The 144,179-nt window shown below is 44.6% G+C and overlaps 1 protein-coding gene across 2 annotated transcripts; it reads left to right on the top strand.

The window, feature by feature from the left end:
* The first annotated feature begins 55,556 nt into the window (after window positions 1–55,556).
* Window positions 55,557–136,294, top strand: ST8SIA5 (ST8 alpha-N-acetyl-neuraminide alpha-2,8-sialyltransferase 5). Of its 2 annotated transcripts, XM_044292630.1 has the most exons (8): window positions 55,557–56,241; window positions 77,997–78,104; window positions 96,314–96,406; window positions 111,545–111,631; window positions 115,513–115,657; window positions 120,606–120,718; window positions 132,937–133,029; window positions 134,471–136,294. In XM_044292630.1, exons 1-8 carry the CDS (start codon window positions 56,111–56,113, stop codon window positions 134,931–134,933), a joined length of 1,233 nt encoding a protein of 410 aa, XP_044148565.1. In that variant the 5' UTR covers window positions 55,557–56,110; the 3' UTR covers window positions 134,934–136,294. The 2 variants fall into 2 exon arrangements, with proteins under 2 accessions (XP_044148565.1, XP_044148566.1); XM_044292631.1 differs by lacking the exon at window positions 77,997–78,104.
* The last annotated feature ends 7,885 nt before the right edge of the window (window positions 136,295–144,179 follow it).

Here is a 144,179-nt window from a genome sequence, read left to right as displayed (position 1 = left end):
ATCATCGCTAGGTCCGGCCGAGATCCCGCACCCGCGCACTGCTTCGCCGGACCGGGGCATGCACACTGCAACTCTATTTTGGGTACAGCATCAATTCAACTAGTGCGCATGCGCCAGCCGGCGAAGCAGTGCGCAGGCGCGGGATCTCGGCAGGACCTAGGGATTATACAAGGGAATAGGCAGGCGGGCAAAGGAAGAGGCTGGGGGAGGAGTAACGGTTAAAAAGGCAGAGCAGCCTGGGCACCTACACACTGAACGCCGCCCCTGGGCACTTGCGAGTGCTCATTTGCATATGAAATAAATGTCGTTTTTCCTGCCTCTGGATGTCTAAAGAAAATAACAAAGGGACCATTAGAATCATGTATAGGTGTGCTACAGCGCCATGTAAGCTCTCACCATTGCGCCTGTGCGATCCAATAGCTCCTGAGGGCAACAGCGATAAGAAGACGTCACTGGGCTCGGCGAATGCCCAGTGACACTTTTGAGGCTGTTGCCCTCAGGAGCAGTTGGATCGCACAGGCCCAGGCAGTAGGCGGTACTGCACCTGCGCGAGATTTCAGACGGACGAATTGAAGATTCCAGGTGCGTGGCTTGAATGAATTAGCTGACGTAGAGGAGGGGGCGCCGCCGTTAAACTAGACTGTGGGGCGATACTGCATAACGAGGAGGCGTGCTTAGGCTCTAAACTAAGGCGGGCTGGGCACTACAGGGGGGCGTTACTGGGCTCAGAGGGTGATGAATAACGCCCCTCTGGGCACCTTCAGGGTTCATTTGCATAATACAAAAATCACTTTTTTAGCAAAATGAAACCATGAAGAGAAGAAAGAAAACCACTGCAGGAGAGAAGGGAGTTTATTAAACATGGCAATGGTGACAGCTTAATATGGTCAAACCAGGTGACAGATTCCCTTTAATTTAGGAATGTCCCTCTCACTGCCACTAGATGGCAGCACATGCCTAGAGTTCAACTTTTTTCATGCGAAACAAGTCGCTATTGTCTTTTTCATGCTCATTCCGGCCGTTGCTGGACCTGCTGCTTCCTCTCGTCACCACTTTGTGTTTTGTAGCTGGAGCTTGGTAGATCTGATGCAGTACAATGTACTAGTAATCAAATATAACCCTGATTTTGTAGGGGTTAATAGAGGCACAATAATTATCCCCAATACTAATTCAAATAGCAGTGCCGACTGAGCGCTCACATGTCACATCAATGGAGCGAGTGTATGAACGTGCAGTCTGTGATGGAAGTCAAGCATGTGTGAGAACAGTTTCAGCAAGAGAACCGAAACGTCGCTGTAGGGGTGAATAACGGACATCATATTTTTCCACTATTTGGATGTGCTGTAGATTTTTTCCGATATATATATATATACAGTATATTGTACTGTCTAAGATCTACCGAGCATGAAAAAGACAATAGCGACTTGTTTCACATGAAAAACGTTGAACTCTAGGCATGTGCTGCCATCTAGTGGCAGTGAGAGGGACATTCCTAAATTAAAAGAACCCAGTTAACCCACAAATTTAAACACTTAACCCATAACGCTGTACATTTACAGCGTTATGCGTCTGCGGGCGTTTTGAGGGGGCCCACTCCATACACGGCGGGTGCCAGCATCAAGCGGCAATTTGCGCCACCCCTGTCATTTAACTCCTCAGATGCCGCGATCAACACTGTTCGAGGCACCTGCGAGTGAAGGCAGAGAGATGCGACTCCCTCTGCTTTCCGATCAGAGCCCCAGCAGTGAAATCGCAGTGTTTCAATCGGTTGCCATGTCAACCTGGGCGCTGCTGAAGCGCTGCAGGCCTGCCATGGCTTTCTCCATACTGAGCTATGCACGTGGCACAGCTCAGAATGGAGAGTGTGAAAATCCTATTCACCCTAATAGAGACCTATTAGGGTGAATAGGAGAAGGGATCAAAAGATCCTCTGCACTAGGCCCCTAAGGGGTCTAATAGTTATTAAAAAAAAGTAACAAAAAAAAGACACTAATATATTAAAAGTATAAATCACCCCCCTTTCCCAATTTTACATCTAAAAAATATATAAACAATAAAAAAATAAAAATAAACATATTGGGTATCGCCACGTCCAAAAATGTCTGATCTATTAAAATATATAAAAAATACCTGTGCGGTGTTTGCTGTAATGGAAATTTTTTTAAAAACACGCGATTTGCCATGTTTTTTGTCATCTTGTCCCTCCAATTTTTTTTATAATGGTGATGATCAAAAATGGTACAAATGAAAACTTCAGTTTGTTACGCAAAAAACAAGCCCTCATACAGCTCTGTAGACTGAAATATAAAAAAGTTATGACTGTCGGAATATAGCGATGCAAAGAAAATTTAGATTTTTCTAAAGGTTTCTTTTTTTTTAAGTAGTAAAACAGAAAAAACTATTCACGTTTGGTATCGCTGCATACAAGCAACAGATAAGGACGTCAGGTCATTTTTGGTGCATAGAGAACGTTGTAATGTCAAAACCCCAAAAACCTTGGCCGAATTCCGATTTTTTTCCCCTCCCCCACGACAGCACCACGAGAGAGAAGATCCGCCCCCAAAGACAGGAAAGCTGAAGTACAAAAAGGCGGCGACTCCCCTCCACTTCAGTATGGTTTCCTGTCTTTGGAGGGGAAGCCTGTGGTACACTCTTCTCTCCCTGCGGTTGCCCTTACTTACCTGCGGTCCCCAATATTGATGCGCGGCACAGCGGTGCGCGGTGGGTCCTGCAGCGGCGCCATGGCTGGGGGCTCCAGAGTGCTGACGGGCATGATGCTTTCGTGCTATTAAAAGCACTAGTAAGCATCGCGGGCGCGTCCAGAAGAAGTTATAAGCATTTAGGAAGATCGTTTGGTCCGGGGGAAGGAGCGCCTGCTCCGCTGTATAGTAAGGGAAGCCAGGCCCAGAAAGAGGCATGGGGCACACGTATGCGATGCGACGCATAACGTGGCGTAGGTGGAAGTGCGGATAAGAGCACAGGACCCGGAAGTGAGCTGCCGGTGGGTGATTATGCAGTGTCCCAGGGGGTCAGTAGTGTATGCTGGGCTTTGTAGTGCAGATTGACCACTAACCTGGGATCCACTGTCGTCTTCAATTGGGGCAAATACTGGAACAGGCAGGTAGTTAACAGTTCGTGACGCCAGTGTCAATTAAACGGTGACACGCCGTGTATGGTATTGTAGAAGAATGAAGCAAGCACAGGATAGCCAACAAAAACTGGAACTTTTACTGAATATCAGTCAGGATAATACACGGACACTGGTAGTGCACAGTTCCATAAAAGACGGTTGGTTTCAGACGAATACAGATGGTTCTTGACATTACAGAAAGGCCGGTCTTAGCGATGAATTATACAGAGTGTTAATTACAGGAGATGCAGTACAGGCGGCTTGCACACTATTCCTGACTGGTCCCGCTATATGTGAATTTTCTCCAAGGTCTAATGCCCTTTATCTGGCGTACCCTTGAAGCTGTCCTTATCTAGTACCTCCTCTGTTATCTTGAGTACCTCTCGCTTTATCTGATCGGCCTCTGTGGTAATCTGTGTCTTGGCTTGTGGCTCGCTTATGCTGCTTCAGCTGAACGGATGGTGACTCAGGAGGGGAACCTTTTCCTTGGATCCGGAACCCGGTTACAGGGCCTTTACTACCCTCTCCTAGCCGGCAGGCTTCAGGCCTGCTATGCTCTCACAGGCCCATAGCCTTGCTTTCTCTCAGACACAGGATCATTTCTGACCTCTGCTCCCACAGTCTGTCTCCTCTCTATTACTTCCTGACTGGGCCTTATATAACCTAGGGTTCCCTAGCTCCCTCTAGTGACTCAGAGCTGGAACTACACCCTAGCCGGCCTGCAAAATGCACGTTTCACAGTAACAGGAAAATACATAGCATGACATTATAAGATATTCTATACCAACCTCCCCAAAAATACAGGGGGAACGACAGTACCCAAGTGACCCTTCAGTAGTGACGGGGTATTACTCTCCCGTACACTACATACCCCGCTGCTTTAAGCTGAGTACGACCTCGTACTCCATCAGGGCCCGCCCAACTGGAATCATGACCTGAAATAGAGGAAGACACATGCATGCATACAGATATGTCATTTACACTCTTATCAGACCCAATTGGAAATGGCGAAGTGCGGTGACAAGGGGCGTCGTTCTCTTTTTCACAGGATAGTGAGTGGAACGGGGGCGCTGACCTGGCACAGCGGATGTTGAAAGAACCAGGATAGTCCATGACAATAAATAAGTCCATAATAAATTAACCTCTCAGAGGCTTGCACATAGGAAGTCCATCTCTGGGCACATATACTTGAATAGAAAAACCGGTTATTAAATACTGTCAGCAGCACATATATAAAATGACAATACAGGACTCTGACAATACCAGGGCCTTGTTATCCTGGCAAGTCCTGCTTACCCTTTAAAATATTGCTGACATAAAAATGTCTTTTCAACCTGAAATGGGGGTGAAAAGGGATAAAATTCGTGCAAAAACTTCAAGGCACAACCGGGAATTCAGCAGCAAACCGGATGTCCCAAACAAAACAAAGGCAGCTGGAAGCATTGACTCACAGTGGCACATCATTCAACTAGGAGGCCACCGGCCGTGGGTAACTGGCAGCGAGCTTCACCAGCTCTGCCAACTGGAGGGACAAACGGCCATTAAGGAAAGGAACAAGAGGGCAAAAGTACTCACAGCCGGGTATCATGTTCTTCTTCCGACGACGAGTCGACATATGGCACCTGCAGCAGTTGTTCCGGCAAGGACGGCCACATTTGAAACCCGTCTCCCCTGACAATTTTTAGAAGGGGAGGTTTATCTTTCACGACCTCCATCTCGGCCTCCGTCCTCGGGAATGGAAACCACCGCTCGCCTCCTGCGCAGCCAAGGTCCGCCACCCAGTACACCCGCTTGCGCAGGGCCTCTAGTTCCGCTTTAGTGCAGGTGGTCGGATCCACCGGAGGTCCAGGGGGTCCGGCCGCTGGGGGAACAATGGCAGCGGCTGCTTGGCGCCGGGCCTCAGCACTTTCCTCGGCTCTCCGATAGCTGTCCTGCCGCTCCTGCTCTTCCTCTCGTTTCACTGCAGCCGGAGGGGGGTACCGCTCCTCCAGGCCCTGCAGCACGATCGGCTCCCAGAAGACATCTGGACTGAGGTAGACCTGGTTTTGAAGATGGGTGGTCCGGCCCTTGTCCACACGCGCGCTAGCTATCTCAGCCGGTTCGGCCCTGTCTTTTTCAGAGTCCCAGTTTTCAGCCGGCACCTTCGGGCGAGTCACTGCGGTGGCGTAGGGACCCCTTAAGCTTTCGGCGGGAGTGTATTCCACGATTTCCCCTATGGTTAGATTGTGGAGATGTTCTGGGAGGTAGTGCCGCTTTACCGACCGCCGATTGACATAGAAGTCCCGGCCAGTCCCCAGCTCCTGGATAAATCCATAGCCTTTGTCTTTGTCGAAGGACACCACTATCCCTCGGCGCCTTTCGAGCTGGGGCTTACCCGGGAAGGAGTCTCCCTGTATCGACTTAGCCATCTCCTCAAAGCGCTTCTTCCGGCTAGTATTCTTTTCTGCCACCGCGGCTCTCAGCTCCTCCATGATAGCCGGCCATTCTGCATGCCGGCGGCGGATTGGTGGGGACTCGGGTCGGGTGATGCTCAGATCCATGGCCTGGGCTCCGGGATTGACCGTCCAGGCTAGAGGATCCCACGGCCCCAACTCCGGAAAGTCCGGTGGAGTGGCGCCCCACTCGCACGTGGTCTCAGTCTCTCTCTCTGCAGCGCACGCCATCTCTTCTCTTCCTGGTTGCTGCATCGACTCTCACTCCTCCCACGCACTGGGCCAGTCTATCTCCATCGGAGCCCCGCCTCCCAGGCGTAACTCTTCAAAGTAGTTAGCCGCTTCGCCACTCCTCAAGGTGGGCGGCGCTCCAGGGCAGTCGTCTCCTCCTTCCTCTTGGAAGGTTTCGGCGCCAAATTTTCGCGCCTCTGCACATCCTGATGGCGCAGTAAAAAGCCTCATGGCGCCGGCGGCCATTTTAGGTTTCCTGATGCTGCAATTCACTGACAGCAAGCAGGATGATGAAAAGTCCAGTAAAACACAGTCCACAAATGCGATTTTCTCTCTGGGGGCAGCGCAACACAGCACAGCGTCTCTGATTCCTCCCAGGCGCAATTGTAATCCACAGATTTCAGAAATAAGGGTTTACAGTCTTTGTAATACGGTGCTGGAATGGTTAAAGCACACAGTTCACACTTCTCTGCACTGTAGAAGCATGCGTATCCTGTTCGTGACGCCAAAAAGAGCGATGCAGTGTCCCAGGGGGTCAGTAGTGTATGCTGGGCTTTGTAGTGCAGATTGACCACTAACCTGGGATCCACTGTCGTCTTCAATTGGGGCAAATACTGGAACAGGCAGGTAGTTAACAGTTCGTGACGCCAGTGTCAATTAAACGGTGACACGCCGTGTATGGTATTGTAGAAGAATGAAGCAAGCACAGGATAGCCAACAAAAACTGGAACTTTTACTGAATATCAGTCAGGATAATACACGGACACTGGTAGTGCACAGTTCCATAAAAGACGGTTGGTTTCAGACGAATACAGATGGTTCTTGACATTACAGAAAGGCCGGTCTTAGCGATGAATTATACAGAGTGTTAATTACAGGAGATGCAGTACAGGCGGCTTGCACACTATTCCTGACTGGTCCCGCTATATGTGAATTTTCTCCAAGGTCTAATGCCCTTTATCTGGCGTACCCTTGAAGCTGTCCTTATCTAGTACCTCCTCTGTTATCTTGAGTACCTCTCGCTTTATCTGATCGGCCTCTGTGGTAATCTGTGTCTTGGCTTGTGGCTCGCTTATGCTGCTTCAGCTGAACGGATGGTGACTCAGGAGGGGAACCTTTTCCTTGGATCCGGAACCCGGTTACAGGGCCTTTACTACCCTCTCCTAGCCGGCAGGCTTCAGGCCTGCTGTGCTCTCACAGGCCCATAGCCTGGCCTTTTCTCAGACACAGGATCATTTCTGACCTCTGCTCCCACAGTCTGTCTCCTCTCTATTACTTCCTGACTGGGCCTTATATAACCTAGGGTTCCCTAGCTCCCTCTAGTGACTCAGAGCTGGAACTACACCCTAGCCGGCCTGCAAAATGCACGTTTCACAGTAACAGGAAAATACATAGCATGACATTATAAGATATTCTATACCAACCTCCCCAAAAATACAGGGGGAACGACAGTACCCAAGTGACCCTTCAGTAGTGACGGGGTATTACTCTCCCGTACACTACAATTACACTGAATTTAGTGTCTGCTGCAGCATTCCCGAAGAGCGGGACCGTTTGAATTAAGAGCGTGGCAGCCACTATGGAGGAGGAAAGGAAGGACACAGCTGAAGTTCCAGTTTCCACTCCGGCCTTGGTACCTATTGGAGGGGTGAGAGGCCTTTGGCCATGTATATTTATAATTTTTTTTTATTGCATTATATATATATGTGTTTTCCAGGGAAAGCCTAAAAAAGCTTTGGCTAAAAGGCGAAATAAGGAATGTGGTATATGTAGATGTTCCCTGGCTTCTGATTATGAAAAAAAGGCTATGCCAGACCTGCTTTGATAAAACGGTGGCAGAGGAGTCACCATCATTTTATAAATGTCTTCAGTCGCTGGTCAGATCTGAAATTGACTCGTCCCTGGCTTCAAGAAAAATCAGTGGATCTAAGGAGCAGAGGCCTAAAAGAAACACAGGCTTTCAGTAATGTGGTTTCCTCAGATTCAGAAGAGGGGGAAGTTTTCCAATCGTTGGAGAATCCTTTTTCGGACGACTCCTCTTACTCTTCTGAAGGTGAAGGGAAGGAGATAGGAAAGCCCTTTTTTCCAATTGAGGATGTAGATCGTTTGTTAAATGCAGTTAAATCGACTATGGGAATAGAAGATTCTAAGGAACCAAAATCAGTGCAGGATATAATGTTCGGCGGCCTTGAAACAAAACATCTAAGATCTTTCCCGGTTCATAAAAATGTGTCGGCATTGATTAAAGGGGAATGGAAAAGGCCTAACAAGAGGGTTTATAGTTCTTTTTCGGAAGAGGTATCAGCAACCTGGAATAAAGCTCCTAAAATAGATGTAGCTATTTCCAAAGTAGCAAAAAAGACATCCCTACCTTTTGAAGACTTGGGATCATTAAAAGATCCCTCAGATAGGGTTTTTTAAAGGGGGCCTGGGAAGCGTCTACTTCTTCCTTCAGACTTTCTATTGCCTCAACCTGTACTGCTCATTCCTTAATAATCTGGTTGTCGGAGCTAGAAGATCAATAAAAAAATAAATGTCCTAGAGAGGAAATTTTTGCAGGACTTAAAAAAGCTGTAGATTTTTTGGCGGATGCCTCTGCAGATGCAATTAAGTTAACGGCTCATCACTCTGCTTTGACCAATTCTGCACGCAGAGCCCTTATGGCAGAAAAACTGGAGTGGAGATCTACAATAAAAAAGAGGCTTTGTGCATTGCCCTGTGAAGGAGAATTTTTGTTTGGTTCATCTTTGGATGAGTTGTTAGAAAAAGCAGCGGACAAAAAGAAGAAATTTACTGCACAGAACTTCTTTTCTTCCAGAGGAAGATTTAGCCGGTCCTTTTGTTCCTTTCATACCCATAGAGAAGGAGAGAAAAGAGATAAAGACTTTAAACTTAGATCTCAGAGAAGGGGGGGGGGGGGGGGAGATTTAACAAATCCTTTAGAGACGAGAAGAAATCAAGTCAACAGTGATGGCAGGTTCCATGTGGGAGGAAGACAAAAAAATATTTTTCCTGCATGGAAACTAATTTCCAGGAGTCCCTGGATTTTAGACATTTTGAGTCAAGGACTAAAACTGGAATTCCGCTCTCTCTCCCTCCGTCGAAATTCGTTATAACAAAATCCACTTGGATAGAAGAAAAAGCTATAGTGTCAGAAGTTCTATCCCTAAATGAGAAAAATGTACAGTCGTAGCCAAACGTTTTAAGAATGACACAAATATTAGTTTTCACAAAGTTTGCTGCTAAACTGCTTTTAGATCTTTGTTTCAGTTGTTTCTGTGATGTAGTGAAATATAATTACACGCACTTCATACGTTTCAAAGGCTTTTATTGACAATTACATGACATTTATGCAAAGAGTCAGTATTTGCAGTGTTGGCCCTTCTTTTTCAGGACCTCTGCAATTCGACTGCGCATGCTCTCAATCAACTTCTGGGCCAATTCCTGACTGATAGCAACCCATTCTTTCATAATCACTTCTTGGAGTTTGTCAGAATTAGTGGGTTTTTGTTTGTCCACCTGCCTGGATTGACCACAAGTTCTCAATGGGATTAAGATCTGGGGAGTTTCCAGGCCATGGACCCAAAATGTCAACGTTTTGGTCCCCGAGCCACTTAGTTATCACTTTTGCCTTATGGCATGGTGCTCCATCGTGCTGGAAAATGCATTGTTCTTCACCAAACTGTTGTTGGATTGTTGAAGGAAGTTGCTGTTGGAGGGTGTTTTGGTACCATTCTTTATTCATGGCTGTGTTTTTGGGCAAAATTGTGAGTGAGCCCACTCCCTTGGATGAGAAGCAACCCCACACATGAATGGTCTCAGGATGCTTTACTGTTGGCATGACACAGGACTGATGGTAGTGCTCACCTTTTCTTCTCCGGACAAGCCTTTTTCCTGATGCCCCAAACAATTGGAAAGAGGCTTCATCGGAGAATATGACTTTGCCCCAGTCCTCAGCAGTCCATTCACCATATTTTCTGCAGAAGATCAATCTGTCCCTGATGTTTTTTTTGGAGAGAAGTGGCTTCTTTGCTGCCCTTCTTGACACCAGGCCAACTTCCAAAAGTCTTTGCCTCACTGTGCGTGCAGATGCGCTCACACCTGCCTGCTGCCATTCCTGAGCAAGCTCTGCACTGGTGGCACTCCGATCCCGCAGCTGAATCCTCTTTAGGAGACGATCCTAGCACTTGCTGGACTTTCTTGGACACCCTGAAGCCTTCTTAACAAGAATTGAACCTCTTTCCTTGAAGTTCTTGATGATCCTATAAATTGTTGATTGAGGTACAATCTTAGTAGCCACAATATCCTTGCCTGTGAAGCCATTTTTATGCAACGCAATGATGGCTTCACGCGTTTCTTTGCAGGTCACCATGGTTAACAATGGAAGAACAATGATTTCAAGCATCACCCTCCTTTTAACAGGTCAAGTCTGCCATTTTAACCCAATCAGCCTGACATAATGATCTCCAGCCTTGTGCTCGTCAACATTCTAACCTGAGTTAACAAGACGATTACTGAAATGATCTCAGCAGGTCCTTTAATGACAGCAATGAAATGCAGTGGAAAGGTTTTTTGGGGATTAAGTTAATTTTCATGGCAAAGAAGGACTATGCAATTCATCTGATCACTCTTCATAACATTCTGGAGTATATGCAAATTGCTATTATAAAAACTTAAGCAGCAACTTTTCCAATTTCCAATATTTATGTAATTCTCAAAACTTTTGGCCACGACTGTACTGGTGCCAGTACTAAAGTGTCAGGAAGGAGAAGGTTTTTATTCTCCTCTTTTTCTAGTCAAAAAACCGGATGGGTCTTTCAGAACTATTATAAATTTAAAAAAGCTAAATCTGTTCTTGCTGGTAAAAAAAAATCAAGATGGAAACTATAAAATCAGTGATAAATCTGTTTCCAGAGTGCTTCATGGCAGTGTTAGACTTAAAAGATGCTTATTTTCATGTCCCTATACATCAGGAGCATCAAAAGTATTTACAGGTAGCAGTAGAGATAGAAGGAGTTATCAACCACAGGTAATTCCAGGCCCTTCCCTTCAGGTTATCAATGGCTCCCAGGATTTTGACCAAAGTGGTGGCAGAAATGTCGGCTTACATTAGAGAAAAAGACATAGGGCCAGATTTATCATTACTCTGACAGCTCACTCCACTTTCACATATGGCTAAAGTCAGTTTTAGCCAAGTCAGATTTATGATCGGCCCTTTAAGACTGTAATAAATGTGGTTTGACGGTAGCAGTTTATCCGTCAGTAAGCAGCTTTACAAAAGTCGCACATCTTTATGAAAAAGTCGCACGTGTTTATGAAAAAGTCGCATGTTCTATTAAAAAGTCTCATAAGATAAGCATGGTCCTCACTGGAGTGAAATTGACTTTTTAAATAGTCCCAATAGTAAATCTGTCTAGAGATTCATTTACATAAGAAATCACGCCCACTTTCAGAAAACTGGAGAGCATAGTGCAGAGCAGAAAAAAGTCGCAAATTTGCGCGCAGTTTTAGCGTTTGGGACTTTTTGGGGGACTTTTTCACTCCATTATTCTGACCTGAGCTAATGATAAATCTGGCCCATACTCTTTATCCCATATCTAGATGACTTTTTAATTGTAGCAGAATCCAAGGAGGCCTGCAGCAGAGCAGTGCAAGAGGTGATCTGGATCCTGGAGAAATTGGGTTTGATCCTGAACAAAGAAAAATCAAAACCGAATCCTCTTCAGCTTCAACAATTCCTGGGTCTGATTCTGGATTCCAAAAGGCAGATGTGTTTTTTACCAGAAGAAAAAATCTTGAACATAAGAACAAAGATACAGACCTTGATCAAACGTCCAAAAATGTCATTAAGGAAAGGTATGTCGATTCTGGGAAGCCTAACTTCATGTATTCCTGTGGTCATGTGGGCCCAATTTCATTCAAGGGAACTTCAATGGGAGATATTGACAGCCTGGCAAAGGGGAAAATAGAGATCTCAGCTCAGACGTTACACAACCTGGGATGGTGGTTGAATGTAAACAAATTGAGTCAGGGAACACCATGGATAATGAACAATTTACTATGCTTGACGACCGATGCAAGCCTTTGGGGCTGGGACACCCATATTCAAAATCTAACCTTTTTAGGAAACATGGAAGGGGATTCTGAAATCCGCCTCCTCAAACATGAAGGAATTGATGGCAGTGAAATTTGCAATTCTAGAGGTCCTTCCGTTAATTTCAGGCAGGAACTTGAGAATAATGTTAGACAACAGAACAGTAGTATCTTATATAAACAAACAGGGAGGTACCAGATGTTGAAGTCTGATGTCAATGCTCAGCAACATTCTTCAGATAGCAGAACAAAACTGCAAGTCTATCTCGGCAGTCCACATAAAAGGGACGGAGAACGTACAGGCAGATATTTTGAGCCGTCATTTAATTTCCCAGGGAGAATGGAGCTTAAATCCGAAAATTTTTCAGAAAGATAGCAGACAGTTGGGGTCTTCCGTGTGTAGACCTTTTTGCTACGATTCAGAACAGAAAGGTGAAAAAAAATTCTCCCTGTCCCCGGAAGGATTCCCCTGTGGTCTAGATGCTTTTCTCCACAGGTGGAATTTTCCACTAGCTTATGCCTTCCCTCCCTTCCCCTTGATTCCCAGGGTTTAAAAAAAAGAAGGGAGGATCGAGTGAGGGTCATTCTAATAGCTCCTTTCTGGCCCAAGAGACCATAGTTCACTTGGTTAAGGAAGCTGTCAGTGATGGATCCATGGGTTCTCCGAGCAACCCACAACCTTCTTACTCAGGGGCCGGTATTTCACTCTCAGGTAGACAGTCTTCACCTGACGGCCTGGGAATTGAAAGGCAGCTTTTAGCTAGGAGAGGTTTTTCTGATTAATTAATAAATACTCTCTTGAAAAGTGGGAAAAAAGTCACAATTTCCATCTATGCTAAAGTCTTGATTTTTTTTTTTTCATTTGCAGGGTTACAATTTACGGTCCTCCCATGTCCGGTGCCAGTTACTAAGATCTTGGATTTTCTTCAAAAGGGGTTGCAGTTAGGGTTGTCCCCCAACACCTTAAAGGTTCAGGCTTCAGCATTTTCGGCTCTTTTTAATGAACAGATTTCAGCAAATACATGGGTCATAAGATTCTTTAAATCAGTCACTAAAACAGCTTTGAACTTGTCCCCAAGAGTAGCTCCGTGGGATTTGAATCTTGTTCTGAGTGCCCTTACTAAACCTCCTTTTGAACCCATTGAGCAGATTCCGATTAAGAAGCTATCTCTTAAAGGGGTTATCCCATCATAATGATCACTGTTAAATCTGTTAATGATTTGACAGTGATCATTTTTGTAAATATACTTTATTAACAAATCCCCACCGTTTAGGATAAAATTCATACCCACTTACCTGATTGTTGTGACTCGGTCTCCCCTGGTTACGACCATTGTTCTTCTCCAAAGCCGGAAGGTCGCGCTTGCCCAGAAGACGACTCCTTTTCTCCCGGCCGGTCCGCTCGCTGTTCTGAACGCGCACGCTGCCGCGCATGCGCGACAGTGACTTCTTCCCAACCAGAATAGTACAGAGCTGCGAACGTGCACGCCGGCTCTGTAGGAATAAGTCACCATTGCGCATGCGCGGCGGCGTGCGCATTCAGTCCAGCGCGCGGCACGGCCGGGAGAAGACTTCAATCAAGATGAAGCCCGCCCCCAGCCAGAATCCAGGAAGTGAACGCGCGGTGGCAGCAGGTAAGTATGAAAACGCTTAGTGGGATAACCCCTTTAATTATGTCTCTTAGTGGCTCTTACTTCAGCCCATAGAATTAGTGAGCTTCAGGCGATCGCTATTAATGCACCTTACACTACCATTTTAGATGATAGGGTTGTTATCAGACCTGACCCAGCATTTATTCTAAAAGTGGCCACTAGGTTTCATAGGTCTCAGGAGATTATCCTTCCATGTTTCTTTGAAAATCCAACCTCAGAGGAGGAAAAGGCTTTTCTCTCGTGGTGCTGTCGTGGGTGAGGGGAAAAATGGGGGGATTACTCTTACTGGTAATTGGATTTTCCTAAACCCACGACAGCACGCATTTTTTCCCTCCCTTTTTTTCTTTGTGATGGGGTGATTATTCATAGGTGTTGTTGTAAAAAAAAAAAATCTATAAATAAATACATGATACTAACCTTAAAGGGATTCTGTCATGAGATTTTAGCCCTATAAGCTAAACATATGCCCATGTCTGTACTAATAACATGAATCCTAAACTGCCCTTATTAAACCTGCTTGTGGCTCTATTAGCCCCAAAAACAGGTTTTTATAACCTGTCAATCACCTCCCTAAGGTGCCCAAGGGGACGTCCGTTAATACAGGGTGCCCGGCCGTCTGGTGACCAGTGCCTCCTTCCCAGTCTTAATCGCCGCCCTCCCTGTCTACAGTGCCGCCTTCCTCACCTCAGCGCCGCCTCCGCAATCCTCCCATCCCTTTGCCAGATCCGGCGCCTGCGCACTAGGCTCAGCCTGATGCGCCGCAGACTCCTGGCAGAGGCTTCGTTGAGCGAAGTGTGCATCAGGCCGGGCGCGTCAAGTCGAACTCCGATGAACTGCCTGTATTATAAAACACTATTAGACACTCAGTCTGGGTCAGAGGAGTTGTAGTCAGCCCGGGAGATGCGGCTGACACACAGATCATGTTTCCCGGACTGATCATGGTGGTGTGAATCAGTCCTTACCTGGAAAACTTGCTTTGCTTTCTGTGGGTGGGAAGAAGCTCACACGTGACAGTCAAGCACATAGGATCAGAATTATACAAGTTATATTCTTGTACATAAGAGACAGTATTATAGTAGTTATATTCTTGTACATAGGGGGCAGTATTATAGTAGTTATAGTCTTGTATATAGTAGCAGTATTATAGTAGTTATATTCTTCTACATAGGGGCAGTATTATAGTAGTTATATTTTTGAACATAGGAGGCAGTATTATAGTAGTTATATTCTTGTACATAGGAGGCAGTATTATAGTAGTTATATTCTTGTACATAGGAGGCAGTATTATAGTGGTTATATTATTGTATAGAAGGCAGTATTATAGTGGTTATATTCTTGTACATAGGAGGCAGTATTATAGTAGTTATATTCTTGTACATAGGGAGCAGTATTATAGTAGTTATATTCTTGTACAAAGGAGGCAGTATTATAGTAGCTATATTCTTGTACATAGGAGGTAGTATTATAGTAGTTATATTCTTGTACATAGGAGGCAGTATTATAGTAGTTATATTCTTGTACATAGGAGGCATTATTATGCCTCATTCACATGTCGGTGTTCGGTCACTGATTTTGAGCCCAAACCAGGTTTGGTTCTAAACACAGAACAGGAGCAGATCTTTCCCTTATATCTTATGTCTGTGGAGGCTCCAATCCTGGTTTTGGCTCTCAATCACTGACCAAAACACTGATGTGTGAATGAGGCTTTATAGTGATTATATTCATGGCTGCCCAGTACATTACTCAGAGTCCCAGGGTAAGGCCTCCTGCACACGAACGTGTGCGCCCCGTGGCCGTGCTGTGGCCCTCAAATTACGGGCCGCAATGCACGAACACCGACCGTGGGGCAGCCGATCACTTTAATGGGTCCGCAAATCGCCCGTTCCTCAAAAAGATAGGACGTGTTTTATCTTTTTGCGGAACGGAAGTATGGGACACTCTGTAGTACTTCCGTAGGGTTCTGTTCTGTGCTTCCGTTCCGCACCATTCTGCATCTCCGTATTTGCGGACCCATTCAAGTCAATGGGTCCACATTCGTGATGTGGAATGCACATGGAACGGTGCCCGTGTATTGCGGATCTGCATATATGGTCCGCAATACGGTAACCGGACACCTACGGTCTTGTGCAATAGGCCTAAAGCTAATATGAAGAGGGGAGTGGTGAATGTATCAAAACTGGCTTAGTTGCCCATAGCAATCAGATCCCACTTTTCATTTTTCAGGGCTCCTTTGGAAAATGAAAAGATCTATCTGATTGGTTGCTATGGGCAACTAAGCCAGTTTTGCTTTACACAAGTTTTGATAAATCTCCTCTTAAATATTTACTATATATAGTAGTGTGAAAAATCTTAATAAAAAAAACTATGTATAAGATATAATTTTTCGATTTGAATCACTAGCATAATACTGTATAGAAAAGTCTCCTGTGGGCAGAGCAGTAAGTAATCTACTTCTACATCGTTTTCTCAAGCCCCTTCAAATCTCATTAGGTTATAGTTATAGAGCGTGCGGTTGAGGCATGGTTGGCAGGAACAAGGTTAACCACTCTGTTCCTCCCCTCTGCCAGGAAGGAGTTTGAGTCCAGACAACAAGGAGGTAGGAAGCACATGCTGGAGCTCCTACTCGAAGGGATCATATCCAGTTTACTTATGAGACTATTGCTCCAGGGAAGTTGCCAGAATCAAGAACACTATTTCCAAAAAAAAAAATCAGCAAAATCACAGCTTTACGGATCCTGCTGCAGGTGAAGGACTATGGCTGAGCCTCAGACATCCATGACCTAGACCTCTTCTAGGTTAGTCAAATACCAAGCCTGTATTACAATTTGAACACCTATGTCCACAAGTGCCTGCTACTGCCATTTAGTTGCCACCTAACCAGCCACCAAACCTCATAATCTGGTGACCGAAACCTCACTTTGTACCTACTACTGCCGGATGTGCCACGTTATATTTTGCACAAAGTAAAGACAGATTTTTATACTTCTGGCCTGATTCTTCAACCTGCCTTTTCCACCGATCCCCAGGGAGCAACAGCCTGAGGGAGTACACTGTGACACATCATATCATCAGGGCCACTACCAGCCCCATCCTCTGCACCGGCTCCTCAGGGGCTCGATGCAGAGGTAGCAGCTGCACCCAGGCCCAAAGGTCTCTCTGATGCATAAGACACCAGCATTACAAATGCCACATGGTAGCATGGGCGCCTGTTATAGATTTTTTACATTGGGGCCTAGGAACCTCTGGCTCTCATAGACTCCTGTGAAATTTACCCACATGTGTTATTATTTTCACTTCTTACATAGACGATTTCTTAATGTTTCGCTTATTTCATGTGAAAGACATTATTCATATTACATGAAGACTTTACAAGATTTTCCTTGTGGCCCTTACAGGCTTCTCTCAAGATGTCCGTCCTGGCTGAGCCCTCTTCTTGGCCATTGTTTGATAATGATGCATTTTGTAGAAGGCTGGAGGAGCAGATGTTGTTTGCAGTGACACACTGCGATTCTTCTTGCCTCTACCACACGGTCCCCGGGTATAATTGTCCTTTCTCTACTCTTCCTTGCCAGACAGACAATCTTCCTGTAGGCTAATTCCTGTTCCAGCTGAACAGAATATCATTTTGATGGAAATCTAGTACAAAAGATAACAATGATAATTCACCATCTATCCTCACAATGCAGCCCTGATTGCGGCCATTATTTTGCATGGTGAAAAGCCAGAACATGTGCAACGACCCCTACAAGAAATAAGACTTTGACTTCTTTTTATTAATAAATATAATATAGTAGGTTAAATATAGGTAGCAGTTATATCCTTGTACATAGGGGGCAGTATTATAGTAGTTATATTCTTGTACATAGGGGCAGTATTATAGTAGTTATATTCTTGTACATAGGAGGCAGTATTATAGTAGTTATATTCTTGTACATAGGGGCAGTATTATTGTAGTTATATTCTTGTACATAGAAGGCAGTATTATAGTAGTTATATTCTTGTACATAAGAAGCAGTATTATAGTAGTTATTTTCTTGTACATAGGATCAGTATTATAGAAGTTATATTCTTGTATATAGGAGGCAGTATTATAGTAGTTATTTTCTTGTACATAGGAGGCAGTATTATAGTAGTTATATCCTTGTACATAGGAGGCAGTATTATAGCAGTTATATTCTTGTACATAGGAGGCAGTATTATAGCAGTTATATTCTTGTACATAGGAGGCAGTATTATAGTAGTTATATTCTTGTACATAGGAGGCAGTATTATAGTAGTTATATTCTTGTACATAAAAAGCAGTATTATAGTAGTTATATTCTTGTATATAGGAGGCAGTATTATAGCAGTTATATCCTTGTACATAGGAGCAGTATTATAGTAGTTATATTCTTGTACATAAGAGGCATAATTATAGTAGTTATATTCTTGTACATAGGAGGCAGTATTATAGTAGTTATAGTCTTGTACATAGGAGGCAGTATTATAGTAGTTATATCCTTGTACATAGGAGCAGTATTATAGTAGTTATATTCTTAACCAAATCTCTTTTTATTGAGAAAGCAAATAGATATAAAGTGCCACAATACAGCAAACGCCATACGCAGATGGCATCAGAATAGTGCAATCAAATATAACAAAAGTCAAACAAATGAAGGGGGGGGGGAACACAAATAGACAAACAGGACAACGGACAGGGATAAAGAAATACCAAACAAGAAGAAGGGAGGGAGGGAGAGGGAGGGAGGGGGGGGTGATGGGTTCAATAATGGCGGTGTCAGTCAGATCATGACAGGGTCTTTCAAGACGCCGGGTGGCGATAGGCTTTCCAGGGACTCCATATGTCCAGAAAACGAGGGCGAGTGTGAGATTCCCAGTGAGCCAGTTCTTCAAAACGACATATCTGATCCACTTTCTCTTGCCACATCAGCAGCGTAGGTGCAGAGTCGTTCTTCCACAGCAGAGGGACTAGCAGGCGGGCAGCAGTTAGAAGTAACGTTGGTAGGTTGTTTTTAGAAGGGGCGAGGGTTATATTGGGGCACCAAAGCAGGACTAATTGCGCATCTAGCCTTATAGGGGAGCCGCAAATGCGCCCGATTAGGCTCTCAATCTGTGTCCAGAAGGGACGGATTAGACTGCAGGACCACCATATGTGAGATAGGGACCCCTTCTCTGTTCCACACCTCCAGCACTGATCGGGTATTTCGTGATTAAGATTATGGAGGAATTCAGGCGTTTTGTACCAACGCGTAAGAAGCTTAAAGGAATTTTCCTGTATTTTGATACAACGACTGAATCCGTGAGAGTTGGAGAGGATAAATGCTTTTTCGGGTTCTGAGAGGGGGTACGAGAGCTCCTTCTCCCAGGCCACTAAAAAGGATAGTACTGGGGGTGTGGAAGAGAGTAACTCCTTGTAGAGAGTTGACAGGGGCTTCTTCGGGGGGATCGGCATATCTAGTTTCTTTTCCAGCCAGGTGGATTCTTCCGTGCAGAAGGGAGGGAGTTTCAAAATCGCAATATCCTTGCGAAAGGCAGCGAGAGCCAAGAAGGATTGCTTTCGAACCTCAGGCAAGGCCCGAATCGTGTCCCATGCCAAGTCCCCACTCGCAGATACAACCTCCTGTAGTGTGTGGTTAGACAACTGATACCAAACACCCGAAGGGGCAGTGGTCTCGGGATGAACTAAGTTTTGCAATAAGTGCAGAGGGAGGCGAGGATTCGGGAATCTCAGATCTTTAGATCTATAGAGTTTAGCCCATTCAACGAGCATGCCCTTCCAAATGGGGGAGGCAAAGGAATGTGAGGGCGTACAGCTACGGACCCCCCACAGGACGAGATAATCTTTGTATGTAACGAGGCCTCGCTCTAGAGCTGTGCATAGATTTGGGGGGCTTCGGGAAAGAAGAGAGAAGCACCTATTTAGGTGCGTGGCAGTGTAATACAGGTGGACATCGGGAAGGCCGAAGCCACCAAACCTCTTTTCCCTCGTCAATGTGGAGTAAGCTATCCTAGATGGTTTGTTCGACCAGAGGAAAAGGGAGAATCTCCTACGCAACTCTGTAAAGTACGAGCGCGGGAGCCATATGGGCAACGTCTGCAGCAGGTATAGGAGTTTGGGGACAATGAAGGTCTTGAGATAATTCTTCCTGCCTATCCAGGAGATGAAGGGAAGTTTTACCGACTGTAGATGGGATTTAATTGAGTTGAGCATAGGGGTGTAATTAAGGCTGTAAAGGTCATTCAGATTCGCAGAGATGTGAATCCCCAAAAATGTGATGTCCCGAGCGGCCCAAGTGAAGGGGGTGGAGCGTTTAAGCGACGCAACAAGAGCGGGTTTACATGTAACATTCAGGGCAAGGGATTTGCTATAGTTGATCTTGAAATTGGAGACCCAACCGAATTCTTCAAATATAGAGTGTAGCCGGGGGAAGGATGTCTCAGGGTTCGTGGTCATAATAAGGAGGTCGTCTGCAAAAGCCGCCGTGAGGTGAGTGTGGGAGGCTCTCTGGAGACCTTCAATATCGGGATCTTGCCTGATTTTGCACAGGAGAGTTTCCATGACTATCACAAAAAGCGAGGGGGAGAGAGGGCAACCCTGCCTAGTGCCATTAGTAATGGCAAAGGCGGGTGAAAGAGTGCCGTTGACTTTGACCCTGGCAGAGGGGGCAGAGTACAGAGAGAGGATAGCGGAAATGAGTTGGTCAGGAAAGCCAAATTTCGACAGAGCCAGTGACATATACTGCCAGCTCACTCTGTCAAAAGCTTTCTCTGCATCAGTGCTCAGCAGAGCTAGCGGGGTAGAGGTAGACCGTGCCCAGTTCATGAGATGAAGGAGGCGAACAGTATTCTCATTACCCTGTCTGCCAGAGACAAAGCCAACTTGTTCTTTGTGAATAACATCCGGGAGAACTTTTTGAATCCGTTGAGCCAGGATCTTAGCCCACCATTTAATGTCCGTGTTTAGTAGGGAGATAGGGCGGTAACTGCCACATTGCAACGGGTCTTTATTCTCCTTATGGATAATGGTGATGTGGGCTGTGAGTGACTGGGCAGGGAGGTGGCCACCACCCAGGAGATAATTACATAGGGAGCTAAATTGAGGGGCTAGGACAGATTTAAAAGTTTTATAATAAGAGATGGTGAAACCGTCAGGGCCGGGACTGCGACCGGAGGGGATAGTGGCTAGGACTTTCAGGACTTCCGGGCCAGAGATGGGAGCTAATAGTTGGGAGGACTGATCCGGGGATATAGAGGGAAGCTGAAGGGAGGAGAGGAATTTATTCGAGGCCTCCGCGACGGAGCAGGGAGATGACCCAGGAGGGGGCGGGAGGTTGTAAAGGTCTTCGTAGAAGGCACAAAATGCTTTGGCTATATCAGGGGTAGACTTAAGGTGATTGCCCGCCGCATCTTTGATCGCCGGAATGAAGGAGTCAGAAAATTGTTGTTTAGTTAGCGCCGCCATAAGTCTGTTCCCTCTGTCGCCATGTGCGTAGGATTTGAAGCGCGCACGAAGGAGTAATTTAGCTGAAGTAACGTTCAACATATCTTTTAATTGAGATCGCGCGACAGAAAGCTCCTCCGCAAGGCTTAACGCTTGGGATTGCTTATGGCTGAGCTCGAGGGTGGCGATACGGGATAGGAGGGTGGACATGGCCTGGGCCCTTTGTTTTTTAAGATGGGAGCCGAGAGCGATGAGCTCTCCACGGATCACGGCCTTGTGGGTTTCCCAGATTACAGCGGGGGAGGGAGGGGAGGGACCTGCGGTGTTAGTACTGAAGAACTCCTGGAGGGAGGTGGCTATTTTCCCCGATGACACCTGGTCCTGGATGATGGTCTCATTGAGACGCCAGTTCCATTCCCGTGTAGGGAGAGTGGACAGCGAAACTGTCAGAAAGACAGGGGCGTGGTCCGACAACGTGATGTTGCCTATTCGGGTGTTTACAATTTGTTTGACATGCTCAGAGGAGAGAAAGACATAGTCTAATCTGTGGTGTGAGGACTTGGCATGGGAGTAGAACGAGTAGTCACGACCCGTGGGGTTCAGGGTACGCCAGGTATCAATAACACCTAGTTTACGCAGAGCCACCTTCAGGCGTCTAAGACGTACGTGAGTGATAGCCGATTTCCCCGAGGAGGAATCCAGAAGTGGGTCTAGGGTCACATTAAAATCTCCCCCCAGAATTACCATACCCTGTTTGAATGCAGCCAGCGCAGCGAGGGTCTGAACCAGCCATGCAACCTGTCCCCTATTCGGCGCGTAAATATTGGCCAGTGTAACCGGTGTGCCAGCTATAGAGCCCTTCACAAATAAGTACCGGCCATCAGGATCCGAGGAGGAGGCTGTAACCGCAAAGGGTACCTGCTTGTGAATGGCAATACTGACACCCCGGCTAGCGGAGGCCTGTGCGCTGTGGAACCACTGAGTGAACTTTTTGGAAGGAAGATTGGGAATCTTACCTGCCCGGAAATGTGTTTCTTGAAAAAAGGCTATTGAGACTTTGTCTTTTAGTAGTAAGGAAATCACCTGGGATCTTTTGCACGGCTCGTTCAGGCCCCGGACATTAAGGGAAGAAACTATAAGAGAAGCCATGTTAAGTCAGCAGGAAAGCACAAAGCAATCATAATCTGAGCGAACCCAGAAAGAACATTAGGATGGGACAAGAGGACACAGAAGGGGAAACACATGAGGGCAAAAGAAGGTAGACAATAAGGCAAACAGTAAATCATAATCACATAATGCAGAACTAAGAGCTCCACGGAGCGCCTGGGAATCAGAGGATCCTTTCTCATCACGGACTGGTGCCGGGATCCATCAGGCGGGGGGTCTCGTAGAGCTGGGAGAGGCCATGAAAAGGCCATCAGGTAACAAGGAAGTCAATGAGGGAAACAACGGCAAACAAATCCCCTGTGCAGAGGGGGTGGGAGGGAAGAGGTAGATAACATTCAGGAGGGTGAAGTCCTCAGGGAGGTGAACAAAGGCCTGGAAACACCTAGAAAGGCCATGTCAAAAGGCTAGACGGCTCCTATGCATGTCCTGAACAATATAACAGGAGAAAACCGTAACTTCCGGAGGTCCACTTCAGGAGAACACCTGAACTGCGAACGGCGAAAATGGTGGCCAACGTAGCAGAGAAGAATCAGCGATGAGGAGAGCGACCCGCAGCAGCGGAGGCCTGGGAACTCTGACTGGGTCGGGATTTCTTCCCGGCAGGCACAAGGGACCAGGTGTCTGCAGTCGGAGGCGAGGGTATAGGATCTCCCTGGTCTGCCGGCATCCAGGACGGAATTTCAATTGGAGCAATACCCAGTGGGACCCAGGCCCCGGATAGGTCCTGAGGCGTGCGTATGGTGATCTGCCGTCCGTTTTTGACGACGGCCAAGCCAAAGGGGTACAGCCAGCGGAACTGGGTCCCGGAAGATTTAAGAACTTCAAGAAGCGGACGCAAAATACGTCTCTTTGCCAACGTGGAAGGTGCCAAGTCCTGAAAGAACTGCAGCTGCGAGCCTTCATATTCCAGGCGGTCCGCCTCTCTACTGGCTTTCAGCAGAGCCGCAGTGTCCACAAAACTGAGGATACCGCAGACAACATCTCTCGGAGGGTCTGAAGCCTTTGGCTTGGGGCGAAGAGCGCGATGTATGCGTTCAATGACAATATTTGCTGCTCTTTCTGGAGTTAAAAGATTCGCGAATATTTCTTTCGCGATTTTTTCAAGAACTTCCGATGCGAATATTTCAGGGAGGCCGCGGATGCGAATATTACGTCTACGGCTGCGATTTTCCTGATCCTCAATTCGCAGGAGGGCATCGTTAAGAAGATCTTTATGCGATCCGAGGGTGGAGCATGTTTCCTCACCGAAGCGAATAATCGCGTCTTGCGAGTTTTCCAGTGCAGCGACTCTCTGGCCGATGGATCGGAGATCGGTCTTTATTTCAGTCAAGTCCTGCTTCAGGGGAGCTAGCGCAGAGTCCAAAATTTCGCGAAGGATCGCTTTTGAAAGATTCGCTCCCCGCTTGCGATTTTTATATTCGGAAGCATCCGAAATACTTCCCGCTTCCGAAAATTCATCCGGATCGGAATGAATAGAAGGAGCCGGCGCCATCTTAGGTGTCCCAGCAGCGGTGCCCTTGGCAGCTTTCCTCAGGAATTTCTCCATGTCAGGCTGTTTGGAGCGGCTCACAGGTGGGTCAGCAGGTTCCCTAGGGCGATCTCTCTCCACTTTGCCCATTTCAAGCTTCTAAAAGGTGCTATAAAAGGGGGTTTGTGCCGGCTAGGATGAGGAGCTCAGTCACCGGCAGCCATGCAGCTCAGCGGCCATAGTAGTTATATTCTTGTACATAGGAGCAGTATTATAGTAGTTATATTCTTGTACATAGGAGCAGTATTATAGTAGTTATATTCTTGTACATAGGAGGCAGTATTATAGTAGTTATATTCATGTACATAGGAGCAGTATTATAGTAGTTATATTCTTCTACATAGAAGCAGTATTATAGTAGTTATATTCTTGTACATAGGAGCAGTATTATAGTAGTTATATTCTTGTACATAGGAGGCAGTATTATAGTAGTTATATTCTTGTACATAGGAGCAGTATTATAGTAGTTATATTCTTGTACATAGGAGCAGTATTATAGTAGTTATACTCTTGCATACAGGGGGCAGTATTATAGTAGTTATATTCTTGTACATAGGAGGCAGTATTATAGTTACAAACTTGAAAAGAAAGTTCATTCCAGCCTCCGGATAAAACAATGGAATCCTTTATTGAGAAATAGTCCTAAAATCCAGGTATGCCAAACACGTGCACAGAAAAACGCACCTCATTTGAGGCGTTTCTGATGTATATAACACTCTAAAGGTCCTTTCAAACGTCCGTATGAATGGGTCCGGATCCGTTCCGCAATTTTCAATGGGGCCACGGAATGGAACTGCAGATGCGGACAGCACACACTGTGCTGTCTGCATCCTCACTTCCGTTCCGCAGCCCCGCAAAAAAAATAGAGGAAGTCCATTTCTCGCCCGCAGACACGAACAAGAAAAGGCATTTCTATTTGGGTGCCGGCCATGTGCGGTCCAGTGTTTCGCGGATACGCAATTTGCGGACCGCAAAACACTTGCGGACGTCTGAATGGACCCGTCGTAGCAAGGTGGTGTGAATACTGGTGCTGCTTATATCAGAGGTTGGGGCGGAGCTGAATTAAATTAATAATAAAATGTAATACATGTGTGACAACAGCTCACAACACAATGAATGACCCCCACTAACCTCAGATACAGCATAGAAACATAGAATGTGTCGGCAGATAAGAACCATTTGGCCCATCTAGTCTGCCCAATATATCTGAATCCTATGAATAGTCCCTGGCCCTATCTTATATGAAGGATAGCCTTATGCCTATCCCATACATGCTTAAACTCCTTCACTGTATTTGCAGCTACCACTTCTGCAGGAAGGCTATTCCATACATCCACTACTCTCTCAGTAAAGTAATACTTCCTGATATTACTTTTAAACCTTTGCCCCTCTAATTTAAAACTATGTCCTCTTGTGGTAGTTTTTCTTCTTTTAAATATGCTCTCCTCCTTTACCGAGTTGATTCCCTTTATGTATTTAGCAGTTTCTATCATATCCCCTCTGTCTCGTCTTTCTTCCAAGCTATACATATTAAGGTCTTTTAACCTTTCCTGGTAAGTTTTATCCTGCAATCCATGTACCAGTTTAGTAGCTCTTCTCTGAACTCTCTCTAGAGTATCTATATCCTTCTGGAGATATGGCCTCCAGTACTGCGCACAATACTCCAAGTGAGGTCTCACCAGTGTTCTGTACAGCGGCATAAGCACTTCACTCTTTCTACTGCTTATACCTCTCCCTATACATCCAAGCATTCTGCTGGCATTTCGTGCTGCTCTATTACATTGTCTTCCCACCTTTAAGTCTTCTGAAATAATTACTCCTAAATCCCTTTCCTCAGATACTGAGGTCAGGACTGTGTCAAATATTCTATATTCTGCCCTTGGGTTTTTACGCCCCAGGTGCATTATCTTGCACTTATCCACATTAAATTTCAGTTGCCAGAGTTCTGACCATTCTTCTAGTTTTCCTAAATCCTTTTCCATTTGGCGTTTCCCTCCAGGAACATCAACCCTGTTACATATCTTTGTGTCATCAGCAAAAAGACAAACCTTACCATCGAGGCCTTTTGCAATATCACTTATGAAGATATTAAACAAAATTGGTCCCAGTACAGATCCCTGTGGAACCCCACTGGTAACATGACCTTGTTTTGAATGTTCTCCATTGACTACAACCCTCTGTTGTCTGTCACTCAGCCACTGCCTAATCCACTCAACAATATGGGAGTCCATGCTCAATGACTGCAGTTTATTGATAAGTCTTCTGTGTGGGACAGTGTCAAAAGCCTTACTAAAATCTAGACATGCGATGTCTACTGCACCTCCACCGTCTATTATTTTAGTCACCCAGTCAAAAAAATCTATAAGATTTGTTTGACATGATCTCCCTGAAGTAAACCCATGTTGTTTTTCATCTTGCAATCCATGGGATTTTAGATGTTCCAAAATCCTATCCTTTAATAGGGTTTCCATTAATTTGCCTACTATTGATGTCAGACTCACTGGTCTATAGTTGCTCGATTCCTCCCTACTACCTTTCTTGTGAATGGGCACGACATTTGCCAATTTCCAATCTTCCGGGACGACTCCTGTTACTAATGATTGGTTAAATAAATCTGTTAACGGTTTTGCCAGCTCACCACTAAGCTCTTTTAATAATTTTGGGTGTATCTCATCAGGCCCCTGTGACTTATTTGTCTTCACTTTAGACAGCAAACTTAGAACATCTTCCTCTGTAAAGACACATGCATCAAACGATTTATTAGTCATCCTTTCTAGTGGAGGTCCTTCTCCTTTTTCTTTTGTAAAAACTGAACAGAAGTATTCATTAAGGCAGTCGGCTAGCCCTTTATTCTCTTCTACATACCTCCCTTCCTTTGTTTTTAATTTAGTTATTCCTTGTTTTAATTTCCTTTTTTCATTTATATATCTGAAGAATGTCTTATCCCCTTTTTTCATAGACTGAGCTAGTTTTTCTTCTGCCTGCGCTTTAGAAGTTCTTATAACTTGCTTGGCCTCTTTCTGCCTAATCTTGTAGATTTCCTTATCTTCATTGCTCTGGTTTTTTTTATAATTACAAAATGCGAGCATTTTATTTTTAATGATTTGGGCCACTTCTGCTGAGTACCACAGTGGTCTCTTCCTTTTTTTTTGCTTTTATTGACAAGTCTAATGCAATTTTCTGTTGCCTTCAATAATGCACCTTTTAAGTAGTCCCATTTCTCCTGGACTCCATGTAATCCGTTCCAGTGTGATAAGGACTCATTTATGACTAATTTCATTTTTGAAAAGTCTGTTTTTCTAAAATCTAAAACTTTTGTTTTTGTGTGGTGGGACTCTTTCACAGTTCTTATATTAAACCACACTGACTGGTGATCACTAGATCCCAAGGTTTCGCCTACAATGACATCATATACCGAATCCCCGTTTGTGAATACCAAATCCAAAATGGCCTCCCTCCGGGTTGGCTCCTCAACCATTTGTTGTAGGGATAACCCCAGTAGGGAATTTAGAATATCTGTACTCCTGGTAGAACTTGCTATTTTGGTTTTCCAGTTTATATCTGGAAGATTGAAATCTCCCATAATGATAACTTCTCCTTTCATTGTCATTTTAGCTATTTCTTCAACTAGTAGATCATCTAGTTATTTAACTTGACCAGGTGGTCTATATATCACACCTATACGAGTTACTGCATGATTAGCAAACTGCAACGTAACCCAAACTGACTCTATGTTGGCCTCACCAACTTGTATTAGGTTAGATTTAATGCTATCTTTCACATACAGGGCCACTCCTCCTCCTTTCTTGCCTTCTCTGTCTCTTCTGTATAAAGAGTACCCTGGTATGGTTATGTCCCAGTCATTTCTTTCATTAAACCATGTCTCCGTAACAGCCACTAAATCTACATTCTCAGATGCCATTATTGACCCAAGTTCATAGATTTTTTTTACCTAAACTGCGAGCATTTGTAGACAGGACTCTGAGCTTATCATTTCTTAACCTCTGTGCTTCTGACCTGTTCTGGCATTGTTTCGGGGGGCAGCAGACACAACCGGCAGTATACATAGGAAAACAAAAACCACACACGTGAACCAAAACAGGTCAAAATCAATAGTGTAATATAAAATCTTGTTTACGATTTAGTCCATTCGGTACACAAGTATCCAATTTGAATATCCATCTAGCTTGGGCATTTAATAGCCTACGGTATGTATCTCCACCTCTGACTGGCAGAGTCACCTTTTCAATACCTTGCACCTCCAAGTGTGAACTGTTCCCTTCATGCACATGGAGAATATGATAGGAAAAAGCAGATATGTGGTTTTTTTTGTTCTTATTTTCCAAATTGGTACCATCCGATAAGTGTCTGCGGATTCAGATTTTCAGTGGTCCCGATGTGCAGTTAATATAATGTTTGATTTTATGCTTGGTACAAATGGCTGAAGAAACTAAATATTTGGATATTTTAATCACAGCACGTGCATCGGGTGTGTCCTCACCTGAAGGAGCCCCTATACTCTAACCAGGTGGGCTGAGGAGAGCCACCAGCCCTGTCTAGAATCAGATGGGGCGGGTGCACTGTAACACTAGGGTGAGCCGAGCCCTGGTCTCCTTCCTGCAGAGCAGTGCCCACTTCCAGCCTGAGCCCAGCTGCCCAGAGCACTGATCCTGAGCCGCTGGAGTCTTCAGAACTGGAAGTATTTACAGTCATTCACTGGACTCTACCAGGGGTGTGGATTTTTTGTGTGTGTGTTGTGGTGGAGGGCGCGATTGCCTGCTAAGGTGTGGGAAGGCGGGATCCAGGGGGCCCAAGTAAATTTTTGCCCAGTGTCCAATCAATATTAAAGACGGCCCTGGCTCCGTGTCCATGCTGCAGACTGCATACGGCGGTTCCGCAATACACGGGGCACCGGCCGTGTGCATTCCGCCTCACGTATGCGGACCCATTCACTTGAATGGGTCCGCAAATCCGGAGATGCGGTGCGGACTGTAAGCATGGAACGAAACCGCACGGAATTACTACAGTGTGCTTCTGTGGTGTCCCGTTGCGTAAAAAAATAGAACTTGTTCTATCTTTTTGCGGAATGGATGGATCGCAGACCCCATTCAAGTCATGGGTCCACGATCTGCATGCAGCTGCCCCACGGTCAGTGCCCGGGCATTGCCGACCGCAGCACGGGTACCGAGCCCTTACGTTCGTGGGCAAGAGGCCTTATAATGCTGAAGGTCCCTCAGGAATTTACTTTGTTTTGTGCTTGTAATTTAATTTTCTAATTTGGTTAAAGTTGCTTGAATCTTTGACTAGGATTCCTCATATATTGCACGCAGATTCCTGTCACTCATTCGAGTCCGTTCCAATTGGTGAATTCACTCGTGCCAAAAGGAACTGCTCTACTGATGATGGGTTCAAACAGGAGTCTGTTCACATTAGGAGCAGACTGTCACCACCAGATCTTTGAGAAGTTCTGATAGACGTTCTTCAGTACCTCCTGCATGATCTTCTTTTGTTTGCTTTCGTTTTGACATCTCTCCTCCCTCTCCCAGCTGTCATCTATTAGCAGTGATTGCCTCCCTATATATCCCCTCCCCATACTGCCTCACCTTGCGGTTTATATTACATCCTGGATTGTGTTCTCTGCTGGAAGTTGCTACAGCTGGGTTTTCAGATAAGTCTATTTTTGTATTTGTTGTTTTCCTGTTGGCTTGGTTCTAGGTGACCCTGACTCCCTCCGTATTAAGTGCAGGGAGCTGGTGGTCGTGTCCCCTCACTATTATAGGGTTTGCAGGTGTCATTCAGTCTAGGTACGTGGACATGCAACCTTCTATCACTGAGATCTTTGCATGGGCTGAGAAGACAGGGAGAGCTTCAGGGCTTTAATAGGGGTCACCCTTTTGTTCCTTAGTTTTGGATCAAGCCAGTCGGATCCTTATTTGTAACTCCTTGTTTTCTGTTACACCATCCGTGACATTATAAACCGCCAAAACCGTCTTAAGCATGAATCCGGTTTCAACCTTGATTGACCGCATGCAGGGTCTTTCACTGGAGGTAGCAGATCTCCAGAAAACTGTCTCTCAGTTTGAGATGAAGGTTTCTGCTTGCGTTCATGGAATTTGTTCTGAGCCTAAAATCTCGCTTCCGGATACGTTCTCTGGGGGTAGTGAGAATTTTGTTCGGTTTAGAGAGGCTTGCAAACTCCATTTTCGCCTACTTCCCCATTCCTCTGGTGATGAGGAGCGGAGGGTGGGGATCATCATCTCGCTACTCAGGGATAACGCTCAGTCCTGGGTGTTTTCGCTGCCGGTGGGGGCACAGCCCCTCCATTCAGTGGATGAATTTTTTTTAGCCCTGGGTCAGATATATGATAATCCGGATCGTATTTCTCTGGCGGAATGTAAACTGCTTCTTTTATGCCAGGGTAAACAGTCCGCAGAGATATACTGTTCAGAATTTCGGAGATGGGCAGCTGATACTGGTTGGAATGATGCTGCCCTCCGAAGTCAATTTTGCCATGGTCTTTCAGAGGGATTGAAAGATGCATTTGCCTTTCATGAGAGACCTACCTCCTTGGACTCTGCCATGTCTCGGGCTGTTCGTATTGACAGGCATCTTAGAGAGAGAGGAGAGATCACTCCTTCCTGTCATACTCAGTCCAAGGACAGTGGGGTGGTCTCATTCAGTGCGCAGGAGCCTCAGTCTCTCTCAATCCTCTCTGAGCAGGAGCCCATGCAGCTGGACAGAGGATTCAGCTCTCAGAGGAGGGTTTGTTTTTGTTGTGGAGGTATAAATCATTTGGCAAATGTTTGTCCCTCTAGGTGATTCAGGCAGTTTTTGAGAGTAATAAAGAAACAAAAAGAAAAAAGTCCTCTAAAAAATGGTTTTCCGTTTGCTTGTAGGTTCCGTTTTGTCCTACCTGCCAGGGTGGCGCTAGAGAGCAAGAACATTCTTTGTGAGATTTTTGTAGATAGTGGAGCAGCTGTCAATCTCATTGATAATCAATTTGCTATAACACATGGTTTCCAGGTATGCACTTTGGGAAAGGACATACCTGTTTTTGCTATTGATTCCACTCCACTTTCTCAAAAATCGTTAAAAGGCATAGTTCACAATATCTGTTTGATTGTGAGTGATGCTCATGTTGAGGATGTGTCGTGTTTCGTCCTAAGCGGGTTACCTACTCCTCTAGTATTGGGGCTACCCTGGCTCACTAAACATAACCCCACCATTGATTGGCAAGCGAGGCAAATAAATGGTTGGAGTGACTTTTTCAGAGAGAATTGCCTCACGACATCTGTTTCAGAGGTTTCTACTAAGACTGTACCATCTTTTCTCTCTGAATTTTCGGATGTGTTTTCTGAGAGTGGTGTTCAGGAGCTGCCCCCTCACAGGGAGTATGATTGCCCTATTAATCTCATCCCAGGCGCCAAGCTGCCTAAATCTCGTTTATAAAATCTCTCCCAACCTGAAAGGGTCGCTATGCGTGCTTATATCTCTGAGAGCCTGAGAAAGGGACACATACGACCCTCGAAGTCACCTGTGGCCGCTGGTTTTTTTCTTTGTTAAGAAAAAAGATGGTTCTTTAAGACAATGTCTGGATTTCAGGGAGCTGAACAGTATCACAATTCGTGACCCTTATCCGCTTCCTCTAATTCCGGACCTGTTTAACCAGATTGTTGGGGCTAAAGTTTTTTCCAAGTTGGATTTAAGAGGGGCATACAACCTGGTCAGGGTCAGAGAAGGGGGACGAATGGAAGACGGCCTTCAATACCCCTGAGGGCCATTTTGAGAATTTGGTTATGCCTTTTGGTTTGATGAATGCTCCAGCCGTCTTTCAGCATTTTGTGAACAGCATTTTTTATCATTTAATGGGGAAATTTGTACTGGTGTATCTAGATGACATTTAGATTTTTTCTCCTGATTTCAAAACTCATAAGGACCACCTACGTCAGGTCTTGCTCATTCTGCAGGAGAATAAATTGTACGCTAAATTGGAAAAATGTGTGTTTGCGGTTCCAGAAATTCAATTTCTGGGGTTTCTTCTCTCCGCTTCTGGTTTTCGCATGGACCCCGAGAAGGTCCGCGCTGTGCTTGAGTGGGAGCTTCCTGAGAATCAGAAGGCGCTGATGCGTTTTTTGGGTTTTGCCAATTATTACAGGAAGTTTATTTTGAATTATTCCTTTGTTGTTAAACCACTCACTGATATGATTAGAAAGGGGGTAGATTTTTCCTCCTGGTCGGTAGAGGCGCGTAAGGCCTTTTCTAGTATCAAGGAGAGTTTTGTTTCCGCTCCCATCTTGGTACAACCTGATATCTCTCTGCCCTTCATAGTTGAGGTGGACGCTTCTGAGGTGGGTGTGGGTGCGGTCTTGTCTCAGGGTCCCTCTCCTGCTAAATGGCGACCGTGTGCCTTTTTCTTGAAGAAACTCTCCTCCGCAGGGAGAAATTACGATGTGGGAGATAGGAAGTTGTTGGCAATCAAGTTAGCTTTTGAGGAATAGCGCCATTGGCTAGGGGGAGCCAGACACCCTATTACCGTGTTTACCGACCATAAGAATCTGGCCTACTTGGAGTCAGCCAAGCGTCTGAACCTGAGACAGGCCAGATGGTCTTTGTTCTTTTCAAGGTTTAATTTTGTTGTCACGTTCCGCCCTGGGGTTAAGAATGTGAAGGCGGATGCCCTGTCACGTTGTTTTCCGGAAGGGGGGAACTTTGAAGACCCGGGTCCCATTTTGGCTGAAGGGGTGGTTGTGTCTGCTCTTTATCCTGAATTGGAGGCAGAGGTTCAGGCAGCACAGGCAGAGGCTCCTGATCTTTGTCCTCCTGGGAGGTTGTTTGTGCCTCTCGCTTTACGACACAAGGTTTTTAAGGAGCACCACGATACTGTCCTTGCTGGGCACCCGGGGGGTAGAGCTACAGTGGATCACATTGCTCGGAGATTCTGGTGGCCGGCTCTTCGTAAGTCGGTTGAGGGTTTTGTGGCAGCCTGCGAGACCTGCGCTCGTGCCAAAGTTTTTCATTCACGGCCATCGGGTCCTCTCCTTCCGTTACCCATTCCTTCCCATCCTTGGACACATCTGTCCATGGATTTCATTACAGACCTGCCTCGTTCCTCGGGGAAGACTGTAATTCTGGTGGTGGTGGACCGTTTTAGCAAAATGCTGCATTTTGTTCCTTTTCCTGGCTTGCCCAATGCTAAAACGCTGGCGCAGGCATTTATTGATCACATTGTCAAACTGCATGGTATCCCTTCAGTCATAATCTCTGATAGGGGCACGCAATTTGTTTCCAGATTCTGGAAGGCCTTCTGTTCTCGCTTGGGGGTTCGGTTGTCATTCTCTTCTGCGTTCCACCCACAGTCAAATGGCCAGACAGAGCGCGTCAATCAGAATATGGAGACATATCTGTGTTGTTTTGTGGCGGAGAATCAGGAGGATTGGTGTTCTTTTCTCTCCCTTGCTGAGTTTGCTTTAAATAACCGTCATCAGGAGTCCTCTGATAAGTCACCATTTTTTGGTGCATATGGGTTTCATCTGCAGTTTGGGACATTCTCTGGAAAGGGGGCTTCTGGTTTACCTGATGAGGAGAGATTCTCCTCGTCTTTGTCATCTATTTGGCAAAAGATTCAGGATAATCTAAAGAGCATGAGTGAGAGATATAAGCGTGTGGCGGATAAGAGACTGGTGCCTGGTCCGGACCTGAATGTTGGTGATCTGGTATGGTTGTCCTACTAAGAATATCAAATTGAAGGTTCCCTCCTGGAAGTTGGGTCCTAAGTTTATTGGGCCTTACAAAATCTTATCCGTCATCAATCCCGTTGCCTACCGTCTTGATCTTCCTCAGACTTGGAAGATCCATAATGTTTTTCACAAGTCCCTATTAAAACCTTATGTCCAACCCACTGTACTCTCCTCTTTGCCTCCTCCTCCGATTGTGGTTGATGGAAATCTTGAATTTCAGGTCTCTTGGATTGTGGACTCTCGTATTGTCCGCGGTTCTCTTCAGTACCTCGTTCATTGGGAGGGTTATGGTCCTGAGGAGAGGATGTGGGTTCCAGTGGCGGACATTAAGGCCACTCAGTCTTCTCAGGGCATTCCATAGGTCCCATCCTGAGAAGGTGGGCTCTGAGTGTCCGGAGTCCACTCGTAGAGGGAGGGGTACTGTCACCACCAGATCTTTGAGAAGTTCTGATAGACGTTCTTCAGTACCTCCTGCATGATCTTCTTTTGTTTTGCTTTCGTTTTGACATCTCTCCTCCCTCTCCCAGCTGTCATCTATTAGCAGTGATTGCCTCCCTATATATCTCCTCCCCATACTGCCTCACCTTGCGGTTTATATTACATCCTGGATTGTGTTCTCTGCAAGTTGCTACAGCTGGGTTTTCAGATAAGTCTATTTCTGTATTTGTTGTTTTCCTGTTGGCTTGGTTCTAGGTGACCCTGACTCCCTCCGTATTAAGTGCAGGGAGCTGGTGGTCGTGTCCCCTCACTATTATAGGGTTTGCAGGTGTCATTCAGTCTAGGTACGTGGACATGCAACCTTCTATCACTGAGATCTTTGCATGGGCTGAGAAGACAGGGAGAGCTTCAGGGTTTTAATAGGGGTCACCCTTTTGTTCCTTAGTTTTGGATCAAGCCAGTCGGATCCTTATTTGTAACTTCTTGTTTTCTGTTACACCATCCGTGACACAGACTGAGCAATCGTGGTTATCCCTTATGGAGGCTAAATAGAGCAGAGAACATAGTAAAGTAAAAAAAATAGAAGGGATTTGTTATATTCCAATAGACCAGTCGCTGTACAGGATGGTAAAACTGCTAAACTGGTGTATTACTCAACCCCATACAGCTGTGTATTTAAAGCAATCAGTGGTATTGTGAAGAAATATTTACCGGTGCTAAGTATTGATCCTGGCTTCTCCTAAGTCATCAAAGGTGGCGTTCAATGTATTCCAAAAAAAGCTAAATCTCTATCACAGATACTGTCCCCCATCTGATTATAGACAGGGCTGGTGGCTCTCCTCAGCCCACCTGGTTAGAGTATAGGGGCTTCTTCAGGTGAGGACACACCCGATGCACGTGCTGTGATTAAATATCCAAAGATTTTGTTTCTTCAGCCATTTGTACCAAGCATAAAATCAAACATTATATTAACTGTAATACCAATAATGTAATATACCTTATGACATGCAAAACCTGTGGGCTTGGAAAATAAGAACAAAAAAAAAATACATATCTGCTTTTTCCTATCATATTCTCCATGTGCATGAAGGGAACAGTTCACACTTGAAGGTGCAAGGTATTGAAAAAGTGACTCTGCCAGTCAGAGGTGGAGATACATACCGTAGGCTATTAAATGCCCAAGCTAGATGGATATTCAAATTGGATACTTGTGTACCGAATGGACTAAATCGTAAACAAGATTTTGACTTTCTCCATAAAGGATTCCATTGTTTTATCCGGAGGCTGGAATGAACTTTCTTTTCAAATTTGCATTTGTTGGAGTGCCACGCTTTTCCGTGCCCTCTGCATTGGAGCTGGCCGTGATTATCTTCTGCATTATTATAGTAGTTATATTCTTGTACATAGGAACAGTATTATAGTAGTTATATTCTTGTACATAGGAGGCAGTATTATAGTAGTTATATTCTTGTACATAGGAGGCAGTATTATAGTAGTTATATTCTTGTACATAGCAGGCAGTATTATAGTAGTTATATTATTGTACATAGGAGCAGTATTATAGTAGTTATATTCTTGTACATAGGAGGCAGTATTATAGTAGTTATATTCTTGTACATAGGAGGCAGTATTATAGTAGTTATATTCTTGTACATAGGAGGAAGTATTATAATAGTTATATTCCTGTACATAGGAGCAGTATTATAGTAGTTATATTCTTGTACATAGGAGCAGTATTATAGTAGTTATATTCTTGTACATAGGAGGCAGTATTATAGTAGTTATATTCTTGTACATAGGGGGCAGTATTATAGTTTTTATATTCTTGTACATAGGAGCAGTATTATAGTAGTTATAGTCTCGTACATAGGAGCAGTATTATAGTAGTTATATTCTTGTACATAGGAGCAGTATTATAGTAGTTATAGTCTTGTACATAGGAGCAGTATTATAGTAGTTATAGTCTTGTACATAGGAGACAGTATTATAGTAGTTATAGTCTTGTACATAGGAGGCAGTATTATAGTAGTTATATTCTTGTACATAGGAGACAGTATAATAGTAGTTATATTCTTGTACATAGGAGTCAGTATTATAGTAGTTATATTCTTGTACATAGGAGCAGTATTATAATAGTTATATTCTTGTACATAGGAGGTAGCATTATAGTAGTTATATTCTTGTACATAGGGGGCAGAATTATAGTAGTTATATTCTTGTACATAGGAGGAAGTATTATAGTAGTTATATTCTTGTACATAGGAGGCAGTATTATAGTAGTTATATTCTTGTACATAGGAGGCAGTATTATAGTAGTTATATTCTTGTACATATGATCCAAGACTGATTTACTGTTGAGCTCCAGTGGTTTGTTCTGGAAGTATGATGAAGTCTTGACCTCCAGGGGTGAAACTTTAAAGCCCCTTGCAGACGAGCGTGTCCGAATTATGGCTGGATGCGGTGCGGATGCATTCAGTTTTGTTTGTGATCGCGTTCAGTTGTTCAGTTTTTATTACGTGGGTGCAATTCGATTTACTGCGTTTTTAACGCACGTGATAAAAAAATGGAATGTTTGCAAACAACATCTCTTAGCAACTATCCGTGAAAATCGCATCGCATCCGCATTCACTTCCATAGGGCCAGTGTTGCGTGAAAATCGCAGAATATAGAACATGCTGCGATTTTCACGCAACGCAAAAGTGATGCGTGAAAAACAACGCTCATGTACACAGACTTATTTAAATGAATGGGTCCAGATTCCGTGCGGATTCGCATTGCACCCACGCGGAATTCTCTCTCGTGTGAAAGGGGCCTAAGAGGTTCAACCAAGCCCTCGTACCTAATATGGTCACTCCATTATATTTGAAAAAAGTAGTATATAAATGGCATGTTAAAAGATCCAGAAGCCTCCAGCTATACCATAGCATTTTAGAAAAAGACACTGGTAGGTGCCAAGACTTCTTCTCCATTTGCCAAGAGGTTACAGGAGGAATTTTATCCTAACCACACCAGTTTAGAAAGGATAAAATTCCTGTAAGGGATCTGCAAGGAGATTCCAAAATACGATCCCAATGTAGATCCGTTCACTTCATGCGATATCTTCGAGGGTTATTGTAACAAATATTCCGTGGCCCCAGAATATCTTATGGAGTTATTCAAATGATGGTTACCTACACACCTGAACCAAAGGTATTAGGTAACTGGGAGGACACAACCCAAAAATGGACAGTTTCATGATAAGGAGGAACGTCTCTCCATACTCATGAGACTGGCAACAGGCCATTGGGATGTTGCTCCAGATATCCTTACTAAATTCAAACCCACTATACATGATGAGCCTTTGTCTCTGTGTAGTCGATTTGAAGCTATGTACAGAAAGGTTACGAAGGATCAAGGTATCGGAATTCCACAGGGTATGATCCATATGTTTGTGGAGAAATTCCCATACCTTGATACTGCAATCCGGCTGAGCGCAGCTAGGGAGCCAACTCTCACGGATTTGGCCATGATTATTGAGCAGTATAGACAAGATATACTGCACAATAAAAAATCCGTCAAAGTGAGGGAGAGTGTACAGCACACTAAATCAAATTCAACTGTTCAGGGATCCCTAAAGATCTGGTGCCAGTATGTCCCATCATACTGGATTCTTCAGGGAGACCCCACATTAAAGATAAAGATACTAAAATCATGCTTGACACTGGTGCGGAAATTTCCATTATCAACGTCAAACATGATTTACTCCCCAACAGCCCTCAGTGTGTGGTGATCGGATTTGATCACCAACAAAGGGGAGGGGGGGGGGGGGGGTGAAGGCCCACAGAATTGAAGAAGTAATTGTCCAGATTGCTAGATACATGACCCTCAGGATCCCATTGTGGTATTTCCCCGGTTCTGACAACATCATCAGAATTGACGTAATGACCCAAAATGGGTGGATCATAGATCTGGCAAACTGCATTGTATGGAAGGGCCCAAGACAATCCAAGGTGTTTGTCATTCAATGCCAGTGTCTGGGACCACCTTTGCCAACAATAGAAAATTCGACTGACATGGTCGAGCACAAATGGCTGGAGGTCTCACACAATCCAGACCTCGAGCCCATTGTGTACGAGCATCCCGAGCCCAGAGCAAAAATAACTGTGGCAGACTGATTGGCGTTCAGGTGTACATACAAGGACCCGGCCCTCCACCTCAACACCAATACCACTTTCCGCCAGAAGCCACCCAGTCAATTATGGATACAGTCCAGGAATTGAGGACGAGGGATTTGGTAATAGAGGGAAATAAAAAATGCAACAATGCCCTCTGGCCAGTAAAGAATTCATTAAGGCTCACCATAGACCTCCGGTCCTTAACCACTTCAACCCCCCTAGCTGAAACACCCTTAATGACCAGGCCACTTTTTACACTTCTGCACTACACTACTTTCACCGTTTATTGCTCGGTCATGCAACTTACCACCCAAATAAATTTTACCTCCTTTTCTTCTCACTAATAGAGCTTTCATTTGGTGGTATTTTATTGCTGCTGACATTTTTACTTTTTTTGTTATTAATCGAAATTTTACGATTTTTTTGCAAAAAAATTACATTTTTCACTTTCAGTTTTAAAATTTTGCAAAAAAAACGACATCCGTATATACATTTTTCGCTAAAATTATTGTTCTACATGTCTTTGATAAAAAAAAAATGTTTGGGTAAAAAAAAATGGTTTGGGTAAAAGTTATAGCGTTTACAAACTATGGTACAAAAATGTGAATTTCCGCTTTTTGAAGCAGCTCTGACTTTCTGAGCACCTGTCATGTTTCCTGAGGTTCTACAATGCCCAGACAGTAGAAAAACCCCACAAATGACCCCATTTCGGAAAGTAGACACCCTAAGGTATTCACTGATGGGCATAGTGAGTTCATAGAACTTTTTATTTTTTGTCACAAGTTAGCGGAAAATGATGATTTATTTTTTTCTTTTTTTTCTTCTTACAAAGTCTCATATTCCACTAACTTGTGACAAAAAATAAAAACTTCCATGAACTCACTATGGCCATCACGAAATACCTTGGGGTGTCTTCTTTCCAAAATGGGGTCACTTGTGGGGTAGTTATACTGCCGTGGAATTTTAGGGGCCCAAATGCGTGCAAAGTAGTTTGAAATCAAAATCTGTAAAAAATGACCTGTGAAATCCGAAAGGTGCTCTTTGGAATGTGTGCCCCTTTGCCCACCTAGGCTGCAAAAACGTGTCACACATGTGGTATCGCCGTACTCAGGAGAAGTTGGGGAATGTGTTTTGGGGTGTCATTTTACATATACCCATGCTGGGTGAGAGAAATATCTTGGCAAAAGACAACTTTTCCCATTTTTTTATACAAAGTTGGCATTTGACCAAGATATTTATCTCACCCAGCATGGGTATATGTAAAATGACACGCCAAAACACATTCCCCAACTTCTCCTGAGTACGGCGATACCAGATGTGTGACACTTTTTTGCAGCCTAGATGCGCAAAGCGGCCCAAATTCCTTTTAGGAGGGCATTTTTAGACATTTGGATCCCAGACTTCTTCTCACACTTTCGGGCCCCTAAAATGCCAGGGCAGTATAAATACCCCACATGTGACCCCATTTTTGAAAGAAGACACCCCAAGGTATTCAATGAGGGGCATGGCGAGTTCATAGAATTTTTTTTTTTGGCACAAGTTAGCGGAAATTGTTTTTTTTTTGTATTTTCTCACAAAGTCTCCCTTTCTGCTAACTTGGGATAAAACTTTCAATCTTTCATGGACTCAATATGCCCCTCACGGAATACCTTGGGGTGTCTTCTTTCCGAAATGGGGTCACATGTGGGGTATTTATACTGCCCTGGCATTTTAGGGGCCCTAAAGCGTGAGAAGAAGTCTGGAATATAAATGTCTAAAAAAATTTACACATTTGGATTCCGTGAGGGGTATGGTGAGTTCATGTGAGATTTTATTTTTGGACACAAGTTAGTGGAATATGAGACTTTGTAAGAAAAAAATAAAATAAAAAAATTTCCGCTAACTTGGGCCAAAAAAATGTCTGAATGGAGCCTTACACCTCATATACACTCCCTGATCACCCCCTGTCATTGATCACCCCCCTTTAAGGCTCCATTCAGACGTCCGTATGATTTTTACGGATCCACGGATACATGGATCGGATCCGCAAAACACATACGGACCTCTGAATGGAGCCTTACAGGGGGGTGATCAATGACAAGGGGGTGATCACCCCATATAGACTCCCTGATCACCCCTCTGTAAGGCTCCATTCAGACGTCCGTATGTATCCGATCCATGTATCCGTGGATCCTTAAAAATCATCCGGACGTCTGAATGGAGCCTTACAGGGGGTGATCAATGACAGGGGGTGATCAGGGAGTCTATATGGGTGATCACCCCCATGTAAGGCTCCATTCAGACGTCCGTATGTGTTTTGCGGATCCGATCCATGTATCCGTGGATCCGTAAAAATCATACGGACGTCTGAATGGAGCCTTACAGGGGGGTGATCAATGACAGGGGGGTGATCAGGGAGTCTATATGGGTGATCACCCCCCTGTCATTGATCACCCCCCTGTAAGGCTCCATTCAGACGTCCGTATGTGTTTTGCGGATTCGATCCATGTATCCGTGGATCCGTAAAAATCATACGGACGCCTGAATGGAGCCTTACAGGGGGGTGATCAATGACAGGGGGGTGATCAATGACAGGGGGGTGATCAGGGAGTCTATATAGGGTGATCAGGGGTTCATAAGGGGTTAATAAGTGACGGGGGGGTGTAGTGTAGTGTAGTGGTGGTTGGTGCTACTTTACAGATCTGCCTGTGTCCTCTGGTGGTCGATCCAAACAAAAGGGACCACCAGAGGACCAGGTAGCAGGTATATTAGACGCTGTTATCAAAACAGCGTCTAATATACCTGTTAAGGGTTAAAAAAATCGCATCTCCAGCCTGCCAGTGAACGATCGCCGCTGGCAGGCTGGAGATCTACTCGCTTACCTTCCGATCCTGTGAACGCGCGCGCCTGTGAACGCTTTCCTTATATTCCATTAATCCCTGCAATACCCGGTCCCTGCATTTACCCCTGCAGTGCCCTTACATTTAACCCCTACATTGTCTCCATAGCCCTATACCCCTGTATCCCACAGCTACCCCTGTATTGCCCTGTCAACCCCTGTATATTGTAATTAACCTCTTTTATCCCGTAGGGACAGTGTATAGCCAGGTGGGTGGGTGCTGCTGTTATGTGTGTATGTTTAAGCTAGATTTTGGGGTGGTATTATAGTGGGGATTGTATAGTGTTAGTGTAGTTAGGTTTATTATAGTGCTGTTAGTGTATTACCTTGTGCGTCTATTTATATAACCATTAATATAAATATATATAGATATAGCAGAAATAATTGACTGTAGACGTGTTACTGGTTTATTAAATACTTTATTATTATTCAAATACAGCTGATAGTCTTTTGTAGTCGCCGTAATACAGCGCACGCAGTTCAGGAAAGAGTTAGAGCAACACGGAGAATAAGGAAATAGGTGGAGTCAGCAATTGCTGGTTACGTCTATTTATTAATATTATTTATTAATATTAATCTAAAATATGAATAATAACCCCTTTTACAGTCACTGCTCGTTATTATTTTTCAGTCATTTCTGAATGGTGAGAATTAGAAAGAGGAGAATGGTAGCGACATGGCGCGGCAGGGTCCACATAAAGTGTAATCACTTTAAATAGATACCAGAAGAGCAGCAGAGATGGTTGGACCAGTGGTCATCCCTTATATACAGCCTATATACATAGAAGGTATAGGGAAGGTAACTGTTTCGGTCTTTGGCCAGAGCAGCAGGGGTCACATACCCTATAAAAGCAAAGCTAGAGCAGTAGACCTCTGTCCCTATTCAAACCTGCACCTTTCGGGGTTCTAGTCTTTCTACTTCTTGAGCGCCACACACAAGCCCATGACTTTAGACAATTACAAAGCATGACAGATGCGATGAAGGACTGGCTAATTCACTGATTGTGAATGGAGGGCACTCTGCATTATAGTATTGCTAGGATGCTATGGACACTGTTGTAGCATCTCTGGCATTTTGTATGGACGGCGCATTATACATTTAAGAGGCTTGTGATTATGGCGTCTCTGACAGTTTACTGAGATGCTGCATCGCTCACTAACAGAGCCTGCAGCCATATAAATATGTCACTTAATCCATTCAACTCTTGAGACGATAACTACAGGGCATTCGGTAAGTCTTCAGACCTTTTTCATTTTCCCCACATTTTATTATGTTGTAGCCTTGTGCTAAAATAAAAAAAAGTTTACAATTTTCTCTCCATCGTCCTGCACTCAGTTTTCCCATAATGAGAAATTGAAAGAATCGAATGTTAGAAATCTTTGCTAATTTATTGAAAAGGAAAAAAATAAAATCTTCTATTGACATAAGTATTCAGAACCTTTACTCAGGACTTAGGCCTCATGCACACGACCGTTGTGTGCATCCGTGGCCGTTGTGCCGTTTTCCGTTTTTTTTCACGGACCCATTGACTTTCAATGGGTCCGTGGAAAAATCGGAAAATGCACCGTTTGGCAGCCGCATCCGTGAGCCGTGTTTCCTGGCCGTGAAAAAAATATGACCTGTCCTATTTTTTTCACGGCCAACGGTTCACGGGCCCATTCAAGTCAATGGGTCCGTGAAAGAACACGGATGCACACAAGATTGGCATCCGTGTCCGTGATCCGTGGCCGTAGGTTGCTTTCATACAGACGGATCTGAAGATCCGTCTGCATAAAAGCTTTTTCTGATCTAAGTTTTCACTTCGTGAAAACTCATTTCCGACAGTATATTCTAACACAGAAGCGTTCCCATGGTGATGGGGACGCTTCTAGTTAGAATACACTGCAAACTTTGTACAAGACTGCCCCCTGCTGCCTGGCAGCACCCGATCTCTTACAGGGGGATATGATAGCACAATTAACCCCATCATATCCCCCTGTAAGAGATCAGGGCTGCCAGGCAGCAGGGGGCAGACCCCCCCCCCCCCTCCCCAGTTTGAATATCATTGTGCGGCCCCCCCCCCCCCCCTGTTGTTAACTCGTTGGTGGCCAGTGTGCGCACCCCCCTCCCTCCCTCCCTCTATTGTTTTAATACATTGGGGCCAGTGTGCGCGCCCCCCCCCAACCCCCCCTCCCTCCCTCTATTGTTTTAATACATTGGGGCCAGTGTGCGCGCGCCCCCCCAACCCCCCCTCCCTCCCTCTATTGTTTTAATACATTGGGGCCAGTGTGCGCGGGCCCCCCCAACCCCCCCTCCCTCCCTCTATTGTTTTAATACATTGGGGCCAGTGTGCGCACCCCCCCAACCCCCCCCCCCCTCCCTCCCTCTATTGTAATCATCATCGGTGGCAGCGGAGTAGAAGATTTTCATACTTACCTGGCTGCTGGCTGCTGCGATGTCTGCGTCCGGCCGGGAGCTCCTCCTACTGGTAAGTGACAGCAATGCGCCGCACAGACCTGTCACTTACCAGTAGGAGGAGCTCCCGGCCGGACACAGAGATCGCAGCAGCCAGCAGCCAGGTAAGTATGAAAATCTTCTACTCCGCTGCCACCGATGATGATTACAATAGAGGGAGGGAGGGGGGGGGGGGTTGGGGGGGTGCGCACACTGGCCCCAATGTATTAAAACAATAGAGGGAGGGAGGGGGGGTTGGGGGGGCGCGCGCACACTGGCCCCAATGTATTAAAACAATAGAGGGAGGGAGGGAGGGAGGGGGGTGCGCACACTGGCCACCAACGAGTTAACAACAGGGGAGGGGGGGCCCACTGGCCACCAATGAGTTAAAAACAGGGGGGGGGGGGGTCTGCCCCCTGCTGCCTGGCAGCACCTGCCAGGCAGCAGGGGACAGTCATGTACACAGTTTTTTTGTATATTCTAACCTGAAGCGTCTCCATCACCATGGGAACGCCTCTGTGTTAGAATATACTGTCGGAAATGAGTTTCACGATGTAGCTCATATCCGACAGTATATTCTAACATAGAGGCGTTCCCATGGTGATGGGGACGCTACAAGTTAAAATATACCATCGGATTGGAGAAAACTCCAATCCGATGGTATAACAGAACTCCAGACTTTACATTGAAAGTCAATGGGGACGGATCCGTTTGAAATGGCACCATATTGTGTCAACGTCAAACGGATCCGTCCCCATTGACTTGCATTGTAATTCAGGACGGATCCGTTTGGCTCCGCACGGCCAGGCGGACACCAAAATGACTTTTTTTTCATGTCCGTGGATCCTCCAAAAATCAAGGAAGACCCACGGACGGAAAAACGGTCACGGATCACGGACCAACGGAACCCCGTTTTGCGGACCGTGAAAAAAAACGTCCGTGTGCATGAGGCCTTAGTTGAAGCTCCTTTGGCAGTGATTTCAGCCTCCAGTCTTCTTGGAGATGATGCCACAAGGTTTGCACACCTGGATATGGGGATTTTCTGTCATTCTTCTCTGCAGATCCTCTCAAGCTCGGTCAGGTTGGATGGGGACCGTTGGTGGACAGACATTTTCAGGTGTCTCCAGAGATGTTCTATTGGATTCAGGGCTCTGGCTGGGCCACTCAAGATTATTCTCAGAGTTGTCCCTAGGCCATTTTTGTGTTATCTGGGCTGTGTGCTCAGGGTCATTGTCTTGTTGGAAGGTGAACCTTCAGCCCTGTCTGAGGTCCAGAGCACTCTGGTTCAGGTTTTCATTAAGAATATCTCTGTACTCAGCTTTCCCTCCACCCTCACCAGTCTATCTGTCTCAGCCACTGAAGAACTCCCCCACAGTATGATGCTGCCCCCACCATGCTTCACTCTAGGACTGTCGGCAATTACCGGGGAAGGGAAGGGGTAAGCCCCCTTTACACTACCGGCCCCTTCAATACTAACCTAATAATAACGACACTGACACCAATACTCTCCTTATGTGCTTTATTGTTAATGTTGGATGGTAGTCGGCCACAGCTATTTCTTAACGGCATAACCATAAACCAAACCGTGCGATCTGCCAGCCGCTGGCCTCCGAGTGGGCAGTTACGCCAATTTGCCTCCAACACCTTTATATTTTATTTACCTGCCGCCAGCTGTGACTTTACAAATTATTCAACCAGGGTCAATACCCTACTCACATAAAAGCTTAATAACATTTCAAATTATGAGACGGATATTTAAAAAACTGATATTTAGAAGGTTTCCTCTGCAAGTTAAAAAACCATTTACAAAGTTTCAATTAAAGAAGTACAAATAAGAAATGTGATGATTAAATCCTGATGGTTTTAAAGTGCCTCAGCTATACTGTATTTCCAGTCTCCACCTCTTTTCGTTGAAGGAACTCTATGTTTCTGGTTTCCCCTGTGTTTCATCCACCAAAGTATCTAGCTTATTTTATATATCACTGACATGTTCACAGATCCTCCATCAAAAAGCTTTCCTCACATAATAGGCTCGACAAGAACACGTCAGTAGATACACAATACACGTGGTGGAACAGTTGATGAAGTCCCTGATTTTACAATGTATTTGTTTGATACTACTCACCAAGCTACCCCCTTGTAATGTGTAGTCGCAGGCCTTGTAGTTATCACATCTGAAAGTACCTTTTTGGTTTATGTCCAAGCCAGGTATTTTTTCCGTGGACCACTCAAAGGTGGCGTTTTTTTTCCTCTTTTGTAAGTAATTGGTCTTCTCGTAGGAATTCCGCAATGTCCTTATCCTTCTTCAGTATACCCCAGTAGGTGCTTAAGATTTCCCTAACCTCCTTATGTCTCACATCAATTGTTCCCATAAAACAAGTTAGTTCGGTACTGTGGGAGGGCGCTCTTTCTGGACTATAAAATTATGTCTATCCAAAATATATGTGTCCCTCAGTAAATGGTGAGGAAAACTTGAGTCCTGAATTCACTCACTTTATGCTTTAAATCAGTCATGGTATTATAGTTCCTTCCTACATGGATATACTGCCTTCTGGTTTTACCTCTTTTAAGTGGCAATGGTTGACAACTGCCCCATTGAAGTAAATTATCTGTGGCAGTATCTTTCTGGTGGTACTGCTATTTGGTTCCAATTTGATCACGAGGTTGAAAAATGTAATGGTGGTATCGTAGATATCACTAGCGAATGGGGCCTCAACATATTTGGATTAAGAACACTCAGAAATTCACAAACAGACAACATCCACAAGATTAAATAATCATCTATATATTGAAGCCACGGGTATATGTGGGCTGTCCAAGGGGCCACTCTCTTAGAGAACCCTTGTCATGGTCTCTCCCGTGACAGGGGTCAGAAGATCTAAGAGACTGGCTGCACGTGATGTGATCTGACAGCCTCTTTGGTTTCACTTGTTTCTGTGTTGTTGCTGGTTATGACCACACTTCTTGTCTCATGTGTAGCTTAAGTGGTCATTCCAACTCCTCTATTTAGTCTGGTCTCACCCATCATGCTATGCGGTTAATAACTCCTTTATGGATGTGCTCATGTTTGGTCCTCCACTGAAGTCCTGATCGTCCGCGTACTTCGGAGTTAAGTGTCTTTTTCCTATTTCTAGTTTGTTGTATTCCCCTATCTTTTGGTATTAGGCCTGAAGGAGTCTCCTGTTCCTACCGCTGGGAAGGAACAGGTCATATTTTGTCCTGACACTATTTCCAGGGCCTTTTAGGGTCAGATAGGGCTCTAGGTTCCTGCATATGAACATTCCTACCATCGAGGTCTGTTCATACTGATAGTAGTCAGGGCTCGGTTTAGGGATTCTCTAGGTGGTGACCTTTCCCTTTCCCTAGTTTCCAGGCCTAGTACCTTTTCCCTTCCCTCCTGTGTTCGGTGTGGAGTTTACCACCCACACAAGTACAGGTACAGGTTAGCGTATGAAGGAGGACAGTCGCTCCCTATCACAGTAACTTTGCTTTAGTGGAAGAATTTGTCCTCAAAGAGGAAGAAGTTATGGGTAAGTACAAAGTTTTTGGAGATCAAGGACAAATTAATTGTGCATCCAATACTGTTGTCCTCTAGTTCCTAGCCATACATTCCTTATCATGGGGAATGGAAGAATATGGATACTCAACATCCAGACTTGCTAGAAATGTACCTGAGTCTAGTGTAACATCCTCAAGTTTAATGAGAACATTTATGGTGTCCCTGACTTATCATGGCAAGGACACCACAAATGGCCTCAGAATCTGGTCCAAATAAAAGTATGTCAATGATCACACACCGATGAGGCACCCCCCTTATTTTGGGGTCTGCAGCAGGCTATATGTTGAGGAAGGGACTCATTAATACTGGGTGGCATCTCCCCTCACTGTGATACAGGCTGCCACTGTTGCATGGTAACGGTCATACAGATGCTGGATGTCCTTCTGTGGTCATTCCAAGCTCTTTGAACTATTACCCATAGTTCATCCAGTCCCATACATTCTCGATGGGGGAGAGATATGGTGATGAAGCCGACCAAGAGAGCTGCCCTGAAGAGCAGGTTGTATAGAGCAGTCAAAATCTAGATAGACATTATCTTGTTAGAACGCCACATCTCCTAAATGAGTCAAAAAGACAGTAGGTTTGGTTCCATGATGTCCTGGACATAGTAAAGACTGGACAGTGTTCCCTCCACTAATACCTGATGTGAATAGCAATAGCTGCATTTTTTATAGGCACTTTGATCCATGATTATAATGTCGTCCTCCTTGTCGGATGGTTTAATGACTACAGAGGGGTCATTGCCTAATGAACAGTGTTATTATCTATTCACTTTTTGGTGACCATTCCTACAAACCGGACAATGTCAGAAAAATCTTCCATAAGTGTTTTGTTTTTTTTTACTATTAACTTTCGTATCTGATGTAGATGTGTTTATCAGACGTTAGGCAAATAGTAGCAGGCATCGGTATCTTCGGTACACTTTGCCAAGTGATGAATTGATTAAGTAACATATTTCATTTATATGACTGCAGGCTCTGCTAATGCATGATACCATGTCTGTCACGGCTGAGGATGGGGGAAACCCTCAGCCGTGTGATGCCAGATGATGTAGTGACTACTCGGCCATGAGAACAGGATAGGGAGCAGGTCACCTCCTCACGCATCCCTAACCTGACCCTAACTCCTAACCTGCATGGGCCGACCTTGATGGTAGGAGGACCCATGCGCAGGAACCTCGGAGCCCTGACTTACCCTCCGCAGGTCCCTGAGCTAGGAGCTGGGTAAGACTATCTACTCCTCTTAGGCACGGAGGAGCAGGAGTCTCAATGGCCAAGCTGTTGGGAAAAGGGGGACATAAACAGCCTTACGGGAATGGCAGGCGAACACCAAGTTCCACCAACCTGCCACAGCCTTGCTGACTGGATCCCTGAGCAGACAGGAATCCAGAACCGTAAGCTGCACCAAAACATAGGAAGGTCCCAACAGAACAACATACAACATCACACACATAAAGACATCAACAAAACGACAATTCTTTTATGACCACAGCGGTGGCTCTCACTGGCAGGTAATATGGAGGTCACAGGAGGCTTCTCCAGCAAGCATGGCTGAAGCAACCCACTGAGCCATGCTAAACACTCAGGCTATAAAGGCCAAGAAGCCACACCCCACAGTCGGACACACCCAGTGACATCACACACACACTGGGAAGGGAGTTAACCCTTCCAGCACCACAGGAAAGGGAAACACACCTTAAAGGGAAAGTGTCCAAACTAATCACACTGTGGCTGTTACCGCAGGCAACGACATGGGTGGCAGCCGCCCTTGGAGACAGCCCGAAGGCCGGGACACTGCCACCACATGTACAACATACCAAACGTTGCCACGGGCAGCCACAGTGAAAGGAAGATGTCCGTGCGCACCAAACAACACCAAGTGCACACCAGACATACAAACACAGTGCAACCACACACGCACACAACTCCAAGGGAACCGCACACATAGCTGTTGTCCGCGGCAACCGCACTTGAGGCAAACAACATCATGCCTCAAGCTGCGGTTGAAACAACTACCCAAACCGCGGGCAATTGTATGCGGCTCCCAAGGAGTCACGACCATAACCGTGGCCGTGACAGTGTCTCAGTTTACTGACGTTATAGCCTTAAGTCTCTTTACTTTATAAGTACCGTCTCGAAAAACCGCCAGAGACGCTACAGTGGCGTCTATAGTTTCCTAGAGATAATATAATGTGGAGTGCCCTCCACCCACATTCTGTGAATTAGCCAGTCTTCTATCACATCGTGGTGGCACTATTTTAGTAAGTCATTTTCTTGAGTAGTCAGCAGATTAGTCAATAGTAGTCAGTATATCTGTAAAGAATAAATGAAGGCAACTGGACGTACTGTAGATTTCTTGAAAACGTTTCACTCGTTCTTCCAACGAGCTTTCTCAATTCTGAGTGACTGTACAAAAATTCTGGGAATAAATATGTCACTGAATCCACATCTGGTAATTATACCCAGCATTGGGTCAAAGGTGTTGATTCCATTATCCTAATTGGAGTCAGTAGGTGATAAAGACTTCCCAGAAAAAGGTTTCAAGACAGCATTGTATGTGGCAGACAATAGATGTCTAACCCCCCCACCTCTATTCAAGCTTGCCTTCTCGATTTTTATGTAGATGGCCTCTTTCACGCCTCGTTTTTACCAATCGGCCTCCTTATCCAACACACGTACTTGACTGTCTTCAAAGGTGTGACCTGTTCCTTTTAGATGTAAGTACATGGCTGAATCTTGACCAGAGGTTATGGCTCTTCTATGCTGAGCCATACGTTGATGTAGTTGTTGTTTTGTTTCGCCGATATACAGTTCTGAACATTCTTCATTGCACTGGACTGCGTACACAATGTTGTCCATCTTGTTTAGGCGTTGGGTCTTTAGGGTGAACCAGTTGTTGCCTCAGTGTGTTGCTGGGCTTAAAGCAAACAGGAATGTGATGTTTATTAAAAATCCTTTTGAGTTTCTCAGACACCCCAGCTACATATGGGATAACCATATTCTTGCGTCTGTCATGCTTCTCGCTCTCACTGGTAGTCTTGGTGCTCTTTCTTCTCCTTCCTTCTGTTTTGAGAAAGGCCCAAACTGGATACCCACAAGTTTTAAGTGCCCCTCTGAGGTGTTTGAGTTCCTTCGCCTTGGGCTCTGTGCTGGTGGGGATTTTCTCTGCCCGGTGGTGTAGAGTCTGGATGACTCCCAGTTTGTGGTCTAGAGGATGGTGGTAATCAAATAGCAGGTACTGGTCTGTGTGTGTTGGTTTTCGATAGACCTTTGTACAGTCACTCAGAATTGAGAAAGCTCGTTGGAAGAACGAGTGAAAAGTTTTCAAGAAATCTACAGTACGTCCAGTTGCCTTGATTTATTCTTTACAGATATATACCATGACCTGGATAAATGAGAACCTTCACAGACAATAGTAGTCAGTAGTCAATATAATCTCCTCACTATGGTACACTAGGGCTGGCGTGAGGGCTGCCTGTCACGTTCGGGTGTGGGGAAACACCACACCAAACATAGGAGGGAAAGGGGTGAGGGAATAAGGCCTGGAAACTACGGGAAGTGGGGCTAGTCCGGAAACAGTGTAATCCACCAATTAGGCGACTGGCGCTAATTGGCAGCGCTTTAAATACAGCTGCAGCATGAGTAATAGATCGCCTACCAGGGGGAACGGTGACTGAGGGGAGGCCTTCGTCATGTAAGTTTAATGTATCTTGGATAGTGTAATCATAGTTTCTTGATTTACTGGTGTGTTTCTGGTGTAAGCACCCACGGTAATTGTATCCTTTGATTTCAGTGTGGGTCTTATCAAGACTCTCTCATAGTGAGACAACAGGGACGATACCCTGCTGGGGTGTATCATACCTTCTAAACTGTGAGTTTGCACTAAACAATAATGGATCTTGCTTATATTAGCGGTGGATAATGTACTGATTTGGGTGTATGATTATTTCTTGCCCAACACGATGCGGAACACATCTCTTGGTGTCAAGGAACTCTGACCCAGGCACCATAACCACATATGATAATGTTTGTCCGTGACTGGCCTGGAATGGTGCTATAATGCATGTATATTGGCCTGAATACAGCCCCCTGTATTAATTATATGTAGAGCGACCATCTAATTGTGTCTATGTGACCTGGCTATATGCCAGTACTTATCCTGTTGCACTAACATTGTATAGACTAACAGTGTTTTACTGAACCTCCTGATGATCCCATAGCATTGTTTAGGGCGAAACGCGTCAAGGTAACCCAGGCATATGACTATAAGGTCAACCCTGACTATCTATATGTTTTGTATATGTCTGTACTTTTTGTTTTTGTTTTTCTTCCATCCAGCTAATTGATGTACTAACGGTACTTCATTATCCTCACCTCACACCTGGGGCACTGTAAAACAATCCCTGCAGTACCCCTCTAGGGACTTTGGAGGGATAGTAGTCTAGGTACGCGGACAGGGGGCCTCTACCATCAGGAGCCTTCCCTGGGCTGAGGTTGTAGGATAGGGGTAGGTATAGGGACAATTATTCCCGTACCCCAGGTTACTATCTAGTGCTGGATGTAATTATCGGTCACATATCCTGTATGTATTTTTTTTTTTTTCGTGTTTTGTATAGTAGATCCAACTGGGATCTTTTTAAGGTATATCATTAAATAAGTGATTTATTTTATTTTTTTTCTATGCTGGAACCTGGAAACTAGGGAAAGGAGATGGACACCTCCTAAAAAAAAACTAGTCAAAGTCCTGACTAACTACCAGTATGAACAGACCCCAGAGGTAGGTGAGTTGATACACCGGAATCTAGTGTCCTAACAGACCCTATAGGAACCTGGACTAATGTCAGGACTGAGACAACCTGTTCCTACAAGAGGAAGGACGAACAGGAGTCTCCCTCAGGCCTTAATACAAAAGAGAGGGAAATACAACACACAGAACTCAAACAAAATACAAAAAGGGAAATGAAAGACTTAACTTCAAAGGAGCAAAGAAAGCACCAGGAACTCCGCCGAGATCCACACACCAGCAATCCACAACTCAAAGCAAAAGCTATAAACCGCACAGCATAGTGGGAAAAGCAACTATAAATAAGGAAGGTTAAATGACCACATTAGCAACACCTGAGGCAAGGTGTGTGGCCATTACCAGAAACAACACAGGCACCTATTGATCCATGAGGAAACCTGTCAGATCAAACCACGTGTTGCCAGTCTCACCGATCTCCTGCCACCTGTCACTGGAACGTCCGTGACACTGCCTCAGTGTATGCTACACTTATCCCAAATATCAGAGCATTATGAGCCAAGACGGCGCCTATGATAACCTGATATCATTCTGCAGGTAAGTGCTAAATAGGAATTACTCCCATAGAGCTATTTGGTTCTTAGTCAAAATAAACTGACTTTGACTAGATTGCAGAGATGCTGCTCATTCTTGGTCTCTGGATCCACATATGGTACAGGGCTGGTTCTAGGTGTGCTAGAAAGAGATTGTCATGTACTATATGAATTTTACATTAATCATGGGATAACCCCTTGAAACTTAATTTTTTTTAGTATTGATGTTTTTTTTATATTTTTTGTGTCCTTATATCATACCTCACAACCATCCCGGATCCGGCGGGACAGTCCTATATTTCGTAGGCTTTTCTGAATTCACAGGATGGCTGAGGTATGTACCACTTTCAACTGTGTCTGCGTCCTTAGGACACAATGACCGTTGAATGCAATGATGACGCAATGGTGATGCAGGATGGCCTGTGCGCTCTTGTTGTCTGACGCCTGCTGCTGGGGGGAGTATGACGTGCTCCATTCACTGGGAGAATGGGGCTAGGTGGGTGTTATTTTTTATTTTATCAATAATACAGGCTTTAGTTAGGGGGCATGCTGCTGTGTATGAGGAACTAAGGGGGCATATCTACTGTATGGGGGAACTAAGGGAGCATTCTACTTTGTGGAGGTACTGAGGGGGCATAACTACTGTGTGGGGGCACCACGAGAGCATTCTACTGTGTGGGGGAACTAAAAGGGCATTCTACTGTGTGGGGCAATCGGGAGGCATATCTACTGTGTAGGGGAACTAAGGGGGCATTCTACTGTGTGCGGGAACTAAAGGGGCATTTTACTGTGTGGGGGCAATCAGGGGGTATATCTACTGTGTGTGGGCACTAATGGGGAATAACTAGTTTGAAGAGGGCACTAAGGTGGCATAATTCCTCTATGGGGGTCACAAAGGGGATTGTACGGGAATGGGTGTATATAGAGAGACATTGGGTGGAGTCGGAGGCGTGCCTTAATGTAAAAATAAATTGCTGATAATGTCCCTCCTTGGCCTGTTGGGAGATATGCAATTTAGATTTGAAAAAACTCTAAGATCCTGCAGTTTTCACTCTGGCCACTAGGCCTAAACTATGTCAAGACTTCCTGTTCTTTGAGAGCAGCCACCATGGGCCGACTGAATGATCTGAAGGGGACTTCCTTGACTTCTATGGGAGAGTTTTGTAGGCATGCTCTGTGACCTGTGCAGAGGTCAGGAACGAGTAGATAAGCTGTGATATCACCTATTGTGAATGTAGGTTCCTGTGTTATCTATACAGAGGTGATATCTGTCATTGTAATTCTGTTATGATAATGAGATGACTACTGTAAAGCTATTTGAACAGAACAGGAACTCTCAATGTATTATTAGTCCTACCATCCAGTGTGAAAACGGCATGATTTTAGTTTAAAAAAAAATATATATTGATAGTGATATAGAAAATTTTAAAAAAATCACTAAAAATTCTAAAAAAATATGTGTTTAACATAAAAATGTGATCATTTTCTGGTAACACATAATGTATTGCATTTTCCTGCAGCCACCACTAGGGGGAGCTCATTAGAGTTAATGGTAACTGTATAAATTCTTATGCACTGAGCTCCCCCTAGTGGTGGCTGCAGGCAGCCAGTTTTTTAATATACTTGTTGAGGAAAGCAGATTTATCTCTGTATTTATGCAAGCTGTCTGGCACAATACAATAAGAAATATGGTGTTCAGAATGAGCGCCGTATTTATGAAGCACTTCTTAGGCTACTTTCACACTCGCGTTTTGGCTTTCCGTTTCTGAGATCCGTCATAGGCTCTCACAAGCGGATCCGCTCAGAATGCATCAGTTTGCCTCCGTTCAGTCACCTTTCCTCTCTGGAGGCGGACACCAAAACGCTGCCTGCAGCGTTTTACTGTCCGCGATGTGGTGCAGAGCAAAACGGATCCGTCTTGGCACACATTGTAAGTCAATTAGGACAGATCCATTGAGGGTAGCAGCAGGATGGTAAGGATCATGCACGCGGCTGCGGATCTGCAAAACACGGATTTCAGCTGTGAGCATGCCGCCTTTTATGTGTATTTGGGGAAATAAAGGGATAGTGATCTTACATCTTTTGTTAAAGGAGGTTGTTCCACAAATATTATTTTACAGTTTTCAAACCAGTCTCTGGATCTGAATACGTTTGTAAGTGCATGTCGTTAAAAAATTATTATAGCCACTGAGTTAGGGCTAATGGACACAGCTGTATCCGTTTTGCGGTACGCAAAACACAGATCCTGTCCGTGTGCATGCTGCCATTTTGTTTTTCACTTCAATAGAAAAGTCCTATTCTTGTCCTCAAAACAGACATGGTCTATCTTTTTTGCAGGGGCGCGGAATGGACGTACTTTTGTGGCTCCATCGAAATGAATGGGTCTGCATCCGATCTGCAAAAAATCGGATGCGGACCAAACATATGGTTCTGTACAGGATGGGGAACAGGTGTGGAGGAGGATGCAGGAAAAGCTCCTTGGTTATTAAGGCTACATGTACAAGGACCGTGCCGTGTTTTTCGGTCCACAAATTGCGGATCTGCAAAACACGTATGCCGGCTGTGTGGGTTCCGCAATTTGCGGAATGGAACGGGGGTAGCCCATTATAGAAACGGACAAGAATAGGGCATGTTCAATTGTTTTGCTGGGCCACGGAAGGGAGCAAGAGATGCGGACAGAACACGAAGGCCCCGTTGAAGTGCGGATGAGGCCTAAGACACCAGAAGATAATGAACAATATTTGGGTGGGGGAGGGGCCCTCTGCAAGGTGCAGGACATAGTGACTGCCAGAAACTTTTGTAAAATGGCCATGCAATTTTGCGTAAACCTGGAATCCATTTCCAAACCGCTGACGTGCATGTCGGCGCGTTTTTCTGCGTTTATGCATGACCGCACTTCTCAGTGTTTATTATTATTACCATCAATATTATGGTTAATAAAAAAAATAATAATAATAGCAATAATAATAATAAAAAAATTATAATAATAAAATAATATTAGCAATAATAATAATAAAATAATAGCAACAATAATAATAATAAAATAATAATAAAATAATAATAGCAATAATAATAATAATAAAAAAATAAATAAAAATAATAATAATTCTGCATCATGATACGTCTCGCTGTCTGTCAATTCCACAATGTCATATACTCGACATCTAACACAATCACAAAGAAAATAAAAAAAATCAACAAAATCCTCCCCAATAAGATAGCAGGATGTATTATTTCCGCTGGCAGCTTGCAGGAGACAGCGCCCTCCACTGCTGTAAGCCTGGAGCTGTTCCTTGGGCAGATGCACTGTATGACCTTGGCTATGTGCAGACACAAGACCCTCCGCAATCAGGGAGAGGGAAGGCGGCTGCAGCTCCGCTCTGTGCACTGATTGTCAGCAGAGTGTGCAGCTCCTTCCAGCTCATCACTGCAGAGGCTGGCACATTTCATGCTGCTGCTGCCAGGGCACAGACATGAGGGAGATCTGATGCTGCTGCTGCCAGGGTCCAGGCATGAGGGGGATCTGCCGGGTGAGCCTCTCACAGTCACTGGGAACATCAGCCTCATCATGGAGAACATAATTACCAGCAGAGGCTTCTGAGAGGGGAGGAGAACCAGACACAGAGAAGAGACCTGCCACTTCTGCACCCTCCAGAGCGCAGATCAAGCGGGGAACACCATGCCTCTACCCCCGTCCTGGGCTTTTGTAAACTTTACCCTGGAAGCTGCACAATGGGGTACCTTGTCCTCTGGATGGTAGAGCTGCGGGGGGCTGGGCAAGGGGCTTGTCATGCTTTCACTGTGAATAACAAGGACATCTTCTTCCCCGCAGTCCTGCAATAAATAAGCAGCTTCAGAGACATCACGGTCCCTGGGGCGGTGGTTTTTGGGGTGGCCCTGGTCATGGGGTATGCAGACCCCTCATCCAGCAGGGACCTGCTGGGGAACAGAACTTTATTTTTTATATTCATCTGCGCCTTTGCCCTGGTGACCTTGCTGCAAGAGATCCTGTACGGCGGGAACTACATCAAGAGGTAAGTGGCCCATCGAGGGGCGTTAACCCTTTCCTACACAGCCCGCGGCGTGACTTTGGGCAAGGTGATCCGTTTAACCTTTTCACCGACTCTTAGCTCTGCTCCGTTCGCAGTGCGGTGCGTTGGCGACTATCTCTGCACCGTTCTGCTGCTTCAGCCCTGGCACAGGAGGGGTTAACTGGAAAGGACCCGTGTTGCCGGCGTCTGTCGCATGTGTAAGTGTATCCGTGTGTGTGTGTCCTGTTATGGTAACACGCTGGGGACAATGTATCCGGCGTGGGGGGAGCGTGACATAAGTGTGAAGAGCTCATAGAATGGAAATGAAGTTTTTAGACTGATGGCACCAAGTTGTGCTGGATGCGGCGAGGGGATGGGGTTCATCCAGATTGATTCCCCCCCCCCCCCCCCGACGGTGTAAGATCACCTTGTAGCGGTTCACTGCCTTCTCTTTACGTGGTCTGAAAAGCTTGCAATCGCATAGGGCTTCCTCCACGCTTTAATTATAGTGCAAACTGTGTGTTCTGTACCCAGGGCTCCTAATGGGTCAGCGCTGTGAGAGTGGGTGGCACTGCCACTTTGTACAGAACAGCGGCGTGCAGGTCGTGTGTGGATCTTTAGGCTTCATTCACACATCATTTGTTTTATTTTTTATTTTTTTTGCTTGCAAAAACCTACAAGTGCTTATTTTTGGGTGGTGTTTTTGTTCTTTGTGTGGTCACACATTTCTGACGTGCATTTTTCTGGCAGTTTTTTTCCTTATAGAGAAATCTGTGGGAAATAAAAAAAAATGTCATGGAGAAAAAACAAACAAAATGCAAGTGAAAGTAAAAAGCCATAAAAACACGTCATAATTTATAACATCTGGCTGTAGAATTTCTTCTTGCAAAAAAAAAAAGCTTACCAAAAAAATGCGCAATTTTTGCCATAAAAAAGGGGATGTTTATCAAGCCGGGTACGCTGCTTTCTGCCTTAGGCTACATCACAAAAAACGTCTGTTAAAGCTCATTCACACAAATGTATGGTCGCCGTGAATCCCGTACTGCAGTGTGGACCTATTGACTTGAATGGGTCTGCGATCCGCAAAATATGGCAAAAGATAGGACGTCTTATCTTTTACGGTGTGTAAGCCCACGGAAGCGCTTCAGGGTCTTTCCACGGGCTTCCTTCCGATCCACAAAAGATAAGACACATCCTACGGTATTTTTCGCTGTATCTTGCAGATCGCGAATGGGTCTGCACCGCAATATGTGGGCCAGTGCCCGTGCATTTGCGGTCTGTAGTACAAGCATGGCATCCATACGGTCGCGTGAATGAGCTTTAACAGACGTTTTTTCACTGTTTGCGGTTCGTATGTTTGTGTGAATGAGCCCTTAAAAACGCAAACTGTCAATTTTTATTCGAATTTTTTTTCACTGATGCCTTTGTGAGAAAGGACGTAAAAAACGGTCCCATTCAAGTGTATGGGGGCTGTCGGTCGGTGAAAACGGACAGGCTAGAACATGTTCTATTTTTTGACATCTTTCAAAAGACTCCCGTGTGAATAACCCCATAGACTACCATTGCTCTTACAACGGAAGTCCATCACACGTCCGTTTTTCACTGTCACTGTTTGATTGTAGCCTTAATAAGAAAAATATTTTTTTTGGGCACAGACAATTCTTGCGCGCTCTCGCCACATTTGAAAAGTCGGTGGGAAAGTGGATGAGGTTAGCTAGGCGAGTAAGTATACACCAGTACACCTACTCAGTCTCAGGAGGGTGGTGAGAAAACTTAAGTAACATCTCTGGGGGGGAAGCATCATTTTTTTAAATGCGCCAAATTTATCTAACAACATACCCTGTTTTGCACAAATTAGCGCAATGCAGGCTCAGAACAGACACGGATGTAATTGATTCCTCCCATGATAAATCTCCCTCTATGTGCGAAATCCCCCTTAGGGCTCATGCACACACAATTGTATTTTCTTGCCAGGTCCATTCCGTTTTTTGTTTTTTTTGCGGAACCATTCACTTCAGTGAAATGACTCGGTGTGTATTCCGTTTCCGTATATCCGCATGGCCAGTCCGCAAAAAAGATAAAACATGTCCTATTGTTTGGGCAGATTTCTGTGCATTTCCGCAGCAAAAACTGCATGTGTTGTGGCTTTCGGTGCAGATTTGATGCAGTTATTCCATAGAGCTCATCCTTGCATTAAAAAGGGTGAAATCCGCACAAAAGAACCGCACAAAGAATTGACGTGCTGTGGATTTCTGCACGGAATTAAAAAAGCAAAGTGTACATGAGATGTCTAATCTCTTACACTTTGCTGGTACTGTATTACCGTCCAGCTCTTCCGTACGAGAATCCACGCAGAAATTTTTTGCGAAATCCGCAACTTGTGCATACATTGCAGATTGTGTGTGCAGTGCTTGCACAAGGATTTTAGTGCAGAAAACCGCAAAAGTGAATGAGATTTGCCAAATGTCATGTACAAATTGCGTATTTGTGTGCATTTTAAAATCCGTAACATGTCAATTGTGCAATTCCGCATCTTAGGCCGTTGCCCGGCCATGGCCGTATTGCGGCCCGCAAGCAGCGGGTGCCGGCCGTGTTCTCCCCGCATCATGGATGCGGACTTATTCACTTGAATGGGTCTGCAATCCAGAGCTGGTGTGCGGAACGGAGGCATGGAACCCCACGGAAGCACTATGGAGTGCTTCCGTGGTGTTTCTGTACGTGCCTCCGCACCTCAAAACAATAGAACATGTTCAAATTTTTTGCAGTGCGGACGGATCACGGACCCATTCAAAGTGAATGGGTCTCGATCCGTCCCGGCCGCCACAAAGATGTTGCAGATTGCAACGCAAATTGCGGTCCCCAATGCACGGAACGGCCACACAAAGGCTGTGTGCATGAGGTTTTTTTTCCCATTGATTTCAATAGTACAGATTTTGGGCTCGTTCACACGAACGTTTTTTGCGTTCGTATATGAAACCATTCATTTCAATGGTTCCTCAAAAAAAACTGAATGTATTCCGTATGCATTCCGTTTCCGTATTTCCATTGTTCCGTTCAAAGATAGAACATGTCCTATTATTGCCCGCAAATCATGTTCCGTGGCTCCATTTAAGTCAATGGGTCCGCAAAAAAAAACGGAACACATACGGAATGTACTCCGTATGTCTTCCGTATCCCTTCCGTTTTTGAGGAACCGTCTATTGAAAATGTTATGCCCAGCCCAATTTTTTCTATGTAATTACTGTATATGCCATACAGAAAAACGGAATGGAAAACGGAACAGAACCGGAAACGCCACTGAAAAAGAAAAAGGAGAAACGGATCTGGGAAAAATGGCCCACAAAACACTGAAAAAGACATACGGTTGTGTGAACGAGCCCTTATGTGCATTTTTCACGTGTTTTTCATGTGGATTTTCAGCCAGGATCCGCGGTTTGTGGACCGCAAAACACTTAGGCCCCTTTCACACGGGGGCGAGTATTCCGCGCGGATGCGATGCGTGAGTTGAACACATTGCACCCGCACTGAATACCGACCCATTAATTTCTATGGGGCTGTTCACATGAACGGTGATTTTCACGCATCACTTGTGCGTTGCGTGAAAATCGCAGCATGCTCTATATTCTGCATTTTTCACGTAACGCAGGCCCCATAGAAGTGAATAGGGTTGCGTGAAAATCGCAAGCATCTGCAAGCAAGTGCGGATGCGGTGCGATTTTTACGCACGGTTGATAGGAGACGATCGGGATGGAGACCCGATCATTATTGATTTCCCTTATAACATGGTATTCTGAATACAGAATGCATAGTAAAATAGCGCTGGAAGGGTTAAAAGATAATCAATAATAATTTAACTCACCTTAGTCCACTTGATCGCGCAGTCGGCATCTCCTTCTGTCTTGATCTTAGCTCTGTGCAGCAACAGGACCTGTGGTGACGTCACTCTGGTCATCACATGATCCATCACCATGGTAAAAGATCATGTGATGGATCATGTGATGACCGGAGTGACGTCACCACAGGTCCTGCTGCTGCACACAGCTAAGATCAAGACAGAAGGAGATGCCGACTGCGCGATCAAGTGGACTAAGGTGAGTTAAATTATTATTATTATTTTTAACCCTTCCAGCGCTATTTTACTATGCATTCTGTATTCAGAATGCTATTATTTTCCCTTATAACCATGTTATAAGGGAAAATAATACAATCTACAGAACACCGATCCCAAGCCCGAACTTCTGTGAAGAAGTTCGGGCTTGGGTACCAAACATGCGCGATTTTTCTCACGCGAGTGCAAAACGCATTACAATGTTTTACACTCGCGCGGAAAAATCGTGCGTGTTCCCGCAACGCACCCACACATTTTCCCGCAACGCCCGTCTGAAAGAGGCCTTAGGCCCCTTTCACACGAGCAAGTTTTCCGCGCGGGTGCAATGCGTGACGTGAATGCATAGCACCCGCACTGAATCCTGACCCATTCATTTCAATGGGTCTGTGTACATGAGCGGTGATTTTGACGCATCAATTCTGCGTTGCGTGAAAATCGCAGCATGTTCTATATTCTGCGTTTTTCACGCAGCCCTGGCTCCATAGAAATGAATGGGGCTGCGTGAAAATCGCATTGCATCCGCAAGCAAGTGCGGATGCAATGCGTTTTTCACTGATGGTTGCCAAGAGATGTTGTTTGTAAACCTTTGTTTTTTTATCACGCGCGTTAAAAACGCATCAGAACGCATTGCACCCGCGCGGAAAAAACTGAATGCAATTGCAGACAAAACTGACTTAACTTGCTTGCAAAATGGTGCGAGTTTCCCTGAACGCATCCTGAACGCATCCGGAGCCAATCCGTCACGCTTGTGTGAAAGAGGCCCTGCTGTCATGTGAATGTAGCGTATGATGAGCTTTCCAGCAGTTAGACAAAGAGTAACAGGACAAGAGCAGTGAGCTCTGAGGAGCAGGTGCAGTGGATGGGAGTGGTAGTGGCCCTGATGAGGTGTGTACTCCCTCAGGCCATTGCTCCCTGGGAACGGTGCAGTAGAAAGGTAGTTTGAAGAATCAGGCCTGAAGTAATAGTACAACAGTCTCTCTTTACTTGGTGTAAAATATAACTTGTTGCACACCCAGTAGTATTAATTACAAAGTGCAGATTATGTCCCCAGATAAGGAGGTACGGCGGTTGGTTAAGTGGCAATTAAGTGGCACTTGCAGTCACTTTTGGATATAGGTGCCCACTGTGTGGTACAGGCCTGGAGTTAGACTGGCCTGGAAGTGGTCTAGGTGATGGGTGTCTGAGCTGAAGTCCCTCACCTGCAGCAGGGTCAGTAAAGCTTTGGTTTTGCTGATCATTCTGCTAACTAACAATACTGACTTTTTTTTCAGAAAACAATGTTCTTGATTTTGGCAATCTCCCTGGAGTAGAAGTCTCACAGGAGAACTAGTTATGGTTTCTTGGGGAAGGAGCTCTGCAAATGATTCCTTCGTCCTCTCAGTCTGGGCTCAAACTCCCGCTCCTGGCAGGAAGCAGGACCAGCCCACTGCTACCAAGAGGGGAGGAACAGTGTGGTTAACCCTGCCCCTGCCTACCATACCTCCTCTGCTGGAGTACACAGCAGAACATAACATGGCATATGCATATAACATGATACATAATATAGCAATTGCCAATCCCCCCCCCCCCCCCCCCCAAGTCTGAGGTACTGCACAAGTGCCTATAGAATATGGCAAGCTATCGTACTGTACAGTAGAATACCTATAGAACGGTACAGTATAGATGACGTTACAGTTACCGTTTTATATGGAATAATAGAGCATAGGTACCACCATCACCTATGGAAAGTGTATAATACTACCACAGCCTGTAGTGTTAATGTATATGGCAGTGATATCATACTATATATGGAGAATTTTTTTTATATGATGAATACAATACAGCGGCACCAACATGTATACCATAGAACAGGCATCCTCAAACTGCGGCCCTCCAGCTGTTGCAAAACTACAACTCCCAGCATGCCCGAACAGCCTACAGGTATCAGCATACAGCAGGGCATGGTAGGAGTTGTAGTTTTACAACAGCTGGAGGGCCGCAGTTTGAGGATGCCTGCCATAGAATCTTGTAGCAAGTGGCAAGATGGCAGCATCGTCACCGATTGAGTAGTTTATACCACTAGAATGACGGTCTGTAAGAACCGGTGCCAGGCCCGGTGTCTGTATAATGGTTTATCTGTCTACACCAGGGATCAGCAACCTCCGGCACTCCATCTGTTCAGGAACTACAACTCCCAGAATGCTTCATTCAATTCTATGGGAGTTAGAAGAGCAGCCGGGCATGTTTGCATGCTGGGAGTTGTAGTTCTACAGCAGCTGGAGTGCTGATCTCTGGTCTACAGCGTGTGTGTATGTATAGTGCGTATCGACGCTGAGCTCTGTGCAGGGCAGCTATAGAAAGTCATATACTAGGAGGATGTGCGTACAATGGTGAAAGGGAATGGCCTATTGTTTAAATCACGTTTTTATGTTTAACATATTTTTAAAATCATTTTTTATGTTATTTTTAATTTTCCATGTCATTATTTATATTTAAACAAAAAAAAATGCAGTTTTCGCACTGGCCGCTAAGCTTAAAAATAGGTGCCACTTATTGGTCTGTACAGATAACTTTACAGCAGTTATCTGCTTATCTGTCATTCTAATCCTGCCTGTAATGGTATCACCTCTGTGTATAGATAAGACAGGATCCACCATTCACAATAGGCGATTGTCAAATCTTATCTATTCATTCCTTGTACAATGACCTCTGCACAGGTCGCAGATCACGCCCAGAAAACTCTCCCATAGAAGTCAATAGGGTCCCCTCCTGCACATTGTGTCTATGGCTCATGGGGCTGCCGTAAAGCAATTCTCTTAATGCTTTCTAAATAGTGTTAAGAAAAGCTCAGGCAAGATGGCCGCCCCCATAATCATGTTCAGGAAACCGAATAAAAAAATCTGCATTCAGAAAATAAAAACAGATTAGAAAAAAAATGTGTTTTTAGTATCTGGTTTTATCTGCCAGATAAAGTTTTTGGTGACACATTTCCTTTAAGCTAAATATAAAAACTGAGGCCCCATCTATTTTTCTGACAGAAAATATGTCTTTGTCGTCCATAGGAACCAATCACAGCGCAGATTTCATGTGTCACGAGCAGAGTATGAAATGAAAGCTGTGCTGTGATTGGTTGCTATGGCTGTGGCAGTTTTTCTTTTACATCATCTCCTCAGTAACTGTTTTGCATCAGAAAAAAGTGGGGCAGGAGCTTCACAAACATGGCGGCAGGTTTATAAAAAATAGTTTAGGTTAGTTGCCCATGACAACCAAACAGAGCTCAGCTTTCATTTTGTATTCTGCGCTTGATAAATAAAAGCTGCCCTGTGACAATTTTTCTTTTAGTCCGTTTTTATCTCTGCTCCTACGTGTCTGACCCCATCTCCATGGGGCAGATTTATCAGCGGTTTTAGGCTCCATTCACACGTCCGCAATTTCATTCCGCATTTTTTGGAACGGAACTGCGGACCCATTCATTCCTATGGGGCAGCACGATGTGCTGTTTGGACACGGAATTGCAGATCTTTTTGCGTTCCACAAGAACAGGCATATTCTATTAGTGTCGGCAATGTGCGGTCCGCAAAATGTGGAACACACATTGCCGCTTTCGGTGTTTTGCGGCTCCGTGGATGCGCAAAACACGTTGCGGAAGTGTGAATGGAGCCTTACTCCATAAAGGTTATGTAAGAAAAGTCGTAAATTATGGTCCATATGCAGCACGCCAGACCTGCAGGGTATAGCGACAGTGAGGTCACGGTATGGGCAATCGAGGGTTACTCACTTTTTGGAGGACCCTGGGCAGGCATGTAGCAGTGAATGAGAGGCAGACACTAGTTCCTTTGGGGCACACTCTGGGTGGAGAGACCTGGCCTGATGTTGGATGAGGTGCCCTGGTTGTTGCAGGTGTTTAGAGTGCCTGAGGCAAGGTCCCTTTAAGGTTCGTGACGCCAGTGCCTGTAACGGTGGCACACCGGTTTTCAGTAGCAATAAATGAGGTACACGGATGGTATGGTGAACCAAACGTTGCTTTACTTATAACAGTCCAACTTTGTACATCAAGATGGTAATACAGTCCTTTACAGTCCCAAATGCACAGCAGGTTTATATCACAGCAGGTTTCAATCTTGCAAGATACTTGGAGGGTAAATAGTTAATGCTTTGCAGTGCAGTGCTGCTCTATCCCCACAGCTATTCTAGCTGGCTGGATCCCAAGGCCCGGATGCCTATTCGCTGGCTTAAATCCTTGGTATGAATTCCTTCCTCCAGTATTGGCACTTGCTTAAGGTTACAAATACCTTTTACTTCCTAGCTGTATCTCTCTCTCTGCTTCCGCTGACAGGTGACTGCAGGTTTCTCCCAGGAGGTGCTGTCCTACTACTGGGGTATCTCAACTGAGCTATCCTTAGTCTCAGGAGCTTCAGGCTGACGAGGTAACTCCTCTAGTCCCCTGGAATACACTCGGTCTCCAGGCAGGCTGTACTCCTTCTCTAGCCTCCTGGTGGCAACTAGAAACCAGGACTATCCAGCTGCATGTCAGGAGGAGGCCCTCAGCATATCCTGGGCTGGTGCCTTCTCACTTCTGCCTCCACAGACTCCTGACTATGACCTCCCCCCTCCCTGTCTGGGCCTGGACATTTATACTAAGGGATCCCTATCTCCCTCTAGTGTCTGGGAGGCTAAACTACACCCAACTAGGCCTGCAAAGCATATGACAGGGGGAACATAGCATGTAAAAACACACAGTAAATTACATTAAATGCATAGATCAATACAATATCACTGTCCCTTGTGAGTAGAAGTAACACGCTACCCAATTGACCCTTGTGTAGTGCCCACTCCTACCTAGTGGGACACTACACATACGTGCTGTAACTTTTGCGCCTTTTTACATTTCTCGTCATTTTTCATGAATTATGGTTACGCGAAATCTCAGTTTCCGGTGTGTGGACAGCCAGAAGATGCACCAAATATATTAAGAAGTCTGTGGCTTTCAATAAATTTGACACATCTTGCCTCTGTGGACTTTTTGACTGGCCTATGAAAAGCCATTAATAATTCTGCCACCCTATTTTTTATTGTTTTTACACCAGAAAATTGGCCTTAATAATGGAGTTTTTTAGTTTTTATTTGTATGCAAATTAGGTGTTCGGTGCCCTGAGGGGCGGAGCCGAGTCTCTTAGCTCCAGTTTCCGCTCCTCTTCCCCTTGATTGACAGGTGCCTGTCCTTGTAATCCCACACCTGCGCCGTTGCGTACACTGTCGACCCATGTACAGTCACAGCACAGGAGCGGGAATACAAGGCCAGTTAAATGCCTGGCCCATTCAATCAAGAAAGAGGGGGGACTGGAAGCTGAAACACAGCATTGGGGCTAAGGTGCACCAGTGTCTTGGGCCCACACCTTGGTGCTCCGAACACCTAATGTGCATAATTATAAAAATGTTTAACTGCACATGAATGGTGCAACCGATTTAAATAAGAAATATATACTTTTATTCAGCAGACACAAACCTACCAGGCATTGTGCTTGGTTTAATGGGGTTGATCCCGCTGACAGGTCCCCTTTAAGATCTAAGCACTTGGTTGTCTAGTTTAGAAAAACCATTTTCATACACCCTGTTAGGGAATTCAGAGTTAATGAAGGGGGTCCACTCTCCAGATCCTGAACTCTTGGCCATAGTTGAGAACATTTAGCAATTTCACACGTGGCAGAAATTTCAGACACCACCTAAATAACCTTCTGATGAATGGAATCTGCTGCTTGTGAAGAACGCCTTATAAGAAGACTCTTTCTTGGTATGGAGGACATGTTCTGTCCTGCGTTACACAGACAATCCTTTGATTTAGCTAGGTTTTGTGTAATGCTTCATTCCCTCAGTGGCGGCGCTGCAGAGAAAATGAACACTAACGCTGGGTTCACACCTGAGCGTTTTACAGCGCGTTCCTACGCGCTGTAAAACGCTCAACACAGAGAAACCAATGATTCCCTATGGGAATGGTTCACACCTGGGCGTTTTACAGCGCGTACGATCGCGCTGTAAAACGCCCGACGCTCAAACAAGTACAGGAGCTTTTTTTGGCGCGTTTGACGCGCGTTTGGGCCATAGACTCTTTGGACAACACTGCTGTCAATCACCCAAACGCGAGTCAAACGCGCGTTCACTATTTAAAAAAACGCGCATAAAAACGCGCGACAAAAACGCGCATAGAAACGCGCGTTTGAGAAACGCCTAGGTGTGAACCCAGGGTCACAGAATTATGAATGCAGCTCTGAATGTTATGAATGCAGCTTCCTGGATGTTTTTGGAGTGTGGAAGGCAGAGAAATCATATGAAACCTACACAAACTCATGAAAAGTGTACAAACTCCATGCAGATGTTGCCCTTGGTCAGATTTGAACTCAGGAACCCAGCCATGCACGACACCAGTGCTAACCACTGAGCCTCAAAGGATAGATGGTTACTACCTTATTACCAGCATCATAAAGTCGGGAAGACTCATATGTCTTCCCAGACGTGGTCCACTATGGACTAGAAATCTAGGAAATGAGTGGCCCCTGGAATTATCGATTACACTGCTGGATTATTCAGAGGTTTCCCATTTCTTCGGCTGGGATGAGAGCTGTAAAAGCCTCACTGGAGCCCACCTCTTCCTATAGAGAGTGTCTGGTTCCTCGGCGTCCACGTATAACCTTCACGTCACATTGTCAGGACATGGCGGCAGTCAGCAGGGAGACCGTGGTTATAGATAATTGACTGACTAATGCGCTGCAGTTCCTGACCTATCGAATTCATTGCCGCTCCCATGTCTACATACAGTATACCCAGGAAGGCGTCTCCTCTACCTAAACCCCTGCCTGATGATAGGCCTATCTCACAGCCATAACTGTAGTCTGCATCCAGGTGCCCACCTGTTGCTGAATATATGGACTGCGCACATCAGCAGAGACCAATGCAGGAATCGCTCCTGGGATCTAAGGTGAAATCCCTACCAAGGCCCCCACCGACTATGTGCCATTTATAATACTGGTGTCTTCTTATGTGGCAGATGGGCCTCCGGGCACCCTCAGCAATAAGGCCTTGGAGTGACGACTACCCCTGCAACCCCCTATAACGACACTCTTGTTAGAAAGCAAAAGATGAAAATTGTAGTAGGCTATTCATTCAGTTGGAGTAGTATACAAGCAATGTGTGAGTACCCTAGGGGTCAGTATACTGCTGGCACTGTGATATGGATTCACTGCTGGCTCACTATACGGGCACACTCTGATGGGGCTGCTATGTAGTCACTTTTGTATGTGGTTACTTCTGCGTGCCTGCCTGACGACTGTGAAAATGGACTTACTGGTGGCTATTAAAGTGTGTTTTCTGCTGGAGATACTATAATATATGGACACAACTGCTGACACTACTATATGGACACCCCAACTGATACTACTATATGGAGACTACTACTGATACTACTATATGGAGACTACTACTGATACTACTGTATGAACACTACTACTGATACTACTACATGGAGACCATTACTGATACTACTATATGGACAACCACTACTGATACTACTATATGGACACCACTACTGATACTACTATATGGACAACCACTACTGACACTACTATATGGACACCACTGATGATACTACTATATGAACACCCCTAATGACACTACTACTATATGGAGACTACTACTGATACTACTGTATGAACACTACTACTGATACTACTACATGGAGACCATTACTGATACTACTATATGGACACCACTACTGATACTACTATATGGACAACCACTACTGATACTACTACATGGAGACCATTACTGATACTACTATATGGAGACTACTACTGATACTACTGTATGAACACTACTACTGATACTACTACATGGAGACTACTACTGATACTACTGTATGAACGCTACTACTGATACTACTACATGGAGACCATTACTGATACTACTACAGGGAGTGCAGAATTATTAGGCAAGTTGTATTTTTGAGGATTAATTTTATTATTGAACAACAACCATGTTCTCAATGAACCCAAAAAACTCATTAATATCAAAGCTGAATATTTTTGGAAGTAGTTTTTAGTTTGTTTTTAGTTTTAGCTATTTTAGGGGAATATCTGTGTGTGCAGGTGACTATTACTGTGCATAATTATTAGGCAACTTAACAAAAAACAAATATATACCCATTTCAATTATTTATTTTTACCAGTGAAACCAATATAACATCTCAACATTCACAAATATACATTTCTGACATTCAAAAACAAAACAAAAACAAATCAGTGACCAATATAGCCACCTTTCTTTGCAAGGACACTCAAAAGCCTGCCATCCATGGATTCTGTCAGTGTTTTGATCTGTTCACCATCAACATTGCATGCAGCAGCAACCACAGCCTCCCAGACACTGTTCAGAGAGGTGGACTGTTTTCCCTCCTTGTAAATCTCACATTTGATGATGGACCACAGGTTCTCAATGGGGTTCAGATCAGGTGAACAAGGAGGCCATGTCATTAGATTTTCTTCTTTTATACCCTTTCTTGCCAGCCACGTTGTGGAGTACTTGGACGCGTGTGATGGAGCATTGTCCTGCATAAAAATCATGTTTTTCTTGAAGGATGCAGACTTCTTCCTGTACCACTGCTTGAAGAAGGTGTCTTCCAGAAACTGGCAGTAGGACTGGAAGTTGAGCTTGACTCCATCCTCAACCCGAAAAGGCCCCACAAGCTCATCTTTGATGATACCAGCCCAAACCAGTACTCCACCTCCACCTTGCTGGCGTCTGAGTCGGACTGGAGCTCTCTGCCCTTTACCAATCCAGCCACGGGGCCCATCCATCTGGCCCATCAAGACTCACTCTCATTTCATCAGTCCATAAAACCTTAGAAAAATCAGTCTTGAGATATTTCTTGGCCCAGTCTTGACGTTTCAGCTTGTGTGTCTTGTTCAGTGGTGGTCGTCTTTCAGCCTTTCTTACCTTGGCCATGTCTCTGAGTATTGCACACCTTGTGCTTTTGGGCACTCCAGTGATGTTGAAGCTCTGAAATATGGCCAAACTGGTGGCAAGTGGCATCTTGGCAGCTGCACGCTTGACTTTTCTCAGTTCATGGGCAGTTATTTTGCGCCTTGGTTTTTCCACACGCTTCTTGCGACCCTGTTGACTATTTTGAATGAAACGCTTGATTGTTCGATGATCACGCTTCAGAAGCTTTGCAATTTTAAGAGTGCTGCATCCCTCTGCAAGATATCTCACTATTTTTGACTTTTCTGAGCCTGTCAAGTCCTTCTTTTGACCCATTTTGCCAAAGGAAAGGAAGTTGCCTAATAATTATGCACACCTGATATAGGGTGTTGATGTCATTAGACCACACCCCTTCTCATTACAGAGATGCACATCACCTAATATGCTTAATTGGTAGTAGGCTTTCGAGCCTATACAGCTTGGAGTAAGACAACATGCATAAAGAGGATGATGTGGTCAAAATACTCATTTGCCTAATAATTCTGCACTCCCTGTATATGGACACCACTACTGATACTACTATATGGACAACCACTACTGATACTACTATATGGACACCACTACTGATACTACTATATGGACACCACTACTGATACTACTATATGGACAACCACTACTGACACTACTATATGGACACCACTGATGATACTACTATATGAACACCCCTAATGACACTACTACTATATGGACACCACTACTGATACTACTATATGGACAACCGCTACTGACACTACTATATGGACACCACTAATGATACTACTGTATGAACACCCCTAATGACATTACTATATGGACACCACTACTGATACTACTACATGGACACCATTACTGATGCTACTATGTGAACACCACTTCTGATACAATTATATGGAAAACCACTACTGACACTACTATATGGACACCATGGCTGATACTACTATATGGACTCCACTACTGACACTACTATATGGTTGCCCCTAATGACACTACTACATGGACACCACTACTGATACTACTATATGGACAACACTACTAATATTATTATATAAACACCACTACCGACACTACTATTTAGACACCACTACCGACACTACTATATGGACACCACTACTGATACTACTATATGGGTACTACTACTAATACTACTATATGGACACCACTACCGACACTACTATATGGACACCACTACCGACACTACTATATAGACACTACTACTGATAGTACTGTATGGACACCACTACCGACACTACTATATAGACACTACTACTGATAGTACTGTATGGACATCACTACCGACACTACTACATAGACACCACTACTGATACTACTACATTGGGCAGACTGGATGGGACAAATGGTTCTTATTTGCTGACACATTCTATGTTTCTATGTTTACATGGACACCACTACTAATACTACTATATGGGTGCCACTACCGACACTACTATATGGACACCACTACCGACACTACTATATGGACACCACTACCGACACTACTATATGGACACCACTACCGACACTACTATATGGACACCACTACCGACACTACTATATGGACACCACTACCGACACTACTATATAGATACTGCTACTAATACTACTGTATGGACACCAGTACTGAAACTACTATATGGACATCACTACCGACACTACTATACGGATAACAGTACTGATACTACTATATGGACATCACTACCGACACTACTATATGGACACCACTACCGACACTACTATATAGACATTACTGATAGTACTGTATGGACATCACTACCGACACTACTATATGGACATCACTGACGACACTACTGTATGAACACCATTACTGTTACTACTGTATGGACACCACTACTGACACTACTATAAGAACACCACTACTGAGACTACAATATGGACACCACTAACAACACTAATATATGGACACTAGTACTGATACTAATATATGGGCGCTCCCTGCTAGGTCTGCCATATAGGTACTCTACTGATAATTCTATATAGGCATTTCTGCAGCCTCTAGGACTACTGCTTTAGCGTCACCCCTAGCACTGGGCCTGCTACACGGCTGATAATGCAATTCCTTTATATAATGTATCACCAAACCCCAAATTGGATATTTACCCAATGTCATGATTTTATTACAATGGAAACTATTTAAAAGAGCAAATGATTGCAAAGATTAAAATATATCTTTTGATCTATACTGTATTCCTCTTCTCCAGTCACATCCAAAGCCTGGTGACTGCCACTGTGCAAACTGTGAACTTGCTGCACTGCATTCTGGGAAATGTACCTATGTTTGCCCGGTAATAGGCCAGACATTGAACAAGCAGGTGCCTGCGGAAAGATTTGGAATATATGCTTTCTGGGGCACTGCTTTGGTTGTGATTGGAGTAGAAGGCATCTTGTAAGTGATGTAAATGTGTTCAGCAGATTTTGTAATTATCCGTGAAACCACTGACTGCTGATCTACAACCACAACGCTGCCGGCCCCCTGTGCGACACCTGGATTGGCCCTGGTAATAATTTCAGGTTGTCACCAGCTATTTCCCCTGAGTGTTAACACTCTATATTCAGCACACTGGTGAGGACGGAGTTTTCTCATATCCTCTCAGGACCGCTTTAGGCTCGTTTAGCAGAATAAGACAAGTCATTTTTCAGATTTTTACAATTTTTTATTTTTTTTTATCCTTAGCGGGTTTATAATCTCTTTTGTCAACTGCATTGATCTCACGCGGACTCATTCATTTTTCTGGGTTCGAAAAAAATGCAGCACACGGATGTCATGCACCTAGAATCTGTCTAGAAAGTGTTGGAATTTGGAGCAATCCAATTTTTTTTTAACTTGCTTTAAAGGAGGGTGGGGCTTAGCAAGAAGGTAGTTGGCTTAAAGGGCTTCTGTCAGCCCCCTAAACCGTTTTTTTTCTTTTGTTTACTAATAATCCCTATACTGCGAGCTCCCTATACATAAGCTAAATAATCATTTTGGTTTTCAGTAGAATTCGATAAAAAGGTATTTTTAAAATATGTAAATTACCTTGCTACCAGCAAGTAGGGCGGCTACTTGCTGGTAGCAGCCGCATCCTCCGATCCTAATGACGCCCCCTCCACATTGTGATTGACAGGGCCAGGGAACGGAATCGTTCTCTGCTGGCCCTGTTTGAATTCCAAATCTCGCGCCTGCACCGTACCTGTCTTCAATCGGTGCAGGCGCACTGAGAGGCGGCCGCTCGCTCGGCCGCTCCATCCTCAATGCGCCTGCGCCAATGACGTCACATCTACACCCGGCGCAGGCGCATTGAGGAAGGAGCGGCCGAGCGAGCGGCCGCCTCTCAGTGCGCCTGCGCCGATTGAAGACAGGTACGGCGCAGGCGCGAGATTTGGAATTCAAACAGGGCCAGCAGAGAACGATTCCGTTCCCTGGCCCTGTCAATCACAATGTGGAGGGGGCGTCATTAGGATCGGAGGATGCGGCTGCTACCAGCAAGTAGCCGCCCTACTTGCTGGTAGCAAGGTAATTTACATATTTTAAAAATACCTTTTTATCAAATTCTACTGAACCAAAATGATTATTTAGCTTATGTATGCAGAGATCGCAGTATAGGGATTATTAGTAAACAAAAAAAACAAAAAAACGGTTTAGTGGGCTGACAGAAGCCCTTTAATGTGTGCTGCTTTGCGCCAAAATTGATTGAGTTAACTTGTTTTGCACATTTTTTATGTTTCTTTTACATGTATTGCTCTTATTTTCGGCTCTGGGTTATGGTCACATGACCATGTCCATGCAGCTCCTTCTTATTTCCTGTGATGCTATGTCCATGGGCGGGGCAGTGTTATGGTAGTGTCTATGTAACTAGCTGGTGGGAGGAGCTATAAACTAGCGGGATGTTGTTAGGGGCGGGGCTGGAGGTGTGGCAGAGGCAGGAGAAGTGCATCATGGGTTTTGTTGGATACAGCAACAGGAAGCGCTACATACAGGATGGAAACAAGGCATAGGGATTGGTTTACATGGTGAAAACGGGTCAGGAGAGTCCAAACTGAAAAAGAAAATGCATGGGGAAGATGTACATGAGGTAAGCAAGTACATGAGCATATCTGTTAAAAAACATTGTACAGTATTTTTCGCCCTATAAGACGCACCGACCCATAAGACGCACCTAGGTTTTTGGGGCGGAAAATAAGAAAAAAATTTTTTTATGTTTTGTGTGGCAGTAGTTACAAAAATGTGGCACAAAGCCACACTTTTTAGCTGTAGCTATGTCTTAGACACCTAGATCTCCATGCCATGACCACTGAGGACTACACTTTTTTCTATGGGGTCTCTCCCCCTGTAGGTAAACACCACATACATTTATTGTTCTGTACAATAATGACATTTCCCTGTTGCTCTCTGTCATAGGGAAGGGAAACATGAGCTCTGGATTTTGTGATCCGCGAACTGTCAGGATGTTGAGGTTTCGAATATTCAGCATTTTTACCAAGTAAATTATTACTTTGCTCTCGAGGGCATGTGAATTATAGACGGGATCTGAACACGTCATTAGCCTCTATCTAGACGCGGTCGTGTTTGGGAAGTTTCAGGCACGGGGCCCAAAATCTGGAAACAATTTAAAAAATCATAGAATGTGTCAGTCACTTGTCTGACTCTTTCAAGACTCTTCACACGAACCTTCGCTTCTCCACATTGGGCTTCTGGAAGAGACATTTGCTTCCTTTGGTAGAGCTTTCAGAATCTGACTTTGTTAACTTTTTGATGAAATGATCTGTTCAGCTCTTGGCTGAAGCAGATGTCACTTGTAATTACGTCATGATGAGACCCTCAGCAGCCCCCATGTAGGAGGACTAAAATATTTAGACACATTTTTAGGTTTTTCTAGTCATTGCTTTTGATAACCCACTGGGGCACGTCAAAGAGGAGAAGACCCCCTACAGGACCTCCATGTAGCACAATGATGGTCATCCTAGTATATTACGGGGCTCCAGGTGCAGCATTTAACTCAATTAGGGTGGTTTCACACTTTTTTATTTTATTCTTTAGAAAAACGCCATGTAACGTTGCTTGTTGATAGGTAATTCTACGCATTTTTTTTGTTACAAAGAGTGGTTTACTACATTTATGTTCTTATGCATTTTTAAGTGTGTAACTCCTCTCATGTCATTTCCTCTGTAGCTCTGATTAAAAAAAGTCATAAAAATGCAATAAGCTTTTTCTTTTATGCAGGGGCAAAAAGCAATGGAAAAAAGTCACAAATCACATTTCTAAAATGCCATTGCTACAACATGTGGCAATTGAAAAAACAACAATAAAGAACACAGCAGTTGAAAAAAGGCAACTATAATAAAAAATAAAAAAAGTCATAATCCCCATAGACTTTATGCTAACATCTGGCCAAAGCTGGCAAAAAGGCCCCCTTCACAGCTGGCAAAAAGGCCCCCGTGCAGCCACTAAGGCCCCCTTCACACGAACGTGTGCACCCCGTGGTCGTGCTGCGGGCCGCAATGCACGAACACAGTCCGTGGGGCAGCCGAAGCGGATCCGGCCATTCAGCAAAAAGATAGGACATGTTCTATCTTTTTGCGGAACAGAAGTACAGGACGAAACCCCACGGGAGCACTCCGTAGTGCTTCCGTAGGGTTCCGTTCCGTGCTTCCGTTCCGTACCATTCCGCATTTCCGGATTTGCGGACCCATTCAAGTGAATGGGTCCGCATCCGTGATGCGGAATGCCCACTGAACGGCACCCGTGTATTGCGGATTCGCAAATGCGGTCCGCAACACGGCAACGGGAAGCACACGTTCGGGTGCAGGGGGGCTAAGTATGAGGATGTCCTGGCAAGACATTACCATGGATGATCAGAGTCCATATTTTATGATTCAACTAGGGTTTCTACACTTTTTCTGACTTGCTTGACAAGGGGGTGAGGCTTAGTGAGGAGGGTTGGAGCTTTGGTGTCTAAGATGCACCATTTTGCACCAAAAGTCACAATTTTAGTGTAACATTCTCATAATAAGTCAACCAATAATTAAATTTGTATAGAGCTAGGGGCAATTTTGGTGCAAAAAAACGCATCTTAGGCTTCGCCCCCTTGCACACAAAGCTCCACCCCTCCCAGCTAATCCCCACCTTTTTTCCAAGCAAGTCAGAAAACAGTGTAGAATTTGTAGTTGCACCAGTTTTAGACGGATTTTAGGCACAGGAACATTAGTAAATCTGGGAGACTATTTTAGTGAATTTGGGACACTATTTTTTTCTGCTCTTTTTGCCAGCTTTGGCCAGATGTTAGCATAAAGTCTATGGGGATTATGACATTTTTTCTTTTTTATTATGCTGTGTTCTTTATTGTTGTTTTTTCAATTGCCACATTTTTGGGTAATTTAGTATGAAAACAACCTTTCTTCCAGGATATATCCACCTTTATAATGTGTTTTTTTTTTTTTTTCATCTCCAATGCATTTATCTTTAAAAATGAATATTTTCTAAAATCATTACAAAAATAAAAAGGGTTTAGGTGGGGTTGTGAATGAGTGGGAATAGAACAGATGGGGTTAAAGTGGGAGGGCATAGGTACCTTTATTAAGGAGTCCGTCAGGGTAGGGTCTTCAGTTCCAGCTGAATCTGGACCTGAAGAACTGCCCGCCCACACTGACGTCCTCACGTTGTGCGCAGTCACAGCACAGCGAGCGGCCGAGGACCAGGGAGCGGAGGGCACAGAGCCTGGGGAGCGCTGCATTCACCTCTTCCCGGTCCTCCTGTGCTAATGAGCACTTCCATAATGGAAGCGCTCATTAGTATTCTCCCCATAAGACGCACTGACATTTCCCCCCCACTTTGGGGGGAAAAAGTGCGTCTTATAGGGCAAAAATACAGTATATTTATGGAATGTTAAGGGGGTTGTCCAGCCGTTAATATTGACCTATTGTCAGGATAGGTTATCAATATCTGATTGGCGGGGATCCGACACTCAGGACCCCTGCCGATCAGCTGTTTGATGAGGAGGTGGCCCTCCATGCGAGCGCCGCTTCCTGGTCATTACACTATGTCTCGTTTCCGGTGGAGCGGCAACGTAGTGTAATTACAAACATTTGCTCCATTCACTTGAACTCGTCAGTGTAATGACAAGGAAGTGCCTCCTCCTCATCAAACAGCTGATCGGCGGTAGGTAGGTTGAAGTACGGGTGGAAGAAATCCTGACAACTGTACAGTACCCTAGTCATGATGGGTGCGTGGACAGTGCTTGGGGTGTGATTTGTGCTCAGCTTGCAGTCTGACTGGAGGGTGAGTGCAAGATTGATGGAGATAGATCAAACCCTTGAAGTCGCACCCATGTCACGTGCTTGGGACGGTGCGAACGTGACAGTCCCTTTTGCAATTATTTTTTAATTAGTAAGGCGTCCTTGTTCCCACATTCTATATGTGTGCGGGGGAGGGGGCTGACACCGTACAGATTTTTCTTCTGTGATACTATTTAAGGTCCTCACGTGCACCAGTATATGCATATTTACAGGATGACACCATTCTCATGCAAGCTTTACAAGAACGCCATGAATCTGGCAGCTCAAAAATCGCTTCCCAACTAAGCATAGAGCCTTGTAGGGCCTTCTTTGTAAAATCCATTGCTGAAATGTGAAATGCATCTGTTAATCTCTATGCTGATGAGTATTCAAGTGCACTGTGGGCGGGGCCATTCCTTGTGGTGCAACATCGCTCCACTGCTTTCACTGCCCAGCGCACCCCACTCTGCTTTGAATGGCAGGGCTAAGCTTTCCAGGACTCTGAAATGCAGCTCCTGCGCTGACAGTTTAAACTTTGGTGCATGCGCAGTACAGGCCGTAGAAGCCAGGTCACAACAGACTGCTTTTCTGTGCATTCGCCAAAGTTGGAACCATCGGCGCAGGCACAGGACTTCATAGCCAGGAGCGATGACTGAAGCAGAGTGGGAGCAGATGGTGCACCGAATGGCACAACTCTGCCCACTCAGTGACTTCTATTAAAGGGGATTTCCAGGACTTTAATTTAGATCAGGGATGCCCAATCCGCCACCCTCCGGCTGTTGCAAAACTACAATTCCCTGCATGCCTGGACAGCCTACAGCTCTTAGGGCATGCTGGGAGTTGTAGTTTTGCAACAGCTGGAGGGCTACAGGTTGAGAACCCTTGATTTAGACGGTTTGACTACTTATCAGCGTTATCCAGCAGGTTTCTCGCCCCTTTTATTGTTTGCCCAGACGCAGCGCCATACCTACAGTTGTGGCTGTCTCAGGTATTACACTTTTGTCTCTTTCATGTGAATGGAACTGATCTCTATGGATTATAAATTTTCTGTCATATACTGTTGATATGAGGAAAGAAACAGAATAAAGATAGGGATAGATTTTTGATAGGAATAATGGATAAATAGACATGAAATGCCTGTGAACTCTCTTGATTCTGTCAATGCGTATGTTATCTGTTTTTTCCTTTGTGTTTTATGGAACTTTTTGTATGATGAAAATTGAAAATAAAATAGTTTAAAAAAAAAACATTTTACGTTCTTGCAGTGATTTTGTACATTGATGTGGTTGTCCTTGCAGCCGCCTGGGGTGCTGAAATAGTTAAGATTGAATGTAATAAATTTTGCTGGACAGAAGAATACAGGAACACAATGTAAACTGCTTCCTTTTCTTACTAGAGGACTGCAGTTTAGCTGGCAGAGCGGAGAGGAGTTGGGGAATTGGACGGGGATCTTTAATTTCACGGATGACGGAGCAGTGAAGACGGGCAGTGACGCAGGCGACAGGTACAGACTCACACGGAATGACAATACGCAGCAACATATGACAGACTGCTGCTCCCGAGACCATGGGTATGAAGTCCCCTAACCATACACAGTAGTTATGCCTCCTTAGTGCCCTCACACAGTAGAATTATCCTTCAGTGCCCCCACACAGTAGAATGCCCCTTAGTGGCCCTACACAGTAGTTATGCACCTTAGTGCCCCCACACAGTAGTTATGCCCCTTAGGGCCCCCACACAGTAGTTATGTTATGCCCCTTAGGGCCCCCACACAGTAGAAAGCCCCTCAGTGTCACAACTCAGTAGTTATACCCCCTTAGTGCCTCACACAGTAGAATGCCCCTTAGTACCCTCACACAGTACAATGCCCCTTAGTGCCACAACTCAGTTGTTATACCCCCTTAGTGCCCCCACAGAATTGAAAGCCTCTTAATGCCACAACTCTGTAGTTATGCCCCCTTATTGCTCCCACACAGTAGAATTATCCTTTAGTGCCGCCACACACTAGAATGCCCCTTAGTGCCCCCACACAGTAGTTATGCCCCTTAGTGCCCCCACACAGTAGTTATGCCTCTTAGTGCCCCCACACAGTAGAATGCCCCTTAGTGCCACAACTCAGTAGTTATACCCCCTTAGTGCCCCACACAGTAGAATGCCCCTTAGTGCCCCCACACAGTACAATGCCCCTTAGTTCCCCCACACAGTAGTTATGCCCCTTAGTGTCCCCACACAGTACAATGTCCCTTAGGGCCCCCACACAGTACAATGCCCCTTAGTTCCCCCACACAGTAGTTATGCCCCTTAGTGTCCCCACACAGTACAATGTCCCTTAGTGCCCCCACACAGTAGTTATGCCCCTTAGTGCCCCCACACAGTAGTTATGCCCCTTAGTGCCCCCACACAGTAGTTATGCCCCTTAGTGCCCCCACACAGTAGTTATGGCCCTTAGGGCCCCCACACAGTACAATGTTCCTTAGTGCCCCCACACAGTACAATGCCTCTTAGTGCCCCCACACAGTAGTTATGGCCCTTAGGGCCCCCACACAGTAGAATGCCCCTTAATGCCACAACTCAGTAGTTATGCCCCTTTAGTGCCCCCACACAGTAGTTATGTCCCCCCTTATAGTAGTGCTGACCCCTGACTCTTAAAGGGGTTGTCTCATGAAAAATATTCCACATTTTTCGAACCAGCCCCTGGATTTAAATTATTTTGTAATTGCATGTAATTTAAAATTTAGTATAGCCTCTGAGTTATTGAATGGAATCTATCTGTATAGCGCCACCTGCTGTTTGCTCTTTTTCTATATTCCCTGTCCAGCTCACTGAGGTTGACATATTCGAGGCACACTTCCTTCCTGTATTGTTAGGATAGTGCGCCAGGGTGGGTATGTTTTTATGGCATCTGTAATGAACTAATGTAGATAGTACCAAAAAAATTAGCAAACAAATTTAAATAATACATTTTATAATAAAAGATGATAATTTGGAAATTTCCGATGATTCTTTCCTTTAAAATTGTCCCATTTTAGTTATATATTAACTTTTTCTGCTAGCGCTGTTCTATCTGTCAGCAAACTTCAGCCCTGGTGGTGACTTTCCACCTACCATGATGCCATCTGCCCATCCCCCGACAGTGCCAGTGTGACTTCTCTGCACACCGAGCTGGAGACAATTCCGGGTGGATTATGCTGCGTCTAATAATAGGGAGTGTAAAATGTATCACAGCTGTTCCTTATGTCGTCCAAACACCTTGACAAGCGAGAGGAACACCTCGACTTGTTATTGTGCTCCATACCATTCATATATAGCTCTTTCTTTCATCTTCTTCCTTTTTGGGCTTCTTCCTGGTGTTAAAAAAAAGGGTCGGCAAGCAGATACAGTGGGCATTGTGAGGGCCAGTATTAACCCCTTGAAGACCAGGCCTATTTTCATTTTTACATTTTAGATTTTTCGTCCTCATGTTCCAAAAGCCATAACTTTTTTATTTTTCCGTTCACATAGCTATGTGAGTGCTTATTTTTTGCGGGACGAGATGCATTTTTTAATGCCACCATTTAATTTACCATGTCTTGTATTAGAAAAAAGGGGGGAAAAAATTGGTGTGGCAAAATTGAAAAAAAGAAAAAGAATTCCACCAAGGTTTTTGGGGTTTTGACATCACAGTGTTTACTATGCACTAAAACTGACCAGATATTCTTATTCTGCGGCTCAATACGAATGCGGCGATACCAAACTTGAACAGTTTTTTTTTGTTTTACTACTTAAAAAAAAATTAAAACCTTTAGAAAAATCTAAAAAAAATTGCATCGCTATATTCTGACAGCCATAACTTTTTTATATTGCGGTCTACAGAGCTTTATAAGGGCTTGTTTTTTGCACAATAAACTGTAGTTTTCATTGATGCCATTTTTTGTAGTATTTTTGATCACCGTTATTACATTTGGGGGGGGGGACAAAATGAAAAAAAAATGGCAAATCACGTGTTTTAAAAAAATAATTCTGTTACTGTGTTCACCGCACAAGAATCTTTAAAAAAATATTTTAATAGTTCAGACTTTTTTGGACGCGACGATACCCAATATGTTTATTTTTTTTATTGTTTATGTATTTTTATATGTAAAATTGGGAAAGGGGGGTGATTCAAACTTTTAATATATTGGTGTTTTTTTTTACTTTATTTAACTTTTGTTTACAACAATTAGCCCCCATACAGGCCTCGTACATGGGATCTTTTGATCCCCTCTCCTATTCACCATAATAGAGATCTATTACGGTAAATAGGATTTTTACACTCTCCATTCAGCGCTATGCCTCGTGCATAGCTCAGTATGGAGAAAGCCATAGCAGGCCTAGATCGCTTTAGCAGCGTCCAGGCAGCCATGGCAACCAATCAGAGCCCCACGATTTCACTGCGGGGGCTCCGATCGGAAGGAAGATGGAGCCCCATCACTTCACAGGTGCTGCGATCAGCCTTGATCGTGGCATCTGAGGGGTTAAATGGCAGGGGTGGCGCGATCGCTGCTTCCCCTGACAGAAAGCAGCAATCGCGCCACCCCTGCCATTTAACCCCTCAGATGCCACGATCAAGGCTGATCGCAGCACCTGTGAAGTGATGGGGCTCTATCTTCCTTCCGATCGGAGCCCCCGCAGTGAAACTACTATAAAACTGCTCCTATGTACAAGAATATAACTACTATAATACTGCTCCAATGTACAAGAATATAACTACTATAATACTGCTCCTATGTACAAGAATATAACTACTATAATACTGCTCCAATGTACAAGAATATAACTACTATAATACTGCTCCTATGTACAAGAATATAACTACTATAATACTGCCTCTTATGTACAAGAATATAACTACTATAATACTGCCTCTTATGTACAAGAATATAACTACTATAATACTGCTCCTATGTACAAGAATATAACTACTATAATACTGCCTCTTATGTACAAGAATATAACTACTATAATACTGCTCCAATGTACAAGAATATAACTACTATAATACTGCCTCCTATGTACAAGAATATAACTACTATAATACTACTCCTATGTACAAGAATACAACTACTATAATACTGCCTCCTATGTACAAGAATATAACTACTATAATACTGCTCCTATGTACAAGAATATAACTACTATAATACTGCTCCTATGTACAAGAATATAACTACTATAATACTGCTTCCTATGTACAAGAATATAACTACTATAATACTGCTCCTATGTACAAGAATATAACTACTATAATACTGCTCCTGTGTACAAGAATATAACTACTATAATACTGCTCCTATGTACAAGAATATAACTACTATAATACTGCTCCTATGTACAAGAATATAACTACTATAATACTGCCTCCTATGTACAAGAATATAACTACTATAATACTGCCTCCTATGTACAAGAATATAACTACTATAATACTGCCTCCTATGTACAAGAATATAACTACTATAATACTGCCTCCTATGTACAAGAATATAACTACTATAATACTGCCTCCTATGTACTAGAATATAACTAATATAATACTGCTCCTATGTACAGTAATATAACTACTATAATACTGCTCCTATGTACAAGAATATAACTACTATAATACTGCTCCTATGTACAAGAATATATCTACTATAATACTGCTCCTATGTACAAGAATATAACTACTATAATACTGCTCCTATGTACAAGAATACAACTACTATAATACTGCCTCCTGTGTACAAGAATATAACTACTATAATACTGCTCCTATGTACAAGAATATAACTACTATAATACTGCTCCTATGTACAAGAATATAACTACTATAATACTGCCTCCTATGTACACGAATATAACTACTATAAAACTGCTTCTATGTACAAGAATATAACTACTATAATACCGCTTCTATGTACAAGAGTATAACTACTATAATACTGCCTCCTATGTGCAAGATTATTACAATAATAGTGCCTGACGTATAGCAGGGGACAAAACTATCTAGAGTAGAATGTACAGCAGACCCTTGGAGATATAGTTTTTTGTTATTTTCAGAAATTATTTGTGCTCTTTATATTTACTACGAAATGACACCTGAAGGCGAATGTTTACCCTTGAATGAATTTTTTTTAAATGTATACAGGTCCAAAATTCTGTACTGATTAATCCTAATATATGTTGATGGTGATCAGAGTTTTATTCTTCTGATACAGCGCTCCAAATCCACTACCTAAATATAAGCACACATCATTACTTTCTGACTGCCTGTAGCCACCACTAGGGGGAGCTTACTGTACACTGTTTTTACATTAAACTCAATGATCATGCAGAATGCTGTATTCTCCTGAGCTCCCCCTAGTGGTAGCTGCCAGCAGACAGAAAGTAATGTGTTCAATATATGTCTAGCCAGAGGATTTAGTTCTCTGTAGCAGACAAAATGGAGCTGAGGCCGACAGAAACATGGACCGCTATAAGATATGTTAAGAAAAAAATCATCACAACATTTTAGACTTACAAATGACCTAATGATAAGGGGTGAAATTTCACTTTAAAGGAGAACATGTCATGCCCATTTTTCTCTGTTGGGTCCAACTTCCCAAATCAATGCTGTTCTACAAATGGCAAGATCAACATTGTATTTGGCCAGTCATGGTTTCTTCTCTGATCTGGGCAGCTTTTGGTATGGCTTGGTTATACCGGTGGGATTGGTTTCATTTCCACTTGAAACCCTAGTAGAATGTATTTGGACTCTTGTTACGTACCCCCAGCAGGCCAGACATTGATGATTCCCTTGATATAAAGGAGTATTTAGCGGTTTCCATAACTTCCCTATGTTACAGAGGAGTGAGTTGTACGTGTGTAGTGACCAGTTGCTCACCTATCATAGAGGTAGACGACAAACCCGCTATGGGGCCAGGGGGAAATGGCGCTGAATTGCTTCTTCTATTTCCAACATAGATTTTATGCATTTTCCCACAGCTGCCACTAGGGGGATTGTAGTGCAAATGAATTAATTACAGCTTTCATTAAAGTCAATAGTAATTGTTTAAATTCCTGTGCACTATGTCCCCCTAGTGGTGGCTGCAGGGAGTCAGTTTTATAATATACTGTCTGAAGGGAAGCAGAAGATTATCAGTGTATTCATGGCGGTTCTCTGGTGTAGATAATTTTACAAATACGGTAAAAAATAAAACTGCTGGTGACAAGAACCTGTTACATACAAAAATTAACCAGGGTAACCAAAAAATCCCGGATAATCACTTTACAGGTAATAGTCATTTAAAATGTATTTTCACAAATGCCAGAAGTCTAGCTAGCAAAATGGGGGAGCTGGAGGCTATGGTACTAGAAGAACACATAGATGTAGTTGGTGTGGCTGAGACATGGTTGGACTCTTCGCATGACTGGGCTGTAAATATTGAGGGTTTTACACTATTTAGGAAAGATAGGGTGAAAAGAAAAGGCGGTGGCATGTGCCTGTATGTGAGGAGTGATCTGAAGACAAGTGTGAAAGAGGCAATTGTGCGTGAGGATGTGGAAACCTTATGGGTGGAAGTTCAAAGGGATATAAACACTGAAAAAATAATACTTGGTGTAATCTACAGACCCCCTAACATCACAGAGGAGATAGAAACACAGCTGTATAACCAAATAGAGTGGGCGGCACAGGCTGGTACAGTGGTCATAATTGGAGATTTTAACTTCCCAGACATTGACTGGGGTCATGGTTCTGCCTCAACCGCAAAGGGGAAAAGATTCCTCAACTTGCTGCAGGACCACTATATGGGCCAGTTTGTAGAAGCTCCCACTAGGGGCGATGCTCTGTTGGATCTGGTAATTTCTAATGATGCCGAGCTTATTGGAAATGTTAGGCCTCTTTCACACGAGTGTGTCCAGATAAGGTCCAGATAGTGTGTCCGGATAAGGTCCGGATGCGTCCCAGTGAATTGCAGCAAACCCGCGCGAGTAGGTTCCGTTGTTCAGTTTTTATTGCGCGATTGCAATGTGTTTTACACGCGCGTGATAAAAAACCGACTGTGGTACCCAGACCCGAACTTCTTCACAGAAGTTCAGGTTTGGGTTCAAGGTTGTGTAGATTGTATTATTTTCCCTTATAACTATTCTGAATACAGAATGCATAGTAAAATAGGGCTGGAGGGGTTAAAAAATTTTTATAAATGTTTTAAAGGGGTTCTGCACTTTCATTTAACTAATGATCTATCCTCTGGATAGATCATCAGCTTCTGATCGGCGGGGGTCCGACACCCGGGACCCCCGCCGATCAGCTGTTTGAGAAGGCAGCGGCGCTCCAGGAGCACCGCTGCCTTCTCACTGTTTACCGCCGGGCCGCCCGCCCTCTGACGTCACGACTTGTATCAACTAGAGTGGGCACGGCTAAGCTCTGTTCATTGAATGGAACTTAGCCGCGCCCACTCTAGTTGATACAAGTCGTGACGTCAGTGGGCGGGCGGCCCGGCGGTAAACAGTGAGAAGGCTGCTGCGCTGCTGGAGCGCCGCTGCCTTCTCAAACAGCTGATCGGCGGGGGTCCCGGGTGTCGGACCCCCGCCGATCAGAAGCTGATGATCTATCCAGAGGATAGATCATCAGTGAAATGAAAGTGCAGAACCCCTTTAACTCACCTTCATCCACTTGTTCGCGCAGCCGGCATCTCTTCTGTCTTCATTTGTGAGGAAAAGGACCTTTGATGACGTCACTACACTCATCACATGGTCATTCACATGATCCATCACCATGGTGATGGATCATGTGATGAGCGTAGTGACGTCATCAAAGGTCCTTTTCCTCACAGATGAAGACAGAAGAGATGCCGGCTGCGCTAACAAGTGGATTAAGGTGAGTTAAAATATTATTATTATTTTTTTAACCCCCTCCAGCGCTATTGTACTTTGCATTCTGTATTCAGAATGCTATTATTTTCCCTTATAACCATGTTATAAGGGAAAATAATAATGATCGGGTCCCCATCCCGATCGTCACCTAGCAACCGTGCGTGAAAATCGCACCGCATCCGCACTTGCTTGCGGATGCTTGCGATTTTCACGCAACCCCATTCATTTCTATGGGGCCTGCGTTACGTGAAAAAAAAGAGGAGCTTGCTGCGATTTTCACGCAATGCACAAGTGATGCGTGAAAATCACCGCTCATGTGCACAGCCCCATAGAAATGAATGGGTCCGGATTCAGTGCAGGTGCAATGCGTTCACCTCACGCATTGCACCCGCGCGGAAATCTCGCCCGTGTGAAAGGGGCCTGTGGCGTAACCAACCTCGCCACTGGGTTTTGGAGGGGCCTGGCTACCAGCCTCTTGCCCCAGGATTATGGGCCCTAACTCATCAGCCAGGCTTCCTTTGTTCACAAAGGACTTGTACTAACTTGAACCCCTGGTCTAATTCGTGCCATTTTGGGATGTTAAATGTCTATGTGTATTGAAAAGGGTGGGACATTGTATACGTTGAGTAGTGAGGTCTGTTCCATTGTCTCTCTGTGTTTTGGGAAAAATGTGTGTTCTCTGTCTGTGAATGATTAAGTTAGCCCATTATGTTTGGTAATTGTATTTTGTTGATTGCGTCTCAGACAATGCCAGTGTGTTAGTTAATTGCGTCCCAGACAGTGTGTATTCTCCTGCCTGTGATGATTACATCAACCCAGTGTGAGATAATTGGATCACAGGCAGAGGGGAGGATTTTGTGTGGGAGTGTCTGAGTGTATTGTACGTGGTTATTGGCTGTTTTTACAAAACCCTGTGGGTGGTAACCTTGTTGGAAAATGTGTATAAAACAATGCTTGTGTGTTCAAATAAAGAGTTCCTGTTTTACCCTTTACCAAGTTGAGGCTGGTGTTTGGGTAACTGATAGACACTGGGGATTGCTATACGCTGAAGATTTGCTATACTCCCCTGGCTATAACTATTAGCTCTTGTAAGAGCTGTTCCTGTTCCTGCTCTCGGGATTTAGGAGAGGTTCACCCACTGGAGCCTTGTTGTACGTCCAGGGTGGGTAAGAGACGGTGAGACCTCAACCAAGCTTCGGCGGTTCGTGGGGTCTGCAGTGCGTACGGTGTCAAGTGGAGTGCTTGGAGTCCTCGGAAAGCACTAGGAGCATATATCGACGGAGGTACCCGGTCGGGGTGCCAGGAGATCCGTTACAGGGCCTTACTTTTCGAGAAACACTAGGTAATAGTGACTACAATATAATTATAATCCCCCTAAACTATAAGAAACAAACTCTGTCAGGCAGAGCAAAGACACTAAATTTCAAAAAGGCTAATTTCCCTTGGTTGAGGGCAGCATTTCAGGGCATAGACTGAAGCAGCTACTGCCACATAATAATACAGAGGATAAATGGGAGAGCTTCAAATCCACAATGAGTAATTGCACTAAAAAATGTATCCCTTCAGGTAACAAGTATAAACAGTTAAAATTAAACCCCCATGGCTTACTGCTACTGTAAAAAGAGCAATAAAAGACAAAAAGAGGGCATTTAAAAAATAAAAATCTGAGGGGTCAGCTGTAGCGTTTGATGATTACAAAGGGCTTAATAAAATCTGTAAAAAGGAGATAAAATTAGCAAAGATACAAAACGAACAGCAGGTAGCAAAAGAAAGCAAAACATCCCAAAAAGTTTTTTAAATATGTAAATGCTAAAAACCTAGGTCTGAGCAGGTAGGTCCTCTAAATAATGGTAAAGGGGGGGGGGGGGGTAGTCACTGAAGATAAGAAAAAGGCAGAGTTCCTAAATAGTTTTTTTTAGCTCTGTATATACAAAAGAAGAGAAAGGAGCTGATATCTGTGGAGCCGGGGTTGTTAGTACATCCAGTAATATACCCAGATGGATTACACCCAAAAGTGCTTAAAGAGCTCAGTTCAGTCATTGCTGTGCCCCATTTATAATTTTTAAGAATTGTCTGGGCACTGGTACAGTGCCAAGTGATTGGCGCAAGGCAAACGTGGTGCCCATATTCAAAAAAGGATCAAGGTCCTCCACAGGTAATTATAGACCAGTTAGTTTCACTTCTGTTGTGGCAAAAATGTTTGAAGGACTCTTAAGGGACTATATTCAGGAGTATGTGACTGTAAATAATATAAGTGATAACCAGCATGGGTTTACCAGGGGCAAAAGTTGTCAGACTAACCTGATGTGTTTTTATTAGGAGGTGAGCAGTAGCCTAGACAGAGGGGCGGCTGTGGATGTAGTGAGGTAAGTAGTAGCCTGGACAGAGGGGCGGCTGTGGATGTAGTGAGGTGAAAAGAAGCCTGGACAGAGGGGTGGCTGTGGATGTAGTGAGGTGAATAGTAGCCTGGACAGAGGGACGGCTGTGGATGTAATGAGGTAAGTAGTAGCCTGGACAGAGGGGTGGCTGTGGATGTTGTGAGGTGAGTAGTAGCCTGGACAGAGGGGCGGCTGTGGATGTAGTGTTTCTGGATTTTGCAAATGCTTTTGATACTGTCCCTCATAGACGTTTATTAGGTAAAGTAAGGTCTATAGGCTTGGAAAGTATAGTTTGTAATTGGATTGAAAACTGGCTGAAGGACCGTGTCCAGAGAGTTGTGGTCAATGATTCCTATTCAGAATGGTCCCAGGTTATAAGTGGTGACCCCAAGGTTCAGTGCTGGGCCCTTTATTATTTAATGTATTTATTAATGATATTGAGCACGGGATTAATAGCACCATATCTAGTTTTGCAGATGACACTAAGCTGTGTAGAACTGTACGGTCTATGGAAGATGTCCACAAACTACAAGCTGACTTGAACACTCTGAGTGATTGGGCATCAACTTGGCAAATGAGGTTCAATGTGGACAAATGTTAAGTTATGCATCTTGGTAGTAATAATCTCTGTACTTCATATGTCCTAGGTGATGTAGCACTGGGAGAGTCACTTATAGAGAAGGATTTGGGTGTCCTTGTGGATGGTAGATTAAATTACAGCATACAATGTCAATCAGCTGCTTCTAAGGCCACCAGGATATTGTCATGCATTAAACGAGGCATGGACTCGTGGGGCAGGTGTCACGGCAGACAGGATACAAGATACACAGGATATAAACAAACAAGGGTCTAGGCAAGAAGCTGGGGATAGAGGTCACCTCCTGACAAATCCCTACCAGCTCTCCCTAGACTTCTATGCCCACATTCAGACCCTGAAGGTAGGAATGAACTTGTCCTCGTGCCTAGGCTGAAGATTCCCTAAAATCCCTAAGATGGTGAAAGGGGGAAAGAGGCAGCCTGCTCCCTCAGGACCTGGAGGGGGCAGGCATCTCTCTAACAGCCTAGACAGACAACCACAAGAAAAAAAAAACAACTTATCTTGTACTGAGCAGGAACAGCAAATCCTTCCTTTCTTCCTTCCTCTGAGCCAGACAGAAGCTATAACCCGCACAGGACACTGGGAGTGGGCGTAATTTAAACTTAAAACAAGGACCCCACCCAGTGCACCTGAAGGGAGGCGGATATAGCTCAATTCCAAAACAAAAAGGCTACACACGATAGAAGTGAATGGGGATGAGCTGCAATACCAAGCACAGCCACTATATGATGTACGGCGCTGTACTTGGAGAGCTGCCGGGAGCCTGCATCACTCACCAGAGCTTTGGTGAGCGCGCGGCGGCTCCCTGAAACAACTGATCGGCGGCGATGCCGGGAGTCGGACCCCCTCTGATCTGATAAAGAGGCCCTATCCTGAGGATAGATAATTAAATATTGAGGCACTCAGTCTGGAACTTATGCAAATAAAGTAATTTTTATTCTTTCATTTTTTCTATGCCATCCATAGGCCCGTTATATGTTAAAGGGTAACAGATTAATTTCTGACCAGACGTTTCGGTCCTGGTAGACCTTCATCAGTGGTCATGTTATCTGGAACATTAGCAAATACATATATATATATAAGGTACTTTCGCACGGATGGCAGAGTATGAAATTACATAGATATAAACATAATGAATAATAGGACAAGGACAAAGTAATATGTGATATTTGATAGCATTATAGCAGCAGAATAAATAGGGGTCCAGAGATTGCATATATATATAAAAAATATATATACATGTATAAATTCATATTCATAAACATTAATATATGCAAGGAAAACATGATTCTATGTCGACGTAAAAAATGGCAAAATTTGTACTTACTGTCAACACATGATACCTACATAGAATATGGAAAATTACGTAAAAAAAATCACATAACAAAATTAATAGACATGATTGTATAAGTATATGCAAGGCAAAACATGATTCTATTGGGATTCCCTGAAGATATAGTTTAGAATGTGGTTACGTCGTCTATGACCACCACACTTGGTATTAGCATAGAATGTGGCAATGTTTGCGGAGGTTTACTAGTTACAATTGTATATATTGGACTCCATGATTGTTTGTGTGGTTGGCATAGACGATTAACCACATGCTGATGACATTAAAGCTGATAGGGGAGGAGCAGAAAGGTTACTACATAAATCGGTTGTCATATGTATATAAAGGAATACTGTAGACAATAGCTCATATGGTATGATCTGCATATAGGAGTTGGCAGGCATGGAGATATCCCATGATATTGCTGTGGCCGCATAGTTGATCAACATAGTCAGGAGAAATGACATCATAATGGCAACCTGTGAGAGAAGGAGTAGGGGTGGTTAGTTACCTGTGAAGAGTATGGGTTCTGCCTGGGCGCTGGATGCAACGATGTGTTAGTTCTGGGACGCTATTTAAATACCATGCTGGCCGGTGTAAGTGGTCACATGACGGGAAATTGTGCGCTGTGTGGAACGCACGTATGCGTCTCACAGGGCGGAAGTGTGGCGCTTGGTGATTCCGGTAACCTGGCCGGAAGTGGTGCATGTTGTGTGGAGCGCACATATGCGTTTCACCGCACGGAGATGCTGGCTGATGTGGTGGGGGATGGTAATTCCGGTCATATGAGGATAGGTCACCATTATATATTGCTGGATAACCCCTTGAATTCATACATCTTATTACATTACTGATAAATCCCCTCCAGTGTGTGAAGGATCTGAGAGAATGGATTATTCTGTCCAGCCCTATTATTTTTAAGGTGATAAGCGGCACCTGAGCTACTTGGCAGCTACTTATCTCAAGCATATTTTACATTTACATTCAGAACAATGCGTATGTTATTGTGGAAGGTGGAACTGGTGGTCCTTGGTGTAAATTTATAATATGGATAAACTTAAAGTGTAGCTGTCATGTTTTCATAAAAATAAAAAAAAGTATTTTAGCATATGTTACTGCTGCTGCAGAATTCTGCATAAAGCAATCGTTAGTTTCTTCATGTACCATTGTTTTCTTGAGCTTTTCCCTTAGTTACAGCCGTTTTGAACGCTGCATTATGAGGATCTTCTCAAGATGGCTCCTCTGCCAGTTCTCTGCGGCTAAAACTGCCTTCCCTCACTTTCCATACACACTTGCTTTAGCCAGCAACTTCCTTCCAGCCAATCAGATTGGATTACTGAGAGACACGCCTCCTCACTCTGAAGCCTAATGCAGGCATGCAGTGTGAAGGACCGCCCCTCTGTCTTCTGTTTACACTAAAGGGAAGACAGAAAAGCCATAGCAACAGTCTTTTAAGGGAGCAGTGGAAAGGACCAGGGGATATTAATGAAAGCTGTTATTATAAGGTACTGTAATTACAGATCTTTTGACAATCATTGACAGACTTACTCAGGTATACATGCCTAGCTCCAATAAACTAGCAAGTAAAAAAATATGACAGCTACACTTTAAGGAATTGTCCCCAATCTGGAGGACTTTCTTCCCTCTGTGTGGGTGGGCAGCAGCTCATAAAGCATGTATTTCTCCCAAAAATGAAATACAATTAGCTCTTGTATAGTATGTAGCGACTCCACTGTCTAAGGAGAGATAGAGCTATATACTTCTATGAATTTAGAAGTAGGAAGATGAATGCCATATGTCTGGGCCGCATCACCTGCTTCTCCTTGATATCACTACACCAGCACTGAGACCAAGGAGAGAAGAGGGAAGCTACTGAGCATGTCCGTCCACCTCTGAATGCAGTAGGATGTGGACCAAAAGGCTAAACAGCAGGGGGCGCTAGCAGAGTGTAAAAAATCAAATAATATTTTTATTACATTACTGTAGTTATTATACCTTATTTGCAATTCCCTATTCAGTGCATCGTAATGCTTTACATGGGATAACCACTTTCATTTGCAGCCCTCCCTTGTGTCTTTTTGTTTCGCCCCCTGTGTTTTGTGTAGGGTCTCATCACCAGTCCTGTCATGTCACCATGTGTAATATCATAAGAGCAAAGTGTCTCACAGCAAGTGGAGCTGAAGAGACGGGGGCTCTGTGATGTTCTCCCGGAGAGCGCAGTTATGGGGGCATTGATCAGGGGTCATTAAGCAGACATCCCATCCATGGCGAGATCATCTGGCAGGAATGCCGCAGGTTTTCGAATCTGCCGGAGCGTACGCTCCACTGGAGAGAGCACAGCTGAAAGCTGAATGCTATCATTATATAATCCCCCTATTCCTTCTACTCGTCTGCACCAAAGCTGGTTAACCCCTTGTGACTGTACCCCGGGCACCACCAGGAGAAATGGGTCTTGCATAGATTTGCATTCGCTATGTGACAACCTGACAAGTTGGTGCTTTCTTTTCTTAATACAAATCCGTTGGCTTTTTTTTTTTTTTTTTAAGTATAACTCCCATTGTGTGCCATAGAACGGTGAGATTACTGGGGTGGCTACTCTGAAGAGCTATCCCCTGGTCATAGTATTTGTTGATGATTTCATTAAGTGGTGCCAAAAAAGGCGTCCTCCCCAACTGGGAAGAACGTAGGTCTCATAGCTTGATTAAGTTTAGAAAGGCTTAGCAATATGGGGAAGAGAGTAGGTGTGGGACGAAGACTAGAAAAGCATGCTTTTCTTCCAAAAACAGCGCCGCGACGGTCCACAGTTTGTGTGAGGTATTGCAGCTCAGTTCACTTTAATAGAGGTGAGCTGCAGGAGCAGACGCAACCCATGGACAGGTGGGGCGCTGTTTTCGGAGGAAAGCGGTCATGTTTTGTCTAATCCTGTAAACCCCTTTAGGGCTTCATGCACGCGACCGTCTGCTTATTTCAATCCGCAAACTACTTATCTTCCTTCCGTGTGCAGTCCACGTTTTTCTCATTCCCATCACTAGAAATGACTATTTTTGTCTGCAATATGGACAAGAACAGGACGTATTGTTTAATTTGCGGAATGGACATGTGGATGCGGACAGACATGAATGGGTCCGTGTGCGATTGCAAAAAATATGGATAGCACACGGATGGAGATTACGGCGATGTACGTGAGGCCTAATTCTGGATACAGGTAGGTGGAGAGCTGGGGTGGTAACGACTGGCAGTCAGTTCACAGATATGTGGGCAAAGCCTTTATTGCTGGCATTGCTTGGTTTTAGAAGTTTTTCTTTTTTCAAAAATTATGATTAGGGATGAGCGAACTTCAAGTTTTGAAGTTCGGGTATATGCTGAATTGCAGTATGGATTCCATTACCACGGACCATAACGCGGTTCTATGACGGGATTCATAACGGTATACCTTTAGAGACAGACCGTTATTCATTCCGTCATAATAGTAGTCTATGGGCTGCATAACGGATGCATTATGTATCCCTAATTATGATGACTCATATCTATCTGCAGTATCTATCTGTCTAATATTTATCTCCTATCTATCATCTATCTAATATCTATCTATTATCTATCTATCTATCTAATATCTATCTATTATCTATCTATCTAATATCTATCTATCTATCTATCTATTATCTATCTATCTCTTATCATGTCTATCTTTCTCATATCTACCTACTGCCTGTCGTGTCTATCTAATATCTATCTGTCTGTCTGTCTATCTACAAGATTCATTCACTCAAGATAATGACTGTAAAGGATGTAATATCTCCTGACTCCCCGGTTGCATTCCTGGTTCCAGGTGTTTTCAAAAAGGAGCGGAGAATCCACCGCTGGCAGACACCTCTGGTGGCGGCTTATCTCCTGTGCAAGGAAAGGATCGGGCATGTTAAAATTCTATATGCCTGATCCTTCATTCCCCTGAAATCTGCTAATGGGGATGGGGGGTGGATGGAATTGGGATACCCCCCGTAAACATTAGATGACCAATTGGTCCTGCTGGATTCCTGGGGCTCAGGCAGTGTTCTCGTAATGTGTACGGCCATCTTATCTCTATAGGTTTACAAACCCAGACCTCAGTGCGGGCAGGGTCCCCAGGTTAGCTCGGGCAGTCTGCCCCTATATTTACTATAGTAAATCACATCTCCTGACCCGAGCAGGGGATGAGTGATTAGTGCGGCCATAATTACCGGATCTGAAATGCTATCCCTGCACAGCTGACGTGTCAGTGATATTACATGCCAATAATATTGATGCAGAATGTGAATGGGGTGGGGGGGGGGCATGGCCACATAATACTATACTCACCGCTCAGTACACGTGTGACCGCCCCAGAGATTGTGGGCACACCCTCTATAGAACACAGAGGGGTTTAACTATTATATAACGAAACATGTCACAACTTTATAATATACTTTGTGTTTTAATTAATTGTGTCACCATTTTCAAAGTCTCTGCTTGCTGTCAGCGAAGGGCAACCTTCATATTTCCATGTACTGACATTTTCTTGATCTGGTGTGATTTGCATCCAGGCAGGCAGCCAGAACCTTGTCATTCAGCCTCTTGGCTGTGTGACGCACAGGAGGGAGATTTGGAGCTCTGTTTCAGAGATATATCCTAAATATATATTATATATTAATGTATTAAGAATTGTTGTTGACATCCCTTTAATAAGGAATATTCTTCTACTGACGTATTATGAAAATGATTGCAGCAGTGTGGGTGAATGTATGACCATAGAGGCTTTGACTGTTATAATGCCAACGCTGGCCAGGCAATGTCTAGTTGGCGTTGACATTCACATTCACACCACAAGTATGGAATATACGGATCAGGATGAAGAGGAAATAATTAACATAGCTGTGGGGATAATATCCATCCTATTAATGTCTCCTTGCTATAAGTAGCCTGGGACAGTCGTGTCTGCTGGGGGACATGTGTGACATATGAGCTCCAAGAGCTGTACTCTGTGGGAAAGTGATAACACACATCCCAGGAAGCGAGCAAAGTGAGGTCCCTCTGCCATTTACACGGTCATTTTCCAGCACTGCGATCTACTTGCTGAGTGTATACATATATATATATGACAAATGTGACTACATTCCTCAAAAAACATTTTACCTCCTGGGGTGACTAACATCATAGCTTTGGGCAGTGATTGGCTGCAAAAGTCCCATGTCAGAATGACAAGTCACTGCTGCAGCGATATTCTGACTATGGAACCGATGCTGCTGTAAAACCCTTTCTATAATATCTCTACTGGTTGTCACCTATCTGGAAATAGATATAACACAGAACGGTGGAATACTGTGTAAATCAATTTGGTTGGAATGGCAGCTGAAAGACTGACCTAGACTAGAGATTTTTGCGGCCATCATTTACCCTTTTATATTGTGATGCAGGAAAGAGGGCATAACTAGGAGGCTTTTAACCAGAAAGCTGGGTTATAAGTCCTATGGGAGCAGTGATGATGGACGTATCCTCACCCAGCTTTATGGAAACTAAGAACATGCACAAAACGACCTAATTATTTAAATGGGTTATCCCATGAGTAATGTAAAAAAAATAAAAAACACACACCATATAGTACATGACAATCTCTTTCTAAGAAACTTAAAACCAGCCCTGTACCTCAGATAGATTCAGAGATCTCCCCATTCATTTCTCCAATACCTCAAATTATATAGCCTATGCTCTACCTCCATGATATTTTGTGGTGGCTATGGTCAAAGGGGTTCTCCACTTTGGACAATCCCTATTTGTTAGAAGTTTCCATTGACAATAAGCTGATTCCAAAGTGTTTCCCTTGCTGGGACCTCCAGTGATCAGCTGTAATCTGTGGGGGAACCTGGAAGTGTTTCGTTTCCCTGCAGTGCCTCCACAGGAGAAATGAAGTATTAAAAATTATCCATTCAAATCAATGGGTTGTCTGTGTAATGCAGGACAGGACAGGTCCTCCACAGTGCGAAGCATTCTTTGTATCTGATCTCCACTTCTTTTGTATCTGATCCTGACCAGAGGACCCCCCCGAATGCCCTAATAGAGTATAAAAAATAGCTTTTCTAAAATGCACATCCCCTTTAATCTATATCTAAGTCCCCAGGTTCAGTGTAGGGTTAACACCTAATATTCCTTGAGCTTCAGCACAGAGAATTGGTATTATATGTGATGTTCTAGTGCAATGAAGGGTTAAGTGTACATGAAACACTATTATGACCTCACTAATTTAGTCACGTAATAGAAGATGGAGCTCCTTTATCTGTTACAGATAACCAAATCCCCTGCTTCCCTTATCCCACCCATAGAATGAAATTATACAAATGTGTCTGCTTACTGTGACCACTAGGGGGAGCTCCATGCATACAGTTTCCATAGAACTCCACATTAGCTGGACAAATCTATAACATGAGCTCCTTGATTGTGTATTTAATAATCTGTACCTATTCTATGATGCACTGAATGTTATACCATCCTGTAGAGCCCGTGTTATTTCTGCACATGTGATATCTTTCTGTTTTCTAATTCAGGTATTTCGAGTTTTATGAAGGTCCTATGGATTTCAACTCTACAAAATGCTTGGAGTTGAGGCGGGACATCATCAACGTGAAGGTTCTCTCCATGTGAGTATCGAAAAATCCTCCACATGTGATATATTAAATATATGTTCAATAGGCGATATTGCTATGGGCTGGGGCACATATACACACTGTCACATATGCAGGCACTCTCACATACACACACTGTCATACTTGCAGGCACTCTCACATACACACTCGTACACATGCAGGCACTCTTACATACACACTTGTACACATGCAGGCACTCTCACATACACACTTGTACACATGCAGGCACTCTCACATACACACTGTCACATATGCAGGCACTCTCACATACACACTCGTACACATGCAGGCACTCTCACATACACACACTGTCATACTTGCAGGCACTCTCACATACACACTCGTACACATGCAGGCACTCTCACATACACACTGTCATACATGCAGGCACTGTCATATACACACTCGTACACATGCAGGCACTCTCACATACACACTTGTACACATGCAGGCACTCTCACATACACACACTGTCACATATGCAGGCACTCTCACATAGACACTTGTACACATGCAGGCACTCTCACATAGACACTTGTACACATGCAGGCACTCTCACATAGACACTTGTACACATGCAGGCACTGTCACATACACACTTGTACACATGCAGGCACTGTCACATACACACTTGTACACATGCAGGCACTGTCACATACACACTTGTACACATGCAGGCACTGTCACATACACACTTGTACACATGCAGGCACTCGCACATACACACACTGTCACATATGCAGGCACTCACATTCACACTTGTACACATGCAGGCACTCTCACATACACACTTGTACACATGCAGGCACCTTCACACACACATTGTCACATACTATGCAGGAACTATTTGACACTACATTACATACAGATCCCTTCCTCACCTCCTGTCTCTGTATTGCTGTTTATGGTGTCCTCAGCCAGGGTCCTCCCCTCTCAGTAGCAGGCTCAGGCTCCTCCCCCTCTCAGTAGCAGGCTCAGGCTCCTCCCCCTCTCAGTAGCAGGCTCAGGCTCCTCCCCCTCCCAGTAGCAGGCTCAGGCTCCTCCCTCTCTCAGTAGCAGGCTCAGGCTCCTCCCCCTCTCAGTAGCAGGGCTCTGTCTCCTCACTGATTAGCAGAGCTGGCTCATTGGAGGAGATCCTGTCAGCACTTTTGAGTGACAGGTTTTAGACCAATCAGCACCCTGGTCAGTAAGGCTGGGTCCACAAGGTCCTATTTTCGAGAAAATCACGGCAAAGTGCTGTGTTTTTTTGTCACAGCCTTACTGACCAGGAGTGCTGATTACACTAAAACCTGTCAACCCTCCTATGAATCAGCCACTGAACAGCACATTATCTTTCAGTCTGAAGTTCAGGAAGGGGGCCCCACTCACCAGTGGACAGTCCAAGCTGTATGGGCCCCCTCACATGCTGGGTCCCTGTGCAGCTGAACCAGCAGAGGGTCCAGCACTGAACTCCTTTTCCTGCTTATAGTTGGTATTTATAGCTACCACTAGGGGGAGTTTACTACATACAGATTTATACATCATGCATTGAGTTTAGTACTATTTGAATGAGTCCATATGCAATTAGCTCCCTCTAGTGGTGGCTGCAGATAGTCAGAATTATATCATTTATCAAGTCAGATAATCATGAGATCACCATTACAGATACAGGGAGTGCAGAATTATTAGGCAAATGAGTATTTTGACCACATCATCCTCTTTATGCATGTTGTCTTACTCCAAGCTGTATAGGCTCGAAAGCCTACTACCAATTAAGCATATTAGGTGATGTGCATCTCTGTAATGAGAAGGGGTGTGGTCTAATGACATCAACACCCTATATCAGGTGTGCATAATTAGTAGGCAACTTCCTTTCCTTTGGCAAAATGGGTCAAAAGAAGGACTTGACAGGCTCAGAAAAGTCAAAAATAGTGAGATATCTTGCAGAGAGATGCAGCACTCTTAAAATTGCAAAGCTTCTGAAGCGTGATCATCGAACAATCAAGCGTTTCATTCAAAATAGTCAACAGGGTCGCAAGAAGCGTGTGGAAAAACCAAGGCGCAAAATAACTGCCCATGAACTGAGAAAAGTCAAGCGTGCAGCTGCCAAGATGCCACTTGCCACCAGTTTGGCCATATTTCAGAGCTGCAACATCACTGGAGTGCCCAAAAGCACAAGGTGTGCAATACTCAGAGACATGGCCAAGGTAAGAAAGGCTGAAAGACGACCAGCACTGAACAAGACACACAAGCTGAAACGTCAAGACTGGGCCAAGAAATATCTCAAGACTGATTTTTCTAAGGTTTTATGGACTGATGAAATGAGAGTGAGTCTTGATGGGCCAGATGGATGGGCCTGTGGCTGGATTGGTAAACGGCAGAGAGCTCCAGTCCGACTCAGACGCCAGCAAGGTGGAGGTGGAGTACTGGTTTGGGCTGGTATCATCAAAGATGAGCTTGTGGGGCCTTTTCGGGTTGAGGATGGAGTCAAGCTCAACTCCCAGTCCTACTGCCAGTTTCTGGAAGACACCTTCTTCAAGCAGTGGTACAGGAAGAAGTCTGCATCCTTCAAGAAAAACATGATTTTCATGCAGGACAATGCTCCATCACACGCGTCCAAGTACTCCACAGCGTGGCTGGCAAGAAAGGGTATAAAAGAAGAAAATCTAATGACATGGCCTCCTTGTTCACCTGATCTGAACCCCATTGAGAACCTGTGGTCCATCATCAAATGTGAGATTTACAAGGAGGGAAAACAGTACACCTCTCTGAACAGTGTCTGGGAGGCTGTGGTTGCTGCTGCACGCAATGTTGATGGTGAACAGATCAAAACACTGACAAAATCCATGGATGGAAGGCTTTTGAGTCTCCTTGCAAAGAAGGGTGGCTATATTGGTCACTGATTTGTTTTTGTTTTGTTTTTGAATGTCAGAAATGTATATTTGTGAATGTTGAGATGTTATATTGGTTTCACTGGTAAAAATAAATAATTGAAATGGGTATATATTTGTTTTTTGTTAAGTTGCCTAATAATTATGCACAGTAATAGTCACCTGCACACACAGATATCCCCCTAAAATAGCTAAAACTAAAAACAAACTAAAAACTACTTCCAAAAATATTCAGCTTTGATATTAATGAGTTTTTTGGGTTCATTGAGAACATGGTTGTTGTTCAATAATAAAATTAATCCTCAAAAATACAACTTGCCTAATAATTCTGCACTCCCTGTATATTAAGAAATAGAACAGTACAGAAGTGGTGGGCAGTGGGATCCATTATTTTATGGGAAGGCCTAATAATTTCTTTGTACCTTCGTAATCTTTGGTGTCAAAATAATCCATTTTAATTATTGTAAATCTATTTGATTCCTTGTATGATGTATTCTTAATCCCTGATTAAGGAATTAATCCCAGATTAATCCCTATCGTATCAGCATCCAAAACTTGCGGGTAAAACAGTACTTGCATCTGATATGAGGATGGAGAATAGGTCCTTAAAGGCACATTTCCATCATATTAACAACCTATATGTGGATATTTTATGTATTATTATTATTATTATTGCTTTTTTATTTTTATTTTTTGTTAAACAAAAAAAAAAAAATACTAGTTGTTTTTTTTTTAAGTCACTCCATGTATTCTACTTCCTGCCCTGGCTCTTTTAACTTCCTGTGTTTCTTAACTCATTGAGATTAGTGAGAGCCCTCCTGTACTCAGTGAGAGCCCTCCTGTAGTCAATCAATTAGAGCGTCACATATTACACTAATCGATGAAATGCTCTTCTGCAGGCATCTGTATCTAGGCCTATGAAGAGAACAATAGAGCTGTCTACTGTAATCCTAATTCTACACCTACTATTATCATAAAGATTACCCTTCAGATAATATCCTCGCTTTACAGCAGCAGTAAACTAACAAGGGATTTTCTATCTATATGGGAGTCTCTGCGCTGATTGCTACAGGAGGACAGCATTTTAGCGTTTTTCATATTACATTTTAAATGGCATAGTACTGTCGAAATGAGGAAACGGCCACAAATTTTAAAAAATATAAAGTTTTCTATGAACATTAAAGAGGTTGTCCGGGTTCAGAGCTGAACTCGGACATGTCCCAAATTTCACCCCGGCAGCCCCCCTGACTTGAGCATCAGAGCAGTTCATGCTCCGATGCTCTCCTTTGCCCTGTGCTGAATCGCACAGGGCAAAGGCATTTTCTGGCGTTCCGGTGACGTACCGGGCTCTCTATGGGGCTGACAGGCGGAGGCTTCTGCCCATCAGTGAGCCCGGTGACTTCACTGATACTGATGGGCAGGCTTAAGCGCTGCACTATCCAGCTAGGGGCAAGGGAGAGCATCGGAGAATGAAATGCTCCGATGCTCTTGTCAGGGGGCTGCCTGGGTGAAATTATGGGTATGTCCGGGTTCAGCTCTGAACCCGGACATCCCCTTTAAGTAAAAAAAAATAACAATCGGGAACAATCAGTGAGCCACAAAAAAAAAAAAAAAAAAACCCTTTCAGATGGTAGTGTTCCTTTATCATAGAGGTACAGTTGTAGCAGAAGCCAAATGAAGGTTAGGCACGCTACGCCGATGGTATGTTTGCCTCTTGCTACAACTGTATGTTGGCTGAATCAACTGATCTCAGGGAAGAGAAGGGCCTGGTATGTTGGAAATCGGCATGCCCGATCCTTTGGTTCTCCTTGGAGATAACCCGCCATCAGAGGTGTCTGGCAGCCGCTGTCTCCTCTCTTCCATTCATAGCATGTGCATGCAAGGCCGAGCCGAGCAAACCAACAGTTCTCTCATGTGCACGGCCGACTTATGCCTCATGCACACGACCGTATGTATTTTGCGGTCTGCAAAACAAGGATCCGACAAATACAGATAACATCTGTGTGATATCCGTGTTGCATCTGTTTTTGTTTTTTGCGGACCCATTGGGGCACATTTACCATAGTGGCGTAAAAATGCTGTTCTAGACAGTCTTATTTTTTTTTTTTTGCATTTACTACTGAAAATTTGCGCCTCCTTCGCCTATTTAGATATTTTTAGACTAATTCAGAAGTTTTCTAACTTTTGCGCCTATTTTCCGACCTAGGTGCGCCTTATATTGCATCTGATTTCTAATTTCTGTTCTTCTCCAGGGCTGGCGTTCTTTTCTGCGTCTGTTTTGAGTGGTGAGTTGCGCCACATTTCGGCTCAAAAATATGTAGACGTGCGCCTAATTTCAGCTCGCTTGCGCCACATTTTCATGCACATACTAATTAGACCAGTCTTTTGGCTGTATTGCACCAACAGATTATCTGACAGATATCTGACAGATTTATGACCAATCGTTGGTCAGATGGCCTATTACACAAACAGATCTTTTGTTATACACATCAACTGATTGGACAGATATTGATCATATAATCTGTTGGTGTCATACTTAGTGAGTATGAAGCTGTCGTACTGATGAAGAACCACTAGAGGTAAGAATAATGCCAATACGCCTAGTCTAATTTATGAAGTGCTTGATAAATAGTCGGTAAAAGACAGACGGGTGAGGCAAATACGTCCGTCTAATTGAAAGGCCAAAAACATGCTTGATAAATGAGCCCCATTAACTCCAGTGGGTCCATTGTCCGCATTTTGCAGACAAGTATAGGACATGTTCTTTTTGCAGAACAGACATACGGATTTGGAAAGCGGATCATCCGTATTTTTGCCAATCTGCATTTTGCAGACTGCAAAATACATACGAGGCCTTAATAGGAGATCACTGCCTGAATGAGATAATGGCTGCAGCACCCCAGAGTGCTTTAGGAGAGGACTGTACTTATGTTACAGGCAGTGGCCTGTCTGTTCAAGCGCGGCCTGTGCTCAGTTTCTTACTATTTTATTAAAGAAGTTGTCTCACTTCAGAAAGTGGCATTTATCATGTAGAGAAAGTTAATACCAGGCCCTTCCTAATGTTCTAATGTATTGTGATTGTCCATATTGCCTCCTTTGCTGTCTGAATTCATTTTTCCATCACCTTATAAACTGCTCATTTCCATGGTTACGACCACCTTACAATCCATCAGCGGTGGTCGTGCTTGCACACTATAAGAAAACGCATCTGCCTGTTTGGTGGTCGGGACCATGGGAGCGCACATGGGCTAGTGCTTTTTCCTATAGTGTGCAAGCACGACCACCACTGATAGATTGTAGGGTGGACGTAACCATGGATATGAGCAGTGTATAATTTGATGGAAAAATGAATCCAGCCAGCAAAGGAGGCAATATGGACAATCACAATACATTAGTAAGTGGCTTGCATTACATAATACATGCTATTTTCTGAAGTGAGAGGACTTCTACTTAAAGGGTTTTTCCAGGACCTTTATATTAATGACCAGTCAGCTGAATGTAGAGCACACAATGCACCAGAACCAAGCACAGTTCTCTCCGCTGTGCTTTGGACGTGCCTGGTTACTGCAGCTCTCTCCCCAATCATTTGTATGGGATACAGCTGCTGTAACCAGGCACAGTTCTCTCACCATTGTGCATTGGCCATGCCTGATTACTGCAGCCCTCTCCTCATTCATTTGTATATGGGATACAGCTGCTGTAACCAGGCACAGTTCTCTCACCATTGTGCATTGGCTGTGTCTGGTTACTGCAGCTCTCTCCCCATTCATGTTACGGGAAACAGCTGCTGTAACCAGGCACAGTTCTCTCACCATTGTGCATTAGCCGTGCCTGGTTACTGCAGCTCTCTCCCCAATCATTTGTATGGGATACAGCTGCTGTAACCAGGCACAGTTCTCTCACCATTGTGCATTGGCTGTGTCTGGTTACTGCAGCTCTCTCCCCATTCATGTTTACGGAAAACAGCTGCTGTAACCAGGCACAGTTCTCTCACCACTAGGCATTGGCCATGCCTGGTTACTGCAGCTCTCCCTCCATTTATTTGTATGAAATACAGCTGCTGTAACCAGTCACAGTTCTCTCACCACTGTGCATTGGCCATGCCTGATTACTGCAGCCCTCTCCTCATTCATTTCTATATATGGGATACAGCTGCTGTAACCAGACACAGTTCTCTCACCATTGTGCATTAGCTGTGTCTGGTTACTGCAGCTCTCTCCCCATTCATGTTACGGGAAACAGCTGCTGTAACCAGGCACAGTTCTCTCACCATTGGGCATTAGCCGTGCCTGGTTACTGCAGCTCTCTCCCCAATCATTTGTATGGGATACAGCTGCTGTAACCAGGCACAGTTCTCTCAACATTGTGCATTGGCTGTGTCTGGTTACTGCAGCTCTCTCCCCATTCATGTGTATGGGAAACAGCTGCTGTAACCAGGCACAGTTCTCTCACCACTAGGCATTGGCCGTGCCTGGTTACTGCAGCTCTCTCCCCAATCATTTGTATGGGACTGAGCTGCTGTTACCAGACACAGCCAATAAACCTTTCTGCACTGCATGCATTACAATCAGCTGATAGGTGGAGGTGCCAGGAGATGGACCCCCACTGATCTGATATTGGTGACCTATCGTTTGCTGGACACACTGCAGCAAACGCTAAGCTGTGAGAAATATTAGATCTGCACAGGTTTCCTCTGGGTATAAAGAAGACTATTCCTATCCATTAACAGCAAGCAGAGGTGTTTATTATTAGACATAACCAAATAACCTTTATTTTATTACAGTAATTTCTTACAATCCTGTCCTTCTAAAAGCTGCTCTGGTGTTCAATGGGTTAAACGAATCAGTGAATATTTGCAAGGATGCATGATAAAGGAATACATTTACTGACGCATTAAGGTCTTTATATAGGATCCCGACCTTACAAACTCCAGGCAGAATGCTGTAAAACCATTGATTTCAGCAGCCACTTATCCCACTTAGCATTGCTGCTGACTCAACCCTGCTCCTTTAGGAAGTTACTACATGTATAATTAAAGAATATCAGGTCCTATTTTTACATTCCCCATACGTAACTACTTTTTAACCTTAAAGTGAATATCCACCCTTATAAATAGCACCGATATTAGATCCAGGTTATTTTATTAACCCCTTAAGGACCAGGCTCATTTTCACCTTAAGGACCAGGCCATTTTTTGCAAATCTGACCAGTGTCACTTTAAGTGCTCATAACTTTAAAACGCTTCGACTTACCCAGGCCGTTCTGAGATTGTTTTTTCGTCACATATTGTACTTCATGACACTGCTAAAATTGGGTCAAAAAAGTTAATTTTTTTGCATAAAAAAATACATTTTTTACCAAAAATTTTGAAAAATTAGCAAATTTCAAAGTTTCAGTTTCTCTACTTCTGTAATACATAGTAATACCCCCAAAAATTGTGATGACTTTACATTCCCCATATGTCTACTTCATGTTTGAATTGTTTTGGGAATGATATTTTATTTTTTGGGGATGTTACAATGCTTAGAAGTTTAGAAGCAAAATTTGAAATTTTTGAGAAATCTTCAAAATCCCACTTTTTATGGACCAGTTCAGGTTTGCAGTCATATTGTGAGGCTTAGATAATAGAAACCTCCCAAAAATGACCCCATTCTAGAAACTACACCCCTCAAGGTATTCAAAACTGTTTTTTCAAACTTTATTAACCCTTTAGGTCTTCCACAAGAGTTGATGGCAGATGGAGAAACAATTTTGAAATTTCTATTTTTTGGAAAATTTTCCAATATAATCAATTTTTTCCAGGAGTAAAACAAGGGTTAACTGCCAAACAACACTCAAAATGGGTTGCCCTGATTCTGTAGTTTGCAGAAACACCCCATATGTGGTCGTAAACTACTGTTTGGCCGAACGGTAGCACATAGAAGGAGGGGAACACCATATGGGTTTTGGAAGGCAGATTTTGCAGGACTGGTTTTGTTTATACCATGTCCCATTTGAAGCCCCCTGTTGCACCCCTAGAATAGAAATTTCAAAAAAGTGACTCCATCTAAGAAAGTACACCCCTCAAGGTATTCAAAACTGGGTTTACAAACTTTGTTAACCCTTTAGGTGTTCCACAAGAGTTAATGGCAGATGGAGAAACAATTTTGAAATTTCTATTTTTTGGAAAATTTTCCAATATAATCAATTTTTTCCAGGAGTAAAACAAGGGTTAACTGCCAAACAACACTCAAAATGGGTTGCCCTGATTCTGTAGTTTGCAGAAACACCCCATATGTGGTCGTAAACTACTGTTTGGCCGAACGGTAGCACATAGAAGGAGGGGAACACCATATGGGTTTTGGAAGGCAGATTTTGCAGGACTGGTTTTGTTTATACCATGTCCCATTTGAAGCCCCCTGTTGCACCCCTAGAATAGAAATTTCAAAAAAGTGACTCCATCTAAGAAAGTACACCCCTCAAGGTATTCAAAACTGGGTTTACAAACTTTGTTAACCCTTTAGGTGTTCCACAAGAGTTAATGGCAGATGGAGAAACAATTTTGAAATTTCTATTTTTTGGAAAATTTTCCAATATAATCAATTTTTTCCAGGAGTAAAACAAGGGTTAACTGCCAAACAACACTCAAAATGGGTTGCCCTGAATCTGTAGTTTGCAGAAACACCCCATATGTGGTCGTAAACTACTGTTTGGCCGAACGGTAGCACATAGAAGGAGGGGAACACCATATGGGTTTTGGAAGGCAGATTTTGCAGGACTGGTTTTGTTTATACCATGTCCCATTTGAAGCCCCCTGTTGCACCCCTAGAATAGAAATTTCAAAAAAGTGACTCCATCTAAGAAAGTACACCCCTCAAGGTATTCAAAACTGGGTTTACAAACTTTGTTAACCCTTTAGGTGTTCCACAAGAGTTAATGGCAGATGGAGAAACAATTTTGAAATTTCTATTTTTTGGAAAATTTTCCAATATAATCAATTTTTTCCAGGAGTAAAACAAGGGTTAACTGCCAAACAACACTCAAAATGGGTTGCCCTGATTCTGTAGTTTGCAAAAACACCCCATATGTGGTCGTAAACTACTGTTTGGCCGAACGGTAGCACATAGAAGGAGGGGAACACCATATGGGTTTTGGAAGGCAGATTTTGCAGGACTGGTTTTGTTTATACCATGTCCCATTTGAAGCCCCCTGTTGCACCCCTAGAATAGAAATTTCAAAAAAGTGACTCCATCTAAGAAAGTACACCCCTCAAGGTATTCAAAACTGGGTTTACAAACTTTGTTAACCCTTTAGGTGTTCCACAAGAGTTAATGGCAGATGGAGAAACAATTTAGAAATTTCTATTTTTTGGAAAATTTTCCAATATAATCAATTTTTTCCAGGAGTAAAACAAGGGTTAACTGCCAAACAACACTCAAAATGGGTTGCCCTGATTCTGTAGTTTGCAAAAACACCCCATATGTGGTCGTAAACTACTGTTTGGCTAAACGGCAGGACATAGAAGAAGGGGAACGCCATACGGTTTTTGGAAGGCAGATTTTGCTGGACTGGTTTATTTACACCATGTACCCTTTCAAGCCCCCTGATGCACCCCTAGAGTAGAAACTCCATAAAAGTGACCCCATCTAGGAAACTACGGGATAAGGTGGTTGTTGTTTTGGGACAATTTTTGGGGTAAATTAGATTTTTGGTTGCTCTATATTACTCTTTTTTGAGGCAATGTAACAAAAAAATGTAATACTAAAATTGTTTCTACATTCGCTATTTAGTTTTGTGGAACACCTAAAGGGTTAACATAGTTTGTAAAGTAATTTTTGAATACCTTGAGGGGTGTAGTTTCTTAGATGGGGTCACTTTTTTGGAGTTTCTAGTCTAGGCTACATCAGGGGGGGCTTCTAATGGGACATGGTGTAAAAAAAAAAAACTGTCCATCAAAATCTGCCTTCCAGAAACCGTATGGAGTTCCCTTCGTTCTATGCCCTGCCGTGCGGCTATATAGCCATTTACGACCACATATGGGGTGTTTCTGCAAACTACAGAATTGGGGCAATAAATGTTTAGTTTTGTTTGGCTGTTAACCCTTGCTTTATTACCGGCAAAATGGATTTAAATTTAAAATTTGCCCAAAAATAGGTGTTTTGGCACCGTTTTTATTTTATATTTTTAACACCGTTCATCCGAGGCGTTTGGTAAAAAGTTATTTTTATAGCGACGACTTTTACGCACGCGACGATGCCCAATATGTATGGCTCTCAGACTTTGGAGACACTAAGCAGGCATCCTAAAACTGCGGCCCTCCAGATGTTGTAAAACTACAATTCCCACCATGCCCTGATGATGGCTGTAGGTTGTCTGGGCATGCTGGGAGTTATAGTTTTACAACATCTGGAGGGCCGCAGTTTGAGGATGCCTGCACTAAAACTAATATTTTTTGGGGAAAGAAAAATTGTTTTCGTGTCTCCAAAGTCTGAGAGCCATAGTGTTTTATGTTCTCTAGTGAACTGTTGGGGATTATAAAAATTTAGTACTCCATGGAAGTGTGATACTCCCTGAAGCAATCGATAACGCAGAGGCCCGGATGATCGGGGCACGTGTCACATTGAGTTGTGGTGTCCTTCCGTATCCCCCTCTTGTGACACACTCTGCACTTTTTTTGGGTTCGTCCCTTCTTTCCAGTATGGGGGACCACACCTGGAAAGTGTTGGCCAGGGACGATCCGGGCGCCTCCAGTTCCCGAGGTACTCCGGCCTGCTCTTTCCCGGTCCGAAAAGATCAGGTCTTTGAGGACTGCCTCATAGAATTGGAGGAATGTCCCTGTGCTGCCAGCGCTTCGGGATAGTACAAAAGAGTTGTACATGGCAACCTGCACCATGTAGACCGCAACTTTTTTGTACCATGCCCGGGTTTTGCGCATGGCGTTATATGGCGTGAGGACTTGATCAGAGAGATCAACTCCTCCCATATACCGATTGTAGTCGACGATACAATCGGGCTTGAGGACCGTTGCCGCGGTACCTCGCACAGGGACTGGGGTGGTGCTGTTACCGTGGATTGTGGACAGCATAAGGACATCCCTCTTGTCCTTATACCTGACCAGCAACAGGTTTCCACTGGTAAGTGCACGGGTCTCACCCCTGGGGATAGGTACCTGGAGGGGGTAGGCAGGGAGGCCGCGTTGATTTTTCCGCACGGTCCCACAAGCGAACGTGGATCTGGCGGCAAGGGACCTGAACAAGGGAATGCTGGTATAAAAGTTGTCCACGTACAAGTGGTAACCCTTATCCAGCAGTGGGTACATAAGGTCCCACACGAGTTTCCCGGTAACACCCAGAGTGGGGGGACATTCTGGTGGTTGAATCCGGGAATCTCGCCCCTCGTACACACGAAATTTGTAAGTGTACCCTGAGGTACTCTCACAAATTTTGTATAGCTTCACGCCATACCTCGCCCGCTTTGTGGGAATGTATTGGCGGAAACTGAGTCTCCCCTTGAACGCAACGAGAGACTCATCAACCGCGACCTCCCTTCCAGGTACGTAGGCCTGCTGAAATGTGGCCCCAAAGTGATCGATGACCGGCCGTATCTTGTACAGCCGGTCATAGGCAGGATCACCTCGGGGGGGACATGCTGCATTATCGGAATAATGCAGACATTTCCGGATGGCCTCAAACCGGTGACGTGTCATGACCATACTGTACAGTGGGGTCTGGTATAGGACGTCCCCACTCCAGTATTGCCTGACACTGGGTTTTTGGACTAGACCCATATGCAGCACGAGGCCCCAAAATGTCCTCATCTCGGCTGCACTGACCGGCGTCCAGCCACCGGGTCTAGCCAAAACTGAGCCTGGGTTTTGAGCGACGAACTGTTGGGCGTACAGATTCGTCTGCTCCACCATCAAATTCACCAGTGGGTTACTGAAAAAAAAACGGGGGGGCTGGTGGTGGGGGGGATGCGGGGGGGGCAAGTGGCGTGGGGTCTGGGGTCTGAAAGTTGTAAAAAAAAAAAGTTTGGAATAAATGTGTTTTTTTTTTTTTTTTTTTTCTAACTTTTCCCTTCTTTCCCTGCCTAACGGTGCCTCTCCCTCACTGACCCTAACCTACCTGGGTGGCGATGGGTGCAGGAGGGTGATGGATGCCGATTTAGGGGGACACAGGAGCTGGTGCTGGACGATGCTGCACGGTCAGGGTGCTGGACAGGAAGAGGAGGGGAGAGAGGAGCGCAGGAAGTTTGAATCTCGCGCCTCTCTCCCCTGCACCAATCAGCACCCTGGACAGCGGCGTTCAGCACCAGGGCCAGCTCCGCCTCTGCAAATCCTCGGACTGCTATTGGTGGTGTAAAATTACGCCACCGATCGCAGTCTTTTTCCGGTTCATCGGGTCACAGGACACCCGAATGGACCGGAAACGCAGAAAACCGCAGGTCTGAATTGACCTGCGGTTTTCTGCGATCGCCGATACGGGGGGGTCCAATGACCCCCCCCTGCGTTGTTACGGGATGCCGGCTGAATGATTTCAGCCGGCGTCCCGTTCCGATTAACCCCTGCGGCGCCGGAATGCAGATTTTAAGTCAGGACGTACCGGTACGTCCTCGGTCCTTAAGGACTCGGGAAATAGGGCGTACCGGTACGTCCTCGGTCCTTAAGGGGTTAATATATCATTACAGCAATTTTTCTAATACAGAGCTCTAAATCAAAATGATAATATTCTGTCTGCCTGAAGCATAAAGGGGTTATACCATGGTTAGTGTAAAAAATAATAAATCAGACATGATATAGTGCATGGCAATTTATTTCTAACAAAGCTAGAACCAGCCCTGCACCTCACATGGATCCAGAGATCTCCACATTTATTAGTACAGAAGCTCTGCTAGATTTTTTTCAAGCTGGCAGCTCAGAGGGCATGTCCTTTCTCAGGGGTTGTGCCCATTCTGCTGTAGCTTTCTCCCTATCACAGCCCAGGGGAGTGTGTCCTTTTTGCTGCAGCTTTCTCCCTGTTACAGCTTAGGGGTTGTGCCCTTTCTGCTGCAACTCTCTCCCTGTCACAGCACAGAAGATGTGTCCTTTCTACCTCAGCCCTCTCCTTCTCACAGCACAGGGAGTGTTATCTTTCTGCTACAGCTCTCTCCCTATCACAACTTGGGAGCATGCCCTTTCTGCTGCATCTTTCTCCCTACTACAGCTCAGGGGCTTCTCCTTTAGCTGCAGCTCTCTCCCTATCACATCTCAGGGGGTGGCTCCTTTTTGCTGCAGCTCTTTCCTCATCACAGTTGCAGCGTAGTTTTCTTTCTGCTGCTTCTCTCCCTTTCATAGCTCAGGGGTCATGTCCTTTCTGCCTCAGCCCCCCTCCCTGTAAGGGCTCATTCAGACGACCGTATGAATGAGTCCGTATCTGTCCCGCAAAACGGATGTGGAACACCGTGTGCGCATTCATTGTTCCATTCCACGGCCCCACAAAAGATATAGAGCAATCGCGGACAAGAATAGGCATTTCTAAAATGAGCCGTCTGTTCTGTTCCGCACACAGGCAGAATCCGTGTTTTGCGGATCCGCAATTTGCGGACTGTAAAACACAGCATGGTCATCTGAATGTGCCCTAACTGCCATAGCTTCTAACTGTAGATCCGGCTGGTGGCATTTGGAGAATTTAACTGAGCATGTGTGACCAACTCGGCAATCATACTGAGGTGGACAGAGAAATAAGGGAAAGAACAAACAGCAGGTGGCGCTATACAGATACATTGTATTGAATAGCTCAGGGGCTATACAGTACATGAATCACAAAAGTAATCAGAACCAGGTGCTGGTTTGAAAAATGTAGAATATTTTTCATGGGACAACCTCTTTACGCGTTTATGACATACTAGCTCCCAAGCTCCCCCTACTGGTGACAGCAAATTAACCATTTATATGCAGGGGATTTCAGAAAAATTGTGTTCTCAATGCTATATAGAGGTATTGTGAAAGAGTTAGGACAGTGACAGTGTTTTGCAATGTGACCCCTGATGTAACTCAGAAACGTGCGCAGACCAGTAGTCGCTTTCCCTTCCCTCTCATACAAATGATGTTACTCATTAGGGTGTGACAGTGAGCAAGGAATAATCCCCCACAATACAGAGCATATAGTATCCCTGCTCCATTCTAAGGTAGGATTATGAGAAGGGGGCGTTCTCAATATAGAGCAAACATTGTCGCAAAGTCTTCATCATATAATTTTCTAGAACTGTTCACGTTGATATTATGTTTGCACTTTCTCTTCTCCAGGGTAAAGGAAACAGAGTTGTTTGATCGATGGAAAAGTCTTCAGATCTGCAAGTGGGAGATGAATGTGACAGAAGCTAATACCTTTAAGTGAGTGACCCCCAAGAGATAAGTCAATAAGCACAAGAATTGAAGTTGTCAGACTTTCCTTGAGGTTAAGAAGATGCCTCAGAAAATCCTCATGTAGTGGAAAAGCAATACCATAGGAATATCTGAGATGGGATGAGGCGTAGATGCCGAGATGATGGATCTCTGAACATCACAAATTATTCCCAGCAGCGTCGGACTGAAGTTCCTTTGGGCCCACCAGAGGAAATTATTCTAGGGGCCCACCCTCTGTGTATATAGGACCTCAAGGGCTCTGTTTTTTTAGGGGTCCATTATTGTGAGAGCTTGGATCCTCTGGTGCTCTGGTGGGCCAGTCCGACCCTGATTCCCAGGCCCATGTCCTCACTCATACTACAGGGTGGGTCCAAAGTCTCAGGACACCCTTTTATTTTAGAAACAAAAAAGGAAAATGAAATATCTGAATACCCCAGCAAGTAATGGGTGAGGGGGCCTATTTTTTAGGTTTTGTCCGGAACATGGCCACCATCTTGAAAGCCACCATATTGGATCATGGGCAACTTTTTTACAATGGGAAGGGGGTCATGTAGCATATCAAAAACACCAACATTTTCTCAGAAATTGATTCCCGCAAGATTTGCAATAATTCTTGTGGTTCAAAAGTTATCAACACAGAAAGTTGCAATAGCAACCGCCTTGAACGTTCCCTGTGATGCACAGCTATTTCACGTGTTCAATGTGTTGTCCCTGGTGCTGAACACAGAACTTTGAAGTTTTGAACCCATTACTTGCTAGGGTATTCAGATATTTCACTTCTCCTTTTGTTTCTGAAATAAAAGGGTGTCCTGAGACTTTTGACTCATCTTGTATATCTGAGTAGGCTTTGCTGGATTGACATATAGGGTTCTTTAGGTGCCAGTTCTGTGGATCATGAGTTTCAGTCCTGCAGTGTATATGCAGCAGAATGTGTCGGTGGTGCACTCTTAGAACTCTTAGAACTGAGTGACACAGAGATTGTCACTTCGGTAATTGCTCTCTAGAAAATCCATCACCCATGTCCTCACCCATACTATATCTCAGTAGGCTTTACTGGATTTACATATAGGGTTCTTTAGGTCCCAATGTTGTGGATCATGAGTTTCAGCAGGGGCGTAGCTATAGGGGGTGCAGAGGTAGCAGTCGTTACCAGGCCCAGGAACCTAAGTGGGCCCAAAGACCCTTGTGCCATATAAGACACTGGCATTATAGAAAGTGCATACTGGTCAATTTACACCTCTGGCTGGAGGGAAGGGGTTAGGTTAAGAATTTGGCATGAGGGGGTGCCCTTTCAATGTTTGCCTCAGGCAGCAGGAAGGCTATGTGCTCCCCTGCCCCTTGCCAACAAGCACTGAGGGACGGGGGCCCAAGCTGAACTCTTGCACCAGGGCCCATGAGTATTCCCACTGGGGAAGGTGTTTGAAAGAAATACCCAAAGGTTGCCAGCCGCCGGCCGGTGAAGGTTGGCGCAGACGCTTGCTGGCCCTTTATGATTCAAAGGGAGCACGTACCCTACAAGCAAGAGAAGCTTTGTCGGCATGCAGGCAGCAGTCTGTGTGGTGGGACAGAGCAGACCCGGTGGCCAGGCCGCCTGGAAGATGACAGCGCGAGGTGGGTCTGGACCGCTGGGTAAGTATAACAGGGCACCTGAAACGTCCTGCTAATAAATAGCACTATGGTAAGTAATGCCCTCTCCCCCAATTTCCTTCCCACCCGTCTAGAGAGAGAGAGAGCTATATATTTCAAATAATTTGAAAGTAGGGAGATTGCAGGGAAGCTACTGAGCCCCCCACTGAATGCAGGAGAAGGTAGAACAGAAGGAGAAATAGCAGGGGGCGCTACCAGAGAGAAAAATGTAGCGTGTACCAAAAAAATTGACAATATTTTTATTGCATGTAGATTACCGTAATAATTCATTTAAAAAAGGCCCTATTCATTGCACAGTGATACTTTTTGTAGGATAATCCCTTTAAATAAACTTTCTGTTTCCAATAGTCAGTAAAAGTAATACGAAGTAGTTATGTGGTAACTTGTATGTTTAATGTTTAAATATGAGTTGTAAAAATTCGGACACGACCTTTAACCCATTTGGCGACTTCAAGCTAATGATTGCCAGTTATCGTCACCCAGGGTGACTTAAAAAAAAGTTTTAAAAAAAAGTTTTTAGAAGTATACAGTATATAAAATTTCAAAACATCCATACATTTATCCCATACGGCAAATGGCATAACAGAAAAGAAAATTTCGAAATGGCCAATTCGCCATTTTTGTCACTTCTTCTCCAATTTTTTTTTACAAAAAGTCACACAATGTACAGATCGCCCCGCAAAAAAGCTCCATACACATAACTCCCAAAAAAGTTATAGGGGTTAGAATATGGCAAAGTATTAAAACGCAAGAAAAAATATACAAGTGTGGTATCGTAATCGTACTGACCTGGAGAATGAAGGTAACAAATTAATTTTACTGCATAGGGAACATTGTAAAAAAAATAAAAAAATAAAACGATGGCAGAAATGCCTTTTTTTTCCAATTTCACCCCATTTTTTTTCCAGCTCCCCACTACATCATATGCAATATTAAAGGGGTTGTCCAGCCAATAATATCCTCAGGATAGGTCATCAATATCAGATCGGCGGGGGTCCAACACCCGGCAGTTCCCGCCAATCAGCTGTTTGAACAGGGAGGCAGCACTCCATGCGAGCACCGCTTCCTCTTCATTACACCGCACTTCGTCTCGGAAGTGCGGTGTAATACAAGCACCCTCTCCATTCAAGTGAATGGACCAAGAGTCCGTAATTACACAACACCAACACTGCACTGAGATGAGATGTAGTGTAATGAAGAGGAACCGGTTCTCGCACAGAGCGCCGCCTCCTCGTCTCACAGCTGATCTGGTGTCGGACCTCCGCCGATTAGATATTGATGACCAATCCTGAGGATAGTTCATCAATATTATAGGCTGGACAACCCTTTTAAATAATGTTATTAGAAAGTACAACTAGTCCTGCAAAAAACAAGCCCTCATAAGGCTATGTGAATGGAAAAATAAAAAAGTTATGGCTCTGGGAAGGCGGCGAGTGAGAAACTAAAATGCAAAAAATTGAAAATCAAAAGGTCTTCTAAGGGGTAAGGATGTGGACTCGAGTGTGTACATCTTAAAGACTATGAATACCTTCTGGGCAATTTTTTATGGTTGCATAAATAGCTTTTTCAATTGGTCTTTATTAGAAATGTTCAGCCATTTTTGAGAAACAGGGTTAAAAATCAGTCTGCAGGGCGTCAGTTTCTGTTTTTAATCCTGTCATCTGACGGCTCATGTAGGGCTCTTATCTGTGATCTCCTGATCTCATAAACACTCATTATAGCTCAATTCTTAGAACACATAAGAATATGGCTTGAATAAGTGTTTATGAGGTCAGGAGTTCAGAGACAAAAGCTACTCAGTGCTGTCAACTGACGGGATTCAAAGAAAACTGAAATTGACAGCCTGCAAACAGATCGATTTTTAACCCTGTATGTCAGAAACTGCTGAACATTTTTAATAAAGACCAATTGAAAAAATTATTTTTATCCCAAAATGAGTAGAATGCAATTATTAAAAAAATGCCCCAAAGATGTCCATAGCCTTTTTAAAGTCTTATTATTTTTTCACTGGGTGACAATATTCTCTGATAATTATGTATTTGCCATCAAATCTGTTTCTAAGAATACTAAAAAACTCTAGCCAGCCTGATGCTAGAAATTCCTGGGTCATAGTGTCGTAGGTCTGTGTACTCCAACAAAATGGAAATCCTTGCCAAAGCCGGCATGCGGCAGGAGATGCAGTGGAGTGCAGCGATGACCTTCTTGTGTTTTACACTTTGCAGATCTCAGCTGTCCAGATGTTGCAATGCCCCTTCTTTCCTTTTCACCACTCAGAAGAACACGCCGCTCGGGACAAAGCTCAGATATGAAGTTGATACAAGCGGTATATTTCAGATCAGCCCTGAGATCTTCAAGATATTCCCCAAGGTATAATTACGACTAGATTTTGAGTCATATGAGACATGGATGATTTTGATGCGCTCGTGGAAATGGTGGTGCCAAAAATGCTGACAAAATAAAACAGGCTTTGGAACACTTCAGAAAACCTTTAGAGGGCACCTGCCATCTACCTTATGCTGCCCATACTAACGGCAGCATGAAGCAGAGACAGGTGAGTTGATTTCAGCGGTCTGTCATTTATAAGTTAAAAGTAAGTGGTTGTCGAGAACCAACATCACAATCATTGCAGACTGGGCCTGGAGAAGAGTCACGGCCACCTGAGAAGAGTCATGGTTATTCATGAAGTCCTGCTCTCCTGCCCTCCTGCTGATGACTGACCGTCTTCTACCTAGTTTTCTCCCTCTCTCTCTAGGAGAGAACTGCCAATCATCAGCAGATGGGCGGAGAGAGCAGGAGATTTGTCACGGTGGTGAGTGGGGAAAACCCCCCACCGTGCAATAGCTGCTGCTGCAACGCCAGATAGCAGGGAACAGGGAGCTGGTCACCTCCTCACGTAACTCTAAGCGCTCTCCCTGGACTCCTAGCGTATGAGCCGCCTCATAAGGTAAGGGGGCTCATACTCTCCAACCTAGGACCCTGCTATCCCTGCTACACCCTAGGCCTGATGACAGGGCAGAGAATGCCTGTGCATCCTCGACACGGATGACTGGCGTCTCCAGAGGCCCAGTAGCTGACAGGATGCAAGGCAATGGGGGAAACCGTACGGCAGGTAAGACACAAAGCACAATAACAATGTTATCTACTCTTACCTGCCGCAGCCAAGATGGAAAGAGGCTCCGGGCTGGGAAACCCACGGTCTTGCCTTCGCTTAACCCCTCCGGGTAAGCACGCCCCTTTCGGAGCCATCACACACCATAATAAAACCTCTCAGACAAAACCCACACCACAACTACATACACCAGGTGGGGAGAGGAATGACAAACACACCGGAGGGGACAACAGACACAGCAAGGGAAACAGAATAATAAATAAGGGTGGCTCACACAGACAGGATTACAAACAGCCCAGGAGCAGAGCTCCACACCAAGCTGAGCCAAATCCAAACTGAACCCTCAGACTCCAACACACCAACATATAAGGAGGCCTGAGGTCACACCCACACAGAGACACACCCAATGTTCACAACACACAGAAGGGGATTAACCCTTCCAACACCAGTGGAAGGGAAGACAGCAACTAAAAGGGGAAGTGCATACAACTCAAACCCTGTGGACACCAAACAGGGAATGTGCACACATAAAACACGTTGCCAAGGGCAACCGCACGCATGACTGTTGTCCGCGGCAACCCCACCTGAGGCAACAGCGAAGTGCTCCCAGCTGCGGTTGACAACGGAAAACCGCGGGCAACAGCATGCGGCACCCAAGGAGTCACGACCATGACCAAGGGTCGTGACACTCCCTCCCCTCAAAGCCCCCCCCAACCGAAAAGGGAGGCTGGTGGGACCAAACAACAGGGAGGGGGGGAGGGGCAATGCCTAAAAACCACCAGTGTCTCCCTCCAGAGCTGCCGCCAACAAACCTGGACCGTACACAACAGCCCCAGGTTGCCAGCCAACAAAGCAGACTGGAAGGGAGAACAACTGAAGGCACTGCCGGATAGATGCCCGTAACTCCCCCCGGAACTGCCGCCAACAGACCTGGACCGTACACAACAGTCCCCAGGTCGTCAGCCAACAGAGCAGTCCGGAGGAGGAAAACAGGACACCGCGTCCAACTCAGGTGGACGTTCCCACTCCAGGTCGCTGCCAGCAGACATTCCCCAACCAGCACACCTGCCGGAACACCAAAGGAATGCTGCCAGCAGACGACCAGAGATAGGAACCCTGAGAGGGACGAGGGGTCACCAACACGGACACGGTTAGCAAGGTGGCGGGGAAAAGCCACCAACCGGGCCGTTAACGGTGAACCCCGTAACGCTCTCCCTCCGGAGAACGCGCATGCACCCCAACGGTCAATGGATGCATGCTTCACCCTCTTACGAAGGGACTGCGACTGCGGAGCCGTTATTTATTATTATGTCACGGTGGTGAGTGGGGAAAACCCCCCACCGTGCAATAGCTGCTGCTGCAACGCCAGATAGCAGGGAACAGGGAGCTGGTCACCTCCTCACGTAACTCTAAGCGCTCTCCCTGGACTCCTAGCGTATGAGCCGCCTCATAAGGTAAGGGGGCTCATACTCTCCAACCTAGGACCCTGCTATCCCTGCTACACCCTAGGCCTGATGACAGGGCAGAGAATGCCTGTGCATCCTCGACACGGATGACTGGCGTCTCCAGAGGCCCAGTAGCTGACAGGATGCAAGGCAATGGGGGAAACCGTACGGCAGGTAAGACACAAAGCACAATAACAATGTTATCTACTCTTACCTGCCGCAGCCAAGATGGAAAGAGGCTCCGGGCTGGGAAACCCACGGTCTTGCCTTCGCTTAACCCCTCCGGGTAAGCACGCCCCTTTCGGAGCCATCACACACCATAATAAAACCTCTCAGACAAAACCCACACCACAACTACATACACCAGGTGGGGAGAGGAATGACAAACACACCGGAGGGGACAACAGACACAGCAAGGGAAACAGAATAATAAATAAGGGTGGCTCACACAGACAGGATTACAAACAGCCCAGGAGCAGAGCTCCACACCAAGCTGAGCCAAATCCAAACTGAACCCTCAGACTCCAACACACCAACATATAAGGAGGCCTGAGGTCACACCCACACAGAGACACACCCAATGTTCACAACACACAGAAGGGGATTAACCCTTCCAACACCAGTGGAAGGGAAGACAGCAACTAAAAGGGGAAGTGCATACAACTCAAACCCTGTGGACACCAAACAGGGAATGTGCACACATAAAACACGTTGCCAAGGGCAACCGCACGCATGACTGTTGTCCGCGGCAACCCCACCTGAGGCAACAGCGAAGTGCTCCCAGCTGCGGTTGACAACGGAAAACCGCGGGCAACAGCATGCGGCACCCAAGGAGTCACGACCATGACCAAGGGTCGTGACAAGATTATAATAACCAGGACTCTTCTCAGGTAGATTTGACTCTTTTCAAGGCCTGAGCTGGAATGATTGTCATGCTGGTTCTCAGCAACCACTGACTTGTAGCTCATGAGTGACACACCGCTGACATCAGCATTTCTGTCACTAATTTATGCTGCCCTCAGTGAGGTTGGCATCAAGTTGATGACAGGTTCCCTTTAAAGGTAACCTTTCACCATGAAAGGCAGTGAAATCGACAGGCAGCTTGTTATGGAGCAGGAGGAGCTGAGCAGACTGATATGTTGTTTTGTGGGAAAATATTAAGCAAAACTTATAATTTAGGTATTTAAATCTCTCCTCTTTTTGAGCTTAGTTGTAGATAGAGCTATCTTATCAGTGACTGACAGCTATCTCTGTATACACACTTACGCAGAGAATGCTATCAATCACTGATAACACCTCCCTGTGTACAGTTATCAGTGACTGACAGGCATCTCTGTATACACACTTTCACAGGAAATGCTATCAATCACTGATAACACCTCCCTGTGTACAGTTATCAGTGACTGACAGGCATCTCTGTATACACACTTACGCAGAGAATGCTATCAATCACTGATAACACCTCCCTGTGTACAGTTATCAGTGACTGACAGGCATCTCTGTATACACACTTACGCAGAGAATGCTATCAATCACTGATAACACCTCCCTGTGTACAGCTATCAGTGACTGACAGCTATCTCTGTATACACACTTACACAGGGAATGCTATCAATCACTGATAATACCTCCCCTGTGTACAGATATCAGTGACAGACAGCTATCTATGTGTATATACTTACACAGGGAATGCTATCAGTCTGATAAGATGGCCCTGTGTTCAAATGAGCTCAGAAAGAGCAGAGATTGAAGACTGCACTACATTTTTATCGTGACAGGTCCTCTTTAAAACTATTTTACAGAATAAAAAAAGGCAGAGGGGGTAATAAATGCTTTTACATCCACTAACTTCAGGCCTCTGCAAGGGAAATAACCTGAATTAAATACAGTTCTTAGGTAGTTTTCAGACTTCTACTTATTCTACATAAGTTTTGTGACTTGTAAATACACTACTTATTCTGTACTGATCTACTGAGTCTGTATTATACTCCAGAGCTGCATTCACTATTCTGCTGGTGGAGTCACTGTGTACATACATTACATTACTTATCCTGTACTGATCCCCAGTTACAACCTGCTGTGTTCACAATTCTGCAGGCTTCAGAGCTGAAATCTCTTGGCTGACACAGATCTGGTGGTACATATTCCACTGTAGTGTTGCCTTTATACCAGACACTTTACAGTAATCTAATGCAGGGAATATGTGCTGTTTCCACTGTATTACAGGAGCTAAGATTATCTTTAGGGGCTTCTCTATACAGGCTTTTCCAGTGATGAATAGTAGAATATTGATTGCAGCTGTGCAGCATAATACAGGCTGGATTAGAAGACTGTATAAAGTGACTGATACCATAGATTATTAGATCTTGGAAGTTAATGGATACATACATATAGAACTTTCCTGGTACATGGCTTTACGTTTTCACCATTCAGACCCCTTGTCAAGAACATCTATTATTCTGCAGACAGGTGGTGCCGTTCACTGGGCCGTTCCAAGGCGCCGTTCACTGGGGCATGCTGCATGACAGCCTGGCACCACATAGTCGCAGCTTTGCTTTTTGGCTTTGACAGGTCCGGTGTCCCTTGGACAGTCTAGCATGGAGGCCCCAGCTAGGATCCATCACATGCTTTGATCAGGACGCTGGGCTCCGTTTCTATACCAGTATCTGATTCTATCTAATGGGATTTGTATCCAGTCATCCTGTAAACCCTCATTTCCCATAACTAATTGTTATTGGTGTTTTTTTTTTATTTCTGCCAGGAAATGCCTTATTATCGATCTCAGTTCAAGAAATGCGCTGTGGTCGGGAATGGAGGAATACTGAAGAACAGCAAATGCGGAAAAGAAATCGACAATGCAGACTTCGTCTTTAGGTATATCCTAACTCACCGCAAGTACATTGGTCACTGTACTGTCGAGTATAATTTGGGCAGGGTCCGCAGATGTAAGGTGAACCTTCACTTTTGGACACCACCACATTACATCTCAGTGAGCTGCATTAACAATTCCTCAGGCTTCAGAGCTGCAAGGTACTGGGATTCCCTGCTGTTTTACGTTAGATTTCACTGAGTGGCATTAACAATTCAGCAGGCTTCGGAGCTGAAATTTCCCAGGATTCCCTGCTTGTTAATTGGCTGCACAAAAAGTAAATAATAACCGAAAATACCTTAGTTCTTTATCTTACCCACTTATAGACCCCCGACGATCAGTAAGTGATTTTCAAATTACTGAAATGTCATCCCTTGCTATGATTGAATTACCCTTTCAAATACCCCCTTGTGGGTCAGATGTAAACAATATTAAGGGGGTTCTCTGGGCTTTTCTGAAAATCCTGGTGCCTTAAAGGCTATGGACACATTTGGTGGCAATTTTTTAATGATTGCACTTTACTCATTTTTGGCTAAAAATTATTTTTTTTAATTGGCCATAATAAAAAATATTGAGCCGTTCTGTCACAAAGGGTTAACTGTTTTTCTAACTGTGTGACTGGTACTATCACTTTGTGAAGGGTCATAAACACTTATTTAAGCCACATTCTTATTAGTAAGATAAGAACTAGCTGTAATGAGTGTTTATAATGTCAAAGAGCAAAGATAAGGAGCCCATCTGCTCTTGGTCTGACGGAAAAGACAGAAAATCCAAAGGGTGCTACTAGAGCATCTCAGCTATGTACAGAAAAAAGGATGTCATATTGTTAATAAAGACCAATTAAAAAATTTAGCACAAAGTGAGTATAATGCAATAATTTAAAAAAGGTGTACATAGCGATTAAGATCCCGTGAAGGAAGGATATTTTACGCTATGCAGCTGAACAAGAAGACTCGGGAGGGCATCCAGTCGGAACTGAGGAGCCAACAGCCAATCTGAGTGCAGCAGCGAAGGTGGCATAGGGGACGTGATGGTGGCGGTACAGAGATTATGATCTTTCTTCCACAGGGTCTGAAGAGTCTGGGAGTTTCAGAAAAGCCCAGAGGACTAAGTTAATTACTTCCTATAGCATTACTGTACAGATTAGGTTTGACTGTGGAATGTTACCCTTTAGGTACCACCCCACTTAGAACCGTATTTTTACTAATTATCTGATAATATATTCCAGTTGATCAGAGAATTAGGGTATTAGAAGTACAACGGGCGCCTCCCCCCCCAAGGTCCTTAATAGATGTAATAACGTGCGTCCCAGGAGTAGGAATGCCGAGTGGTGTAGTGCGGCCTAAATGTCTTTTTATGCGTGTCACAGTGCTGCTACCTGGACACTGCTGGATCCCAGGCTTTAGCTCTGAAGCAATAAATAAGGGGAATAATTGAGGGATTCGAAAGAATGACTTGAGTCCAGACCTTGAGATGAAGTTCAATGGCAGCTTTACTTGAACAAACATTTCTCCAAACAGTTTTCAGGCTTTGTCTTGGTTCCAGCAGGCTTTAGCATGAACTGGCAGGCAAAGTCTGACAATGCAGGAATATGCGTTTCCTGGTGTCTCGATACCTAGGGTCTGGCAACCTACCGGTCAGCCGGCGCTGATCTTCTCGTGGACCAGGTTGTTAAAAGTAGAAGGTGTAGGATGGTCTCTTGGTGCAGAAGTCCCTTTCTCAGCCTTGGGCTGCTGTACCAGTCGCTCTAGCTGCTTCTTTATCCTCTCCATATTCTCAGCTAGGAGGGAGACTTGAGCAGTCAGAGCTGCTACTGCATCTGGGACGGGTGCCTGAGCCCCATGCTCAGCTGTCTGGCCGCAGGCAGACAGCAAGCTCCTTAAAATCCAAGAAAGGGGTATCTGGGTGCTGAGCTGACAGCATCTTCAGCTGACGTTTGAGGGATTCGTCGAGGACACCATTTAATAAACTGCTCCCTGAGGGTTTGACCTTTTCCCTCAGCTTCACGGGGATTTATGTGGATAACTGCCTGCAGAGCTTCTTGCAGGGACAGGGCAAAATCTCTCAAAGCCTCCTTTGACTGCTGTCGCATCCCAAAGAAGCGCTTCGTAAGCTGGGAGGCGATCCTAGTTTCAATGGTGGTCCTGAGTCGGTCTAGGATCTGCTCAGCGGTTTTTCGCTCTGGCCGAGGCAGGACATAACCTCCTGGAGCGCAGCTCCCTATAACTGGCCAATCAGGATTTCCACTCTCTGGTCCTTAGATACTGGATATAGCTTCAACGTAGCCAACATTTTATCACGGAATTCCCTGAGTGAATGGGGTTCTTCTGAATAACGTGGGAGCCAAGGTGCCCCAAAGAAGTATGGCATAGTAAGAGGCATGATGCATGTGGCTGCAGCTGCTGATGATGGATCACTGCGGTCCAAGTGGGTGCTATCTTCGCTGTCAGACATGACTTTTGATACCCTGTACCAGACTAGATGGGTCAGTGTAAGATAAAATGTGATTTAAGTGCACGTTGCTATAGGTAACAGCAGCAGAATTGGTGCGTGGCTCCTTTAAGAGTAGCTGCAGCTGCTCAATTTTGGGGAGTATGATGGTCTGGCAGGTAGATTATAGCCCCTAACAGTCTCAGGCCTCTGGACATTGCTTCTCAGGATCCAGGGAAGAAAGAACTGTATTTTACCTTTTCCAAAATGGCCACCACTTCCACTTCCTGTAGGCGGTACAGTTGGTTTCTCTGTCCTCCTGGGAACTTGTACTGAGCACTTTAGTTCCTTCTGCTATAAGAATGGTTCCTCTGTGGAGGTGGGCTGTTTGGTTCCCTCCCCGCTGCTTGGTGGATGTCTTCCTCTCAACACAGGATGCCCAAATCTAAGATGGCCGATTAACCTTTTTTTGCCATAGTGCTGCAACTGATGCAGATTCACACTCTCCAGCCGTCAGTAGATGCTAGAAAGTCTCTTGTAGGGGGGTTTTACAGCTAGAGCGTGCCTTCAAAGTGCAAAAGTAGATCCTGTTCTTGACACCAAAATTGCCCCCAGGGCCCTTAATAGATGTAATGACGCGCGTCCCAGATGCAGGAATGGCCTAGTGCAGTGCGGCCTAAATGTCTCTTTATGCGTGTCACGGTGCTCCGACCTGGACACTGCTGGACCCCAGGATTTGGCTCCGAAGCAATAAAAAGGGGGAATCAGGCATGGGATTCTCCAGATCCAGTTGTTAAAATTACAGCCGGATCGGAGAACCGTGTTGCTGGCTGAATCCCGATCCGGAGCCCGGCAGCGGCGGCAGCAGGTCAGGTGGAGATGAGCGATACAGATTAATGTTGCAGAAGAGCGAGGGAGAGGCATATCCCTTTCCAGCTCCTCTGATAGGCTGCAGGCACTAGGCTGCAAGCTATCAGAGGCTGCCGCAGGCGCCTCAGCTGAGATTTGTACTGCGCGGGACACAGGCCGGAAGAGGGACACTATGGGGGCATGGTGGGGAACACTATGGGGGCATTGCTGGCATATGATGGGGTACAATATGGGGGCATTACTGGCACATGATGGGGGACACTATGGGGGGCATTACTGGAACATGATGAGGGGGGGCATCAACTGAGAGAATTACTGGCACATGATGGGGGACACTATGGGGGCATTACTGACACATGATGGGGAACACTATGGGGGAATTACTGGCACATGATGGGGGACAATATGGGGGAATTACTGGCACATGATGGGGACACTATGGAGGGCTTTACTGGCACATGATGAGGGATACTATAGGAGCATTACTGGCACACAATGGGGACACTATGGGGGCATTACTGGCACATGATAGGGCATTACCAGCATCTACTGGCACATCATGGGGGACACAATGAAGCATCTACTGGCACATCATGGGGGGCACTATGTGGGCATCTACTGGCACATCATAAGGAAAACTATGAGGGCATCTAATGGGTGCATTACTGGCCCATCATGGAAGACACTATGGGGCATCTACTGGCACATCATGGGGGATTATGGGGGCATTTATTTTGGCACATCAGTGGGGGCACTATGGGACTATGGGGCATCTTATACTGGCATATTATGGGGGCACTATGGTGTTGGAGGGGGGAAGGGGCATATTATATAGGCACATTATTAGGGCACTATGAAGGGACATTTATACTGCTGCATTATGGGGGACACTATGGGGGAATCTTATTCTGGCACATTATGGGGGCACTATGGAGTTGGGGGGGAGAACACTATGGGGGGCATATTATATGGGCACATTATGGGGGCACTATGGCGAAGTGGAAGGAGCGCTATGGGGGAATTTTATACTGGCACATTATGGGGGACACATTGGGGAAGGGGAGAGTACCACTTGGAACCGAACCCGAGTTCGGGAAATGTTTTGTTACAGTATAAATTTATTTATGGAGCCAATACATTCTAATACTGTACGGAGCTCCTGCTCCGTACAGTATTCGAACAAAGTTTTATGGGAATCGACTTCGGATGTATCATCCAAAGTCGATTCGCTCATCCCTAGACATAATGTTTACACTATTAGTGTCAGCGGCACTATTTGCTGGGTGCAGTTATTTTAGGGCAGTGTGTGCCAATAATTATTGAAGGGGCACTATCTTTGTGGTGCTAGTGTTATCATGAGGATTATCTGTTTCTGTAGTATTGTATTGGGAGCACAGCGGGCACAGTATTGGGGGCACTATCTGTGTGGTACTAGTATTATCAGGTGGATTATCTGTTTCTGTATTATAGTATTTGGGAGCACAGCGGGCACAGTATTGGAGGTGGCAGGATGAGTTGTTCAGAAGGTATTAAGAGGATGGAAAAGTAGGAGCCTTAGATGTCTTTTTCTCAAGCTGCAGAGACAAGAGATGGGGGTCTGGTCTGAAAGAAGAAGATAAGGAAACAGAACATCTACATCACAGGTGACGTCACTGGATGTAAGAGGTATGTGGTGCTGTATTCTGGATAGCACTGAATATATTGTGTATGCAAATATGTCTTTAGTGTTAGGTACTGTTACTGACATACCAAGGCATACGGCCGTCCCGGCGACAGTGAGTGGCAGGAGATCTGTGAGACTGGCAACACGTGGTTTGATCTGACAGGTTTTCCTTGTGGATCAATAGGCGTCTGTGTTGTTTCTGGTAATGGCCACACCTCTTCCCTCCAGGTGTTGCTAAATGTGGTCATTTAACCTTCCTTTTTTATAGTTGCTTCTCCCACAATGCTGTGCGGTTTATAGCGTCTGTGCCTGTGGATAGTTTGTGGTTGGATCTCGGCTGAGTTCCTGGTGCTTCCGTAGCATCTTTGAAGTTAAGTCTTTCCTTTCCCTTTTGTATTTTGTTTGGGTTATGTGTGTTCCTTTTCCTTATTGTTTGTATTAGGCCTGTAGAAGACTCCTGATCATCCTTCCTTTTGAAGGAACAGGTAGTCTTGTCCCTGCCATTAGTACTAGGGTCCTATAGGGCTAGATAGGACTCTAGGTATTCCTGCGTATGAACTCACCTACCTTTGGGGTCTGTTCATACTGGTAGTCAGTCAGGGCTTTGGTTAGGGTTTTCACTAGGAGGTGTCCATCTTCCTTCCCTAGTTCTCAGGCCTGATTCCCTGTTCCCTCCTATGCTCGGTGTGGTGTTTCCTTTCCACACCGAAGCGTGACATTATAAACTGCCAAAACCATAATTTTTTGTTTGTATGTGTGCAGCCATGGATCCTGTTGCTGCACTGGCAGGTCAGCTGCACGGGCTGTGTTTGGAGGTAGCTGACCTCTGCACGACCGTCTTGCAGATGCACACGGCCGCTGTTTTGGTCCGCATCCTAGCCGCCGTTTTGGCGGCTCGGATGCGGACCCATTCACTTTAATGGGGCCGCAAAAGATGAGGACAGCATTCCGTGTGCTGTCCGCATCCGTTGCTCCGTGCCGTGGCCCCGCTAAAAAATATAACATGTCCTATTCTTGTACGCGCTTTGCGGACAAGAATAGGCATTTATATTAAAGGCTGCCCGTGCCGTTTCGCAAATTGCGGAACGCGCACGGACGCCATCCGTGTTTTGCAGATCCGCAATTTGCGGACCGCAAAACACACCACGGTCGTGTGCATGAGGCCTTACTTGAACAATTATTTCTCCAGTTTTCAGGCTTTGTCTTGGTTCCAGCAAACTCTCTGCTTTACTGACAAGCTAGCTTAGTAATTTGGATTACTTCTTTAGGGTCCATTCACACGTCCGTTGTTTCTTTCCGGATCCGTTCCGTTTTTTGCGGAATGGTTGCGTACCCATTCATTTTCAATGGGTCCTGAAAAAATTCGGACAGCACAATGTGTGCTGTCCGTTTCCGTTGTTCCGTTACGCATGTCCGAAAAAATATAAAACTTGTCCTATTATTATCCGCAAAATCGGATCCTTGTACAATACAAAGTCAATGGATCCGCAAAAAACGGATGACATACGGAGGACATACGGAAACATTTTTAGGAACGGATCCGCAAAAAACGGACCGAAATTCGGGATATAGAAAAATACTGACGTGTGAATGGACCCTAATGCTCACGTTTTAGTCGGACTTATCTTCCCCACTTCCTTCTGGTAGCCAGCAAGACTGGCCCACTTCTGCCCAAAGGGGGAAAAATGGGATGGTAAGTTCTATTCTCTCTAAGGATAGTTCGCTGCCACCTGCTGGTGAACCAGGCACACAACATGTAAAGGATAATAAATGGCCAGTTTAGTTACAATAATATATTCTTCCTGCATGTGCGCTAGTGCCGTCACTGTTCTCTGGCGCACGCGGGCTTGTCACTTTGTAACGCTGACTTTGATCTTTAATTGCGAAGTTTCAAGGTGAAGATTCGCCCTCCGTGTATACCGCTGTGGTTTAAATTACCAGATGCGTTTCAAAATCGCACGGGTTTCTTCCTCAGTGGTTGAAAATATAATGGCATTATAGGGAAGGGTAACAAGAGAACTGAAATACAGCCACGTACGTACCAACTATCACTGAATGCAGCGACAGGTCTGGTAAGCAGTTAACAACATCCTCTGCTCGATCATTTCGCAAAATAACTGCACTATTTGCTGAATGTGTCGGGTGGTAGTGACGAAGCCACCTGACAATGATTGCGCATTTTATATGAAGCAACAAGGAGCAAATATCACATACTGTTAAACTACTGCGCTGAAAAATAGTGCCGCCGACCCAAACAGGGACGATACTACCAGTTTATCACTGCATACTATGTTTGATACTATTTCAAAGAGTGGCAACTTTAAACTAATTACTGTAAGAATATTACAACAAGAAAGTGTTAATAACTTATACTGCTGTGGAACGTAATGATTTTTTGAGTAGTGCGAGAGCGCCGCACTATATGTCTATAGAGGGACCGTGACTATACATTATTTTTTATTTATTTTTTATTATTTTTTTGTTTATTTTATTTTAATTGGTTATTGTGTTTATGCAAAGAATGTGGTATTTTATATGTATTTTATTAGGTATTAATAAATGCGGATATATTATTGTACCTAAACCGGCCATTTATTATCAGTTTTATTGAGTAGCTAGGTGGTATAGCAGGCCGAGTTGTATTCCAGTGAGCTCCCCTTTTCTTCTGATATTGTTACATTACGTGTAATAAACAGTTACATAACAAGATTATTAATGCACATTGTGGAGGACACAGAAGCCATTGTCCTCTGTCTCGTTAATGCATTCTTGGTTAAAGTGGTTCTCCTCTTCGGACAATCCCTAGTTGTGAGAAAATTAATTTGACAATACAGTGATCAGGAAGAATCTCCCTGCTGAGACCTCCAGCAATCATCTGCAATCTGTGAAGAAACCTGGCAGGAAGTGTTCAGTTACCCCACAGCACCACCCCTGGGGAGATTAAGCATTACACGGTGTCTCTGTAAAGAATAAATCAAGGCAACTGGACGTACTGTAGATTTCTTGAAAACGTTTCACTCGTTCTTCCAACGAGCTTTCTCAATTCTGAGTGACTGTACAAAAATTCTGGGAATAAATATGTAACTGAATCCACATCTGGTAATTATACCCAGCATTGGGTCAAAGGTGTTGATTCCATTATCCTAATTGGAGTCAGTAGGTGATAAAGACTTCCCAGAAAAAGGTGTCAAGACAGCATTGTATGTGGCAGATAATAGATGTCTAATCCCCCCACCTCTATTCAAGCTTGGCTTCTCCATTTGTACGTAGATGGCCTCCTTCACGCCTCGTTTGTACCAATTGGCCTCCTTATCCAAAACACATACTTGACTGTCTTCAAAGGTGTGACCTGTTCCTTTTAGATGTAAGTACATGGATGAATCTTGACCAGAGGTTTTGGCTCTTCTATGCTGAGCCATACGCTGATGTATCCAATTAGGATAATGGAATCAACACCTTTGACCCAATGCTGGGTATAATTACCGGGTGTTGATTCAGTTACATATTTATTCCCAGAATTTTTGTACGGTCACTTAGAATTGAGAAAGCTCGTTGGAAGTTGCCTTGATTTATTCTTTACAGATATACCATGACCTGGAAAAATGAGAACCTTCACAGACATTACACAGTGTCCATTCAAATCAGTGGATTGTCTGTGTAATGCAGGACAGGGCAGGACCTCCAGAGAGAGAGAGTGAGAGAGAGATGCTCTGTAGCTGCTCCCAAATCTGGCCGAGAGATAAGGATCATGAACAGAGAACCCCCCCCCCCCCCTCCCTCTTTTAACTAAGAATTCCCTAATAGGGTGTATGAAGATGAATTTTCTAAACTGGAGAACCCCGAGATTCCAACATTGATGACCCCAGGTTAGGTCATCAATATCAGATCGTCGAGGGTCCTGGATGTCGGATCAGCAATCTGAGGAAGACGCCTTGCCCCAGTGAGCACAGAGACCTCCTCTCAGTTCTTGCAAAGCACAGCGCCGTCCGTTGTATAGAGGCTCTGCTTGGTATCGCAGCTCAGGCCCATTCACTTGAATAGAACTGAGCTGCACCTAGGCCATGTGACCGATGAATGTGATGTCACTTGTGTGGGAAGAGGCTGAGATGCTCACTGCAGTGCCACGGCCTCTTCAAACATCTGAAGTTGGACCCCCACCAATCAGATACTGATGACTTATCCTGAGATTAGCCTATGAGTAGGAAAATATCAGAAAACTTTAATGTAGAATAGTGAGTCCCCTGTTTGGACAATCCTTGCTACCAGCAAAAGCATAGAGAGTAGCACATTACATGGACGGCTTGTCATATAAATGGGTATTGGTAGCAGACTTGGGCATTGTTGGAGGAGAAAGGATGACTCACAGGCCACCGATTATAAAAACTGCTCATCATTAGTCTTTATCAAATAAAGTGCCCCCAAGGTTGTCCGGACTTTTTAATATTGATGACCTATCCTCAGGCTAGGTCATCAATATCAGATCGGCGGGGGCCGATCAGCTGTACGGGGAGACAGTGCACGGAGTGCGCATGTACCATCTACCGTCTCTCTTCCTGCCCTGTCCCATAGACATAAAGAAGGGAGACGGCACATCTCCTCATACAGCTGATCGGCGGTGGTGTCGGACCCCCGCCGATCTGATATTGATGACCTATCCTGGGGATAGGTCATCAATATTAAAAAGCCCGGACAACCCCTTTAAGTGCGATCTCTTTAGCAGCTGTGTGGATCCTGAGGATAGGTCATCAATATTAAAAAGCCCGGACAACCCCTTTAAGTGCAATCTCTTTAGCAGCTGTGTGGACTGTTCTGTGCAGAAGCACTGAATGAAGCACCTCCCTCTCATTCAGAGCAGGAAATCCAAGCATTAGGGCTCATGCACACGAACGTATTTTCTTTTCATGTCCGTTCCGTTTTTTTTTTTTTTTTCATTCATTCATTTCAATGGGTCCGCAAAAAAAAAAAAACGGGAGTTACTCTGTGTGCGTTCCGTTTCTGTATGTCCGTTACGCAAAAAAATAGAACATGTCCTTTTATTGTCAGCTTTATGGACAAGGATAGGACTGTTCTATTAGGGGCCAGCTGTTCCGTTCTGCAAAATACATAAAGCACATGGATATAATCCGTATTTTTTGCGGATCCGTTTTATGCAGAACGCAAAATACATACGGTCGTGTGCATGAGCCCTTCTCTGAAGTACCAATCAAGAGTTCCATGTACTCATTAGGCAGTACCTCTAATTATCTTACAGCTTTAAAAGGGTTTTCCCGAGATTTTATTACTGGTCACCTATCCTCTGGATAGGTCATCAGTATCTGATTGGTGGGGATCCGACACCCGGGACCCCTGTTCTGGTCCATTCTGTCTTATCACAGGACCAAAGATTTTGTCAAAGCAGCAGCTTTCTCCAATGCTATCTGCTGCATTGTTTTTCATCCTGACCTTGGTTTGAATGCACTGAGCACCGCCTGCCGCCGCCGTCGCCGCTTTTGCTAATTTATCAGCAGTCAGTAGCCGCACAGCCAAGGCCACCGCAAGGACAATGCCGGGCTTTCTGTCAGGATGGGTATTTCTAGAATGTGCGGATTTATAAAGGAAGGAATGCGTTAAATGCGTTTTGTCCTCATGGTATTGAATTGCCTTCTGCTGAACAGAGAGGTCCGCTAGCAACCTCTCTGGCGCCATCTGTTGCCCGGTACCAACGACATCCTCTGCAGTCACCTGAATTAAAAGGGACGAAATGTAAAAATAGACATTTTTGACTGATGTGCTGAAGGTGACAGCAATGTTAACCTTTTCATGACTGGACTATTTTTTCCCTTAATATTTAGTATTTTTTCATTTTTAATATATATATATATTTTTTACACTTTTCATTTTGTTGTACAGTATGTGTTGGGGAAGGGGCATCATAATTTTTCATTTTCTCCTCTTGGTGGTGCTACCACAATATGAGGAATACAGTCATGTATAATGAGAGAGTTGTCGCAGTCTGAAATGATCTGGGTGCAGCTGGACTGAGCAGCTGGAGCAATGGCGTTCCCATTCCCTGCGGTCATATGAGCAGCGAGCACTGGAGGTGCCAATACCGATCACTTTGTAACACTTTATATAATGAAGAAGAATGCACCGAGCCACCCAGAGCAGGCAAATCTCTGCAAAATGTATATAGTCAGCTCCCTCTAGTGGCGATTGGAGGCAGCTAAGATGTTATTAAATTCCAAGACCGCGTGAGAGTGTTGTCTATTTGGGGCACTCTAATGGTGGAATTATTTATTGGGAGCACTGTGCCGGTAGTATTGTTTATTAGGACATTCTGCAGGTAGTACTTTCTTTCTCACTCTCTGGTAGTACTGTTTATTGGGGGCACTCTACTGGTAGTGTTGTTTATTGGCAGCACTCTGCTGGTAGTATTGTTTATTGGGCACTCTGCAGGTAGTATTGCCTTTTGGGGCACACTGCAGGTAGTATTGTTTATTTGGGCACTCTGCAGATAGTATTGTTTATTTGGGCACTCTGCAGATAGTATTGTTTATTGGGGCACTCTGCAGGTAGTATTGTTTATTGGCGGCACTCTGCAGGTAGTATTGTTTATTGGGGTACTCTACAGGTAGTATTGTTTATTGGGGGCACTCTGCAGGTAGTATTGTTTATTGGGGCACTCTGCAGGTAGTATTGTTTATTAGGGCACTCTGCAGGTAGTATTGTTTATTAGGGCGCTCTGCAGATAGTATTGTTTATTTGGGCACTCTGCAGATAGTATTGTTTATTGGGGCACTCTGCAGGTAGTATTGTTTATTGGCGGCACTCTGCAGGTAGTATTGTTTATTGGGGGCACTCTGCAGGTAGTATGGTTTATTGGGGGCACTCTGCAGGTAGTATTGTTTATTGGGGGCATTCTGCAGGTAGTATGGTTTATTGGGGGCACTCTGCAGGTAGTATTGTTTATTAGGGCACTGCTGGTAGAATTGTTTATTGGCGGCACTCTGCAGGTAGTATTGTTTATTGGGGGCACTCTGCAGGTAGTATGGTTTATTGGGGGCACTCTGCAGGTAGTATTGTTTATTGGGGGCATTCTGCAGGTAGTATTGTTTATTAGGGCACTGCTGGTAGAATTGTTTATTGGCAACACTCTGCTGGTTGGCTACTCTAACCCCAGTTATCTAGAGTCTAGTGACCAGTAATTGAGGAGGCCCCCTGTACTTTATTATATACTGACCCCCCATTGTTTGACCATTGTACTTTGTCTCTGTTTTTCAGATGCAATCTTCCTCCCATATCTAATAAATACATGGCGGATGTTGGTATGAAGACAGACGTGGTGACAATCAATCCAAGTATTATAACAGAGAGGTCAGTCACGTGATCGGGGCGAGGTGTGGAGCTTTCAGAAAAAGGGGCGCTGACCAGTGCAGTGAATATGCCAAATACAAACCAACATCAGCCCAAAGAGGCTTCACTGTCTCCTCCTTGCCTATGGTCGTCAGAGTCACATCGATATTATATTATGTCAAGAGTGGGCAACAGTCTTGAATTTTCAAAGAAAGTCCTGGTAAATTCAGCTGGTCCCAACCCTAAAAGGGGATGTGCTTATGTAAACCACGCCCATATGTGGACATTTCTGGGTATGTTTGAGAGGTGCTTGGGGGCGGGTCTTAAATGTCCTGAATTTACCAACAAAAATGTTGTTTGAGTTTGTTTTATCCCTTTCTGCCTACATAGTAACCTAGAGAGAACCCTCTTTTGTCACCCTTTTGTATTTTCTGGGTGCCTTGTACCTTCTCTTATGTCCTATGCGAGGGTGTGGGGTGACTACCTCCTCCGGTGCCTGCCCAGATTAAATCCCTAGTTTTATTCCCCACAAATGTAGATTTAAAGTGTGAATTATAAAAAAAAGCTACCCACAATTTCCTAATATAATTTGTTTCAATTTGTCAAGATCTCTGCTTACCGTCAATGAACAGAAACACTCTTGCACACGTTCACAGTATGAAACCTCACAGTCCTGCACGTACAGCAAACGGGTTGTTACAATGTATCAGTAGGTTAAGGTCTTCTGTCCAAGTTGTTTTCAGCCTAATTATTCCCCTTTTCAGTTGCACAGCTAGATGTATTTCTCTCAGAAGCAGGTGTCTTCCTTCTGTGGAATCTGAAGCACTGTACTGCTGTGACATCCTTTCCTTTACTTCTCACTATGTTTTTTTTTTAAGCTCTGGAGCTCACAGAACAGATAAGGAGGGGGTAATCACACTTACAGGAAGGCAGGACTCTCCTGTGAATTCAGGAGCAGTTTAGAAGCAGTTCTTTTATCAGTTTCAGGATCTGAGCTAGCTCTGACACGCCCCTACTTCCTTTCAGCCATCTTCAGAGTCTCTATTACTAGGGATAGATCTTGCCTGACAGGCAGTGGACTGCAAATTAGGTGGAAGTGAGCCCCCTAGTGGCCGTGACTTTACAGTTTTTTTTTTTCAGGTGGTTGCAGGCAGATTTTTTAAATGAAGTGATTTAGAAATTTGATACTTACACCATTCTGAAGTGTGAAACTGTGTGAAAGTATGGTGACTCTTTAAGATATTATTTAGTATTATTTAGTGGAGACATTCTTCCTAATCTGCTACATAGATACATTAGTTTGGAGTCCAGGACAAGAGTGAAATTTATTCTGCTGCGGTAAGTGCCTAAACTGATACATTGCAACAAGCCCATCAGCTGTGACTAGGTCAGACTGGGTTTGCACCCTCCAAATATAATCATTCTATACAACCCCATGATCATGTATGTTCTTCATCGATAGATTCCAGAAGTTGGAGAAATGGCGGAAACCTTTCTACGACGTGTTACAGGGTTATGAAAACGCTTCCATCCTCCTCCCGGCCTTCTACAACACCCGAAACACCGACGTCTCCATCCGGGTAAAGTACGTCCTCGACGATTTCGCGTCCCAGCAATCCGTGTATTATTTCCACCCTCAGTATCTCATCAACGTCTCCCGGTTTTGGCTTCTCCAAGGCGTGAGGGCCAAACGCATCAGCAGCGGCTTGATCCTAGTGACAGCCGCCCTGGAACTGTGCGATGAGGTCCACCTCTACGGCTTTTGGGGCTTCCCCATGAACCCGTCAGGGATCTTCATTACTCATCATTACTATGACAATGTCAAACCTCGACCAGGCTTCCACGCTATGCCTTCGGAAATCTTTAACTTTATCCACTTGCATAGTAAGGGTATCCTTCGTGTCCATACCGGTACCTGCTTCTAAGAAGTTTCGTCCATGCATACCACGTGCGTGTTGGATGCTTCAACTGAAATTATGCAATAATGCTTCGAGCAGACTACATAGGACGATGCCTCCAAAGCAGCTGGTGATTGCCAGAGCCACTTCGAGAAATTAGATATCGTCAAAGGGGGAGCAGGGGTTAAGCCAAAAATATTTGAAAAAATTGAATTTTCATCAACACTGGTTTGACAGCTACAATTCCGCAAAGCACACTAGAAGAATTAGCACACGCAGTGCATCTACCAGCATCGACCACTAACCCACCATCCACTCCAGAGACTGCAGGAGGATAGGAACAGTTGGTGTCCTCGTTGGGACCATAGCATTCCTGTTTTTTTACAGCTTTTTAGGTGTCAATTGGTCACGGAAAGGTTATGGTGGGGTAGAAGCCAGTGAAGCACAAGCAGGAGATGTTCTAGGGTCAAGCTGGTCCATTCTTGCCTTCACCATGAAAGTTATTGCTTATCCAAGTAGGCGCTTATTAGGCACTAATTGGGCACATTGGCGCACAGGTAGACAGGAACTACAAGCGGAAAATAAAGAGAAAATGAAAATGCAATGTATCTTAATGAAGCCAGACCCTGGTGTGGTACCAGAGGATCTGTCACATTCTCCAAAAACTCCACCGCCGTCCAATTCTGAGCAGTCTGTGCTTTAATTTTTGGCGCCAGACTGAGCATGCGCTGTTAAGCGGATGGTCCCTGTCGCTCAAGCAGGAGTGAAGCTGAGCGCTCTGACTCCAACCAGCACGGACAGTGTCACACCGGGCCTTGGAGCCTGTGGGCTGCTGCAAAAACAGAGCATGATCTTGGGAGATACAGTCCAGGGTCAGTGGTCCACCAAAGTACCAGAGGATCTTCCGGTGGGCCCAGTCTATGAAGCCATAATGGGCCCCAAAGGTCCAAGAGAAAAATTTATTTTGGAGCCAATCACTGGCCACTAGGGTCTAGGTCTTAGGTTGTTAATTAAATAGACTTTATTCATGATATAGTGGTTTGGGCCCTGAGAGTAATTTCGTCTGGTGGGCCCAAGGAGCCCCAATCTGATGCCGGGTGTAACTTATGAGACCAAGTCGCTCCGAGCAGTGACAGAACACTCAGGTTTACTTCGCCTTGAGCAACGGGGGGTGGTGACGAACCACTTGACAGCACAAAACATTGGTGCTGAATGCTCAGAAAACGAGTGGGGGTGTGGTAGAAGAAAAACATAGCCCAATAATCAGTGGAGCAACAGCTATAACGCTGGGTTCAGACCTGAGCGTACTGAACGTAAGCTCTGTATGCGCGATTGTACGGGCGTTTGCAATCGCGCATACAGAGACAAGCGAACGCCCATTGTCGCGCGTTCCTGCTGAAGTCTATGTACGAGAACGCGCGACAAGATGCCCCAAAGAAGCTCCTGTACTTCTTGGGGCGTCGGGCGTTTTACAGCCCGATCGTACCATAGGGAATCATTGGTTCTTGCCTGTTGAGCGTTTTACAGCGCGTAGGAACGCGCTGTAAAACGCTCAGGTCTGAACCCAGCCTAAATGGATCCTAAGAGCTGGAGAGTTTCTTTTAAAAATCATTTTGTATTAGGGAATTGCATTATTTGCGATTCTCCATTGTAATGAGAGGCATGTGAAGGCGATCCTGGTGTAAGATGATGGGGTGGAGTTTCTCCGCACTTTACTGTAGGACCTCCTCTCGCTCGTAAAGGAAATTGCTCCAGTTGTATCATTTATCTGACAATTGCTTAGAAGGCAATTCCTTAATATCACTTTTACAATGGCTCCAAACCAGAGCTTCCCCTTAAAGGGTTCTTCTCAGGATAGGCCGTAAGTGTCTTGGACCTGCACCTATCTCCAAAACAGGGGTCCCCATTGACCTGTTCTGCCCGGTGACGGGTCTCCAGTGAGGCATATTTAGGCTATGTCCACGGATTTCAGTGCGGATTTCACACCAAAAGCCGTTCGGCACCTACGCTGAAATGCCTCCCATTCTTTTCAGTGGGCAGCGGACTATTTACGTGTGGTTTTCCACACGTCTTTCCACGTGTTTTTTCTTGTCGTGGTTTCCGCACGGACACCAAGTGAAACTAAGGCGGGAGTCTGTTTGTGGTTTGGCCCCATTCAGGGGGCTAAACAACAAGTGAGTATTTAGCATTGAAAAAAAAAATATGCTACAGAAACTGCGATGGTTTCTGCTGTGGAATACATGGTGGACTATGAAATTATCAAAGTCCACCATGTGAAAACGGTCTAACACCCCCTCCCCCTTCCCGTCACTAGTACTCAGAGGCGGCCAATCCCAGCACAGCTTTCATTTCTAAAGAGCAGTATGTAAAATGAAAGCTGCACTGTGATTGGTTGCTAGGGGCAACAAAGACACCTTTTTATGCAGTTTCAACAGAGATAAATGGAAGGGAGTTGGGGACCTCAATTTTGGAGATGGGGGGTAGATTTGTCTAAACTGGGGTAAAAGAAAAGTGGTTTAGTTGCCCACAGCAACCAATCAGATTGATCCTTTCATTTTTCAGAGCTCCTTTGGAAAATGAAAGGTGGAATCTGATTGGTTGCTATGGGGCAACTAAGCCAGGTTTTATTTACACCAGTTTTGATGAATCTCCCCACTAGGTGCGGATCCCACAGGTGGAAGCTGCAACCATAAGACATTTGTGGCATATCCTGTGGATATGTCTATGACGCCATTTTATGCCTTTTCTGCTAGATTTAAGGTTAGCGGATTAGCCGCTGCCCCCCTTGTTTTCCCTTTGTCGTCTCGAAAACGTTTTTTTGGAAATCATTTTTCTGTCTTTTAAATGTCATAGCAGGCAATACGAACGAAGGAGTCAATGTTAATTTGGTGTTAAAACTCAGGAATGGTTCAGAGCTCATTCACGTTTACCAGAGGTGGCCACTTTACCTATTGGGATAATTTATGAAACTGTTTAAGGGAAAACTCTTTGTTCCCCATAGCAACCAATCACAGCACAGCTTCCATTTCCTACAACGCGCTTGAAAAATGAAAGCTCTGGTGATTGGTTGCTATGGACAACAAGACAGGCTTTTATTTTTTTATGCAGCTTTCTTTCAGGTTGCTGGCCTTCAGACCCTTTTGTCTTTGGCTCCCTCTGCTGGCCATTGGTGGGAAATATGAAATGTTATAATTTTTTATTATTATTTCCTGGTATGTTAAAAAAAATTAAAATGTATATATAAAAAAATTTGATACATCCCCTTTAAGAATCATGGTTGAACTGTTTATAGTAAATACGATACAGGGTGTAAAATAATTTTTCTTTTTCTACCTGGTTTTCCATTTTTTTTATTTTTCCCGACAATGAAAAAAATATAATATGCAGTCGAAAAGCATTTGTTAAAGGGGTTCTCTGGCTTTATGTAAATAAAGCTCAATCATTCTGTACTGGAGAATTGTAGTATAGTGCGATTATTATTATTTATTTTTTCAGTTTAAGATCTCTTTTTGCTGTCACTGAATGAAAAACTGCTGAAAACTTAAGAATATCTTTCACAGCTGAGGGTCTGTTACAGTTGTATCCAGTCTAGATCATACTCTAAACTAAAGACAATGATGTCCCTATTTCAAAAGGGAAACCTTGCTTTGTTGTCCCTAGAAACCCTGTTGTCCCTAGCAACCCTGTTGTCCCTAGCAACCGTTCACAGTGTGGAGCACATTAATAATTGAACGGAACAATGACATGGCTGATCAGTCACTTTATGAAGTCCGAAGGCAATGTCTAAAATTTCTCAAACTATATCGAAAATCCTGGAGAAAAGAATGTGGGCCTAAGGGTGGGGCTTATAGGGGAGTTCCATCTTTTTGACCTAGTCTACGGATAGGTCATCAGTATGAGATTAGCGAAGGTCTAACGCCTAGCACGCCACCATTCAGCTATATAGTGGATGGAGACGTATACAGAAGGCTGCATGCTGGTGTACCGCAGCTCAGCACTCATCCGTATCACCAGGCACCACCACTACACAATGGAGGGAGTCTTCGGAGCCACGCATTCCTCTAAGCTTTTACCCCTCCACCTCCTGGGGTTCAGGATTGGCTGGTATATGTGGCACATGTGGTTGCGGCTTTCCCCATGAAAATCTGTTCTGGAGGCGTGCATCCGCCAGCTGTATAGATTCATGGGCAATATCCGGTGACATATATTCTATAGGAACTATTAAAGGGGTTTTCCATTTTGCATCAACTTCCTTTAAAGGCTATGTTCACCTTTGGGGTCAATTTTTTTATGATTGCATTTTACTCATTTTTTCGTTGGTCTTTATTAAAATATATTCAGCCTTTTCATCACAAAGGGTTAACCGTTTTTTGTTTTTTTTTGCTGTGCGAATCTTACTTTCACTTTGTGCCGGTCAACTAATAAACCTTATTTCTAATAAACCTTATTTAAGCCACATTCTCATCAGTAATATAAGAACTGTAAGAGCTAATGAGTGTTTATGAGGTCAGAGATAAGCTGCCTAATGGGGAAATCTCAGGGCTGTACAGAGAAAGGGGCTCAACATTTTTAATAAAGACCAATTGAAAAAATGAATATAATTTAATCATAAAATATTGCCCTTAAAGGTGTACATAGACCTTAAAATAATAATTTATGAAGGTCTCTGTAATTTTGTAACACATTTCTGTTCCCTTTATTGCTCCTATCTCCCGTTCTGGGCTGTGGTCACATGACCATGTCCATGCAGCTCTTTCTTAGTTCCTGTGATGGCATGTCCATGGGCGGGGAAGTGATAGGGAACTGTCTATGTAACTAGCTGGGTGGGAGGAGCAATAAACTAGCTGGAAAACGTTAGGGCCGGTGCTGGGGCTTTGGCAGAGGAAGGAGAAGTGCATCATGGGTTTGGTTGGATACAACAGGATGTAGAGAAACCTAAGGGATTGGTTTACATGGTGAAAATGGGTCAGGAGAGTCCAAATTGGGAAAAGCATCTCTGTTAAAACCCATAGAAATCCTGAAAAACCTCTTTAAGGCCTCATGCACACGATTGTTGCCCCGCCGTGGCCGTATTGTATCACTTGAATGGGTCTGCAACCCAGAGCTGCGGTGCGGAACGGAGGCACGGAACCCCATTGAATCACTACGGAGTGTTACATTTTTTACGGCGCAGACGGATCACAAACCCATTCAAGTTGAATGGGTCTCGATCCGTCCCGGCCACCACACGGATGTTGCCCATGTGTTGGGGACAGCAAATTGGGGTCCCCAATGCACGGAATGGTCGCACAACGGCCGTGTGCATAAGGCCTAAGGCATATGGGGGAAGTAGAGGGAGGTCGTTTCTGGAGGACCACAGATGGTCAGAGGAAAAGGAGCAATTACCACATCAAGGACCACAGATCAAGGGGGCGGGTATGACAACCTCCCTCGGTCTCTACAAAAAGTGGGCACCCCCTTTAAATTAAGTGACTATCGATAATGGAACAGTTGAGTAAATAGTATGGGGGTCATTTACGATCAGAAATATGCCTATAATAGTTGTATTTCCGGTGCAGATTGCGGCGTAAAGGTTATCTGCACTGCAATCTGCGACTTTTCCCCGGTCACGCCAGGTCCAAAAAAGGGGGAGTGGCGTGTGGGGGAAAGGGGACAGGCCCATCTTGTTCATCATTTTCTACGCCTCTCGGAAGCTGGTTTACATTTAGAACTGGCGCTGGATGCACTGAAGTTATGTAGAGACCGGGGCCTCTTAGCTTCGGCGGATCCACCGACAGCTATAGGGGTTATTATAACTAGCGTTACTTCCTCTACCCCCAACTATGTTTTATAGAGGAAAGTGCAAAAAAACTGTACTGTTTATTACATATGAGTGTAAAACCTACAGTGCGCTCCTGTGGAAAGGATATACAAACCCTCATTGTGTCTTTTTTATGTTGTAGAACTGCTAGGCAATAGCGATATCTGCAGTGTCTGAACCCACCCCTAGTGTCAGTGTCCTGTACCCCAAGTGTCAGTGTCATTGTCCTGTACCCCAAGTGTCAGTGTCCTGTACCCCAAGTGTCAGTGTCCTGTACCCCAAGTGCCAGTGTCATTGTCCTGTACCCCTAGTGTCAGTGTCCTGTACCCCAAGTATCAGTGTGTCATTGTCCTGTACCCCAAGTGTCAGTGTCATTGTCCTGTACCCCAAGTGTCATTGTCCTGTACCCCAAGTGTCAGTGTCCTGTACCCCAAGTGCCAGTGTCATTGTCCTGTACCCCAAGTGTCATTGTCCTGTACCCCAAGTGTCATTGTCCTGTACCCCAAGTGTCAGTGTCATTGTTTTATACCCCAAGTGTCAGTGTCATTGTTTTATACCCCAAGTGTCAGTGTCATTGTCCTGTACCCCAAGTGTCAGTGTCATTGTTTTATACCCCAAGTGTCAGTGTCATTGTCCTGTACCCCAAGTGTCAATGTCCTGTACCCCAAGTGTCAGTGTCCTGTACCCCAAGTGTCAGTGTCATTGTCCTGTACCCCAAGTGTCAGTGTCCTGTACCCCAAGTGTCAGTGTCATTGTCCTGTACCCCAAGTGTCAGTGTCATTGTCCTGTACCCCAAGTGTCAGTGTCATGGTCCTGTACCCCAAGTGTCAGTGTCATTATCCTGTACCCCAAGTGTCAGTGTCATTGTCCTGTACCCCAAGTTTCAGTGTCCTGTACCCAAAGTGTCAGTGTCCTGTACCCCAAGTGTCAGTGTCATGGTCCTGTACCCCAAGTGTCAGTGTCATGGTCCTGTACCCCAAGTGTCAGTGTCATTGTCCTGTACCCCAAGTGTCAGTGTCATTGTCCTGTACCCCAAGTTTCAGTGTCCTGTACCCAAAGTGTCAGTGTCCTGTACCCCAAGTGTCAGTGTCATTGTCCTGTACCCCAAGTGTCAGTGTCATGGTCCTGTACCCCAAGTGTCAGTGTCATTATCCTGTACCCCAAGCGTCAGTGTCATTATCCTGTACCCCAAGTGTCAGTGTCATTATCCTGTACCCCAAGTGTCAGTGTCATTATCCTGTACCCCAAGCGTCAGTGTCATTATCCTGTACCCCAAGTGTCAGTGTCATTATCCTGTACCCCAAGCGTCAGTGTCATTATCCTGTACCCCAAGTGTCAGTGTCATTATCCTGTACCCCAAGTATCAAGGTGTCATTGCTTTTGCTCTGTACCCCAAGTGTCAGTGTGTTTTTGCTCTGTACCTCAAGTGTCAGTGTGTTTTTGCTCTGTACCCCAAGTGTCAGTGTGTTTTTCCTCTGTACCCCAAGTGTCAGTGTGTTTTTCCTCTGTACCCCAAGTGTCAGTGTGTTTTTCCTCTGTACCCCAAGTGTCAGTGTGTTTTTGCTCTGTACCCCAAGTGTCAGTGTGTTTTTGCTCTGTACCCCAAGTGTCAGTGTGTTTTTGCTCTGTACCCCAAGTGTCAGTGTGTTTTTCCTCTGTACCCCAAGTGTCAGTGTGTTTTGTTTCTCTGTAAAAACTAAACCCGCCAAGACAGTATATTCACAGTATGAGGGGAGTATAAACATAGAATTCACTTTGGACACCTTCCCACAAATAAAATATAACTTTTAAAAGTTATATTTTATATGTGGGAAGGTGTCCAAAGTGAATTCTTTGTTTCTCTGTACCCCAAGTGTCTGTGTGTTTTTCCTCTGTACCCCAAGTGCCAGTGTTTTCTTGTCCTGTAACCCAAGTGCCATCTTCCTCCAAAAAATGTTCTCCTGGGGAGCGAATCAACACATGACAGAATGATCAGATTATGCAGGGTTTGTTTGCAGTCTGTAACCATGGAGATGTATAAGTCTGCATTGGAGACTCTCAGAAGCAATAGAATATAGTTGCAAAAGTCTACATACCCTTTAAGGGTCCATTCACACTTCCGTAGAATGGGTTCGGATCCGTTCCGCAATGTTGCAAAACGAATCCGGACCCATTCATTCTCTACAGGGCCGGAAGAGATGCGGACAGCACACAGTGCTCTACAGGCCCTGATCTTCCGGTCCACGGCTCCCGAAAAAAATAGAACATTCCGCAATTGCGGACAAGACTAGGCAGTTCTATGCGGGTGCTAGTGTGGATCCGCAATACACTACAGACGTGTGAATGGACCCTAACGAAAGGAATAATTGTCCCCGAGCACCAGACTACTACTAAATGTTACTACATTTATTAAGAACGAAATTGTACAGTGCCTTAATGTTATGGTCCAGATCTGCCCCTTGGGGTCCATACTGTTTTTAGTTGTCACGTTTTGGAAGATCATGTCCATATAAATCATAAAGTCCCAGATTTAGAACATATACAGTAGGTGCAACAAGGGTTGTTCCAATTTTTTTCCCCAAGGTGGAGCTCAGCAGGAAAGGAGTGGGGCTTCATGGGAAAGGGTGTGGGCTAACATGTGACGTTTTGACTTAAAGGGCTTCTGTGACTCCACTAAACTCATATATATTTTTTTTGTCTCCTTAAAATCCTTATGCTGCGATTTCTCAATATATATGGCTATTACACTGTTTGGTTCAGTAGTTATGTAAAAAAAACGGACTTTTATAATATGCAAATTACCTCTCTAGCAGCAGGTAGGGCGGCTACCTGCTGCTAGCAGCCGCATCCTCCATTCATAATGATGCCCCCTCCTCATGTTGATTGACAGGGCCAGCGGACGCGCTCGTCCTCTGACTGGCCCTGTCTGCGTTTTAAATCTCGCCCCGGTCTTCAGTTGGCGCAGGCGCATTCAGTGGAGGACGCTCGCTCGGCCGCTCCATCCTCAGTGCGCCTGCGCCGGGTGTACATGTGACGTCATCGGCGCACTGAGGATGGAGCGGCCGAGCGAGCGGCCTCCACTGAGTGCGCCTGCGCCAACTGAAGACCGGGGCGAGATTTAAAACGCAGACAGGGCCAGTCAGAGGACGAGCGCGTCCGCTGGCCCTGTCAATCAACATGAGGAGGGGGCGTCATTATGAATGGAGGATGCGGCTGCTAGCAGCAGGTAGCCGCCCTACCTGCTGCTAGAGCGGTAATTTGCATATTATAAAAGTCAGTTTTTTTATATAACTACTGAACCAAACGGAGTAATAGCCCTATATATTGAGAAATCGCAGCATAAGGATTTTAAGGAGACAAAAAAAAAATATGAGTTTAGTGGAGTGACAGAAGCCCTTTAAGAATCTGTCTCAAGCTAAGCCGACCAATATCTGGAACAGAGTCAGAACAGTGTCTGTCCCGGCACCGCATGTATCCTCCAGCCTGACCCCTGT

The sequence above is a fragment of the Bufo gargarizans genome, chromosome 1 (assembly GCF_014858855.1).
Source record: "Bufo gargarizans isolate SCDJY-AF-19 chromosome 1, ASM1485885v1, whole genome shotgun sequence".
Lineage (NCBI taxonomy): Eukaryota > Metazoa > Chordata > Amphibia > Anura > Bufonidae > Bufo > Bufo gargarizans.
The sequence above is the reverse complement of the archived record's forward strand: the minus strand, read 5'-3'. Positions and strand labels throughout refer to the sequence as shown.

Bases quoted from the DNA above. Each gene is read 5' to 3' on its own strand.
- ST8SIA5 (XM_044292630.1), top strand. From the start codon at position 56,111: ATGGGGTATGCAGACCCCTCATCCAGCAGGGACCTGCTGGGGAACAGA. The intron at 56,242-77,996 runs GTAAGTGGCCCA...TTTTCTTACTAG, and splicing joins GGCGGGAACTACATCAAGAG to AGGACTGCAGTTTAGCTGGC. The intron at 120,719-132,936 runs GTATATCCTAAC...TCTGTTTTTCAG, and splicing joins AATGCAGACTTCGTCTTTAG to ATGCAATCTTCCTCCCATAT.